Genomic DNA, 133425 nt, shown 5'->3' on the forward strand with positions numbered 1-133425 from the left:
CTGGGAAGTAACGCACCCCACAGTGGATTCACCCCTGAAACTCCTCCCACAGAAGGAGCAAACCCTAGACAGGATAAAAGCCAGGGCTGGAGAGGGAAGGCACTATTACAGACCCAGAATCAGCGGTGGAGATGTGGGTCGGCAAGTTGCTGTGTCTGGCCGCTCTGGCTGTAGCCCTCTCCTTACCTACCTTATCTGATGGAGCTGCACTACAAGTGTTGTCAGCTCCTAACCTGCTGCGTGTGGGCAGTAATGAGAACATCTTTGTGGAATCTCAGGACCATGCAGGAGGTCCCCTGAATGTTAAGATCATGGTGAAGAACCACCCTACGCAGAGCAAAGAGCTAGTCTCTAAATCAGTGGTTCTGGATCAAGCGAACAACTTCCAGGCTATGACACAACTCGTCATCCCAGAGGGGGAGCACTTTTTTGTGGATGACCCCAAGCAGAAGCAGTATGTGGTCCTCCAGGCCCAGTTCCCTGACCGCCTCCTGGAGAAGGTTGTCCTGGTCTCCTTCCAGTATGGATACATCTTCATCCAGACTGACAAGACCATTTACACTCCGGCCAGCACCGTCTACTACAGAGTGTTCTCTATGACTCCTGGCCTGGAGCCTCTGACCAGGGAGATATTTGAGGACAAGGAGGTCACCAAGAACAAAGATATCGCAGTCATTGTGGAGATCATGACTCCTGAAAACATCACCATCTTCAGGCAGATCGTCAACCCAGACAAGGGAGTCAAATCTGGACAGTACATCCTCCCTGACGTTAGTTTCGGGACATGGCATATAGTCACGAGGTTCCGGAGCACTCCTCAAAATACCTTCTCATCTGACTTTGAGGTCAAGGAGTATGTTCTGCCCAGCTTCGAGGTTAGTCTGACCCCAGCTAAAGCCTTCTTCTACGTTGACGACAAAGACCTGACTGTTGACATCACTGCCAGGTATCTATACGGTAAGGAAGTGACAGGGACAGGCTATGTGGTGTTTGGTGTCATCACAACAGATAACAAGAAAAATATCTTCCCTGCCTCTCTGCAGAGAGTAGAGATCAAAGAAGGTAAAGGAGTGGCTTGTCTGAAAAATGAACACATCACACAGACTTTCCACAACATCCATGATCTGGTCAAACAGTCCATCTTCGTATCAGTCAGCGTGTTAACAGAGGGTGGGGGTGAAATGGTAGAGGCAGAGAAGAGAGGGATCCAGATTGTCACTTCGCCATACACCATCCTCTTCAAGAGAACGCCCAAATACTTCAAACCTGGCATGCCCTTCGACGTCTCTGTTTACATTACGAATCCCGACAACTCTCCAGCAAGTGGAGTGGAGATTGAGGTGACTCCAGATAATGCTAAAGGGGTGACCGGGACCAACGGTTTTGCTAAAATATCACTTAACACTGTGGCATCAGCCAGAGAGCTGGCAATCACTGTGAAGACCAAGGACCCAGCGATCCTCCACAACAGACAGGCGGAGGCCACCATGAAGGCTCTCCCCTACAGAACTTCCACCGGGAACTTTCTCCATGTTGATGTTTGTTCTAATGAGTTGAAGATTGGAGACCCCATTAAGATCAATCTGAACCTGGGACCCACCCCCATACAAGTCCATGACCTTACATACATGTTCCTGAGTAGAGGTCAGCTGGTGAAAGTGGGCCGATTCAAAAGACAGGGCAACACACTGGTGACACTGTCAGTGCCTGTCTCCAAGGAGATGCTTCCGTCGTTCCGCATCGTAGCGTACTACCATGTGGGAGCAGCTGACCTGGTGGCAGACTCTGTCTGGGTTGACATCAAGGTCTCCTGCATGGGCTCACTGAAAGTGACATCGACCAGGCCCAAGCCATCCTATGAGCCTGGTAAGGAGTTCAGTCTAACCATCACTGGAGATCCGGGAGCTAAAGTAGGACTGGTGGCTGTAGACAAGGGAGTCTACGTTCTCAACAGCAAACACCGTCTCACACAGGCCAAGATCTGGAACACCATAGAGAAGCATGATACAGGCTGTACAGCTGGAGGGGGAGCAGATAATATGGGGGTGTTCTACGATGCTGGTCTGGTTTTTGAGACCAACACTGCTAAAGGGACTGGGATCAGAACAGACCCCAGCTGTCCTGTTAGTTCAAGGCGGAGACGAGCAGTGACCATCAGTGACGGCATCACTAGTATGGCGAGTAAGTACAATGGTCTGGCCAAGGTGTGTTGTGTGGACGGGATGAGGGACAACACCATGGGATATACCTGTGACAGACGGGCCCAGTACATCACAGATGGGGACGTCTGCGTCCAAGCCTTCCTTGTCTGCTGCACTGAGATGGCCTCCAAGAAGATAGAATCCAAACAGGATGCACTGCTGCTCTCACGCAGTGAGGAGGATGATGATGATGCGTACATGCAGTCTGAAGACATTGTGTCTCGTCGTCAGATCCCTGAGAGCTGGATGTGGGAGGACACCAATCTTCCTGAATGCCCTGCCCAAGACAAGCACTGCGAGTCCACATCTGTAATAAGGAACATCATCCTAAAGGATTCCATCACCAGCTGGCAAATAACAGCCATCAGCCTGTCTAAAACTCATGGTATCTGTGTGGCAGATCCATTTGAGATGATAGTTCTAAAGGAGTTCTTCATCGACCTCAAGCTGCCCTACAGAGCCGTCCGCAACGAACAGCTGGAGGTCAAAGCAATCCTCCACAACTACAGCGAAGACCCCATCACTGTGTGTGTGGAGCTGATGGAGAATGACGAGGTGTGCAGCTCGGCAAGCAAGAAGGGTAAGTACAGGCAAGAAGTGAACATGGATGCCATGTCCACCCGGGTTGTCTCCTATGTCATCATCCCTATGAAGCAGGGAATGTACTCCATTGAGGTCAAGGCATCTGTGAAAAACTCTGACAGCAATGACGAGGTGAAGAGGGATCTGCGCGTTGTGGCTGAGGGAGTGCTGGTCAAGAAGGAAACCAACGTACTCCTGAATCCGGCTAAACATGGTGGTAAGCAGACGTCACACATAATCAGGGGAGTCCCCCGAAACCAGGTGCCAAACTCTGATGCTGACACACTGATCAGTGTGACAGGTGGAGTGCAGACCAGTGTGCTGGAGGAGCAGGCCATCAGTGGAGACTCTCTGGGCAGTCTGATAGTTCAGCCAGGTGGGTGTGGGGAACAGAACATGATCTACATGACCCTGCCTGTCATTGCTACACACTACCTAGACACTACCAAAAAGTGGGAGGATATTGGCCTGGACAGACGGAACACAGCCATCAAGTACATCAACATTGGTTACCAACGTGAGCTGGCCTACCGTAAAGAAGATGGCTCCTATGCTGCCTGGGTCCACAGACAGAGCAGCACCTGGCTGACAGCATACGTGGTGAAGGTGTTTGCCATGTCCAGTACATTGATCAGTGTTCAGGAAAACGTGCTCTGTTCTGCTGTCAAGTGGCTGATCCTGAACACACAACAGCCAGATGGAATCTTCAATGAGTTTGCTCCTGTCCTTTACGCAGAGATGACGGGTAACGTGAGGGGATTGGACAATGACGCCTCCATGACAGCTTTTGTTCTTATTGCCGTGCAGGAAGCAAGATCACTGTGTGAGCAGTCTGTCAACAGCCTACCAGGCAGTATGGCTAAGGCAGTAGCGTACCTCGAGCACCGTCTGCCCCACCTGACGAACTCCTATGCTGTAGCTATGACCTCCTATGCTCTGGCCAATGCGGCGAAACTCAACAAGGACATTCTACTGAAGTTCGCCTCTCCACAGCTGGACCACTGGCCAGTCCCTGGGGGTTACCAGTACACGCTGGAGGCCACGTCGTACGCCCTGCTTGCCCTGGTCAAGGTGAAGGCCTTCGAAGAGGCCGGTCCCATAGTCAGTTGGCTCAAAAAGCAGAAGACGGTGCGAGAGGGATACAGATCCACACAGTCCATCATCATGGTGTTCCAGGCTGTGGCTGAATATTGGAGCCACGTGAAGGACCTGAAAGACTTTGACTTGCACATCAACCTAGAGGTGGCAGGCAGGGCATCAGTCACCAGGTGGTACATCAACAACAAGAACCAGTTCCACACTCGTACAGACAAGGTCAAGTCCATAGACAAGGACTTGACTGTAACAGCCTCAGGAAATGGTGAGGCGACCTTGTCGGTGGTGACACTGTACTATGTCCTGCCAGAGGAAAAGGACAGTGACTGTGAAAGCTTTGACCTCTCTGTCACCCTCACTAAAATGGACAAAACAAGCCACGAGGACGCCAAGGAGTCATTTATGCTCACTATTGAGGTGTTGTATCGTAACTCAGAGAGAGATGCGACCATGTCTATTCTGGACATCGGCTTGCTGACCGGCTTCATTGTAGACACAGACGATCTGAAAAGGTTGTCCACGGGTAGGGAGCGCTACATAGAGAAGTTTGAGATGGACAAAGTTCTATCTGAAAGAGGATCTCTCATCCTATATCTGAACAAGGTGTCTCGTGAGTTAGAATACAGAATTTCCTTTAAGATCCACAGAGTACAGGAAGTGGGAGTTCTACAGCCAGCTGCCGTCTCTGTATATGAATACTACAACCAGAAGCCCTGTGAGAAGTTCTACCACCCACAGAGGGAGGGTGGTACTCTGAGCAGACTGTCTCTTGGAGACGTGTGCACGTGTGCGGAAGAGAGCTGCAGTATGCAGAAGAAAGATGAGCCAGATGTCAACCGCAACACTACGGTGCTGTCCTAGGAGAACAGACATGGATAGAGTACTGGCCCTCACAACAAGAGTGCACATCCAGAAACTACAGAGAAGTCTGTCTGGGCATTGATGAGTTCATCAACCAGATCACAACCTTCGGCTGCCCTGTTTAGTTTCTCTTCTTGCTTTGTTAAATTTAAATTTTTGTAACATTGCAATCCAGGTTGCATGCCCTGTCATAACACATTGTAACCTATAGAGTGTATGGAGATGAGTTTGCCCTCTTGGAATATATATTGTTAGAAATTGACCAGTAAATGATGTACACCGTGTATATCAACATCAAAAAAATCTTTAAAGTTAACATATGATGATGACGACTGCAAATGGCACACATACATTTAAGTGTGCCATTTTCAGTTGTCATTGTCATTGATTACTTTTGCGCTAAAATGACCCTGCCTGCTGTAATAAGCATGAAATAAAGCATTAAAAAACATATTGTCTCTTTCCTTTGTGTGCATATCACCAGTCATTATGGGGATTTAATTGTTTATTTTAAACACCAAAAAGAGACATTTAAGTTTAAGGTTGAGTGGGATGGTAACTGTTTCTGTTCACTATTTGAGCACCAAAATGTCCAAATATCTCATTCTGGTCCATATGGCAAGTCAGTCAGAGTACTATATATCTTTAGGCACTTCATCATTGTTTTTACCAAATGCGATCAGGATTAACAAACATTTCTCCTGCCCCATATGGCACGAAGCAAATAAGATGTACTGTATACAAATCAGTCAGGGTAATAGACACTTTCATCACTGCTTTTACCGATGTGGAAACTTGTTTATAGAAACAAGATTATTTATAATCAGGGGTTAATATATTATGAGCAAGGTTTTGACATTAGAGGTGCAGACAAAGGACACTGACCTTTACCAGGAGGAAGTGTGTCTCCGTCATTGAGCTTTTGTTTTACAGACATGTCATCATGGGAGATATGCAGTATGTATTTTAGCAGACAACAGTTGTAGTGGGATCACACACACACACACACACACACACACTGATGCGTAACCTTTCATGTAAGCCTTGGGGATGACACAGCTAAAGGGCTCTGAGTGTTTGAAGGACATTTCAGTCTCAATCAGTGAAGATTAAAGACAAAAATACCAATAATCACCCCACATTAACCATAGCCCAACATCCTCACTCTCTTCCTGAACCCAGATGACAAAGCCTGGTGCTAACATGTGTCCTTTGTCGTGATCTTGTCAACATTCTGATTGTGTCCACATTGTTTTTACAGGTGTAGACAATCCAAAATACACATTATGAACTAATTGTAATCAGATCTTTCTGACCACATCCAGAGGTAGTCAGGCATGCATTGAATTTTTTGTATTATTTTTTTTACCTTTATTTAACTAGGCAAGTCAGTTATGAAGAACAAATACTTATTTACAATTACGGCCTACACTGCATTGTATCTGGACATCTTACAAGTGTACAGATCTGGTTGGTAAAACAATTTAACTCATCAATATACTGTAGCAAAAGTAAAATGATTGGCTAAGCATGACATTATTTTGAAACAATAACTCTTTATTTGTATTTATTTAACTAGGCAACTCAGTTCAGAACAAATTCTTATTTTCAGTGATGGCCTAGAAACAGTCTGCCTTGTTCAGGGGCAGAAGAACAGATTTTTTTACCTTGTCAGCTCGGGATTCGATTTTGAAACCTTTCAGTTACAAGTCCAACACTCTAACCACTAGGCTACCTGCACATGGAAGGACCAGGAAATCTGGTCACAATGCCGAGAGAATGGACAGATAACACATTGTAATACTCTTTATTATTTTAACAAACCTAACGCAATGGTAAATCTAAGCGCAGGTAATATTGCTACAGGTTCAGGGTTGTGTCAAAAATATTTTTGCTATTTTCCCTATCATAATTATTGGCTCACCTGCTGGAGTTGGCACGGAAGGGCTGGGTTTTGATGAATTAACAAGTTGTCGGTGTGTCGAGGCTTGGACCCTCACTGGCCAATCAGAACATGCTCCATGGCGAAATGTGTGGTTGCTTTAGGTTGTGTATTTACAGTTTTTTATGTATTGCCATGGAATCAACTCCAATTCCAATGTTAGTCCGTTATAGTTTGTTAAATGGCGTACATAAACGAAATAACAAACTATAGACCTATCCTATCTTTGCCAAATAGGCTAACTAGAACCAGTTTGCACATTGTTCTAAGTAATTGCATGGCCTCAATCTCATTATCACTGATATAGGGGCTAGGCCTACTGTAAACTGCATTATGGCTGAGCATGGACATGCCAACCATTGTCAATAGGCAAGATTAAATTCATTACTGATGAGGTCTAAAAAGAGAACAAATAATTCTAATCAAATTCTAATCAAAACTAAACAAATTGTTTTAAATAGGAAAATGGTATGTTTGAATCAATGTCACTGTTTCAACGTCATAGCTTGAGTAAAATAACATACAGTACCAGTCAAAAGTTTGGACACACCTACCAATTCAAGGGTTTTTCTTTATTTTTACTATTTTCTACATTATAGAATAATAGTGAAACATCAAAACTATTAAATAACATATATGGAATCATGTAGTAAGCCAAAAAGTGTTAAACAAATCTAAATGTATTTTAGATTTGAGGTTCCATATTAGCCACCCTTTGCCTCGATGACAACTTTGCACACTCTTGGCATTCTCTCAACCAGCTTCACCTAGAATTTATTTCAATTAACAGGTATGCATTGTTAAAAGTTCAATTTGTGGAATTTCTGTACTTCTTAATGAGTTTGAGCCAATCAGTTGTGTTGTGACAAGGTAGGGTTGGTATACAGAAGATAGCCCTGTTTGGTAAAAGACCAAGTCCACATTATGGCAAGAACAGTTCAAATAATCAAAGAGAAACGACAGTCCGTAATTACTTTAGGACATGAAGGTCAGTCAATCCAGATTTTTTTTAAACTGCTACGGGGCTACCTTCAGGCGAGTCTTGTGAGGCTTGTTTTTTTGGGGGATGTCTCATGGACTGACAAATACCGCTGCACTGTAGCTCGGCCATCTTTCCTCACAGATATCTCTAGCGTAAAAAGACACATTTCGATTGGGATTGTTTTGGTTTGCCAATTAGTTTTCCACAGGGCCACAGAAATTGACTCAAGAGGGTTAAGGCAGCAGGACATTTTGGAAGCAATTGAGAACATCAGTGTTATTGATCTTAGCACATATTGATGGTTTAAAGATGCACTATGCAGAAATCGCTCCTCCATTTCCTGGTTGCTGAAATTGTAATAGTTTGCCTAATTTTTGAGTTTGTCACAAAACAAGTAAGTATAGTGCAGAGAGTCATTGCACCATCTAAATATATTTTCCATATCCAAAAATATTGTATTTTCAGCTGTTTGAAGCTGCTGTTCAAAACCGAAAGTTAAAAACAAAACTGAAGCACAGGAAGCATAAAAATAGCGCACACATAACAGATCTACCGCTTCTTAGAATTGCTTTCAATGAGAATGACAGATCTATGACTCATATTTCTATGTGGATTTGTTCACATAATAAGTTACATAATGCATTCCCCCCCCAAAAATGTGTCCATTAATGAACCCCAGCGTCAATCTAAGTAGCATAATAAAGAAATCAAAATCAAAATCTGTCAGTTTAAACTAGAGATGTCTGCATCGAATGCGTTTCAATCCACCACATCCGCGTGTGGCGGCCTTACCCATCTGTGGTTAAAAGGTGGCCGAGCTACAGTAGTGCATGTCAGACCCTGAGACATCCCAAATATCGGTCTTCTCACAAAAATGTCTGTAGCGTCCAAACAGTTTGGCCTATAAAAATAAGATGATCACTCTATGGAAAGATGAGACTCTCATGAACACAATGGTTTTGCAGTTCCAGTTTAAAAAATGAAGTTTTGTGCCTGCCCAATAAAAGGGGTTAAATAGGTATCTCCTAGAATTTTAAGAAATGGGCTATAGTAGTAAAGGCCAAATTCAATCTAAAGGGGTCCTAAAATTTAAGAGCTATATAAGAAAGCTCAGGAAATAAAATGGTTTTATTTCTTTACACATATTTAATCCCATTTTATGGGTAGGCACCTTTGTACTTCCATTAATTTTTTTAACTGGTACCGGTCACCTTCAGATGAGTCCCGAGGTACTTGTCGCAGAGCAAAACAGAGGTCACCGTCTTGTTCGTGAAAGTCTCATCTTTCCATAGAGACACTTCAAAACCTTATTCCTTATGATTCATTTTTTTACTGTCTTTTTTGCCATTTATGAATATGTTATTCAATTAGTTTCTGTGGGCTATAAAGCCCCCCCAACGGCTTAGACGTTTAGAGGTTAACGAGAGATCACCTCAAGATAGAACTGTGGCTAACATAGGCTCAACATAGGCCCTTCATGTTTTTGGTTCTTGATCTGAAACGGGCCTTCTAAAGGCTGTAACTTTGGCAAACATGGAGTCCAACTAATATAGACTGACATTTATGGGTATGCTTCGTGAAACAATGGGTTTCAGGCTACTAACACCCCATCTATTTGCAAAAATGTTTTCACCTTGTCATTATGGGGTATTGTGTTAAGATGGGTGAGAATTTTTCATTTATTTAATCCATTTTGAATTCAGTTTGTAACACAACAAAATGTGGAATAAGTCAAGGGGTATGAATACTTTCTGAAGGCACAGTAGTTAATTATAGTAGCCTTGGTGAGTAACCTCCACTCATCAGACTTTGCCATGTAATCCACCCGCCCACCCCATCCCTGTCCCCATCACTATCCAACGGTCCCTGTCCAGGATTGTTTAATTATTACATTGAACAAAACCCTGCTAGTGCCAGGGGTGAAAAGGTGACGTTGACACAGTGTGTGTGCTTACGGTTCTTCTCGTCACTGACAGGAATAGGTATCTCAGTTTGGCCCGTTATCAAACACAGGCTGACCCAAAGATGGGGTCTACCTAGGGTTGCAAGTTTTCCAGGTGGATGTTTCTCGATAGGTCTTGTACTATGCATCTGTAGGCCTCACAAAATTATGCAACCACTTGTGTGTGTGTGTGTGTGTGTGTGTGTGTGTGTGTGTGTGTGTGTGTGTGTGTGTGTGTGTGTGTGTGTGTGTGTGTGTGTGTGTGTGTGTGTGTATTCCACATCTGTTGCTATGGGGTAATTATGTTAGGGACAATACAGGATGATTCACAATAATTGTTTTTTCCAAAATAATAGTAATACATGTATGTTTTGTAATGCCAATCCTGGTTATAGGTAACAATTCTTTGTATGAACTGCCTACATTTTTACACATATTATCTGTTAATTGTGGAAATGAATTATGATATGCAATATTTTTTACTATCGACTGAACAAGAATATATACGCAACATGTAAAGTATTGGTCCCATGTTTCATGAGCTGAAATAAAAGATCCCAGAAATGTTACACACGCTTAAACAGCATGATCATTACACAGGCGCACCTTGTGCTTGTCACGTTCTGACCATAGTTATTTTGTGTTTTCTTTGTTTTTAGTGTTGGTCAGGACGTGAGCTGAGTGGGCATTCTATGTTGTGTGTCTAGTTTTCCCGTTTCTATGTTTGGCCTGATATGGTTCTCAATCAGAGGCAGGTGTTAGTCATTGTCTCTGATTGGGAACCATATTTAGGTAGCCTGTTTTGTGTTGGGTTTTGTGGGTGGTTGTCTTCTGTCTTCGTGTGTCTGCACCAGACAGAACTGTTTCGGTTTTTTCACATTTGTTGTTTTGTAGTTTGTAGTGTTCACGTTTATCGTCTTTATTAAACATGATCAACACTAACCACGCTGCGCTTTGGTCCTCTCCTTCGTCCACAGAAGAAAGCCGTTACAGTGCTGGGGACAATAAAAAGCTTCTCTAAAATGTGCAGTTTTGTCACACAACAAACTCAAAAGGGGTGAAGATATTAATTAACAATAATTTTGTTCAAATGTGCCAATTGTTCAAACAGAGCCGCAAGGTAGATGGATTCTTTTAAATATATTATTGAACCATTAACAGATTTGGCTCATTAATCTATACGTTCCAAATCATAATGATCAACGCTTCATTGGAAATATATATAATCATTTATCAAGCCTACAAGCAATACAATATTCTATTATTATGGCGGGAGATTATAATACGGTTTTAAACACCTCAATTGTCCTTAAAGAAAATCACACTATAAACTATCACCCTTATGCACTTAAGAAAATCACGAATATCATTGATATATTGGAACTATTTGATATAAGGAGGCTTAAATATCCTGACCTACTGAGATATACATGGGGGAGGCTCAATATAGCTAGTCGTATTGACTACTTTCTTATGTCATTCTCGATGGCACCAAAAGTTTAAAAAGTGTTGATAGTGGACAGAATGCGGTCGTCGGACAATCAAATAATTGGCATATACATTACTCTTACAGAATGTCCACGTGGGCAAGGATGTTGTAAAAACAAATTGGATGACAACTTGATTTTAACCAGGACAGAATATTTTATAACTGACGTTTTCCGACATAACGAACTGTAGGTATAGCAGATCCCCTTATTGTATGGGACATTTTTTATGTGCCTTTAGAGGCCATGAAATTCAATACTCATCTTTTAAACAAAAGCAATTTAGGTCAAAATAATTCAGAATTACAAAGGAATAGTTGGACTAACAGTACAGATAGATAGCAATAAAAACTGAACCACAGAGGCACATAATACGTTAGAGGAAAAACAAAAAGAAATGGAGGAACATACTCAAGAAAGATCAATTGTTATATATTATGAAAAATAAAGCGAACTGGATAGAATATGAGGGAAAATGCACCAAATTATTTTTTAATCTTCAACATAGAAATGCGACCAACATTTTTTTCCTATTAATAATGCAAAATTAGCAGAATATAACTTTTGTGAAACATCACAGCACAGTTGAAAAATATATGGCATATAAAACACAAAAATGCATGGTGTTCAGAGATAGATGGGGGGTTTGAGTGAAACTGATGGGTGTGACTAACAATTACAAGATAACTAATGTAAAATATACTGTGTCCATAAAATGTATATAGGCTCAAAACAATTGTGAAACAGCATAGCTGAAAAATATATGGCAAATAGAAACTGGATGGTCTTCAGAGATAGATGGAAGGTGTTGAGAGTAGAGGAAGGAGGGGACTAAAAGACTCTCAGACCATGAGAAACAAGATTCTCTGGTCTGATGAAATCAAGACTGCACTCTTTGGCCTGAATGCCAAGCGTCACGTCTGGACGAAACCTGGCACCATCCCTACGGTGAAGCATAGTGGTGGAAGCATCATGCAGTGGGGATGTTTTTCAGCATGTATTTGCAAAAATGTTTTCACCTTATCATTATGGGGTATTGTGTTCAGATGGGTGAGAATCTTTTTTTATTTTTTTTATCCATTTTGAATTCAGTTTGTAATGCAACAAAATGTGGAATAAGTCAAGGGGTATGAATACTTTCTGAAGGAACAGTAGTTAATTATAGTAGCCTTGGTGAGTAACCTCCACTCATCAGACTTTGCCATGTAAGTTTTCCAGGTGGATGTTTCTCAATAGGTCTTGTGCTATGCATCTGTAGGCCTTAAAAAAAATTATGCAACCACTTGACTGTGCAGATAATGAAGAAAACATGGCAGTTGGTGTTCAGTAAATAGGTACATTGTTTCGGATTGTTTCAGCCAGGTGTTCAACGTTAGTTGATTGCAAGCACTTTCATAGCAAAGCCATGGTAACAAGATTATTTGAGAAATACATCATTATAGAACTGACTGAGTGTGTGTGTGTGTGTGTGTGTGTGTGTGTGTGTGTGTGTGTGTGTGTGTGTGTGTGTGTGTGTGTGTGTGTGTGTGTGTGTGTGTGTGTGTGTGTGTGTGTGTGTGTGTGTGTGTGGTGTGTGTGTGTGTGTGTGTGTGTGTGTGTGTGTGTGTGTGTGTGTGTGTGTGTGTAATGACTCATTATGAGATACACCGAGCTCTACTTGGGATTTAAGGTGTTTCTGTTGTTTTGACAGTGACTGTATCATGCATGACCAGGTGACTTGTCTTAAAACCAGATCTGAACTAATGGAGTTAGTTAGCTTCGGCTTTGATAATAGCACATCCATGTCCATTTGCTGATAAATAATATATATTTTTTGTGCCATTTTGTATTATTAAGTTGTTTGTTTCAGTAGTTATATATAAATCACAGAAGTTCCACAGGTCCAGTACATTTCCAACCTGTATATCTCTCTGATAGATTTTGAGCTGTTTGTTTTGCTTAACAGTGGACTTTCCAACTACTCTTATCAAGCCCGCTGGTTACCCAACTCTACTGCTGGGAAGTAACGCACCCCACAGTGGATTCACCCCTGAAACTCCTCCCACAGAAGGAGCAAACCCTAGACAGGATAAAAGCCAGGGCTGGAGAGGGAAGGCACTATTACAGACCCAGAATCAGCGGTGGAGATGTGGGTCGGCAAGTTGCTGTGTCTGGCCGCTCTGGCTGTAGCCCTCTCCTTACCTACCTTATCTGATGGAGCTGCACTACAAGTGTTGTCAGCTCCTAACCTGCTGCGTGTGGGCAGTAATGAGAACATCTTTGTGGAATCTCAGGACCATACAGGAGGTCCCCTGAATGTTAAGATCATGGTGAAGAACCACCCTACGCAGAGCAAAGAGCTAGTCTCTAAATTAGTGGTTCTGGATCAAGCGAACAACTTCCAGGCTATGACACAACTGGTCATCCCAGAAGGGGAGACCTTTTTTGTGGATGACCCCAAGCAGAAGCAGTATGTGGTCCTCCAGGCCCAGTTCCCTGACCGCCTCCTGGAGAAGGTTGTCCTGGTCTCCTTCCAGTCTGGATACATCTTCATCCAGACTGACAAGACCATTTACACTCCGGCCAGCACCGTCTACTACAGAGTGTTCTCTATGACTCCTGGCCTGGAGCCTCTGACCAGGGAGATATTTGAGGACAAGGAGGTCACCAAGAACAAAGATATCGCAGTCATTGTGGAGATCATGACTCCTGAAAACATCACCATCTTCAGGCAGATCGTCAACCCAGACAAGGGAGTCAAATCTGGACAGTACATCCTCCCTGACGTTAGTTTCGGGACATGGCATATAGTCACGAGGTTCCGGAGCACTCCTCAAAATACCTTCTCATCTGACTTTGAGGTCAAGGAGTATGTTCTGCCCAGCTTCGAGGTTAGTCTGAACCCAGCTAAAGCCTTCTTCTACGTCGACGACAACAAGCTGACTGTTGACATCACAGCCAAGTATCTATACGGTAAGGAAGTGACAGGGACAGGCTATGTGGTGTTTGGTGTCATCACAACAGATAACGAGAAAAAGAGTTTCCCTGCCTCTCTGCAGAGAGTAGAGATCAAAGAAGGTAAAGGAGTGGCTTGTCTGAAAAAGGAACACATCACACAGACTTTCGCCAAAATCCATGATCTGGTCAAACAGTCCATCTTCGTATCAGTCAGCGTGTTAACAGAGGGTGGGGGTGAAATGGTAGAGGCAGAGAAGAGAGGGATCCAGATTGTCACTTCGCCATACACCATCCTCTTCGAGAGAACGCCCAAATACTTCAAACCTGGCATGCCCTTCGACGTCTCTGTTTACATTACGAATCCCGACAACTCTCCAGCAAGTGGAGTGGAGATTGAAGTGACTCCAGATAATGCTAAAGGGGTGACCAGGGCCAACGGTTTTGCCAAAATATCACTTAACACCGTGAAATCAGCCACAGAGCTGGCAATCACTGTGAAGACCAAGGACCCGGCGATCCTCCCCAACAGACAGGCAGAGGCCACCATGAAGGCTCTCCCCTACAGAACTTCCACCGGGAACTTTCTCCATGTCTGGGTTGACTCTAATGAGCTGAAGATAGGAGACCCCATTAAGATCAATCTGAACCTGGGACTCACCCCCATAAAAATCCATGACCTTACATACATGTTCCTGAGTAGAGGTCAGCTGGTGAAAGTGGGCCGATTCAAAAGACAGGGCAACACACTGGTGACACTGTCAGTGCCTGTCTCCAAGGAGATGCTTCCGTCGTTCCGCATCGTAGCGTACTACCATGTGGGAGCAGCTGACCTGGTGGCAGACTCTGTCTGGGTTGACATCAAGGTCTCCTGCATGGGCTCGCTGAAAGTGACATCGACCAGGCCCAAGGCATCCTATGAGCCTCGTAAGGCTTTCAGTCTAACCATCACTGGAGATCCGGGAGCTAAAGTAGGACTGGTGGCTGTAGACAAGGGAGTCTACGTTCTCAACAGCAAACACCGTCTCACACAGGCCAAGATCTGGAACACCATAGAGAAGCATGATACAGGCTGTACAGCTGGAGGAGGAGCAGACAATATGGGCGTGTTCTACGATGCTGGTCTGGTATTTGAGACCAACACTGCTAAAGGGACTGGGATCAGAACAGACCCCAGCTGTCCTGTTAGTTCTAGGCGGAGACGAGCAGTGACCATCAGTGACGTCATCACTAGTATGGCCAGTAAGGGCAATGGTCTGGCCAAGGTGTGTTGTGTGGACGGGATGAGGGACAACACCATGGGATATACCTGTGACAGACGGGCCCAGTACATCACAGATGGGGACGTCTGCGTCCAAGCCTTCCTTGTCTGCTGCACTGAGATGGCCTCCAAGAAGATAGAATCCAAACAGGATGCACTGCTGCTCTCATGCAGTGAGGATGATGATGATGATGATGATGCGTACATGCAGTCTGAAGACATTGTGTCTCGTAGTCATTTCCCTGAGAGCTGGATGTGGGGGGACACCAATCTTCCTGAATGCCCTGCCCAAGACAAGCACTGCGAGTCCACATCTGTAATAAGGAACATCATCCTAAAGGATTCCATCACCACCTGGGAAATAACAGCCATCAGCCTGTCTAAAACTCATGGCATCTGTGTGGCAGATCCGTTTGAGATGATAGTTCTAAAGGAATTCTTCATCGACCTCAAGCTGCCCTACACAGCCGTCCGCAACGAACAGCTGGAGGTCAAAGCAATCCTCCACAACTACAGCGAAGACCCCATCATTGTGCGTGTGGAACTGATGGAGAATGGCGAGGTGTGCAGCTCGGCAAGCAAGAAGGGTAAGTACAGACAGGAAGTGAACATGGACCCCATGTCCACCTGGGTTGTCCCCTATGTCATCATCCCTATGAAGCTGGGCATGCACGCCATTGAGGTCAAGGCATCTGTGAAAAACTCTGACAGCAATGACGCGGTGAAGAGGGATCTGCGCGTTGTGGCTGAGGGAGTGCTGGTCAAGATGGAAACCAACGTACTCCTGAACCCGACTAAACATGGTGGTAAGCAGACGTCACACATAATCAGGGGAGTCCCCCGAAACCAGGTGCCAAACTCTGATGCTGACACACTGATCAGTGTGACAGGTGGAGTGCAGACCAGTGTGCTGGAGGAGCAGGCCATCAGTGGAGACTCTCTGGGCAGTCTGATAGTTCAGCCAGTCGGGTCTGGTGAACAGAACATGATCTACATGACCCTGCCTGTCATTGCTACGCACTACCTGGACACCACCAAAAAGTGGGAGGATATTGGCCTGGACAGACGGAACACAGCCATCAAGTACATCAAAATTGGTTACCAACGTGAGCTGGCCTACCGTAAAGAAGATGGCTCCTATGCTGCCTGGGTCCACAGACAGAGCAGCACCTGGCTGACAGCATACGTGGTGAAGGTGTTTGCCATGTCCAGTACATTGATCAGTGTTCAGGAAAACATTATCTGCAGTGCTGTCAAGTGGCTGATCCTGAGCACACAACAGCCAGATGGAATCTTCAATGAGTTTGCTCCTGTCATTCACGCAGACATGACGGGTAACGTGAGGGGATCGGACAATTACGCCTCCATGACAGCTTTTGTTCTCATCGCCATGCAGGAAGCAAGCTCACTGTGTGAGCAGTCTGTCAACAGCCTACAAGACAGTATGGCTAAAGCAGTAGCGTACCTCGAGCAGCGTCTGCCCCACCAGACGAACCCCTATGTTGTAGCTATGACCTCCTATGCCCTGGCCAATGCAGGGAAACTCAACAAGGAGACCCTATTGAAGTTCGCCTCTCCACAGCTGGACCACTGGCCAGTCCCTGGTGGTCACCAGTACACGCTGGAGGCCACGTCGTACGCCCTGCTTGCCCTGGTCAAGGTGAAGGCCTTCGAAGAGGCCGGTCCCATAGTCAGTTGGCTCAAAAAGCAGAAGACGGTGCGAGAGGGATACAGATCCACACAGTCCATCATCATGGTTTTCCAGGCTGTGGCTGAGTATTGGAGCCACGTGAAGGACCTGAAAGACTTTGACTTGAACATCAACCTAGAGGTGGCAGGCAGGGCATCAGTCACTAGGTGGTACATCAACAACAAGAACCAGTTCCACACTCGTACAGACAAGGTCAAGTCCATAGACAAGGACTTGACTGTAAAAGCCTCAGGAAGTGGTGAGGCGACCTTGTCGGTGGTGAGACTGTACTATGCCTTGCCAGAGGAAAAGGACAGTGACTGTGAAAGCTTTGACCTCTCTGTCACCCTCACTAAAATGAACATAACAAGCCACGAGGACGCCAAGGAGTCATTTATGCTCACTATTGAGGTGTTGTATCGTAACTCAGAGAGAGATGCGACCATGTCTATTCTGGACATCGGCTTGCTGACCGGCTTCATTGTAGACACAGACGATCTGAAAAGGTTGTCCACGGGGAGGGAGCGCTACATAGAGAAGTTTGAGATGTACAAAGTTCTATCTGAAAGAGGATCTCTCATCCTATATCTGGACAAGGTGTCTCGTGAGTTAGAATACAGAATTTCCTTTAAGATCCACAGAGTACAGGAAGTGGGAGTTCTACAGCCAGCTGCCGTCTCTGTATATGAATACTACAACCAGAAGCCCTGTGAGAAGTTCTACCACCCACAGAGGGAGGGTGGTACTCTGAGCAGACTGTGTCTTGGAGACGTATGCACGTGTGTGGAAGAGAGCTGCAGTATGCAGAAGAAAGATGAGCCAGATGTCAACCGCAACACTACGGTGCTGTCCTAGGAGAACAGACATGGATAGAGTACTGGCCCTCACAACAAGAGTGCACATCCAGAAACTACAGAGAAGTCTGTCTGGGCATTGATGAGTTCATCAACCAGATCACAACCTTCGGCTGCCCTGTTTAGTTTCTCTTCTTGCGTTGTTAAATTTACTTTTTTGTAGCATTGCAATCCAGGTTGCGTGCCCTGTCATAACTCATTGTAACCTAGAGAATGTATGGAGATGAGTTTGCCCACTTGGAATATATTCTGTTAGAAATTGACCAGTAAATGATGTACACCGTGTATATCAACATCAAAAAAATCTTTAAAGTTAACATATGATGATGACGACTGCAAATGGCACACATACATTTAAGTGTGCCATTTGCAGTTGTCATTGTCATTGATTACAATGACATAGTCACATTTCTATGGCGTTATTTTTGCACTAAAATGACCCTGCCTGCTGTAATAAGCATGAAATAAAGCATTAAAAAACATATTGTCTCTTTCCTTTGTGTGCATATCACCAGTCATTATGGGGATTTAATTGTTTATTTTAAACACCAAACAAAGACATTTAAGTTTAAGGTTGAGTGGGATGGTAACTGTTTCTGTTCACTATTTGAGCACCAAAATGTCCAAATATCTCATTCTGGTCCATATGGCAAGTCAGTCAGAGTACTATATATCTTTCAGCACTTCATCATTGTTTTTACCAAATGCGATCAGGATTAACAAACATTTCTCCTTCCCCATATGGCACTAAGCAAATAAGATGTACTGTATACAAATCAGTCAGGGTAATAGACACTTTCATCACTGCTTTTACCGATGTGGAAACTTGTTTATAGAAACAAGATCATTCATAATCAGGGGTTCATATATTATGAGCAAGGTTTTGACATTAGGGGTGCAGACAAAGGACACTGACCTTTACCAGGAGGAAGTGTGTCTCCGTCATTGAGCTTTTGTTTTACAGACATGTCATCATGGGAGATATGCAGTATGTATTTTAGCAGACAACAGTTGTAGTGGGATCACACACACACACACACACACACACACACACACACACACACACACACACACACACACACACACACACACACACACACACACACACACACACACACACACACACACACACACACACACACACACACACACACACACACACACACACACACACACTGAACCCAGATGACAAAGCCTGGTGCTGACATGCGTCCTTTGTCGTGATCTTGTCAACATTCTGATTGTGTCCACATTTTTTTACAGGTGTACACAATCAAAAAACACATTGTGAACTAATTGTAATCAGATCTTTCTGACCACATCCAGAGGTAGTCAGGCATGCATTGAATTTTTTGTATAATTGTTTTTAACCTTTATTTAACTAGGCAAGTCAGTTATTAAGAACAAATTCTTATATACAATGACGGCCTACACTGCATTGTATCTGGACATCTTACAAGTGTACAGATCTGGTTGGTAAAACAATTTAACTCATCAATATACTTTAGCAAAAGTGAAATGATTGACAATATCTCTCTTTAATTTGATTATTTATGCAAGTCAGTTAAGAACAAATTCTTATTTTCAATGACGGCCTAGGAACAGTCTGCCTTGTTCAGGGGCAGAACAACAGTTTTTTCGTTTTTTTTACCTTGTCAGCTCGGGATTCGATTTTGAAACCTTTCAGTTACAAGTCCAACACTCTAACCAGTAGGCTACCTGCCTATGGAAAGACCAGGAAATCTGGTCACAATGCCGAGAGAATGGACAGATAACACATTGTAATACTCTTTATTATTTTAACAAACCTAACGCAATGGTAAATCTAAGCGCAGGTAATATTGCTACAGGTTCAGGGTTGTGTCAAAAATATTTTTGCTATTTTCCCTATCACAATTATCGGCTCACTTGCTGGAGTTGGGACGAAAGTGCTGGGTTTTGATGAATTAACAAGTTGTCGGTCTGTCTAGGCTTGGCCTCTCACTGGCCAATCAGAACATGCTCCATGGCGAAATGTGTGGTTGCTTGAGGTTGTGTATTTACAGTTTTTTCTGTATTGCCATGGAATCAACTCCAATTCCAATGTTAGTCTGTTATAGTTTGTTAAATGGCGTACATAAACGAAATAACAAACTATAAACCTATCCTATCTTTGCCAAATAGGCTAACTAGAACCAGTTTGCACATTGTTCTAAGTAATTGCATGGCCTCAATCTCATTATCACTGATATAGGGGCTAGGCCTACTGTAAACTGCATTATGGCTGAGCATGGACATGCCAACCATTGTCAATAAGCAAGATTAAATTCATTACTTGATGAGGCCTAAAAAGAGAACAAATAATTCTAATCAAATTCTAATCAAAACGAAACAAATTGTTTTAAATTGGAAAATGGTATGTTTGAATCAATGTCATTGTTTCAACGTCATAGCTTGAGTAAAATAACATACAGTACCAGTCAAAAGTTTGGACACACCTACTAATTGTCACGTTCTGACCATAGTTCTTGTGTGTTTTGCTTGTTTTAGTGTTGGTCAGGATGTGAGCTGGGTGGGCATTCTATGTTGTGTGTCTAGTTTGTCCGTTTCTATGTTTGTGTTATGCGGAATGTTTGTGTTATGCGGAAAAGCGCACGCCCCTGCCCTGAGGTGCGTGCGCTCGGGCGGCTCTGGCGGCTCCTGACTGGCGGGCAGCTCTGGCGGCTCCTGACTGGCGGGCGGCTCTGGCGGCTCCTGACTGGCGGGCGGCTCTGGCGGCTCCTGACTGGCGGGCGGCTCTGGCGGCTCCTGACTGGCTGGCGGCTCTGACGGCTTGGGACAGACGGGCGGCTCTGACGGCTCGGGACAGACGGGCGGCTCTGACGGCCTATAGTGTGCCTCGAGAGTCCAGTGTGCCCTGTTCCTGCTCCCCGCACTAGCCTTGAGGTGCGTGTCTCCAGACGCAGCGTAGTTAGTGTTCAACATGATTTAATCAACAAGACGAAAACGTGAACACTTACAAATAACAAAATAACAAATGTGGCAAACCGATGCAGCCCTATCTGGTGCAGAGAAAACACAAAGACAGGAAACAACCACCCACAAAATTCCAACACACAACAAGCCACCTAAATATGATTCCCAATCAGAGACAACACAAAACACCTGCCTCTGATTGAGAACCATATTAGGCCAAACATAGAAACGGACAAACTAGACACACAACATAGAAAGCCGCCCTCCAGTCATGAGCCGCCCTCCAGTCATGATCCGCCCTCCAGTCATGAGCCGCCCTCCAGTCATGATCCGCCCTCCAGTCATGAGCCGCCCTCCAGTCATGAGCCGCCCTCCAGTCATGAGCCGCCCTCCAGTCATGAGCCGCCCTCCAGTCATGAGCTGCCTTCCAGTCATGAGCTGCCTTCCAGTCATGAGCTGCCTTCCAGTCATGAGCTGCCCTTCAGTCCGGAGCTGCCCTTCAGTCCAGACCTGCCTCTCTGTCCGGAGCTGCCCTTCAGTCCGGAACTGCCTCTGTGTCCTGAGCTACCTCTCTGTCCTGAGCTACCTCTCTGTCCTGAGCTGTCTCCTCAATCTAGTGGGGACCTTTGTGAAGGTTCATAGGCCAATGTCGGGGGCGAGGGTCGCCATTCAAAGGACGCTAAGTAGGGGGACAAAGACAATGGTGGAGTGGTGTCCTCGTCTAGCGCCGGAGCCGCCACCGCGGACAGATGCCCACCCAGACCCTCCCCTAGAGTTTTAGGGGGTGCGTTCAGAGTCCGCACCTCAGGAGGGGGGTACTGTCACGTTCTGACCATAGTTCTTGTGTGTTTTGCTTGTTTTAGTGTTGGTCAGGACGTGAGCTGGGTGGGCATTCTATGTTGTGTGTCTAGTTTGTCCGTTTCTATGTTTGGCCTAATATGGTTCTCAATCAGAGGCAGGTGTTTTGTGTTGTCTCTGATTGGGAATCATATTTAGGTGGCTTGTTGTGTGTTGGGATTTTGTGGGTGGTTGTTTCCTGTCTTAGGGCTGTATCGGTTTGCCACATTTGTTATCTGTAAGTGTTCACGTTTTCGTCTTGTTGATTAAATCATGTTGAACACTAACTACGCTGCGTCTTGGTCCGATCCCTGCTACACCTCCTCTTCAGACGAAGAGGAGGAAGGCTGCCGTTACACTAATTCAAGGGTTTTTCTTTATTTGTACTATTTTCTACATTGTAGAATAATAGTGAAACATAAAAACTATTAAATAACACATATGGAATAATGTAGTAAGCAAAAAAGTGTTCAACAAATCTAAATATGTTTTATATTTAACATTCTATATTAGCCAGCCTTTGCCTCGATGACAACTTTGCACACTCTTGGCATTCTCTCAACCAGCTTCACCTAGAATGCATTTCAATTAACAGGTATTTTTATTTTACCTTTATTTAACTAGGCAAGTCAGTTTAAGAACAAATTCTAGGAACAGTGGGTTAACTTCCTTGTTCAGGGGCAGAACGACAAATTTGACCTTGTTATCTTTCGGTTACAAGTCCAGCGCTTTAACCACTAGGCTGCCTGCCTTGTTAAAAGTTCATTTGTGGAATTTCTTTCCTTAATGAGTTTGAGCCAATCAGTTGTGTTGTTACAAGATAGGGTTGGTATACAGAAGATGGCCCTGTTTGGTAAAAGACCAAGTCCATATTATGGCAAGAACAGTTCAAATAAGCAAAGAGAAACGACAGTCCATCATTACTTTAGGACATAAAGGTCAGTCAATCTGGAAAATTTCAAGACCTATAAAAGTTTCTTCAAGTGCAGTCGCAAAAACCATCAAACACTATGATGAAACTGGCTCTCTTGAGGACCGCCACAGGAAAGGAAGACCCAGAGTTACCTCTGCTGCAGAGGATAAGTTCATTAGAGTTACCAGCCTCAGAAATTGCAGAACTGTTCAGAGGAGACTGTGTGTATCGGGCATTTATGGTCGAATTGCTGCAAAGAAACCACTACTAAAAGACACCAATAAGAAGAAGAGACTTGTTTGGGCCAAGAAACACGAGCAATGGACATTCAACCGGTGGAAATCTGTCCTTTGGTCTGATGAGTCCAAATTTGAGATTTTTGGTTCCATCCGCCGTGTCTTTGTGAGACACAGAGTAGATTAACAGATGATCTCTGCATGTGAGGTTACCAACGTGAAGCATGGAGGAGGAGATGATGTGGGGGTGCTTTGCTGGTGACACAGTCTGTGATTTTATTTAGAATTCAAGGCACACTTAACCAGCATGGCTACCACAGCATTCTGAAGCGATACGCCATCCCATCTGGTTTGTGGGACTATCATTTAGTGGGACATTCATTTGTTTTTCAACAGGACAATGACCCAACACACCTCCAGGCAGTGTAAGGGCTATTTGACCAAGAAGGAGAGTGCTGCATCAGATGACCTGGCCTCCACAATCACCCAACCTCAACCCAATTGAGATGGTTTGGGATGAGTTGGACCGCAGAGTGAAAGAAAAGCAGCCAACTTGTGCTCAGCATATGTGGAATCTCCTTCAAAACTGTTGGAAAAGCATTCCATGTGAAGCTGGTTGAGAGAATGCAAGAGTGTACAAATCAATATATTTAGATTTTTTTTTACCTGTTAGGGCTAGGTGTCCTGCTACTTCCGGGGTAACTGGAGGATGCGCAATTCAAATAAATAATCATAGAAATTATGGATATTAAACATTTAGGTACATATAAGTGTCTTATATCAGTTGAAAGCTTAACTTCTTGTTAATCTAACTGCACTGTCCAATTTACAGTAGCTATTACAGCAAAAACATGCCATGCGATTATTTTTTGGACGGCGCCCCACATCAAATATTTTTCCACCTGGTTTCATAAATTCACAAATAGCGATTATTCACTTACTTTTTAAAAATCTTCCTCAGATTTGTCATCCAAAATGTCCCAGGTATAACATGTAATGTCGTTTTGTTAATAAAATCCTTCTTTATATCCCAAAAAGTCTGTTTAGTTTGGCGCATCGATTTGAGTAATCCACTCGTTCAACATGCAGAGAAAGGAATCCAAAAATCTACCCCTAAACTTTGTTTCAACAAGTCAAAATACGTTTCTATTTACTCCTCAGATACCATAAAATGTCATCAAACTATAATATTTCTTACAGAAAGAAGTATGTTCAATTGTAAACCGATTTTAGCAGGTGCGTCCTGTCTTCATGGTGCTTGCAAACACGAATTTCCAAGACTGTGTCCTTGTACTAAAACTTAGATTTCTTATTCGTTTTTGAAGTTACAAGCCTGAAACCTTGTTGAACATAGACTGCTGACACCCTGTGGAAGCCATAGGAATTGCATCCAGGGAGCTAATTTTCAGTATGACCTTATACTTGAGGATGGTCTCTCAAAAAATAAATCTGGCTGGTTTTTCTTTGGATTTTCTCTTACCATATCTATTGTGTTATATTCTTCTACATTATTTTAACATTTCTACAAACTTCAAAGTGTTTTCTTTCCAATGTTACCAATTATATGCATATCCTTCAGGGCCTGAGCAACAGGCAGTTTACTTTGGGCACGTCAATCAGGCGGAAATTGAGAAAAAAGGGGCCTAGCCCTTAAACACTTTTTTGGTTACTACGTGACTCCATGTGTGTTAGTTCAAAGTTTTGATGCCTTCACTATTATTCTACAATGTAGAAAATAGTAAAAAAATAATGAAAAACCTTGAATGAGTAGGTGTGTCCAAACTTTTGACTGGTACTGTATGTCTAATTAAATATAAAATTCAACATAATTTCACCAAACTTTAGGAACACCTTCCTAATGTTGAGTTGCACCCTCCACTTTTGCCCTGGAAACAGCCTCAATTTGTTGGTCCATGGACTCTACAAGGTGTCGAAAGAGTTCCACAGGAATGCTGGCCCATGTTGACTCCAATGCTTTCCACAGTTGTGTCAAGTTGTCTGGATGTCCTTTGGGTGGTGGCCTTTTCTTGATACACACAGGAAACTGTTGAGCGTGAAAAACCCAGCAGCGTTGCAGTTCTTGACACAAATTGGTGCGCCTGGCACCTACTACCATACCCCGTTTAAAAGGCACTTAAATCTTTGGTCTTGCCCATTCACCCTCTGAATGGCACACATACACAATCCATGTCTCAATTGTCTCAAGGCTTAAAAATACTTCTTTAACCTGTCTCCTCCCCTTCATCTATAATGATTTAACAAGTGATATAAGGGATCATAGCTTTCACCAGGATTCACCTCATCAGTCTATGTCATGGGAAGAGCAGGTGTTCTTAATGTTTTGTATATGCAGTGTATAATGAATATAGAATGAGAAAAAAAAATACGTTTCTATGTGGAAACGTCAACGCAATTTCTACGTATGCATTGTTCTGATGATTATGTTGGAATTAGATTGATGGAACAACCTGTTAGTGAGGTTAAGTAAATGTATTTAAGTTGAAGTTTATCCCCATTCAATGTTTACAACACCAGTTGAAATGAGGTGAAAACAGTAGTGTTTGATGACTTTTTTTATCCAATGTATTTCCCACACTGATTCCATGTCACAATATGTTGACAAATTACATGGAAAATGTTGATTCAACCAGTGTGTGCCCAGGGGGGAAGGTCCAGGGGCTCAATCTGATGTGGTTAAGGAGATAGAAGGTACTTCCAGTTCCATTGAAATACCTGGCATTCAGAGTTGAATATGAGAGAAACAGCATGCCTGCTCACTATTCAAGTGCTCAACTCTGAGGAAGTACATTTCCTTTGCTGCTCAACTGGAAAAGTAACTTGTCAAATATACTGCAAGCCTTGACCACCACTTCTGTCATGACCATGACTACTTCCTGTCCCTTTGCTAAGTTTAGCCTCCCAGGGCTGGCCAAATCCAGTCCTCTAGGGCCTGATTGGTGTCACAGTTTTGCCCCCGTCCCAGCTAACACACCTGATTCCAATAATCACCTAATCATGATCTTCAGTTTAGAATGCAATTTGATTAGCTGTGTTTGCTAGGGATGGAGAAAAAGTGTGACACCAATCAGGACCTCGAGGACTGGAGTTGCCCACCCCTGCCGGGAGTCTAACCTGACCCAGTAAGGTGAGCAGCAGGTCAGTGTGGGTAACCAGAAGTGGGTGTCACTCTGTGAATAGAATTGTCCTTTAAATCAGACCGAATAGGAGATAACTCAGAGGCCACTGTCGTGGTGTATGGTAGATTTGTTTCGCCACTCCCCTCCTTCTCATTCAAACTCTCCAGGGTCCCAGAGCAGCTGTTCTCACATGTCACACAAACACTATGTCACACATGGATACACATACATGCACGCAGACACACGCATCTTATTGACCCCTTGGCAGTAATTGACTATGATCTGAGAGGTCGGAGGTCATTGATATAATAATTTTTCAATGGAGGATAAATTAAGAATGGTAAGATTCAGTGCTGGTCTAGAAACATGAACTGAGCAGGCCACAGGGAGGAAGGTAAAATTATACAGTAACATAATTGTCTTGAAAATGTTATTTATTTTGTTTAAAGGACAGCGAGGGTAATTGAAAGTTCACACCCTGAAAGGTTTTTCAAACCATTTGAGAAATGTTTAAACTACTGGATCATATGGTTTTAACATTCAAACCATTTCTATCCAGGGTATTTTTCAATTTAAGTGCTATATTTGGGTGGTGGTGATATGAAAAACAACTTGTACTAGATAAAAGTAGTGCGTTACAGAGCTGCCTCGCGTAACCCAGTGGAAAAGAAGACACTACAGGTGCTCCCCAGAAAACTGTGTAGGGAGTCCACCTGTACTACACTGAATTATAGCCCTTGTACTGAGGGCCTGATTTAGCTAGCCAATAATAACACAGGCTTGTGCCATGGAGAATCTCCTTTCTACTTTACATGTATCTGGCCATCATCATTATTCCTTAATTGGAAGGCATCCAAGAGGCAGTGCTACAGTAGCCTACAGCAACACATTATTACTGTAGACATAGAAATAGAATGCCTAGAACATTACACTTATGGGTACACTTAACAGTAATTCTACAGTATTTATATGATTGTAGACTGCTACTGAAGGTGCAATGGGATTAATAGAGATAGAATTACTAGAATGAGAAAAGTCCCTCAGACCACAGCATTTTGACAGTACACTCAATATGTAGTAATTATATTTCTATGACTGTAGCTGTCAAGCCTACTCCTGCACCCTCCCTCCGGCGCTCGACGTCGCCGGTCTACTAACCACCAGTCCTGGCAACCCACATTGCGCACAGCTGTTCCCCATCGTTAAGCACACCTGGACTTCATTACTCTCCCTTAATTTAGCCCTCACCTACTTGAGTCATCAGGCAGTGTAGGTTCTGTTTTCATGTCCAGACGCTGCTCTTGTTTTGTAACTCTATGTTTGTTATTATTAAACTCACCACCTGCACCTGCTTCCCGGCTCCCTATGTTGTCGTTACAGTAGCCTGCTACAGTACTAATGTGCAGTGCAATATGGTTGATACCCAACTATCCCTGGGAACTGAAAATAACCACAGCCTCTGGCAAAATTGAAGCCCGAGGCTGTGCTGGGCTAACGGCTGGGGATGTCGTAAACCGGGTCCACTGTCAGCGCTGAAATTAAGAGACAAACAGCTCCAGCAAATCAAGGCTATGTCACCGACTGAATCCGAGACGTGAACTCCTTGATTGAACCATGGTATATGGTGCAGAGAGTCAGTGACCACATCGAGCCGGGCTCCACAAGGGGGCAAAAAGGGGCTTAGCCCCATCAGTTGAAACTTGTGCCACCTCAGTTTACATTTTCTGAAATCTGCATCTGTGCTGTATCAGCGTCGTGGAGAGTGTGTATGTTTATGTATAGGGGGGCTATGGAAAGCCACTGGGTGGCTAGGTATGACGCTGCTCATCTAGGGTAGGCTATGTGAATAACGTGATACGCCTCCGCCTGTAATATTTGATTTAGATTTATAAGGACGGGGTCAAGTTTACAGTTGAAGCTGCTTCACTCAACTCTGCCTCACGCCCCACCATTACAGAGTTTAGTAAGCTTTTTAGCCAGCTGTAAAAGGCGTTAGTGTTATTAGCCTATTTCGCTCTAACCAGCTAATCTGCCACTGCCACAATGGATATCAGAAATCAAACCACTGAGGCCTCCGCTGAGCCCAGCAATGATGATGCTGCCGAGCTCCAGCTAGCCTTCCACTAGTGCTGCCAAGATAATTGCTCCACAGCCTGCTCCACTTACAACTGTTCCTGATGATCTTGGAACAGAGGAGCCAGCCCAGTTTAGCCTATAGAATCATACCCTAGCCGCAGGTTTTCTGTAAAAAAAAAAAAAAAATTAGTAGCAACTGGTTCATAGGAAGAGAGTGGCTGGAATACTCAGTTACTGCAGATTACTTCTTGGTCAAAAGCACTCAATGGTCTCAGCATTTGAACTTACATTTTTATTGTGGTATAGCGTGATATAAGAACCCAAATGGGTATAGCAACATATCGGTATATTTCATCATAGAAATAGATAGCCTACATTCTATTTTTATGGTAGCCTATTGCTTTTCGTGGTTGTAAATGGAACTGTACGTATACTATACGTATAAACATAATTTATTGCTTAATTGATTACGTTGGTGGGTTGAATTTGATCCACAGAAGTGTATTGGGACATATTACAATGTGTTGCTGAACTAATGAGCTGCATGATTTTCCATGTTTTAACTTTTTTAGGATAGGGGGCAGCATTCGGAATTTTGGATGAAAAGCGTGCCCAAAGTAAACTGCCTGCAACTCAGGCCCAGAAGCTAGGATATGCATATAATGTGTAGATTATATGAAGAAGAGACTTACTTGGGCAAAGAAACATGAGCAATAGACATTAGGCCAATGGAAATCTGTCCTTTGGTCTGATGAGTCCAAATTTGAGATTTTTGGTCCGCTGTGTCTTTGTGAGATGCAGAGTAGATGAACGGATGATCTCCGCATGTGTGGTTACATCCGTGAAGCATGGAAGAGGAGTTGTGATGTTGTGGGGGTGCTTTGCTGGTGACACTGTCTGTGACTTATTTAGAATTCAAGGCACACTTAACCAGCATGGCTACCACAGCATTCTGCAGCGATACGCCATCCCATCTGGTTTGCGCTTAGTGGGACATTCATTTGTTTTTCAACAGGACAATGACCCAACACACCTCCAGGCAGTGTAAGGGCTATTTGACCAAGAAGGAGAGTGCTGCATCAAGAAGGAGAGTGATGGAGTGCTGCATCAGATGACCTGGCCTCTACAATCACCCGACCTCAACCGAATTGAGATGGTTTGGGATAAGTTGGATTGCAGAGTGAAGGAAAAGCATCCAACAAGTGCTCAGCATATGTAGGAACTCCTTCAAGACTGTGTCGAAAAGCATTCCAGGTGAAGCTGATTGAGAGAAGAGTGCCACGAGTGTGCAATGCTGTCATCAAGGTAAAGGGTGGCTACTTTGAAGAATCTAAAATCTAAAATATATTTAGATTTTTTAAACATTTTTCTGTTTACTATATGATTCCATATGTGTTATTTCATTCTACAATGTAGAAAATAGTAAAAATAAAGAAAAACCATTGAATAAGTAGGTGTGTCCAAACTTTTGACTCGTACTGTATCTATACAGCATATGCTTCCCTTCTCAACACCTGTCTGTTCTAACTTATCACCAATATGCTTGTATTCACAATGTCGTGCACCAAAAGGGAACATTGCATTTCTTCAGAGGACTGCAATGTGTGTGCCGATTGTCACAGACCTAAAGGACTCGAGGGCCCACACCACTCTACATCAACCCAGGGGGTCCTCATCAAAGAGTGGCCCAAGGAAATGCCTGAGTGAAAATTAATTCCAAAGGATTGGTCAGAGGCCATAAGAACCCGAGGGTCCACTCCATACATCAACCCCAGAGGTCCACACTCCTCATCAAAGAGTGCCCAAGAATGTGCCTGCATGAAAATGAACTCCAAAAGTTGTGTCAATGCTCCACCTTTCTAGAGTCAGCTACTTTGTGACCACTGTGGTTGGGCCACCCCCATGGGATGTGGGCCCTGAGACCTCCCAAACAGCAACTCCATAACAACAGGCACTGTAGGGAGGTGATAGGTTCTGGTGTGTGTGTGTGTGTGTGTGTGTGTGTGTGTGTGTGTGTGTGTGTGTGTGTGTGTGTGTGTGTGTGTGTGTGTGTGTGTGTGTGTGTGTGTGTGTGTGTGTGTGTGATGGGGTTTGGGGCAGCTGTTAGAAACCCTTGTCTCTCGTCAGAGCAGTTGAGAGGCCAGGTCAACTTGGAGGTGGTACAGCACCTCCAGGGATAAAGAAATGGGCTTATTTGGAGTGCCTGCCTTTCTGTGGCCTGCCAGTAATGTGTTGCCATCAGATAGCAGCTGTGTTAAGGGATCCTGTTGTTGTTGCTGAGCAGATAAAGGGGGGTGCAATGTACTGTATTAGGGGAGTGGGAGTGTGTGTGTGTGTGTGTGTGTGTGTGTGTGTGTGTGTGTGTGTGTGTGTGTGTGTGGTCTCTCTAGGGTTTTTCATGGTTCAGATGCAGGCATGGCTTGACCCCTCACTGACCTGTCTACCTCGTTAAATCCGGCAGTCACAGACGACACATTTGCGCTTCCACACCGTTTACAAGATTCCACGGGTCAAAAGGTGCAGGGGGTTTACGACAAGAACAACAGCGGACGCAAGTTGCACCACGTCGTGAATGGGAAGTGAGGCAGAGGTAGACATGACTGCCAAAGGCATCAGGCTTTTTACAGTAGTTGGATAGGTAATGGTAGAATAACAGACAACCAATGTTTGTCTGAGAATACCCAGATAAAATGACAAGCAAAGTCATAGAGGACTGAATTAGCTCTGTTAATTCCTGTTTTACCGTACTCTATAAGGCTAACTCTTATGGCCTCTCCACCCTGTGAACAGGAATGTGATCTAAGAATAGGGTTGATATGGCAACATCTCCAGTACACCTATCAGCAGGCCGGCCGGGCAGCTCTCCGTCCCCTGATGAGGAGATAATAGACCGATAGATCAAAGTGATGTTGCCAAATCTGCACCGCCACTATGTCACCCAGCCCTGCTATCCCAGGAGTGTGAGTGGCATGCCCTAACTCTGACCGACAGGCACCTTTATCCTGCTCCATGTCCGTCAGAGCCTCGTAAATCTAACGAACACACACTCTCTCTCTCACACACACACACCACACCACACTCTCTCTCTCTCTCTCTCTCTCTCACACACACACACACACACACACATACCTTCTCCTCTTTTCACCCTCCATTCTCTGAGAATTCATTCAGCACCTTGGCATTGCCCACTGCCCCGTCCATTACTCATTACTTGTCTGCTGACATCCGCCTAAAAATAGTGCCCCTCACCCTCTAGGCAGCACTATGGGCAAACTGGTTCTTGACTAAGTGGATGAAGAGAGGGAACACACTAAAGCTTGACTATGACTATAACATTTCTATTGAATGACTGTCTTTTAGATATGTTTGGGATTTGAATGTGTGAATCGCTATCTCTCTATGACACACACTGTCTTTCTCTGGTTTCGCTGGTAGGCTACACCATTGACTGAGAGCAATGGAGGCTGGCGGGAGGAGCTATAGGAGGACGGGCTCATTGTAATGGCTGAAATGGAATAAATGGAACGGTATCAAACGTATGGAAACCACATTTGACTCCATTCCATTCCAACCATTACAATGAGTCCATCCTCCTATAGCTCCTCCCACTGGCCTCCACTGACTGAGAGAGCGGTCTGAGAGAGTGAACATGTGTGGGCAAATGTGATCTGTGGTTTGACACCTCTGTGTTGCTGGGCTGCCCTCTGCTGGGCCGGATGAATACAGCTGTTAAATAGATTTTATAGTGACTATAGTGACTACTAATCTAAGCAACTGCGTCAGTCAGCTAGATGTTATCCAAGTGAGATAAGATTTATACGGTTAGATCATGTGCTCATAAAAAGACGAGCCATCTAGTTTATACTCTACAGGGACACGTAACATTCTATCAATATTCACTGATCCAACTACACAGGGGAAGTTAAGTCAATAAGAAAACCATTACGTCATTGTTCCAAGACATGAATCAGGCCATACCCGAGTAACCAAACTAAATGTGATTCAAAGATAGAGAAGAGATTCTCAAAACATTACAGTGACTTCTAAACACACCAGTAGTGCGGGGAAGGCACCTCTGTGTTTGGGGTAATAAGTCAAACATACTTCTCCCTAGCCAAGTCCATTAGTGTCTAGCATTAAGTCATAGTCATTAGTCATTAGACTCGCCAAGGTGCATTAGCAGTTATAAGTCAAATTAGTCAAATGAGAGTTACGCGTGATGATCAGTACTGCATGCGTTTACGTTGGGGAGCGGAGGGACATAAATCGTGCTGGTAATATAGTCCGGCTGCTTTGCATGGAAAACGAATGGCGAAACAGCAAATGGCGAGCGTTCATCAACATTGTCAGCCCCCTCTCACCACCAGTATGTGGGAGCAGTGATGGGGTAAGAGCATGGGAGGCATGAACACCCACTGGGTTTTGGGAAAAGAATACCAAATTGAAGGGGACAGCTGAGCTAAGTCACTGTACCCCCCTAAAAGATAGAGAGAGAGAGAGAGAGACTCTCTCAAAACCATCTCCAGATCTGGTTTGCTGGTGGTTGTGGCATTGTATTTTGTTGCTCAGGCTGTCAACAGCGTGTCTAAATGAGTTGGCATTGGACTTTGAAGGCCAGCTTAAAAGGGGGAAATATGTCCGATTTGTGTGTTTCTGATAAATGACGGACATTAAGAGAATCGATGAGCACATTCAACCTAAACATAGTCTACAGTGTGTCTGTCTTTTCAGCCTGGTCTCGCCAGTTTTTTAACAACAGTGTTTTCTTGGTCGTATTTTTGCTGGTTTCGAGTGTCATTCCAAATCTCATCCATCCAGATTGTGGACAGACTATATACAAAAGACAAGAAAAATAAAAAATAAATAAGGAAAACTAAACCACAGACTACTGGACAACAATGTTCTCTTTAATAAGACTCCCGATACTCCCTTTGACCCTTCAATACACAACGGAATATATTTATAGCATATACACACACCAGCATTTCATTTTCAAACACATTCGAATCTGTGGAATTTCGATGGAGGTGGCAGCATATCGTGCTTCTTGCTCAGGTTTAGAAAAAAACTAAACTGCACTGATTTTTAAAATAGTGGGATGGAATGCCCTTGTGTACATTCTGTTTCAACACTGATTAAACTGAATGGATCACTGATTTGACCCAAGGCTTACCAATCCTGAATCTGGAGTACCCATGCGTGTGCTGTTTTTCGTTCAACTGATCCCTTGTTCATTTCTATAGCGCTCCTTGGAGACAGCTGACGCTGTGCTGCAACAATGTAATTCTTACATTGTCAAAACGTTGTCAAACGTCTTCTTCAGTATTTTGGAGACATTCTATTTGCAGTGTAGCTCCATTTACAGAACATTTACAAATACGTTTATAGAGACCATATCATTACGTTTCCAATACATATTAGTTACTGGGGAAACCTTGAAAGGCAGGAGTTAAGTAAACATTGGGATTCCTTTCATAAATTCACACACAATTTATTCCACAGACCACTCTCCCTCATTTAGTCCAACTCTCAAGTTTTCATTTACATTATTCACATACAACTGTACCCATTTCTCTTAAATAAACTAAACAGTAGAAACAAAAAGCCAACTCACTTCTCTTTCAACTCGTCAGCATAATAATAACACCAATTACTCATTTGTGTCAAATGTGTATTTTTCACCCCCAGGGCTACTGAAATCTACCATGGATGATACTGCTGTGGAAGAATTGATGCCGCGATATCTTCTACCATCTACAAATGGTAACACTGATGCACCCTGTCGGGTGGCGATGACGTCATGTCCTGTTTTTGTGTTTTGCTTGTGTCTTTTTTGCAGAATGCAGAGTTGTTGCTTCTTCTTCATCTTCTTCTGCCCTTTTCCCAGGGAAAGTTTATGTTTTTTTGGGCCTAGAAAGCAGTCTGTGATTGGTTTGGCACAGGTCATAGGGGATGTGCACCTTCGGGAAGAGGGGGGCCCTCTACCCGTACGAGTGGAGGCTGGATTCGGGAAGGTGGGTGGGGTGGGGGGGGGGGGGGGGGGGGGGGCTAAGAATCGCCTTTGTGAGTGGCACACCTCACAGGACCTCTGGAGAGATAATAAACGGAGAGGACAAGATGAGGGTCAGTTTCAACACAGTGATACACCACACAACAAGAAAAAACACCAGAGATCCAAAATGGTGTCCATTTAGAGCCGTTCTGAATGCGCCATCTGAATGGTGAGCCAAAATGGTCGCCAATTTGAGCATTTGTAAAATGTGTGAGGAGGACCCACCCTCACTGACCATGCTAAAGACGAGGCTTATAAACCCTTGACCTGGCAACATGACTACATTTTAAAAGGTCCTGAGTGCATGTCACAAAGGGCATGAACCCATAAGGTTTTATAGGCCTGTTTTTATAGGGAAATGAAGAGGCTAATCAAACCAAGCACCAGAGGCTCCAGGCAGAATCCTGACTCCTTTTAATGACGGACCATCAACGACCATTCAGTCGCCCATCATGTGAGTGAGTGATAGCTAGCTGGCGCTACGAGTGTGATAAACACAGTGTGATTGATGCTAACAGTAGCAATAGATTGACAGAGGCACCTGTCAGGCAGCTAAACGGTCCACCACACTAGCTCACAAATATCGCCATTTGAACTAGCCCCCGGTGGTATGTTTAGAAATAAACATGTCCCCGATTCCCAATCTATGGAATTACATCATAACATTCAATCAGTGTCGATACATTAATCTCCCCAGTCACAAACCCCCAGCCCCACGGCCATAAACCAAATAACCCCTCCAAGTCATCATGGTAAGAGAGTGCGGGGTATGCAGACAGGGCAGATTAGAAATGTGATGTTAACTTGTGAAAGACTGTGACTTGAAGGCAGTGTGAGTGGCAGAGTGAATTCACTCGGATAAAAGTGGGTCATATTGTCGGAGCTCGTCTGGCTGTAGCTCTGCAGCCGGGTGACCCTCTTCTGTTTGCTTTGGATATAATGTATGACCTGCTGGCAGGCTGACAGGTGGGGACTAAGCCCTAGGGGGAGGGTGGAGGGGCGAGGGGCAGTAATGCTGACCCCGCCGTGGGGAGGGGGGTGAGGGTGACGGGGGTACATAACTGTGCCGGGGTCCTGTTTCCATTCCTGGCAGCTAGCTAGCTCCCCAACACTCAGGGAATTTGACACTGAGTGTTGAGCCTAGCGACCGGAGCTCTGGGAGTGAAAGCAGTCAGTATTAAGATACCTCACTCCCTCCGCCTCTCTGTGTCACCTTAGGCACTCTGGGGGCTGGAGGATTCCCCCTGCCACCTTCTACCTCCCTTTCTCTCCCCCTCTCTTTCCCTAGGGACACTCACGTACGCACGGGTGACGACTTGCATCTGAGACGACACTAAACCGACCGGCTCAGTCGGACGGGTCTTCGTTGCCAAGGACAACACTACGAACCCATGGCGCCTCTTTGTGGCACGTTGTGAACCCTGGCCCTAATGTGAAAAGTCAACCGCCAGAGCAGATGCGAGGCCATTATTACTGCTGTATTTGAACCCCAGCTTAATCTATAGTTAAGAACACTGTCAGGGGTTGAGGATACTCAGATAAGATTCCTTGCTTGAATCCCTGGATAATATTGGCACAGCTGATACAATATTATTAGGTTATGATGTCATTTGAGGGCGGTTTCCAAGAAACAGATTCCAAGACACAGATTAAGCCTAGTCTTAGACTGAAAAGCAAGTTCAATGGAGATTCTCTATTCAAATGCATTTTAGTCCAAGACTAAGCATAATCGGTGTCCAGGAAACCGGCCCTTGGAGTTCCCTCTCTCTCTGTCTATGTACCTGCGACATGCTGAGGCTTCATGGGGCCCACTTTTTTCAGGAAGGGCTCATCACTTTCAAAGGCCAGGATTGGTTCAGTGGGCATGTCACTCTCTGATTTCTCCCTCCCCCCGTTGCTGCTGTTGCCTTGATTGGCTAGCTGGATGACCTCCTCAAAGTGTGCGGTGTCCCCCTTGCTAGACAGGCCATTCTCGTGTCTGGCAGGCTGGACACCGTTGACCACATGGACCGTGGAGCTGTGGGAGGGTGAAACATGGTTACAGACAAAAGGACTACGGCCCCAAGTGGTTCAGTTGCAGATTTTCCCCTCGGGCCTGTTCAGGAAGATGTAACATTATACTGTAGCTATAACGTAGAACAGAAATTATTGTCAGATAGATAGAACGATGACAGCAACATTCATAACGTTTCACATCACTGAATACAACCCTGGTCTGCCCTCAGTGGCTAACTGAAGACCTCAAACCTTATATTACACTACCCCTCAAGAACAAAAAACATATTTCAATAGATAAATAAACAATATCTCTATTTTTCTACTGAAAGCCTATGTACTGAGACTCTCTGTTTCATTTTGTGATTTGAAACTATACAAATCGGCCCACGTCTTGATTAGAAGGCCACCTGTAGCACGCGCTCCAGCAGGTATATTTCACTGGTCATCCCCAAAGCCAACTCCTCCTTTGGACAACTTTCTTTCCAGTTCTCTGCAAAAATCACTGAAGCTGGAGTTGTATATCTCCCTCTCTAACTTTAAGCATCAGCTGTCAGAGCAGCTTACCCGATCACTGCAACTGTACACAGCCCATCTGTAAATAACCCACCCAACTACCTCATCCCCATATTGTTATTTATTTTTGCTCTTTTGCACCCCAGTATCTACTTGCACATCATCATCTGCAGATCTATCACTCCAGTGCTAATGTTAAATTGTAATTATTTCGCCACTAGGGCCTATTTATTGCCTTACCTCCCTAATCTTACTACATTTGCACACACTGTATATAGATTTTTCTATTGTGTTATTGACAGTACGTTTGTTTATGTGTAACTCTGTGTTGTTGTTTTTGTCGCACTGCTTTGCTTTATCTTGGACAGGTCTCAGTTGTAAATGAGAACTTGTTCTCAGCTGGCCTACCTGGTTAAATAAAGGTGAAATAAAAAAAATGTATCAAATAAAAAGGCATCCAATACTGCTGATTTCTGGTTTGCTTGTTTTCTAGCGCTCATGGTGGTCTTGTAATAACGGTAGTGCACGGCTTGCTATTTTACATTTCTAATAGATATTTTGGACAAGAGGAAATAGAGGACACGGTTTTTTAACCTTACCTGTCTCTCAAACCACTATGGTCGTTCTCTGTATTCTTGTTGATCTCTGGGCTTGGCTGGTAGTCAGCAGAGGCTGCGGAAACAAATAAAATCCACTGTAAAACACACGCACGTGCAAGCACACACACTGTTCGCAGGGCCACCCTGAAGCAAGCACAGACAGTGCTATGACAATATGCAGGATGGATCCAACCAGTGCTGGATTCATGATTACATCCTTGGGCTGTGGCTGTGTGAGAGTGTGTGTGTGTGTGTGTGTGTGTGTGTATTAGTGCGTCCGTATTTGAGCATGCGGGTGCGTGCGCGCACGTGTGAGTGTGTGTTTGTGTGAGTATGTCCAAAGGCCTGATTGAAGAGGAGCCACGCCAGCCAACTTGCCTGGACTCCCCACCACATCAGTGCCTCCAATAATGGTTTCCACCATACGGGAATCCTGCCCACATGTACTCAAATCCCCTATCCCCATTTCCTTCTCATCTGAAAATGTTGTGTGTGTGTGTGTGGGGTCAAATGGGGATGGGGGTTGTATAAGTAGGAGTAATATTTGTCTTTCTTTGTCGTGTGAACACTGTATTTATCGTGTCTTATGTACATCTGGATGCACAGTGACTGTCCCTGCCGCGACAATAAAGATAGAATAAAACGGAATTAAATTGACGGGCTAAATGTGGTGAGTGGTCCATTTACAGTCATTAAGCCAACCCTGAAATGCAATGCACTGCCATAAGATATTCCCAGAAACTGAAAAGCCCCCAGACTGGGTTTGGACTGAAAACAATAAGCACACACATGGGTTATACTGTCCTAAATGAAAGCAGTGGGGCTGGGATTCTAACAATAGTATTAAATAGTCTTCATATGAAAAGGGAACATAATGAAGACGGCGATGAAACCTAAGACAAACATTCTAAATATCAGGAGGGAGGACAGGGACTGTTCATGGACCCGTTTTATCCTTTTATCCATTTTGTCCGTAACTATAGCACTTTACGAGCAGCACTACATATTTATTTAATTCATGCTTTTAGCCTAGTCTAATGAGATAATTGTGCTGCATATTTACATTGACTCTTTTTGACTCTGCATGTTCACATGTATGTTTATATTGTTTTACTGTTTGCGAGCTCTTACGAAACGGGTATTTTAGTAGCTACAAATGGCTTAGATGAACTTGACTTGACAAAGTACTGAAGCTAAACAGTAGGGGTGAAAAGTAGAAGTTCAGTCCCTCCATTCTAAATCAATAAGATTCCTATTATATAGGAAGAGGTAGGGAATAGATCAGTGAGCTACTTCTCTTAATCCTATATATCGGGCCTAAACGTAAACAACACACAGTCAGCTAAATCCTACCTTAAGTTATGGGTGTGTAACTTGGAATTTGGCAATGTAGGCAATGGGGATTTTGATTTTGATTTTGAGTGAACAAATGTCAAAGTTAACATTAAGACTGATACAGCCATCCAATCAAAGAAGCCAAATTATCCCACTGGGCACACACTGGTTGAATCAACGTTGAACGAACGTGGAATAGACGTTGAATTGACGTCTGTGCCCAGTGGGATTAAACTTCTCCATTAATGTGGCAGTGAAACACAGGCCGGAAAAGGACCAGGGACACAGCACACTGATGTTTGAATCCGTTCCCCCCAGATATCATTGATGATATAAATGAATACATTTCCTTTCAGGATTAATTGAGACTAATCGTTTGAGTCCGAGTCCAAACAGCGATTTCCTGAACACAAGAGCAATATAATGAACAAAGATGGACGCCGGTTTACGCTGCATTTCATTTTCTGCTTACCTTTGCTGCTCTCGGCCTCTTTGCCATTGACTTGGGAGGGAGGTGGGGACTTGGTGTCTTTCTATAGAGAGATAGATTATCACGTGTTACATGTATTTTAAACCGAGCCAATGTTGCAAAGGCATTGCCACTGTGCCTTTTCAACAAAAGTACCTTTTCCCCTCCGTCTGTCTTGCGTGTCCTCTTCATGATCTGCTCGAGACGCTAAGGAAGAAGGCACAAAGGTGACAATGGTCAGAGAGAGGGAATACACTGAGAATGTTAACAAGGTGGAGGGTGCAGATGATGTACTCAGTCTCCATGGGTTGAATCACAGAGTAATACAGTAAATGTGCAGTAACTTAATCACAATGGACTCCTTGTTGGCACCGAACAGCTAAAACAACACCCAAATCTTACCTGGTACAAGATAACCATGATGCTAAGGGAAGAACTACCTGCCATAAATCAAGTAAAACATACAGATATGCCAGTGGAGAGTAAAGTGGAGAGTTAGGTGATCCGTGTGTGTGTGTCACAGGAGGTTGGTGGCACCTTAATTGGGGAGGACGGGCTCGTGGTAATGGCTGAAGCGGAATTAGTGGAATGGTATAAAATACATCAAACACATGGTTTCCATGTGTTTGATGCCATTCCATGTGTTCCGTTCCAGCCATTATTATGAGCCGTCCTCCCCTCAGCAGCCTCCACTGGTGTGTGTGCGTCGGTGTGCGTCCATGCATTCATGTGTGTGTGAGCGAGCTTCCACAGAACACAGAATCCATACTCAGTCAGGTATGTAAGAGCAGCTGTGGAGCAGTGTGCAGAGGCGTGTGACTAAGCAGTGGTTTGGGTAGAGGACATACTGTTCTTGTGCAGTAATACCACTAGAGCCTGGCTCAACACACGATGTGGAGCTGCTTTGGCTGACAGCCTCAGATAAGAGATGGGAAAAAAGAGGGAGATGAGGAGAGAGTGAAAGAGAGAGAGAGAGAAGGGAGAGAGGGAAAGAAAGAGGGAGAGGGAGAGAAACAGACAGAGAGAGAGAGGGGTAGAGAAATAATGAGAATGGGAGAGCGAGGGATGAAGGTGGAGGACAAGAGACAGACAGAAAGGAAAGGAGAGGGTGAGTAAGAGCAAAAGAAAGAGCAAGAGGGAGAGAGAGCAGACTTAGCAGGTTGCAGCATGGTGTGACTGCGGGTGGTACACCAGGTGAGGGCAGAACACAAAACCCTGGGCAGCATACTGAACTGGGCCAGTTAGGACTCACTCTCCATCATTACTGTTAATATCTAGCCTGGGGTCTTGGACCTAGTATATAGCCTTCCGCTCACACAAATAGAGACTGTAAGCCCTATTAAATCAAAACAAGTAGCCAGGAAAAGCCAACAACGTCATTCTTTTTGGCGGCAAGAATGTGAAAGTCGATATTATCTTCAACAAATCCTGGTCTAAAGAGTGTGAAACAAAAATAAACGGAATTAGAAGCAAAATCAAGCATGCTTTCCTGTTGCTACTAGAACAATGTTATTTTTGACTGATCCCGCAATAATAACAGTTTTGATTGAATAAGGCCCCGTGTGAGCTTACTGTAATGTACACTAAACATTTCACTCTGTACCTTTGGAATATGTACAGTACAGGCAGCACAGAATAAATACAGTAGTCTGCCAGTCTGTTTGGCATGACAATTCCATAAGGAGATGGCAATAGCGCAGAAACAGTCTGTTTATGCTGTCTTACCAACTCCTTTGGCATGACAATGGCTGGAATTAAATAGGAGTTGGCTACACAGCACAGATATGGATACCAGGGTAGAGAGGACACTGGTGGGGTACACTCATGTAGTAGAATGAATGCATTGGATCTTTTCTTACCTTCTTCCTCTCCAGTCTCTCCTGCTCCTCCTTCTGGAAGTGTTTCTCTCTGTCCAGACGCTGTTTCTCGGCCTCCTCCTTGGCCTTAGCCTCAGCCTCCTCTCTCTGGAAAGCATACAGATTACAATGTGGTATGCTCTTCCCTTACAGAAAAAGAAAAAAAATTCACATGTGTTTTTGGAACACTTTACACGTGGTCACATGTTTACACGTGTGTGGTTTCATGTTATCACACGTTGCTTTACATGTTGTCACGTGTTATCACATTAGCTTCACATAAGATCACATGAAAGTGTGTTTTTTGGAACACTTCACATGGGATCACATGTGAAATTCATGTGAAATCCGTAAGGGTTACCATAGAGATACATTATATTACTGACCAAGATGACAACCCTTTTAGTCACACTGCTGGGATGCCAATGTCCATTCTAGTGTTCTATTTAATTGTATGGATTTTACAACGCTAATAACATGCTACTACGACCAATAGTGTTGTTGTATATACGTTATATATACTGAGGGAGATAGTGACTGTATAAAACTACAGGAAATACTATCTTTTTGTAGTAGTAGAAGTGAACATTTTCAGCATTGTGAGAATTTTGTCATTGTATTACACCTGTCATTGAACACAATACCCTTTCTAGGCTACTGTATTTTTTAAATACATAATTATTGAAACGACGAAAGACACTTCACTGACAACGCACTAGACGGTATCATAGGGTCGCCAGCCAGAGAAAACAACCACTTAGACAGGGACAGAAACCACACAAACCCAGGGGCAACTCCTATCTCCTATCACACAGTCTATGTTGACACTGCAAACAAACACTTCTGTGAATCACAGTGTTTTCCGGTTAACTGACTGACGTCTGTTCCTCGGGGTCCTAGAGCTCGACTGCTCCTGAGCAACAGCGCTAAAACCATTGGTAAATACAGGAAGTCGACAGTGAGTCAAACAGACTCAGGCCTTTTGTGCTGATCTCCAAAAAGTGAAAGGGGCCATTCAATGTGCATTAATGTCAATGTCTGTGGCCATTAGGAAAATATTGACCGATGCTAACGACAAATCACATTGGTTGAAAGTGATTTGAACAAATATACGAAACAAGGTTGATTATGAGATATGCCTTATCAAATGAGGTCAGGTAGATGACAAACTTGGCTAAAGTAGTGATATGGGACAGAGAGGGTGTTAAATACAGACAGGGTTACAGAAGGCTCTCTGTCACAAAGCAGGTGGACAATAAGAAAAGCAGACGGACAGACGGACAGAAAGATGGACAGACACAGCCCCCTCTGTGTGTGTAGACTAGCCCCCCTTCCTCTGTGTGTGTAGAATAGCCCCCCCCCCTCTGTGTGTGTAGACTAGCCCCCTCTGTGTGTGTGGACTAGCCCCCTCTGTTTATGCAGACTAGCCCCCTCTGTTTATGCAGACTAGCCCCCTCTGTGTGTGTAGACTAGCCCCCTCTGTGTGTGTAGACTAGATCCCTCTGTGTCTGTAGACTAGCTCCCTCTGTGTGTGTAGACTAGCCCCCCCTCTGTGTGTGTAGACTAGCCCCCCCTCTGTTTGTGTAGACTAGCCCCCCCTCTGTGTGTGTAGACTAGCCCCCCCTCTGTGTGTGTAGACTAGCCCCCCCTCTGTGTGTGTAGACTAGCTCCCCCTCTGTGTGTGTAGACTAGCTCCCCCTCTGTGTGTGTAGACTAGCTCCCCCTCTGTGTGTGTAGACTAGCTCCCCCTCTGTGTGTGTAGACTAGCTCCCCCTCTGTGTGTGTAGACTAGCTCTCCCTCTGTGTGTGTAGACTAGCTCTCCCTCTGTGTGTGTAGACTAGCTCCCCCTCTGTGTGTGTAGACTAGCTCCCCCTCTGTGTGTGTAGACTAGCTCCCCCTCTGTGTGTGTAGACTAGCTCCCCCTCTGTGTGTGTAGACTAGCTCCCCCTCTGTGTGTGTAGACTAGCTCCCTCTGTGTGTGTAGACTAGCCCCCCTCTGTGTGTGTAGACTAGCTCCCCCTCTGTGTGTGTAGACTAGCCCCCTCTATGTGTGTAGACTAGCCCCCTCTGTGTGTGTAGACTAGCCTCCTGTGTGTGTAGACTAGATCCCTCTGTGTGTGTAGACTAGCTCCCCCTCTGTGTGTGTAGACTAGCCCCCTCTATGTGTGTAGACTAGCTCCCTCTGTGTGCGTAGACTAGCCCCCCCTCTGTGTGTGTAGACTAGCTCCCCCTCTGTGTGTGTAGACTAGCTCCCCCTCTGTGTGTGTAGACTAGCTCCCCCTCTGTGTGTGTAGACTAGCCCCCCCTCTGTGTGTGTAGACTAGCCCCCCCTCTGTGTGTGTAGACTAGCCCCCCCTATGTGTGTGTAGACTAGCCCCCCCTATGTGTGTGTAGACTAGCTCCCTCTGTCTGCTGGCAGTTGGGGGTGCTTGTTCACCTGTTTCTGTAGGCGCTCATTCTCTTCCTGCTCTGCCCTGGCTCTCTCCTGCGCCTCCTTCTCCTCATCCACACGCTGGGCCTCGTCTCTCAGGCGCTGCTCCTCAGCCATGAGGCGCGCCTCCTCCTCTCTGCGCTTGCTCTCCTCCGCCTCCCGCAGCTTACGCTCCTCTCGCAGGACCCTGAGCAAAGGATGACAAGCATTTAGCAATCCTAACTATAATACAGTCTCTTCCCCACCTTCGCTGTGTCGCCATGAGTATAGCGAGCAATACAACCTATTATGTATCGACAACCACTATACCAATCAAAACATAGGCTCATTTACAAATGTACAGTGCCTTCAGAAAGTATTCAGACCCCTTGACTTTTTACACATTTTGTTATGTTACAGCCTTATTCTAAAATGTATTTATTTTTAATTTGGGGAAAGGCACACACCTGTCTATATAAGGTCCCACAGTTGGCAGTGCATGTCAGAGCTACAACCAAGCCATGAGGTTGAATGAATTGTCTGTAGAGCTCCGAGACAGGATTGTGTCGAGGCACAGATCTGGGGAAGGGTACCAAAACATTTCTGCAGCATTGAAGGTCCAAGAACACAGTGGCCTCCATAATTCTTAAATGGAAGAAGTTTGAAACCACCAACACTCTTCCTAGAGTTGGCCGCCCGGCCAAACTGAGCAATCGGGGGAGAAGGGCCTTGGTCAGGGAGGTGACCAAGAACCCAATGATCACTCTGACAGAGCTATAGAGTTCTTCTGTGGAGATGGGAGAACCTTCCAGAAGGACAACCATCTCTGCAGCACTCCACCAATCAGGCCTTTATGGTAGAGTGGCCAAATGGAAGCCATTCCTCAGTAAATGGCACATGACAGCCCGCTTGGAGTTTGCCAAAAGACACCTAAAGACTCTCAGACCATGAGAAACAAGATTCTCTGGTCTGATGAAACCAAGATTGAACTCTTTGGCCTGAATGGCAGTGTCACGTCTGGAGGAAACCTGGCACCATCCCTACGGTGAAGCATGGCGGTGGCAGCATGATGCTGCGGGGATGTTTTTCAGCGGCAAGGAATGGGAGACTAGTCAGGATCAAGGGAAAAATTAACGGAGAAAAGTACAGAGAGGTCCTTAATGAAAACCTGCTCCAGAGAGCTCAGGGCCTCAGACTGGGGAGAAGGTTCACCTTCCAACAGGACAACGACCTTATGCACACAGCCAAGTCAACGCAGGAGTGGCTTCGGGACAAGTCTCTGACTGTCCTCAAGTGGCCCAGCCAGAGCTCGGACTTGAACCCAATTGAACATCTCTGGAGAGACCTGAAAATAGCTGTGTAGCAACGCTCCCCATCGAACGTGACAAAGCTTGAGGATCTGCAGAGAAGAATGGGAGAAACTTCCCAAATACAGGTGTGCAAAGATTGTAGCGTCATAATCGCTGCCAAAGGTGCTTCAACAAAGTACTGAGTAAAGGGTCTGAATACTTATGTACAGTGGCAAGAAAAAGTATGTGAACTAGAGGTCGACCGATTATGATTTTTCAACGCCGATACCGATACCGATTATTGGAGGACCAAAAAAAGCGGATACCGATTAATCGGCCGATTTTTTAAAATGTATTTATTTGTAATAATGACAATTACAACAATACTGAATGAACACTTTTATTTTAACTTAATATAATACATCAATCAAATCAATTTTGCCTCAAATAAATAATGAAATATGTTCAATTTGGTTTAAATAATGCAAAAACAAAGTGTTGGAGAAGAAAGTAAGCCATGTAAAAAAGCTAACGTTTAAGTTCCTTGCTCAGAACATGAGAACATGTGAAAGCTGGTGGTTCCTTTTAACATGAGTCTTCAATATTCCCAGGTAAGAAGTTTTAGGTTGTAGTTATTATAGGACTATTTCTCTCTATACCATTTGTATTTCATATACCTTTGACTATTGGATGTTCTTATAGGCACTTTAGTATTGCCAGTGTAACAGTATAGCTTCCATCCCTCTCCTCGCCGCTACCTGGGCTCGAACCAGGAACATATCGACAAAAGCCACCCTCGAAGCATCATTACCCATCGCTACACAAAAGCCGCGGCCATTGCAGAGCAAGGGGAACAACTACTCCAAGTCTCAGAGCGAGTGACGTTTGAAACGCTATTAGCGCGCACCCCGCTAACTAGCTAGCCATTTCACATCGGTTACACCAGCCTAATCTCGGGAGTTGATAGGCTTGAAGTCATAAACAGCGCAATGCTTGAAGCATTGCGAAGAGCTGCTGGCAAACGAACGAAAGTGCTGTTTGAATGAATGCTTACAAGCCTGCTGCTGCCTACCACTGCTCAGTCAGACTGCTCTATCAAATATCAACTCATAGACTTAATTATAATATAATAACACACAGAAATATGAGCCTTAGGTCATTAATATGGTCAAATCCGGAAACTATAATTTCGAAAATAAAACGTTTATTCTTTCAGTGAAATACGGAACCGTTCCGTATTTTATCTAACGGGTGGCGTCCATAAATCTAAATATTCCTGTTACATTACATAACCTTAAATTTTATGTCATAATTACGTAAAATTCTGGCAAATTAGTTCGTAACGAGCCAGGCGGCCCAAACTGTTGCATATACCCTGACTCTGCTTGCAATGAACGCAAGAGAAGTGACACAATTTCCCTAGTTTAATATTGCCTGCTAACATGAATTTCTTTTAACTAAATATGCAGGTCTAAAAATAAATACTTCTGTGTATTGATTTTAAGAAAGGAATTGATGTTTATGGTTAGATACATTCGTGCAACGATTGTGCTTTTTTCGCAAATGCGCTTTTGTTAAATCATTCCCCGTTTGGCGAAGTTGGCTGTCTTTGTTAGGAAGAAATAGTCTTCACAGTTCGCAACAAGCCAGGCGGCCCAAACTGCTGCATACACCCTGACTCTGTTGCACAGAACGCAAGTGAAGTGACACAATTTCCCATTGTTAAAAGAAATTCATGTTAGCAGGCAATATTAACTAAATATGCAGGTGTAAAAATATATACTTGTGTATTGATTTTAAGAAAGGCGTGGATGTGTATGGTTAGGTACACATTGGTGCAACGACAGTGCTTTTTTCGCGAATGCTCTTGTTAAATCACCCGTTTGGCAAAGTAGGCTATGATTCAATGATAAATTAACAGGCACCGCATCGATTATATGCAACGCAGGACAAGCTAGATAAACTAGTAATATCATCAACCATATGTAGTTAACCAGTGATTATGTTAAGATTGATTGTTTTTTATAAGATAAGTTTAAGGCTAGCTAGCACCTTACCTTGGCTCCTTGCTGCACTCCCATAACAGGTAGTCAGCCTGCCATGCAGTCTCCTCGTGAAGTGCAATGTAATCGGCCATGATCAGTGTCCAAAAATGCCGATTACCGATTGTTATGAAAACTTGAAATCGGCCCTAATTAATCGTCCATTCCGATTAATCGGTCGACCTCTAATGTGAACCCTTTGGAATTACATGGATTTCTGCATAAATTGGTCATAAAATGTGATCTGATCTTCAGCTAAGTCACAACACGAGACAAACACAGTCTGCTTAAACTAATAACACACAAAAAATGATATGTTTTCATGTCTTTATTGAGAACACCGTGTAAACATTCACAGTGCAGGGTGGAACCGCTCACTTGAGGTCATGTCACAGTGTCTCAAATCGGGTTGAGGGCAGGACTCTGACTGGGCCACTCCAGAAGGTTTATTTTCTTCTGTTGAAGCCATTCTGCTGTTGATTTACTTTTGTGTTTTGGGTCATTGTCCTGTTGCATCACCCAACTTCTGATGAGCTTCAATTGGCGAACAGATAGCCTTACATTCTCCTGCAAAATGTCTTGATAAACTTGCAAATTCATTTTTCTGTTGATGATAGCAAGCTGTCCAGGCCCTGAGGCAGCAAAGCAGCCCCAAACCATGATGCTCCCTCCACCATACTTTACAGTGGGGATGAGGTTTTGATGTTGGTGTGCTGTGCCTTTTTTTCTTCACACATAGGGTTGTGTGTTCCTTCCAAACAACTCAACTTTAGTTTCATCTGTCCACAGAATATGTTGCCAGTAGCGCTGTGGAACATCCAGGTGCTCTTTTGCGAACTTCAGACGTGCAGCAATGGGTTTTTTTGGACAGCAGTGGCTTCTTCCATGGTGTCCTCCCATCAACCCCATTCTTGTTTAGTGTTTTACGTATTGTAAACTCGTCAACAGATGTTAGCATGTTACAGAGATTTCTGTAAGTCTTTAGCTGACACTCTAGGATTCTTCTTAACCTCATTGAGCATTCTGATCTGTGCTGCTGCAGTAATCTTTGCAGGACAGCCACTCCTAGGTAGTGTTGAACTTTCTCCATTTATAGACACTTTTATAGATACTTTTGTAACCCTTTCCAGCGTTATGCAAGTCAACAATTCTTTATCATAGGTCTTTTGAGATCTCTTTTGTTCGAGGCATTGTTCACATCAGGCAATGTTTCTTGTGAATAGCAAACTAACATTTTGTGAGTGTTTTTTATAGGGCAGGGCAGCTCTAACCAACATCACCTATCTTGTCTCATTGATTGGACTCCAGGTTAGCTGACTCCTGACTCCAATTAGCTTTTGGAACTTTTTCCAACCTACACTGTGAATGTTTAAATGATGTATTCAATATAGACAAGAAAATACAATAATTTGTGTGTTATTAGTTGAAGCAGACTGTGTTTGTCTATTGTTGTGACTTAGATGAAGATCAGATCAAATTGTATGACCAATTTATGCAGAAGTCCAGGAAAGTCCAAAGGGTTCACATACTTTTTCTTGCCACTGTAAATGTGATATAAGTTTTTAAATTTTTTTATAAATTAGCAAAAAATGTGTGTGTAAAAAACGATTAAATCAATTTTAGGCTGTGACCCAACAAAATGTGGAAAAAGTCAAGGGTTCTGAATACTTTCCAGAAGGCACTGTATACATCTAGATTTAGAATAAATCAGTTAACATGTGCTCTATCTTAAAGAGTGCATCTTTGTCTTTGTACAACATTGGCAATAGCTGTGTCAGGAAAATAAAAAGTTGAACACAATCAGGAAATGAAACTATTTTAAAAGGAAATAGCTGCCTGCTGATAAAATGGAGAGGAACAGAGAGTAACAGGAGCCCATTGCCCAGCCTGACAGCTGTCCCGATATAAATACCCAGTGGTCACATAGTAACTGTGGTCAACATGGCACAATAGGCTGACGCGGGAAATCCTTTTTAGCTCATAAACCTGAGCGGAGGGGGGAAACTTAAGCCATTACACAAATGTCAACAGCTCCACACCTCTGGGGGTAACACGAGCACCACACAGACAGAGCTGAGTGGTCTAATTCTGCCATGCATACGATACGGTGGAGAACTGTACTGTATTCCATATGTTGATGCTTTACACTTGAAATTATTCAAATTGTGATGTGCTGCCATGGTTACTTCCACCTTGTCCCTTCAAGCTGGTAAGAGATAGGTTGTCTTTACAGTAGATAGGATAATGAATATAAGGTGTTTCTGGAAGACCTGGGAATATTGGGGAAATTTCAGGAATTTTGCAACCCGACTAGACACTGCTCTGGCTCTCTCCAGTGTGGGTTTATGTACTGCAAATGAGGATAATATGATTCTCACTTCTCTCTCTCCTCCAGCTCGCGTTTCTCCTGCTCCTCCCGCTCCCTCTGCTCCCGGGCCTGCCTCCTCTTCTCGGCCAGGATCCGGGCGGCCTCCTCTGGGTTGTTGGTGCCCGCCATGGGCTTGGCTGACGAGGAGGCTGGGGCTGGGGACGATGCAGGGACACTGGGGGTTGATTGGGCAGAATGAGGGACCTCAGAGGGAGTGGCGGTGGCCGTCGTGATTGGTGTACTCAGCGAAGGGAGCGTGGCCGGAGCAGAGGATACCACGATTGAAGGAACGGGGGAGCCTGGAGAGAGAGTTGAACAGGAAAAGAGGAGAGGAATGGGAAAGTCCAATAAAAATATTTTTCTATAGACAAATCACTGTTCACACTATCGTCTTCTTTAAGCTGAAACCTTGATGAAACTGTGTAATTCCACTATGACAAGTACACCAGACCCCTGGTCTAGATTCGTCTTGATTGATTTAAACAGTGGCAAAGCATGGAAACTCTGGCCATTTTTGGATTCTGTAAACTTGGGAGACTCGTAATTATAGCATTTTTCAGTAATTAGCACCACCTCTGCTGTTCTCAATGTGTGTGAAGGAGAGAAAGACAGAGAAGCTGTGTAACTCACTTAACGAGCTGGCATTGCTGGCGTGCCTAATTAACTACGACGGTAATCATCCTCTGGCTGTGCCGACGCTACTGCGCACCGACGCGCGCGCACACACTTTTTCCAGTTTGAGTTTCAAGTTCACTCTTCTCAGCAACGGGAACAACTGAGCCAAACCACAAAGAACTAAAGAAGCAAAGTATGAATCAGCCGTGGCAGGCAATGGCCTACAGGAAACAGACACACTAAAATCCAACTTGTGTCAGGGGGAAATTAAATGGTACTGAATTGTATGGGTACACAGTGTTCTCTCATCCCCGTAAGAGAAGTACACTGTACTAAAACATAACCCTCCACCTGGGGGTACTAACTAGCTACTGCATACTCACTCTTGCCTTTGGGCTCCTCGGGTGTGGCTGACCTACGGCCGCGGGTCTCCCTGGCCCTCTCCAGGGGTACGGGGGAGGAGGTGCGCCCGTGGTCCACCCGGGCCGGGGTCCTAGCCCTCTTGGGCCGGGCCTTGGGGGTGGAGGGACTAGCCTGGGCTGAGGAGGGAGGTTTGGGGGAGGCAGCAGGGCTAGGAGAGGAGGAGGAAGGTCTTGCTCTAGGAGTAGTGGCAGGTGAGGCAGCCCGCTGTCTGGATAAGGGACTAGGACTGGAGAGAGGGAGGGAGGGAGGGAGCGAGGGGGGGAGAGTGTGAGAGAGAGCTATTATGAAAAACATGAATACATACAGTATGTCTGACAAATCATTAGAAATCCTTAGAAATATGTAAATAATAATAAGCAAACAACAGTTAAGTAAAGTTTAGTCGAACATTTAGTCATATCCAGTCCTAGGGATGAAAAAATTGTCCGTCTCTATACACAATCAAGCAAGGAGACTACCACTAATACATCCATTGAAGTAATACTATTGAACTGTTTCTGTTACATATGTGCCTCCCTAACCTCAAGTCTCAGACAGCAGTCAATAAACATGACCTCACCAGGTAGCAAGGGTCAGACACGACACAACACAACATAACACGTGTAACATTGTGTGGTCTGTGACAGAGCATTATGGGATGGTTTCCCAGCAGTAGAGAGTGTAATAGTCGCCGCTCGGGACGGGAAAGTTCCATTATACCAGAGTGATGTGTGTGTGTGTGCACTTCTCTTCTTCCTTACGGCATTTGGCATTCTCTCTCTCTCGCTCTCTCTCTCTCTCTCTCGCTCTCTCTCTCTCTCTCCCTCTCTCTCTCTCTCTCTCTCTCTCTCTCTCTCCTTTCCTCCCTCCCTCCCTCCCTCCCTCGACCCTTTTTTAAGTCAGAGCACTCATTTTTGTCTCTCTCTTCCCCTCTATCTGTCAGTGAGCCCATCCATTTCCATGTCCCGCGGCCGGCTATGCTAAACACACTGGATAAATATCCTTTGGCTCAGGGGCCTCATGCTTTTAAGTCTTAGCTCGAGTTCAGTTAAACACACAGACACGCTGGTTTTACCATCTGCACTCACAGCCATGGTATCTTTGTCTTTTACTGTATCCCTAACCTCAGGAAACACTCTAAGCTCTAATTGTAGTATTTTACCCTATTCACACTATAATGTCGACCCAATCTATGTATGCTGTGCTGTCCTGTATATGTTCTTTACACATGATCCTTTCCAGCAAGTTTTCAACAACTATGATGGATGTGTAACCAGGACAATACAGTACAGCCTTGGCTTGACTTGGTTCGACTCGGCTCAGTAGTGGGTAAAGGGTGTTTAATGCTTTACTGTGCCAAAGGCAGATACAGTAGATCTGTGTGAGGGCAGGTTACCTGGGGTCCGGTTTGTGTCTCATACTGGGTAAGCACGGTCTCTTCTTCAGCACCTTGTCTTTGCTGAGAGCACTCTTCTCCTTCTCGTTCTCCCGCTCCTTGTCCTTCTTCTCTTTCTTTTTCTTCTCTATCTGCAGAGAGACAAGGGCAAAGACACAAACCGTCAGAAAGGTATAAATGATAAAAACATCTCTCTCGAAACCCAAAAATATACTGTACATTCTAGCTTATTCAAAAGTGCCAAACAGTGTTGCATTGCATTTAAACGGTAAGGGATGGTAGTAGAGTCTGGTTGAGCAGCGGTGCTCCAGATTTCGGGCCACGCAGGCCTGCAGGCGACAGGTGTCGAGTCCTGTCTGTCTGTGCCCTTCACTGTCTAGGACCCTCTTCGTTTTGTATCTCTCCATCTACTCTCCTCTCTATCCCGTCAATGAAATTGAAAAACACGAAAGGAAAGAAAAAGGGGTGGTTGACGTACCGGCGTGGAGTCGCGTCGGCGCTGGGTGATGTCGGGCGTGCTGGACGTCACCCTCCAGCGGTCGGAGCAGCGGTGGTGAGGCCGGTGGGCACACAGCGTCAGCGGGCTGGCCGAGGCCGAACGAGGGCATAGGGGCGACTCTGGAGGGACGGGAAGGAGAGGCACATAGAGAGCAGGCAGGAGATAGAGAGAAGGGCGGGAGGAGAAATAAATACGACACCCATATCTAAAAACACAAGCAGAGCACAGGCGACAAAGGTATTCATTGCCGCACATCACGTCAAATACCCTACATCAGAGTTCCTCAAACCTCTTATCGTAGATCGTAAGCTCATTCAAGGGCTTGATGATTAGTTGACAAGTGGAATCAGATGTGCTAGCTCTGACTGGAGCAAATTGATCAAATACATGGAACTGCTGGGGACCAAGAGGATAGGTTGGAGAGATGCTGTTCTAAATGACAAAGATCCCCACTAATAGCAGGTCTCATCTATCCCAGTGTGATTGTGCTAACTACTTACGGTCTTTACCGTTGCTGAGCACGCTGGCGACGCTGCGACTACGGGCCAGAAAGGACAGGGTGGGCGTCATCAGTCGGTCCACAATGCTGCTCTCCCACGGGCTCAGCTGGAGGCTACGGGCTGCTGGAGGGGCCAAACATTACCAATGTTAACGCATATATTCAAAATGCTACGGTGGCCCAAGGGGCAAACCAGCTTCATTTCCAAAGCTGGTTTGCCTCTTAGAGCCACCGTGAATGTCTCCACTTCTGTATCGCTACGTCAGACGACGTCAGTGTTCAAACAGTATTACTATGCACCTTATACCCACTAACTGTTTGATAACTATTGCAACCCAATTTTAGTAAATTACTCAAATGTAATGATCCAATCTCGCATTCACATCACTGCATCACAGGAAGGCCTTTTGCTTCTCGTTTTATATAAAATAGTGACAATGAGCTAAGCTTTGCTCAGTTAGCTTTCCCACCTTATATATTATAATGACAGATCAAATAACACTATCTCACCCGCAAAAACCCTTATGTCTCTAGTAAACATGCTCTATGGGGAAATGGTGGGTTCCATATTAGACTGGGAGAACTTCCAGACACATAATAACATGAGAGGGAGGAAGAACACAGCCTATATGCCAGAGCAGTATAAAGTAAGCACTGCCAGAGTTAGCAACATCCTTTATTTAGAAAAACACCTCTGGCTATGGAGGCAGCTGTTCAGAACATTGACATTGAAAACGAGGGAGGAGAGAGATGAAAGAAGTCCACTGCAGAGGTTTGCTCGGGGTCGTTTATGGTACACCAAATCACGTCCCACTTCCCTATTAAACCTGCCCTGAAGGATAATAAGGTTATCCAGCAGAGCGGGAAAGAGAGAGAGACAAAGTCTGAGAGAGAGAGCGAGAGAGAGAGAGAAACTGAAATAAAGAAGAGAGGAGAGTGAGCTTTTGATAGACAACGAGTGAAACAAAAGTACAGTGGGTAGAGGAGAAAGAAGAGGAGTAGAGATAGGGAGGAAGAGACGAGAGAGAGGAAGAAGAAAGAGACGAGAGTGAAAGATAGGGTAGGTAAGAGAGAGGGAGAGAAGGAAAGGAAAAGAGGGAGAGGGTTTACGCTTTCACCAGTCACCTTAATCTATTTTCAAGCATCACAGTTGTTCCTGTGGAGTTTTCAGAATGCATTATCTCTCAAAACGCTGACTCATCCCTTAGTGGCTGACTTTTTAAAATTTGAAACACTAAAGTTCCTATGTGTTCACACCGGTACACTGCAACCTACTTAGACATGCACTTCTGAAAGAACCCTGTACCTGCAGTGGTGTTCTAGGTGCACTGAAACACCTCTGACTTGTGTGAGTAACTCTGAATATGAGTTGCTAGATTCAGCTTAGTACAGTGTAGTTATTTCGGGTTAGCATAGGCCTGATAACCCATTCATCATCATCATCATCTCCCGTCACCATCACCATTCAAGACATCCTCATCACCGTCACCATTCGAGACCTCATCATCACCATTCAAAACATTGACCAAGACTTTCCAACGAGTGAAAAGAACATCTACTGACACACAACCCAAAGAGCACGAAATGACCATCACCAGCAAATGAATAACCCAAGAGAACACCAAAAAACGCAGGACATAAAATATGAAGACAGCGTAAATGAACCCATATATTCACACCAAAGTATGAAGTATATAAATGCAGGGACTGAACAAAATGCAGAGGGAGGGAGAAAAAGCATAACCCATGAACCACAGAAGAAAAAAAACTAAGGTGGATTTGAATTTGGAAGGTGAAAATGATACGGTAATCAACCATCGAACACAGACAGGCGATTGGATTGGAGACGGCGGTGGGGAGAAAAAAAAATGTGGAGAAAAAAATGTGAGAGAACGAATATGAAAAGGGGGCGTTCCCGGAAAAGGGGGCCTGACGTGTCTTACTTCTGTTGGGGGAATTCCAAAGGGTGGCGGAGGACTTGGAGAGTCTCTTGTTTATAACCGAGTCCACGTGTTTGGGCAGGTTGACCGCCGACATGGAGCATCTGCCTGTGAAGCCAAGAGAGTAGTCCACAGAGATGGTGGGTCACACTGTTTCACACAGGGGAGGGAGACCTCCAGGATGTGTCACGGTGATATCTATCCCCCCCACACACGCATACATACATACAGCAAACATCCAAATACCAAAATGGTGTATTTCCAGAGGGCAACTATTTCTGATTCAATAAAGAATCAAAATAATAAAATATCTGTATTGAACTTTTCTCATCTGACAATGTTATTTTACATTCCTTTTGACATAGAGATAACGGGAAACAGAACTGAAATTCAAACTGTCATGTCAAAGTATACTTTGAGGAGCCTCCACCAAAAATCGAATACAAACTGAAAACAGACAATTGATGGTAGAGGGAAATAACACAGCTAGGGGGCTTTTTCTACGCACGGAAAAAATATATTCAAAGAAATATTGTGTTGAGTCTAGTGGGTCATGCATCATTCAGTTAGATCTTGATGTTCAAAATAGATACACTTGACAGTAGAAGTCAAAAGTTTGGACACACCTACTCATTCAAGGGTTTTTCTTTATTTCTACTATTTTCTACACTGTAGAATAATATTGAAGACATCAAAACCATGAAATAACACATATGGAATCATGTAGAAACCAAAAAAGTGTTAAACAAATCAAAATATATTTGATATTTGATACTCTTCAAAGTAGCCACCCTTTGCCTTTGTCACGCCCTGACCTTAGTTCCTTTTTTATGTCTCTATTTTGGTTTGGTCAGGGCGTGAGTTGGGGTGGGCATTCTATGTTTTTGTTCTATGTTTTGTATTTCTATGTGTTTGGCCTGGTATGGTTCCCAATCAGAGGCAGCTGTCTATTGTTGTCTCTGATTGAGAACCATACTTAGGTAGCCTTTTCCCACCTGGTGTTTGTGGGTAGTTGTTTTCTGTTTTGTGTGTCTGCACCAGCCAGAACTGTTTCGGTCGTTATCTTTGTTATTTTTGTTATTTCAGTGTTCATTTAATAAATATGGACACGTACCACACTGCACCTTGGTCCTCTCCTTCCAACAGCCGTTACAGCCTTGATGACAGCTTTGCAAACTCTTGACATTCTCTCAATCAGCTTCACCTGGAATGCTTTTCCAACAGTCTTGAAGGAGTTCCCACATATGCTGAGCACAAGTTGGCTGCTTTTCCTTCACTCTGCGGTCCAACTCATCCCTAACCATCTCAATTGGGTTGAGGTCGGGTGATTGTGGAGGCCAGTTCATCTGATGCAGCACTCTATCACTCTCCTTCTTGGTCAAATAGCCCTTACACAGCCTGGAGGTGTGTTGGGTCATTGTCCTGTTGAAAAACAAATGATAGTCCCACTAAGCGCAAACCAGATGGGATGGGGTATCGCTGCAGAATGCTGTGGTTGCCATGCTGGTTAAGTGTGCCTTGAATTCTAAATAAATCACAGACAGTGTCAACAGCAAAGCACCCCCACACCATTACACCTCCTCCTCCATGCTTCACAGTGGGAACCACACATGCGGAGATCATTGTGAAGCAAAATTACAAGATTATATTATAATACTGTTATTGCATCAAATGGTTGTTTTATAGAATAGAATAGGGTTCTTAAAACACTCTAATCTGTGTGTGGTCTTCTGAGTTGTGCCTCTGGGGCTTAATGCTGACAGTGGATTTACGATGCCTTTGGTGATTAAAAACCTAAAGACCGCATTCCATAGCATGAGTTGGTGTTTGTGTACTGGGAGGTACCAGGGTAGAGATGGCTTGGGTATGGATAATGATGAGGGGAACCTTGTTTTGGGGGCCAGACCCTGGTTTCCACACAATGAGAGACGTCTTTACAGCAGATACTATACTGGCTGCTGTGAATGATTATTTTCTTTCATACGAAATCCTAACCTCCCCATTCCACACATCTGTTGTTTGTCATGTAAACTAAGGGGGTGTATCTTTGCCATATAAAAGATCTTGGTATTCTTTGTGACAGGGCTCTCAACACAACAGTCAAGAGTGTTGTGTCATTCACTTATGTGTGTGGTGTGACATGCTTTCCTTATTAATAAGTGAATAAATATTTTGTTTAAGTATAACTCTGACTTGTGTGATAAGTTTGTCTCTCCTCATTTGATAATAAAGAAATAACCACCACAATCATCCGTTCACCTACTCTGCGTTTCACAAAGACACGGAGGTTGGAACCAAAAAGCTCAAATTTGGACTCATCAGACCAAAGGACATATTTCCACCGGTCTAATGTCCATTGCTCGTGTTTCTTGGCCCAAGAAAGTCTCTTCTTCTTATTGGTGTCCTTTAGTAGTGGTTTCTTTGCAGCAATTTGACCATGAAAGCTTGATTCACGCAGTCCCCTCTGAACAGTTGATGTTGAGATATGTCTGTTACTTGAACTCTGTGAAGTATTTGGGCTGCAATTTCTGAGGCTGGTAACTCTAATGAACTTATCCTCTGCAGCAGGTAGAGGTAACCTTGGGTGTTCCTTTCCTGTGGCGGTCCTCATGAGAGCCAGTTTCATCATAGTGATTAATGGTTTTTATGACTGTACTTGAAGAAACTTTCAAAGTTCTTCAAATTTTCCGGATTGACTGACCTTCATGTCTTAAAGTAATGATGGACTGTTGTTTCTCTTTACTTATTTGAGCTGTTCTTGCCATAATATGGACTTGGTCTTTTACCCCCAAATAGGGGTATCTTCTGAATACCACCCCTACATTGTCACAACACAACTGATTGGCTCAAGCACATTAAGAAGGAAAGAAATTCCATAAATTCACTTTTAACACTACCTCATGAAGCTGGTTGAGAGAATGCCAAGAGTGTGCAAAGCTGTCATCAAGGCACAGGGTGGCTACATTGAAGAATCTACAATGTATTTTGATTTGTTTAACACTTTTTTGGTTACTACATGATTCCATATGTGTGTTGATGTCTTCACTATTATTCTACAATGTGGAAAATAGTAAAAATAAAGAAAAACCATTGAATGAGTAGGTGTGTCCAACGTTTGACTGGTACTGTATGTCTAACCTGCATTGATATGATTAGAATGTAAATGTAAAAGAGCATATGTCCCGACCTGAGCCTGCTGTACACAAAGTAGTAACATTGTTTTTGTTACCACAACCTGCTGTACTACACAAACTAATAACAATGTCAGTCAACACAACTGACACAAATGTAACACAACTGACAACCAGCGGAGTGAACTACTGAGACAACCCACTGATTAAACACCATTCCCCTCCAGACCCTCTAATAGAGACTAATCATGTGAACATTGTGCCCTTTAAATTAAATGCCACCAGACATACGAAAGTAAAGTCTGATGTTAATGGGGGAATTGGATGTCTCTGTCCTAAATGTCCCTCCTCAGATATGGGTCTGTTGTTGTTAGAGATGGGCAGGGAGAGGTTCTTTGTCTGCAGGCCAAGATAGAGTTCTGCTGCCTTTTCCTAAATAACTCTGATGGATTCTCAGTAGTCCACTGTATCCTATTTGTTTACGCTTGTTACCGTTCAGTCTTTCTTTTCCTTCTTCTTTTTTCTACCTTTCAGTCTTTGACAGCACTGGGTCTGAAAGAGGAGGCTGGGGGGCAGGTTGATTTGGCAGACAACATTTGCCATTACTCATGGCTCATAAGGGACGTAGTCTGTTCCCAGATCTGTTTGGCTGTCTTGCCAACGTCTATGGTCATTGTGACCATAGACGCATAAACAGATCTGGGACCAGGCTATTAGTAATTCCACGACTTAAGATAATATACTGTATATGAGACCCCCTGAGATTTAGACTTGCAAAGGTGGAGAACAGCTAATGACCCTGAATTAAACAACCAGTCAAGCAGTAGCCTACACTATGTGCCTGAGGTTGGTTGTGCGGATAAGGCCATAACCCTGCTTGCGTGGGTTTCGAATCCCGGTCAAACCCAGGACTCTTCTTCACACTACTTATATTCATTCTATCTATCTCCCCTTCATTCCTTTCAATAAAATATGAATAATATAAAATCCTTTTTTAAAAATTGTACACTGTGAATCACCAGAGACCGTACAAAAACAGGGGGAAAGAAAATAAGGGGACGACTGTTGAGTATGTCGCACAAACGCAGACCGGAAAACATTGGTCAGATTTGTTTGTGTCTCGCAGGGCATCACTACATATCTAACACCATCACAGCCCCACCCCCACCCAACACACCACACATATACACCTCAACCATGCCTGGACATCTCATATTCACCTCAGCCTTGACATTACCCATCTATTTCCTCACGGAATGAAGCCAATGTTCCCTCCCTCTGCAGGGAAATTAGACTACTGTAGTGTAGCACATCCCAGCAAGAGCAGATAGGGATATCAACCCACCTGTCGTGTGTGTGTGGGTGTGTGTGGTATCTCAGAGTGATTTAATTCGAGATAACGATGTATAGGTTGAGAGGAGCTGTTCAGCAGTGTAGGCTGTTTGATGCCAGACTGAATCATGGAGAACCACCTCTGCTTAATAGGGTTGAAGGTGACTGGAATTCAAGTTTGACTGTCACTAATTGACTAAATACTTTAAAGTGAGTGACCTAATTTATGGTTTACTTTAGTGCAAAACAACCGTAAGATTGTGAAAATATGTAGACTGTGAATGTCTGCACAGTAGTACCATTTTCACACTACTGAAGCGAGCCAAAACGAGCTGTACTGCACTGGCCTGGTAACGCATCCACCAAAGTTGCTGGAACTGTGCTGGGAAGGACCATGTGAAAAGAAATGATCCAAGCCAAAACAGTTGTTTGGCTCAGCAAGATAGTGTCAAATGAGTATAGATGAGGGAGTTGTCGTTGAAGGAAGGAGAGGCTTTGGCCATGTCTGGGTCAGTGGGCTCTGGTTCTGGGTTCCTGTTTCAGCGGTAGGTACTCACTTTCTCTCTGGCTGGAGTTCTGGCTGGGGCCTCCGGCCCAAGACAATCTCTGCTGACGGATCTCAGCCCAGGTCTTCTTAGTGGACCGCTGGAGGGCAGCCTCATATCGCTCCTTCATACCAAACATGGAGAAATACTAGGTTAGCACTAGTTAATAATTCTCTTACCCAATCTCTTCACCCACCTTATTCTCTTGTTTTGTTAAAGTGAGTGGAATTTAACCTCTCCTTCAGTATTTTCTAACCTTCATTAAGACAGTGTGGAAATAGATATGGGAGACAGGTTAATAGAATCAAATCAAATCAAATTTTCTTGGTCACATACACATGGTTAGCAGATGTTAATGCAAGTGTAGCGAAATGCTTGTGCTTCTAGTTCTGACAGTGCAGTCACGCTTTCAGTTTTGCGCGAATGCTGCCATCAATCCACGGTTTCTGGTTAGGGAAGGTTTTAATAGTCACAGTAGGTACAACATCTCTGATGCACTTGCTAATAAACTCGCTCACCGAGTCAGCGTATACATCAATGTTATTGTCTGAGGCTACCCGCAACATATCCCAGTCCACGTGATCGAAGCAATCTTGAAGCGTGGAATCCGATTGGTCAGACCAGCGTTGGATAGACCTGAGCACGGGCGTTTCCTGTTTTAGTTTCTGCCTATAGGATGGGAGCAGCAAAATAGAGTCAGGGTCAGATTTGCTGAAGGGAGGGCGGCGGAGGGCTTTGTTTGCATCGCGGAAGTTACAGCAGCAATGATCCAGAATGCTACCAGCTCGTGTCACGCATTCGATATGCTGATAGAATTTAGAAAGCCCTGTTCTCAGATTAGCTTTGTTAAAATACCCAGATACAATAAATGCAGCCTCGGGATATATGGTTTCCAGTTTACATAGAGTCCAGTGAAGTTCTTTCAGGGCTGACGAGGTATCTGCTTGGGGGGGGATATACACGGCTGTGACTATAATCGAAGAGAATTCTCTTGGGAGATAATGCGGGCGGCATTTGATTGTAAGGAATTCTAGGTCAGGTGAACAAAAGGACTTGAGTTCCTGTATGTATGTTATGATTACACCGTGAGTTGTTAATCATAAGGCATACACTCCCGCCCTTTTTGCCAGAGAGATGTTTGTTTCTGTCGGCGCGATGCATGAAGAAACCGGGTTCCTGTACCGACTCTGACAACCTATCCCAAGTGAGCCATGTTTCCGTGAAACAGAGAATGTTACAATCTCTGATGTCTCTCTGGAAGGTAACTCATTCCCTAATTTAGTACACCTAGAGATTGGACATTGGCGAGTAATATGCTCGGAAGCGCTGTGCTCGCCTTCTAAGTCTGACCAGTAGGCCGCTCCATCTGCCTCTCCTGCGGCGGCCACGTTGTTTTGGGTCGGCCTCTGGGATTAGATCCCATGTCCAGGGTGGAGGTCAGAACAAAGGATCACGCTTCAGGAAAGTCGTATCCCTGGTCGTAATGTTGGTAAGTTGACGTCGCTTTTATATCCAATAGTTCTTCCCAGCTGTACGTAATAACCCTTGAGATTTTATGGGCTAACAATGTAAGTGTAAAATGTAAAATGTAAAATAAAACATAATTATTTTTTTTAAAACATAGTTTCCTAAGGACCTGAAGCGAGGCGACCATCTTGGTCGGCGACATCTTGCAGGGAAAGCAGGAAAGGCGGACGTGGGGATTGAACCCACGATCATCAGGGCTCTAATATTGGCTTGCTGTGAGGAGTGCTACCCCCCGTTCTGGGGTGAAGTTTCCCCTAGGTACAGATCTAGGATCAGCTGCCCCTCCGCAAATACTAACCTTTGTCATTAGTTAAGAAAATGCTAAACTGACCTAAGATTAGCGTCTAGGGGTACTTCACCCTTCTCCCTCACAACCCACCTTGTTCTTTTCTAGTTTTTGTTTCTGCCTCTCCTCCAGGGCAGAGCGACGTTTCTCTGTCTTGATCCGCTGCTCCTCCAGCTTCCTGCGTCGCTCGTCCAGCTGGCTATCCCTCAGCTGCCGGGCCTTTTCCTCTTTCTCCAGCCATTGGGACTTCTTCGCCGCTACGGGAAAACCACATCAGGAGGGTTAGAGAGGCAAGATAACAAAATTGGGATCAAGAGAGAACTCTCCCTCTCTCTCTTTGAGGCCCTGTTCAAATGTCTCAAAAGTGCATCGTTCATTTCTCCCTTCCTTGAGACAATCACTGATTGGAAATGACTAGACAAGTGAAAGCCATGTGGGGGAGCCCTCTTTTTCTTCCTGTCCACTTATTTGAGAATCTTCTATTCTCTCTTTGAATACAATACCTTTGCAGCTGATAGGCAGAGCCCTGTTGCATTGTTAGATGTTGACCAACATTTTAACGTTGTGTTTTAAACTGTTTCAATAAAAAACAGTACTTCTTCCAAAAGCAAATCTGTGGTAAACAGTATTTTAAGTACTTTTAAATAAAACACAACATGTCTCTTCACTCTGATCTTGACTGTGCTTTAAAATCTCAAATCCCTCTGAAGTGCGGGTGCGTGAAGCAGTGTTTCTTTTCAACAGGGAAATTCCACTTTCCCTCAGATATAAATTGAATTACTTCACTTTGCACAGAGCGACACAGAGGCAGCATTATGCAAGGTTCAGCTGATACCCCTGGACTGACACTTTACCACGTTAATCGCATCATGCGCCGGTTTCAATAAACTGCACGCTTTGATATGGTAAGCGTCCCCACCCCCTGAGCCATTCAAAGAGGGTGTATAAGGTGGTATTATGCCACCAACTCTATGACTGCTCCTGCATTTTAAATGGCATCTTATTCCCTACATAGTGCACTACTTTATGACCAATGCCCTATAGGGAAATAGGGCACTAAATAGGCAACAGGGTGCCATTTGGGACACAGAGTGCTTCTCTCTCTTTGCACATAAGCCCCCATGAACGATCAGCTTCTTTGGGGGGGGAGGAGGGTACTTGCTGGAACAAAAACGACTGGTGGTTATCAGGTTACGTTAGGGGAAACTGGGATAACATCGGAGGCAACCGCTTAGATTTATCGCAAGGCGCACAGCTGTGCTTTTATTTGAGAGAAGTAGGCTCAAGAAGCACCAGGAAACATGCCACAGCAGGCCAGTGGGCCCCAGCACTAACAAAATGAGTTACTACGTCTTATCTGCTACAGTCAGTGTGCATTTCGGTTCAACGTAATTACTTTTAATAACAGTACTTTGAATCCAGTAAGGCAAGGGCATATTTGAGGTCTAGCAGTAGAGGTAATTGCATGCAGACTGTCTCGGGTTTCAACCTTGTGGAAATCTGAAGTATGGGGAGTGAGAAGGAGGGAGTGTGGGAGAAGGGAAGAGGAAGGAGAAGCAAGGCTTCGAGTGTCCACAGAGGCTACATTACATTAAGGGCTGGCTATGGATGGAGAATTATACAGCTCTCGCCTCCACTGACTCAAAGGCACACTGACAAGGCCCACATGAGATCTTGGCACATTGGCAGGGAGCAGCACAGTGGCCATGCTAATTTAGAACATGCATAGCATTGAGGAGTAGGAAAAAGATAATGCTATAGGGAACTTTTATAATGCTGGTGTCAAATAGACAATTATTTTGTGCAATAAACGCATACTTTCAGTTAATAACTGATCTTAGGTCATTTAATAAATGTTCCCAGTGATCTTATTTCAGTTTTGACATCCGTCGTCGTTTGAATAGGATGGTGTAGTGCCAGTTGTGCCAATTAAAAAGTGTGTGTGTGTGTGTGTGTGTGTGTGTGTGTGTGTGTGTGTGTGTGTGTGTGTGTGTGTGTGTGTGTGTGTGTGTGTGTGTGTGTGTGTGTGTGTGTGTGTGTGTGTGTGCGTGTGTGTGTGTGTGTGTATGTGTGCATATTGAAGAGATCAACGGCACTACATTCCCCTTGTGGATGTGACTTAAATATGGTCCTCCTCCCCTTCATCTCCCCTAATGCTTCCCTGCATTGACACTCAACATCCTGGTCTGCTAGGCAGCAACTAGAGACATTAAATAATCATTAACTGAGTCATGTTCCCTCCCTGTCCACATTAAGTATGGATTACACTCTACAGAGAGCCAAGAACGGACAACTCATATGGTCACAGGGCCAAACACGTCTTCTTGGGCCAAAGGGGACATTTCATGCAATACTCACCTATCAAAATACTAAAACATACAGGGAGAAAATCGGATCTCGTTTGAGGAAAAAAAAGGAAAACAATGGAACAATATAGCCTACATTTGAAGAAGACACAGTACACTCCAGCTTTTGATACTTCAAAAGACTGGCCTTCGTAGCCCGGGTTTTCCTTCATAACTGGGATTGCAAACACAAATATAGATTGCATCTCAGTGAATGAAGGAATTAGATCTGGGAGAAACCCTCTGTCTGGACTCCTGCCCCAGTGGAATGACAATTACACTGATCCATGATGGTATAACGCATTTATCCCAGATGTACTACACTTTACTATGATGATGAAGGCTGGATTTAACAGAAGGCATATATATTACTTCTATGAGGTTCTTTACTTAAGCAGCTCCCAGCTGTGTACTCCAATTGTGACAATGGAACATATAGGACAATGAACATGACCTTTATAGTAAAAACTAGTCTCTCATGACAGACTTGTGACATAAATGTTTAGAAATTAAGAAGCTGGCCAGGGAATGTGAAAATTCGATCTGGTTTCCGAGATTAAGTATAAACACATTTGCCATTCAGCAAGGGTGACGTGACTTTTGATTCCTATCCCCTCTTTATAATTCCTGTATAAAATGGCAAAATAACTGCATTTAGTGGTAATAAATGATATATTATATGGTTATACAGGTAACTGACAAAATAAAGGAAACACCAACATAAAGTGTTTTAATAGGGCGTTGGGCCACCACGAGCCAGAACAGCTTCAGTGCACCTTGGCATGGATTCTACAAGTGTCTGAAACTATTTTGGAGGGATGCGACACCATTCTTCCACGAGAAATTCCATAACTTGGTGTTTTGTTGATGGTGGTGGAAAACGCTGCCTCAGCCGCCGTTACATAATCTCCCATAAGTGTTCAATTGGGTTGAGATCTGGTGACTGAGACGGCCATGGCATATGGTTTACATTGTTTTCATGCTCATCGAACCATTCAGTGACCACTCGTGCCCTCTGGATAGGGGCACTGGAATACTATGGGGGCATAGCCATGGTAGCCAAAATGATGGCAAAAATAATGGCCTGCCCAGCATTTTTATATATGATGGGATGCTATAATGCTTAATTAACTCAGGGACAAGCACCTGCTTTCAATATACTTTGTATCATTTACTCAACATGGAAGGAAAACATGTGATGGAAGTAGACACTGGGCTGACGTCCTATGAAAAAAAGGTGCACAAACGCAATGTTACCGACGGTAATGGATGAAGACCGCCATGAAATTAAAATAACCGTCATAATTTGTGGAACGAACAGCTGACTGAAGACCGACCGGCCGGGCATTCATGTAGTTGAGTCCCTTTATGCGGAAACTTTGTTGCTCTTTGTTGAAAAAAGCAGGGTCTTGTACCAAATGAGTCGTCGGTTGGCTAGGCAACACCCCCCTCCCTGCAGCAGCAGCACACATAGAAATAGAATGAATAGAACAGGCTTGGATCCTCTAACCCTGGCAATTTGACTGATAAACTCATTGGTACTCTCACAATGGCGGCCTGGTACTGTGATGCAATCATTTCCATGCAGAAAGTTCATTCAAAAGATTTTTTGTAGAGAGTGATTGAGCGACAAACAGACACAATTGTTAAAATCAATAAAGGCCACAGGTCAAAACTGCAGGTCATGACAACAAGAATTCTCACCACTACCACCTCCACCACTACCACCATGGACACATCGATTGTGACTTACCTTGTATCTGGCCGAGCTTGTCTGGAGGGGGGGGGTGGGCGAAAGAGAAGACAAGAGCAACTGTCAATCATGCAAAGCAGTGCACGTCGCCAGTGTGTCACTAGAGCCAAGGACAGCGTGACTTGTGAAATAAACAAACAAAAAAACTCAAGCAGGTGACAGGCAGCCATTTTGACTGACAGAATAAATAGAGCCAGAGAGTGTTAAGGCAAGTGGAAGCAGGGCATTGACATATGCTACTATCAATTGAAAACGATTCTTTATCAATTGACGTTGGGTTAAACATATAAGTTCAGAGCTGGGGATCTTTAAAGCATTTGTGAGTTCCAAACAAAAAGGGGTTGGCTAGGCTATTGTTTTAATAAAAAGCACATGAACATTTATTTGGCGCATGCACGTTGAAAACTGTGTCTTGAAAGCCAAATACTAAATCATCATTGGCTTGGTTTTCGCTCTCATTGAAGTGCTCGGCTTGAGCTTGAGCCACAGTCCAGGTTGGTTTGACGTTCATTCAACGTTTTCTAAATGTTTCTGTGATACATGTGCACACCATCTGTAGGCTTGAAAACAAAGCCAATGCCGACACAACCTAAAACAAAATCTGCCACCACCCTTTACCCCCCAACACTAGGGGGCAACCTCTCCCTGTGTACAGAGTTTCCTCCTCTCAACCCCCCCCTCTCAGCTTACCCAGATATTTGGCCTTCTCCTCTCTCCGCTCCTTGGCCAGCTTCTGTCTGTCCTCTGACTTCACTGTGTCTAGGGTGAGAATGAGAGAACAAGAGAAAGAGTGAGAGAGAGGAAGTGAATGTGACAGGTCCTTGTACAGAGAGAAGACACAATCCAGCCCCACATCGGCAGAGCGATGAAACGCTGGAAGCTGGCAGTCAAATCTGGCAACTATATCAGAGCCAGATAGAGACTCCACTCTAGTATCTAATAGATCTGAATGAGCAATGTGGAAAACACTCTGATTAGGACTGATGGTTAGTCACACCATGGCTACTGTGTCCTAGTGAGGATTCACGAGTGAACATGTAATTGCATTCAGTTAAGTAACGCACCTAATCCTAGACAAGATATGGCTATAAACAGGGTTTATGTTCTTTCAGCATTCAATTTAGCCGTTATTGACTTACAAGGAAATGCATACCACATAAACAATCATGCTTGAAAGGCAGAGATGGTCTTTGTCCAACCTCGAGACAAAAACGTTGTACATCAGAACAATCCGTTTCTATAGAGGTCCTCGTCGATCTTCAAGCAGAGCTGTCTTGCAAGTTATTGTATGTGTTCAAAGTCCCTGATGGTGCTGACTGGAAAAAGGTGTGTGTATCTGTGTTACATTACTGAAAAAAGGGAGAGGAGTGTTGATCTTTTCCTACTGTAACATCTCTGGTGTCTGCATTCCTCTGAGCACCTTAACTCATGCCTGGGAAGCATAGTCCTACTGTTACAGGAATTCTACTGCACCCCTTTGGGTTGTTTGGTATAGATTCTTTGTGGAACATTTCCCCTGACCCATAACCAATTATCAATTTAACCCCAATTGGTTTTGAATGATAATTTTAAAAAAGATTATGTAATTAGATGATCATGTGATTCTTTGCATAATTATGACCTAGGCAAAACTCCCTGAATGAAAACACCATACTGTAATTATTACGATGTAATTCTCAAATGCCAAGCACCATTTACTACCTTTTCATGACAAATGATCGGCATTTAAGCGGCCAAGTTGAATTCTACTGTATGTGTGAAGGTTTCGGCATCATCTTCCATCCATTCCTTCCATAAACAGAGCTTATGTTCCACATCCATGTCACGATTCACACCTCAGGGGATTCTAACACATTATAACAATATCATCACAGTGCTGAAACATTCCACCAGATACGGAAGAAAAACAGCAGCCTCCCTAAAACATCCTCTGACCCACTTTCTTTGATTCTGTATAGTGCTGTAAAAAGCTCTAGCGTGTGCGTGTGCGTGTGTGTGTGGGGGGGCCCTGACCATCACGATGAGTCACCCACAGGAGCCTCAGAGACCGAAACAGAATCAAGTTGACCCAGAAACACTGCAGCGTGTTTGGGTTCCAGACTGTTAGCAGCACACTCCTCAAATCTCAACAATATGGTCCTCTCTCATCTCTTTTACTTGCCTTTTTGAAAGGAATAGAGGAGCAGTTTTATACATAGCTCTCATGGCAGACTGTAGTACTAGCTAACGCACACAGGATTTGGTTCTGGGGTCCGAGTTTTAATGCATAGGGAACTTTTGTCTGGGCAAATCCAATGGGTATCCTTTAAATGGACCACTTCTCTCATTGGACGAAGATTGGACAGAGGAACTCTGCCTAGAAGGCCATCATCCCGGAGTCGACTCTTCACTGTTGACATTGAGACTGGTGTTTTGCGGGTACTATTTAATGAAGCTGCCAGTTGAGGACTTGTGAGGTGTTGGGTTCTCAAAATAGACACTCTAACGTACATGTCCTCTTGCTCAGTTGTGCACTTGGGCCTCCCACTCCTCTTTCTATTCTGGTTAGAGCCAGTTTGTGCTGTTCTGTGAAGGGAGTAGTACATAGTGTTGTACGAGATCTTCAGTTCCTTGGCAATTTCTCGCATGGAATAGCCTTCATTTCTCAGAACAAGAATAGACTGATGAGTTTCAGAAGAAAGATCTTTGTTTCTGGCCATTTTGAGAATGTAATCAAACCCACAAATGCTGATGCTCCAGATACTTAACTAGTCTAAAGAAGGCCAGTTTTATTGCTTCTTTAATCAGAACAACAGTTTTCAGCTGTGCTAACATAATTGCAAATGGGTTTTTTAATGATCAATTAGCCTTTTAAAATTATAAACTTGGATTAGCTAACACAACGTGCCATTGGAACACAGGAGTGATGGTTCCTGATAATGGGCCTCTGTAGATATTCCATAAAAAATCTGCCGTTTCCAGCTACAATAGTAATTTACAACATTAACAATGTCTTCACTGTATTTCTGATCAATTTTATGTTATTTTAATGGACAAAAAATGATATTTTCCTTCAAAAACAAGGACATTTATAAGTGACCCCAAACTTTTGAACGGTAGTGTAATTATTTTCAAAATTCTTCAAGCTCTGTCTAATTGGTTGTTGATCATTGCTAGACAACCATTTTCAAGTCTTACCATAGATTTTCAAGCAGATTTAAGTCAAAACGGAAACACGGCCATTCACTGTCTTCTTGGTAAGCAAATCCAGTGTAGATTTGGCTTTGTGTTTTAGGTTATTGTCCTGTGTACAGGCTTCCTTCTCTTCACTCTGTCAATTAGGTTAGTTATTATTGTGGAGTAACTACAATGTTGTTGATCCATCCTCAGGTTTCTCCTATCACAGCAGGTTGCCTGAATGCCGGTCTTATTTCCATCACTACCTCAAGCAGACCATAACATCTATAATTCACACAGGTTTCGCTGTGTGAATTATACATGTTATGGTGTTAGACTAAACTAAATATACATGTTAGACTAAACTCTGTAACTGTTTTAAAGTCACCATTGGTCTCATGGTGAAATCCCTGAGAGGTTTCCTTCCTCTCCGGCAACTGAGTTAGGAATGACGCCTTTGTAGTGTGTAGAATGTAGATCTTTGTAGTGACTGGGTGTATTGATACACCATCCAAATTGTAATTAATAACTTGCTCAAATGAATATTCAGTGTCTGCTTTTTTATTTTTACCCATCTACCAATAGGTGCCTTTCTTTGGTAGACATTCGAAAACCTCCCTGGTCTTTGTGGTTGAATCTGTGTTTGAAAATCACTGCTCGAATGATGGACCATACAGATATTTGTATGTGTGTGGTACAGAGTTGATGTTGTCATTGAAAAATCATGTAAAACACTATTATTTCACACAGAGGGAGTTCACGCAACTTATTATGTGACTTGTGCTTACTCCTGAACTTATTTAGGCTTGCCATAACAAAGGGAATGAATACTTATTGACTCAAGACATTTCAGCTTTTCATTTTAAATTAATTTGTAAACATTTAAAAAATATATATATAATTCTTCTTTGACATTATGGGGTATTGTGTGTAGGCCAGTGACACAAAATCTCAATTTAATCAATTAAATTCAGGCTGTAACACAACTAAATGTGGAAAAAGTCAAGGGGTGTAAATACTTTCTGAAGGCACTGTATGTATGTCCATGGGAAATCCACAAGAAAGTGTTAGAGTAAAAATGAAGTCTCCATAGCAACAAATAACAAGTGCCATGGAGAGGGGTTTGGGGGAGCTGTGTGTGCGACATGCGTGTGTTGGCTGAACTGAAGCAGCAGGGCCCCCTGACAGTGATAGTGAAGAGTAAAATCCCTGGTCTTTTAAAGATCTCTTGAAAACACAGGGACCCTGAAAACCTCCCAGGAGGCAAGGGACCGCCGGTGGCCAAGTGCCACGAGCTGTCAGACCCGAGGCTAAGATGTAACAAAGTTTAATTAAAGAGGACATTATGGAGGTAGTGCTCCCAAATGCATGACTTGCCATTTCATTTAGCTAATTAAGAGCTGCAGAGTGTTTCTCGTCCCTTTCCTCTTCCTCCTACCCTCAGGGTAAGATTAAACACAGAGGTAAGCTTGCATGACTGAGCAGGAAGGCAACCTGAAGGAGAGGAAGTGACAGAAGTTGTTTGAGAATGTGCTGTCTCAGAGGTTTGTTGACTTATTGGTGCTCAAATGCTTCTAACAGACCTTCCAGAGACATAACATTATACGCCTTATCATAAGACACTACAAATGCTTATGACAGGTTATAAAGCATTATACCTGTAGGCTTTAAGTAAAGTCTTACCAATATCTTTTACATTACAAAAGCTGATCTGAGATCTGTTGTCTACTGAGGGATCCTGCAGTTAGACCGTCACTAAAATGAGCTCCTTGATCTGACTATCTGCTCTGGCACACCAAAACCAGTCTTCTACTTTGGAGTTACTGTGATATTTTCGGAAATCAGTCAGTAGAACTATTTTGGTTCAGCTCTGCCACCTCACGCTACTGTTAAATAGACCATGACCACAGTCAATAGATTACTGGGCAAAGAATAAAATGGGCAGAGAGAAAATAAGATTATGTTCACAAAACCCCCCAAACACATTTCTTAGTGTTTGCATTAGCCAGCGCTCGGGGCAGGACAAGTAGTGGCATTGTGGAAACAAACGTGGTGGTGGTCCAACAGCGGGTCAAGCTAGTCTAAATGACCCCCTGGCATCACTCAGTAAAAAGTGATGTCCAGTCTGGTTAATTCCTCTAACTTTCATTAGACCGGAGGTGATTAGCAAGCAGGCTAGCTATAGCCCGTAAGCGACTAGCCTGTTAGCGAATAGCATTAGCCATCCACTCAACATTACATCAGAAATTACCCAAAAAATACAATTTTGGCTAAATTCTATAAACCCATAGCAACACAATTCTAGCTTAATGGATTTTGTCAAGTGAGCTGTAAGCGCTGTAACTAACCACCTGCACCATGTCTATTGGATTTATCCCCAGCACTGAAAGCCTGTGGCCCGGATAATTCTGGACTGAACCATTTTGTTTTCCCAAGGGGTCAGATGACATCATCTGAGCGCTGAGGTAATTGCTCAATACTCACAGGGCACTGCTGAAGATAGCCTTTATTACACAACCATGGATATCTAATGCTGTGTTCCTACCCCTGAAAATGGTCATAAACTACTTCAAATGCTCTATGGTAGATAGAAACACATACTAATGGGTAGCCATTTTCACACCATTTCCTTTAGTACCGGTAACACCACAGTATAGGGAGACTTACCTTTATTACGTTTGGGGCTAGAACTTGAGCCAGGCATGGGCGATGTCGGTGTAGCAGGTGACTTCGGGATGACGTCCAGTTTCGTGGGGGTCCCCACTCTCCTTTCTTTGTCTTTTTTCGTGTAGGTTTCCATTATCTGGGCTGAGCCTGTTTTCGGGTGGCTTGTCAACCCCTCAGTGTCTTCCTTTGTGGGGTTTGGGTCCTGAGCCGGGTGGGGAGCTGGTCAGAGAAAGAGACAAAAAGAAGCCAGGTGAGATAATGGCGGAGTGAGAAGCGTAACACACCACAGTATAGAGATGGAATTCAACCTGTCCTCATTCCAAAGCAACTGCTTGTCTGGAGGTGGATCTGAGTGACGTTGTATTGCTCTACTTTAAAGTCTAGAATGTAACAGAACAGGTGCAACAGGTGGAATCAAGGTCTATTAAGGAACCCCTTCTCCATGGAAGAACTTTATATAGCACAATACCTATGATCATAAAATGCTTAGGATCATAATATGCTAGTGATCGTAATTCACATACCTAACAGTATACTGTACATACATACCGTACCAGCAAGTCATAGTACGAGATCAACAGAGAACACAGGCATTGTGCATTGTGGTCTCCGTTGAGCTACTCAACTAACTCTCAGCCTCAATAATGTAAAACTATAAACACACAAGAATGATAAAGCACAACATGACAAGAACGATACGATACATCTCACCCACTGGCAAACCTTAAAGTGTAGCACTCTAATACAAGATCTCGGTTCTCTGTTCTCTGGTCTGGTTCTCTAACTTTACCCCACACTCCTCTCCCAGAATGACCGGCTGATTTATCGACAGTCAGGGCTGAGTGAATTCTCTCCCTGGCAGAACAAAACAAGGTAATTGCCTCTCTGCCTCTTGATGATTCTACCGGGGAGGAACGGATTGATTTAGTGAGAGGAAGGGGGAAAAATAATTGCAGGTTCCTCTCTTTATGACAAAGGTCATCATTAATTTAGCCCGAAGAACATTTTAAAGGCGTACTCTGTAGTTTCATACTAAAAAAGTAGTGTCTGGTCTTTTTGAGTATCTTTTTGAGTAAATTGAACACGGACTTACGTGGCACTAAGTTTGTTATTGTGTGTGTACAGTTTCATTGGGCCTTGATTGTGTGTGCATTTCATCCTGTGACCACATAAGACAATGGAATTACAGGTTGCACCTGCAAAAAACCTATAGGAATAGAAACAGTTGGACAGGGTGTTGGTTACGAGAGCTCTACGGCTGGGTCAGTGTCTCAGTGGCAGTGTGACTCACACTTGGCAGCTTGAGCCTGAAGCTCCCTGCTCAAACATAACTTTGCCCAGACTTTGGAGGCCTCACAAAGTCCTAGGGAGAAATGTTTGGCTCCTTTGTCCACTCAGCACTGTCGCCCTACATTCCCTATGCAACACTCAGCATTGAGCCGTGTTTCTTCCACATAGTCTCTCAGGGTAAACACTGGGGCATCGTGCTTGAAATGATTCATCCAGGGCTAAAAACAATGACGGTGGAGCAGGTATGTCACAAAGGACCATTGACAGGAGATTTACTCTCTTCTGTGCAACACAGTGGCAAGTATGATAATGCCACACAGTGCAGCAATGCTGGAAGAAGCAAATAGTATATGACTTTGGAAAGTCAATATGATGTACTTAGTATCGAATCTAGCTGCATGTAGCCTATACAGTATAGCTATACTGTTTTGAATAGTACTCTGATACTGAACAGTAGGTGTGTGTATAAAAATTGAATGACTAGAACGGACACGCCCATCTAGACATTCTATTTCTATGGGAACAGGTCTCCTCCATATTGACATTGTCGTTCTCAGTCACCTGCCATCTGTTGTACAGTCGACCTGGCACAGAGAGACACACACACAGCTAACCAGGCCTCCTCCATCACATACACTATGCATTTTTGTGGGAAGCTGGCAGGCACCTGGCAGAGCGAAACCTGTGTGAATATAACATGTTATGGTCTGCTTGAGGTAGTGATGGAAATAAGACCGGCATTCAGACAACCTGCTGCTTACCTCCACAAAGAAGAGAGAGTGGGTGGGCATGGGTGGCCAACCAAGTCAACAGGTAGTACCAATGCGTTATTACCACAAAAAAAGAAGGACCCACTCCATGAAGCATATTGTATATATATATTGTATATATATTGTCTTATATATATAAGACAGCGATAGAGACATCGATGGAAAGAGAGAGAGAGAGTGCTGGCATGCGAGATGAGCTGAGACGAGTCTACGAGGGAGCTCAGCTGAGACGAGACAGATACACAGCGGTCCCCTTCTCAAAGCCTGCCACTGTTAAATAAGTACTGGGCCAGCGAGGTGGATGAGCTCAGTGATGCACTCAGAGAGAGAGGAGCCATTGTTGGCGTCTCTGTATGGCAACGGGCCTGCTGCCAAACACACTGCAATGACAGGGAGAAGTGTCAGAGGGGAAGATATATAGAGAGGGGGAAACAGGAAGAGGGCAGAGAGAGAGAGAGAGAGAGAGAGAGAGAGAGGAGATATAAAAAGGGGGGATATATGGAGAAAGGGAGACAGAAACAGAAAGAGGGAGAGAGAGAGTGTGCAGAGGATGGCAACTAGAATCTATGACTAGGGTGGCTGGATGGCAGGAAGCTTGGCCCCGGTGATGTACTGGGCCGTACGCACCACCCTCTGTAGTGCCTTGCAGTCGGAAGCCGAGCAGTTGCCATACCAGGCAGTGAGGCAACCCGTCGGGATGCTCTCGATGGTGAAGCTGTAAAACCTTTTGAGGATCTGAGGACCAATGCCAAATCTTTTCAGTCTCCATAGGGGGAAAAGGTTTTGTCGTGCCCTCTTCACGACTGTCTTGGTGTGCTTGGACCATGTTAGTTTGTTGGTGATGTGGACGCCAAGGAATTTTAAGCTCTCGTCCTGCTACACTATAGCCCCATCGATGAGAATGGGGGTGTGCTCCGTCCTCCTTTTCCTGTAGTCCACAATCAGCTCCTTTGTCTTGGTCACGTTGAGGGAGAGGTTGTTGTCCTTGCACCACACGGTCAGGTCTCTGACCTCCTCCCTATAGGCTGTTTTATCGTTGTCGGTGATCAGGCCTACCACTGTTGTGTGTTGGAGTCGTGCCTGGACATGCAGTCAAGAGTGAACAGGGAGTACAGGAGGGGTTCTGAGCACGCACCCCTGTGGTGCCCCGTGTTGATGATCAGTGTGGCAGATGTGTTATTACCACCTAGGGGCAGCCCATCAGGAAGTCCAGGATCCAGTTGCAGAGGGAGGTGTTTAGTCCCAGGGTCCTTAGCTAAGTGATGAGCTTTGAGGGCACTATGGTGCTGTACTCTGAGGGAGCATATCATAGCATACTCATTAACACCTGAGGACTATGGTCATAAAGAACACAATGGGTAGCAGTGCTGAGTGCGACCGCTCTGATAATCTGCATGATATATACAGTGTAGTGTCTATGATATAAATTTGCAAGAAAGCCCCGTCTGGAGGCACATTGTGTATGCTGAATACAAATTAAACCGTATACTACTAAGCGTAAGAGTTGGAGGAAATGAGAAGAGGTGTTGTTTTGTGTTGTGCTGCAGGCTAGGGGAGGTTTGGCTGATTAATATTCCATGGTGTTTTGGTGCAGTGGAGAGAAGCGAGGGTCATTATGGATGTGATATTGTGGCTGCCTGCAGCCCTGCACTTTCGGACAACAGAGAAGGGATTGCTGATACAAAGACCAAGAGAATAGACACTCTATTTGTCTCACTGAATAATATTCTATGGGTTATTGACATTTAGTCATCTGTGCCCGTACTCTCAGAGTAAGAGTGCTGATCTAGGACCAGTTTGGACTTTAATATGATAATGAATAAGATGACATGGACAAACAGGACCTGATCCTAGATCAGAACTCATATTCTGAGATGCTTTATGAATACGGGCACTGAGCAACAAGCCTGGTGACCCCATGCCAGTTACCCTGACAGGATTGGGGCACAGCACAGCACAGCAACAAAATGTTAACACGCTAGCTACAATTTAACACACTGTGGTTTTCAAAATGCAAATCTGATATTTGCACAGATGTACTCAATGAATTCCAACACTTACTGTCGAATAACCATTCAAATACTGCCTTCTGGCGTCGAACAGTGACCCAAGTCATCTGAGTGTAAAAACGTCTAAAAACAACTTAATTCAAAAAGTGAATGCAATAGGCATGTTATGAGGTAGACACTGCTATCCAGCTGTGTGTATATTCAAGTGCAAATTGTCTTAGAAATAACTGTTTCACAATCATTCAGTCACATTATTACTCACAGAATAAACTGGAACTCTGTTCAGTGAGCAGTAGGCACGTTCTTTGTTTGGTCTCTACATTTTGAAGAGACCAATTGCAGTGCGCATATACACATGCAAGCACACACACCGATTTAATGTGTTTTTATGCTTCTTGGAGTGTTCCTACCACTCTAAATGCCGCCTTGCACAGACCTTGAAAAGTGCCACTAGAATCAATCTAAATAATGAACACTATGACACTGCAGATTTCCATGTTGAAGGGTCGCTACTTTCTATCAAACCTGGGTTCACATACTATTTGACATTTTTCAAATACTTTGAGAATTTACTTCAGCCTGCCTGGAGCGCAAGATGGGCAGCGTTTGCACTGTTGCGACTATTCTAATGGTCCCATTGTACCAGACAAGCTCAGTAAAACACGGATAAAGTATTTGAAATACATAGTATTTGAGCCCAGGTCTGCTGTGGGTATATAGAGACAAACAGTGAAAAGCAGAAGGTTGAACAGGCCAGGCCGGGGCCCAGAAAGTGGGACAGACAAGCTTCGGTAATCTGAGGCATGCTGGTCCTGTACACTGTCCAGTTCAGTTATTTTATTGTTGCTCTTTAATTATTTGTAATTGTTATATATATATATATATATATATATATATATTCTTTTTTTATATACATTTCTTTTTTACTTAAGTTTATTTAGTAAATACTTTAACACTTTTTTTTCTTCTTAAAACTGCATTGTTGGTTAAGGGCTTGTAAGTAAGCATTTCACTGTAAAGTCTACACCTGTTATATTCGGCGCATGTGACAAATAACATTTGATTTGATTTGATTTGAACTACACTCAACTTTCTAGAGCAGTGGTCACCAACAGTTCGATCGCGATCTCCAAAGAATTCCTAGTCGGTTTCCAAATATTTATGTAAAAAACCCAATGATAAGGCCTAGAGCTAGAGGACTAAAAGTCGTATCCAGAGATGAGACCTATATTTCAACGGATGGTTGTGAGATCTCGATAAAGTTCTGTTACCAAAACTAGAATCCGTTATGAACAGAGTGGACAAAGATTTGTGGACTTTACACTTTTCCAACGTTTTTTTTAAATTGCGTTGTTTAGAAGGAGTGCAAAGGCGAACTGAGTTATTGCACACGGGCACTTCATAGAGTAGGTGTTCCCTAACAGAAATATGCACACGCACGCTAGAACGTGCCAATAGGATCTCAGTAGATCGTGCTTGGCTCTGCCCACCTCTTTGCTTGTTCTGCCCACTATGATTCACTTGTTCCCATTGGAAACGGCATGCTGTGGTCTATCTTTGGTTAGTTATAAAAATCTCAGTCGTATCTGTCCCATTATGGCGTCTGTGAGTATAACGCTCGTCGTGTGTGGAAGAAGAGGAGGACCAATGCGCAGCGTGGTAAGTGTCCATATTGTTTTAATACGAATACTGAACAAAAACAATAAAACGACAAACGAACAGTCCTGTACGGTGAAGCAAAACACAGGACAGAAAATACCCACCCACAAAACACAATAGACAACAGGCTACCTAAATATGGCTCCCAATCAGAGACAACGACTGACACCTGCCTCTGATTGAGAACCATACTAGGCCAAACACATAAAAATAGAACAACAGAACAAAACATGGAAAAAACAACATAGAATGCCCACCCCAACTCACGCCCTGACCAAACTAAAATAAAGACATAAAAAAGGAACTAAGGTCAGAACGTGACAGTGAGAGCATGGGCAGAGCCATTGAGGCCATCTCCATTTTGAAGTAGTCCATTTTCTTCTAATACTTCTATGAGTTGGCAAACAAACTGAAAGGGAGCTTACTGCCACCTTGAGTGAATTGTTTAAACAGTTATATAGTTGGCGATTTACTGTCACCTGCAGTTATGTTTGCTCATGACACGAGTATAATTAATTGGCTAATCCCTCCTGGTGAACTGGATGGAAGTATGTGATCCTTCCTTAACTCATAAGAAATCCCACCAAGTTAACTATTTAGAAATGGTGAAACTCCTCAATAGCGCTGCCCATGTTAAGAGAGGATGGATTTTAGTAAGGTAGGATTTCTTTCGTTTATTGCTTTGGTCATTAATTGTTCTGCACAAATAGAACAGGAATCTCAGAAGATTGATTTGGTGGTAGCAGCAGCAGAGAAGGGTTTGGGTGTCAGAGATTTTAGTGCAGAACTACAGCGGGTTTTGAAGGAAGGGGTTCCATCCTCCCAGGCCGACGGCCAGGTGGTGGATCTGTTAGGGCCAAAGTAGTGGGAAGGGGTGGTGGGTTTGTTGGGGATAGTGGCAGGGTTACCATGTCTGAGATTTTCTCTGAAAATTGGGCTACTTTGAAAACGATCGCGGGTGAAAACGTTTTGGACGTGGAATGCAGGTTTTTGGACTACACTCATTTGCACCGAGGCCACCATCAGGCAGTGAGGCAACCTGTTGCTGTGCTACTTTGAACTGGACTGTGTTTACAGCATGAGCGGTCGTGAGTAGATGAGCTTGTTTTGATCAAAGCGAAAGCTGCATTTAGCGACATGTGCACATTGTGTTCATATCCTTTGCTAGTTAGTGAGTTATTAGCCCAGTTATAGAGCATTTGCAGTCAGCAATAGGGGAGTGATTTCTTTCTACAAGAGCCCAAAACGTGTACATTTCTAGACATCTTTGAAAAGTGAGTCAGGTAAAGAACTATTTTGTCTTAAAGGGGCAGTATAGTATTTTAAGACAGGCTTGGATAATAAGCTAAGTAGCCATTAGGCAGGGGGCAGCATGATTTGTATGATTCTCTGTAATAATGGTATGGGAATAATAATGCATTTTATTTTGTACATTTTTTTTTGCATCAAACAACACAACAACAAATCTGAATGACAAGTGGATAAACAGGTTAATATCAAGCCCTGTAAGTTTTAAGGAAGTCTTAAGGAATGTAAGGCCAATATTGAACACCACACATTGGCTGCTGCTAAAAGGCTGAATAATAGAATGTTATGGGATGTTAAAATGTAAAAAATGTTATGGGAGGTATTTTCTCCATTGTTTTTGATGGTAGGCCACTTTGGTAGCCCTACATTATGATCGAATAGCCACAGTAGCCTACTTGGCCACTGTTAAAACTGTAACTTATTCAGCCTCAGTGTTCACAGTAAACGCGTGCTGGAAATTGCACAGAATTTTCACAACGTTCAAGTTTTTGAGCTCAGCAGACCTGAAATTTGCTTAGTGCCTAAATTGTTTTGAGGGAATATTGCTCTGTAGCACCTTGCAGTCAGATGCCAACCAGTTGCCATACCAAGCGGTGATGCAGCCAGTCAAGATACTCTCAATGGTGCAGATGTAGAACCTTTTGAGGATCTGAAGGCCCATGCCAAATCTTTTTAGCCTCCTGAGGGGGAAGTGGCGTTGTCATTCCTTCTTCACGACTGTGTAGGTGTGTGGACCATGATAAGTCCTTAGTGATGTGGACACCGAGGAACTAGACGCTCTCGACCCACTCCACTACAGCCCCGTTGATGTGGATGGAGGTGTGCTCGACCCTCCGTTTCCTGTAGTCCACGATCAGCTCCTTTGTCATGCTGACATTGAGGGAGAGGTTGTTGTCTTGGCACCACACTGCCAGGTCACTGACCTCTGCCCTATAGGCTGTCTCATTGTCGTTAGTGATCAGGCCAACCACTGTTGTGTCATCAGCAAACTTAGGTGTTGGTGTTGTGCGGAGGGAGGTGTTCAGACCCAGGGTCCTTAGCTTAGTGATGAGCTTGGAGGGCACATTGGTGCTGCTCTAGCTCTTCTAAGTGGCTTTCCATATCATGGTCTGAATGGAAATACAACTGCATATAGTAGGTGAGGAGGCCACTGAGATAAGTGCAAATGGCAACATTGCAACTGAAAATGTCAGTAATTACATTTTCACACAACATTAGTGTTTTGTTTCTCAGAGGAGAAATCACTGCTTTTTTCGTAATCAATGTGCTGCTCCCAACTTGCTTCCTGGGGTCCGGTGAGTCATACCAAATAAATGTCTCAAATCAAAGCACTTTACATAAAAATGACTGATGTGAAATCTTTGATTAAAAATTACACAAAAAGCCCCACAGCCTGATAAAAATGAAAATATATTTGTATTATCCAAAAAATTTGGCAGCCTGAAAATCAAAAAATACAAAAAACATTTATGCATGCATGCTTCTATTTTCAAAGCCCAAAATACATATGAAAGCTGTAAATGCCATCGAACTGGAAAAATGTTATCATTGTGTCCTTGATAAGTTGATCCCATTAGAATGTAAGGTATTTCATATCTCAACACTGTTCACTCAGGCCTTAAGTAACTGCCTAAATGTGCTGTGCCAGTCTGGTTGCCTGATACCCTGGCAGACGTGAAAATTGGGGACTGTGTGTGTTTGTGTGTGTGTGTACCACACCCCTTTCTGTTGGCTACCTGTTCTTCAAACTCCGACTCATGTGATTGTGAGATTGTGAAGCGGTGTCATCATACAGGCATTGAGGAACAAAGAGCGATGAGGTTGTCTCATCCACAACGCAAACATATGACTCAAACGCCAAAGTATGACTAAACATTACTCAATTACACCTGAGAAGGGATTTTGTCTTTGGAAGCAATCCATCAACTAAGGCATTGGGAATGTGAAACTCATATGGTCATTGTCACACCAAACAATGACCATAGGATTTAGCAAGAAAACAGATATCGGACCAGGCTTGGATTCCCACTATCCACAGAAAAGCACATGGGTAAAACCCATGTAGATCCTGGTCCCAGGACATCAACCAATTAGATCAGATAAACACAGTGAGTCACTCAACTGCACCCAAACATAAAATCATGGGTATTAGCATTGGCACTGGCATGGCCCAGGACATGATGTATATAGAACAGGGAGGGAATGAAATATTCATAGATCAAAGTATTGCTCTCTCAAGCACATCTCTCTTCCCGTCTCCTGCCAAACCAGGCAAAAAAGGGCCGAGCACAACAAGACAACCACTGGTAATAGTGGCTAGTGATATGTGGACTTGGAAGCCCAAGCATGAAAATAGACTTCAAACTGAACTTGCCAGAAAAAGATCACTGAGTAAACAGGATGGGGACTCTCTCCTGGTTCTCTTGCAAAATGGAAATGAGACAAACAACAGGCTAGGAAATAGCATCGGGTCCCGAGCTGTGAAATCAGAGAGTGGAAAGGGAAAAGGGCTGCTCCGACAAAGAGTAAAGAGGAACTCGGGAGGCCGAAAGAGAATAGGTCTGCATCTCATTTGAGCGGGACAGGGAACTAATTAATTACCTCACCGTCACCCCCCTCGCTCCTCTCGGCCCTCACACTCTCACCCCGGATGGGGTGATGTAAGGGGCTATGGTGGGGCCCCAGACACACTGGAAGCGCAGTGTAAACAACAACCACCAATTCTGCGCCAAAAGGCTCTCACTGTGTGTATTTGTGTGTGGGTGTGCGTACTCATGCCGGGGTTTAAAAGTTCCAACTATCGGGCTTGCCAGCCTGCGAAATGAGTGTATTTGTACTTTGTTTTCAAGTTCCTAGAGTTCAAGCGACGACGGGTGTGAGAGAGAAATAGATAAAACAGATAAATCACTAATTCACGTGTACACAGTTTCACTCCGCATTAGCACAATCAACACAACATTGCAGGTTACTTTTTAACTCCACAAAATATAATTGCTTGCTTGTGAGCATTATTATACATACAACAAATGAGAGAAGAGATGTGTGCAGGGTTTACAATGTAACTAAACTGAGGTTGAAACATTATTGGGCATCCAACATCTAGAAATGGCAATTTATGGCCTAGTTAAGCAACATAATTCTGATTTGGGGCCGAAAACAACTTTTAAAGGCGGTGTCACGTGTGCTCCCTCTCCGGCCTCTATGTCAGTAGTCTGCTCGTTATGGCGCACACCTGTCACCATGGTTACACGCATCTGTGCGTCATTAGACTCACCTGGACTCCATCACTTCCCGGATTATCTGCCCTATATCACTCCCTTTGGTTCCTTCCCCAGGCGTCATTGTTTCTGTTTCATGTCTGTGCGTTGTTCGTGTTTGGTATTATGTTACGTTTACTTATTAAAACACTCACTCCCTGAACTTGCTTCCCGACTCTCAGCGCACATCTTTACAGGCGGTCTCTCATAGCATATAAATCTGCCTGTTAATAGTCATGTCTCTGTTAGGGTCTCTGCCACGGCTTTTCTACTGTCACCTGGCCTGGATGTGGAACAATGCCTGGCATTTTGCTAGCCGCTTTCCTCCCAAGCGTTGTCATCCTTTTCAAAGCCATCGTGGTGATGAAATGACACGCACACACAAACAAACACACACCAGTATTTCATTGGTTGAGACGCCCAGCAGTAATAGGGAGTGATAGGACCTTCACACACAAGCCACCCTCAACTGGATATCTGGGCCATGCAGCTTGGCTGCCATCCATTCATAACTGAGCACTCTATCCGGCATACCGACTAGTCAGCCGTGGCAACCTGCTCCACCTCCCCTTGGGGGTTGGGAGCAGCAGCCCAGTCTAATCCTCCACTGGTCTATGCGAGGTGGCCTCATGGCACTAAATACACCCCTGTCACATTGTGTTTACACGGCGGTAGGACGGGGCATTAGCTAGGAGGAGTAACTGTTTAGTAGCTGTAAATGGTGTGGATTTAAGTTTCGATGTGTACAAACCCTCTACAAACAAACTCAACTGATTGTGCCAAAGTCCCCTTAATTGAACTATCAATATTTAATGGAGCATTTGTAAAACAGTCCTCAAGATGTATCTGACTAGCAGGGATTTCATTGACAGCTTCACTGTTCTAGGAAGTGAGTAGTGACTGGCTGGGTAATGAACACATCAAAAAACGATACGAAAAATAAATGAAAATGGAAAGAAAAGAAAAGGAAAAACCAGTAACAAAGTGCAATGCAATCGTGAAATTACCGTAACATCACATTCCAAGACCAACACAGCCCTAGAAGAGTAGATAGAGGGGGTTTACATCCGATAATCAGATACAGTTTAAACAGTCATGCTTACAATGGAGAGACTTCAATCGCATGACCTTGTTTTTGGCCAGATGCCCATTACAAAACACAGCTGTGCCTGGATGGCTGGTTAGTCATGACAAAACCACATTGAACATCTCTGCTATCTGCTATTCCTCTTCTCTCTGTACATCACCGACGAGTGACACAGCCAAAATTCCTATACTCTCCCAGAGGGTTAGGTTTCTAACTCAGCAGTGATTTGGCGCCAGCAGACAGAGAGATGAACAAAAGAGTTGGTTTCAAACTGTTTCTCTGTGGAAAACCGAACTACAACGCCAAATTCCACAAGCTCGCATAAACTGTAGCTAGATCATACATTGATGAAAACCAGGCACCACTATTGGTGTCATTTTGTGTCATTATGACTTTGTTGACAGTTTCTGGAGATAGGGATGTCTGGGACTGCGTGTGTTCCCGCATGAGGTGCTGTAGGTGGGAGGATGACGGAGGTTGTTTTGTCTAACATAGTCATTTTCAGGGCCATTACTTCAGGCAAACAACATCAGGATGTTTGGGTTTTTAAGGTCCCACCCAACCGTTCAGAGATTCTCTGCATAATGACAAGAGCTCTAATTATAGCTTCTACAAGAACACAACAGACCATAATAGTCATGTGTAATCTCTCAAGGCCTAGACTCTTAGAAAAAAGGGTTCCAAAAGGGTTATTTAGCTGTCCCAATAGGAGAACCCTTTTTGGTTCCAGGTAGAAACCACCTCAAAAGGGTTCTAACTGGAGCCAAAAGGGTTCTACTTGGAACCAAAAAAGTTTATTCAAAATGTCCTGCAAAAAATGTGAGGTTTAGTGCCAAAAGGAGTAGGGATGCACGATATATCGGTGAACATATCAGAATATGGCCTACCTGGTTAAATAAAGGTTAAATAAAAAAATTATAATCGGGCAAAAATAGCTAAAAATGCCAACATCGGTCTCGGCCGGTCTAGTTTAACGCCCGATGTGCAAAACCGAAGTCAAAGCTGACGTGCATACCTATATAACGAAGGTACATGACGTAATGACGCCACGTTGCGATATACGTGCAACACAGCATTCCTAAACTAGCCCACAATATCTGCTGTGTGTATCGAGGAGTCAACAAGTCCAGCAGTCATTTGAAAGAGTAAGGACATTTCAGCGAGACAACTCAAAGGGAAAATCCATTAAAGCCAAGATAATGAAATTCATTGCCCTTGACAATCAACCGTTCTCTGTCGTGGGTGATGTTGGCTTTCGCCGACTGGTCGAGCACCGGTTAACACTACCAAGTGCGCTATTTTTCCAATGTTTCCCTTCCGGAGTTACACAGTAATAGCTTCACTGCTATTAGCTTCACGACATACATACTATGGAACGCCGTTTGGGTCTTGGGTGTCAAAAAAGATTCAGTAGCACTGTCAAAGCTGTACAAAAAAGTCAGCAAACAAGCAAACACCGGCCACGAACGATGTGTTTACAATACCGCGTTGGTAATAAAGCAGCATTTGTTCGACCACAACTTCTGGGGTAGCTAGCTTTAGCTTGGTACCTAGCTAGCAATAGGTACCAATACAACAAGCCTGAAAACAATGACCAGTAAAAACTGCAGTCATTTTCATTATTCTTAGCAATGATTTAGGAATCCTTGTGATTCTTAGCTAGGTTGCCACTTGTTATTCGCCTATTGAAATTGAACTTCAGTTCATGAAAATAAATAGCTAGCCAGCTACTTAACCCTGTTGCCCAAAGCTAACGTTATAAGCAGCCAGCTAGCTTCATCTGGCTAGTGAGGCTCGACCGGACCGGGTTATGTGTAGCCACAATAAGGATTAGGCACAAAAGTGGAATTTGTAGTTTGCCTTCAAAATAAAAGTATGTCATTGACATTGATGCAAATGAATACAAATAGTAGAATTATGCCATACTTTTATTTTGAAGGCTAACCACAAAGTCCACTATTGTGGCTAGCTTCACATAGCTGGTTCATCAAATCAAAGTGTATTTGTCACGTGCGCCGAATACAATACTTACAGGCTCTAACCAATGGTGCGGAAAAAAAAAAAAAAAAAGTATGTGTGTGTGTGTGTGTAGGTAAGTAAAGAAATAAAACAACAGTAAAAAGACATTTGAAAAAAGAGTAGCAAGGCTATATACAGACACCTGTTAGTCAGGCTTATTGAGGTAGTATGTACATGTAGGTATCGTTAAAGTGACTATGCATGTATGATGAACAGAGAGTAGCAGAAGTGTAAAAAGATGGGTTGGCGGGTGGTGGGACACAATGCAGATAGCCCAGTTAGCCAATGTGCGGGAGCACTGGTAGGTCGGGCCAATTTAGGTAGCATGTACATGAATGTATAGTTAAAGTGACTATGCATATAAGATAAACAAAGAGTAGCAGCAGCGTAAAAGAGGGGTTGGGGGGGCTCACAATGCAAATACTCCGGGTAACCATTTGGTTACCTGTTCAGGAGTCTTATGGCTTGGGGGTAAAAACCGGTACCGCTTGCCATGCGGTAGTAGAGAGAACAGTCTATGACTGGGGTGGCTGGGGTCTTTGACAATTTTTAGGGCCTTCCTCTGACACCGCCTGGTGTAGAGGTCCTGGATGACAGGCAGCTTTGCCCCAGTGATGTACTGGGCCGTACGCACTACCCTCTGAAGTGCTTTGCGGTCGGAGGCCGAGCAATTCCCATACCAGGTGATGCAACCGGTCAGGATGCTCTCGATGTTGCAGCTGTAGAACCTTTTGAGGATCTCAGGACCCATGCCAAATCTTTTTAGTTTCCATAGGGGGAATAGGCTTTGTCGTGCCCTCTTCACGACTGTCTTGGTGTGTTTGGACCAATCTAGTTTGTTATTGATGTGGACACCAAGGAATTTGAAGCTCTCAACCTGCTCCACTACAGCCCCGTCGATGAGAATGGGGACGTGCTCGGTGCTCCTTTTCCTGTAGTCCACAATCATCTCCTTAGTCTTGGTTACGTTGAGGGATAGGTTGTTATTCTGGCACCACCCGGCCAGGTCTCTGACCTCCTCCCTATAGGCTGTCTCGTCGTTGTCGGTGATCAGGTCTACCACTGTTGTGTCGTCAGCAAACTTAATGATGGTGTTGGAGTCGTGCCTGGTCATGCAGTCGTGGGTGAACAGGGAGTACAGGAGGGGACTGATCACGCACCCCTGGGGAGCTCCAGTGTTGAGGATCAGTGTGGCAGATGTGTTACTACCTACCCTCACCACCTGGGAGAGGCCTGTCAGGAAGTCCAGGATCCAGTCGCAGAGGGAGGTGTTTAGTCCCAGGTTCCTTAGCCTGGTGATGAGCTTTGAGGGTACTATGGTGTTGAACGCTGAGCTGTAGTCGATGAACAGCATTCTCACATAGGTGTTCCTTTTGTCCAGGTGGGAAAGGGCAGTATGGAGTGCAATAGAGATTGCATCATCTGTGGATCTGTTTGGGCGGTATGCAAATTGGAGTGGGTCTAGGGTTTCTGGGATAATGGTGTTGATGTGAGCCATTACCAGCCTTTCAAAGCACTTCATGGCTACGGACGTGAGTGCTACGGGTCTGTAGTTAATTAGGCAGGTTGCCTTTGTGTTCTTGGGCACAGGGACTATGGTGGTCTGCTTGAAGCATGTTGGTATTACAGACTCAATCAGGGACATGTTGAAAATGTCAGTGAAGACACCTGCCAGTTGGTCAGCACATGCCCGGAGCACACGTCCTGGTAATCCGTCTGGCCCTGCAGCCTTGTGTATGTTGACCTGTTTAAAGGTCTTACTCACGTCGGCTACGGAGAGCGTGATCACACAGTCGTCCGGAACAGCTGATGCTCTCATGCATGCCTCAGTGTTGCTTGCCTCGAAGCGAGCATAGAAGTGATTTTGTTCGTCTGGTAGGCTCGTGTCACTGGGCAGCTCGCGGCTGTGCTTCCCTTTGTAGTCTGTAATAGTTTGCAAGCCCTGCCACATCCGACGAGCGTCGGAGCCGGTGTAGTATGATTCAATCTTAGCCCTGTATTGACGCTTTGCCTGTTTGATGGTTCGTCGCAGGGCATAGCGGGATTTCTTGTAAGCTTGAAAGTGGCAGCTCTACCCTTTAGCTCAGTGCGAATGTTGCCTGTAATCCATGGCTTCTGGTTGGGGTATGTACGTACAATCACTGTGGGGACGACGTCCTCAATGCACTTATTGATAAAGCCAGTGACTGATGTGGTGTATTCCTCAATGTCATCGGAAGAATCCCGGAACATGTTCCAGTCTGTGATAGCAAAGCAGTCCTGTAGTTTAGCATCTGCTTCATCTGACCATTTTTTTATAGACCGAGTCACTGGTGCTTCCTGCTTTAATTTTTGCTTGTAAGCAGGAATCAGGAGGATAGAGTTGTGGTCGGATTAACCAAATGGAGGGCGAGGGAGAGCTTTGTACACGCCTCTGTGTGTGGAGTACAGGTGATCTATAATTTTTTTCCCTCTGGTTGCACATTTAACATGTTGATAGAGATTTGGTAGAACTGATTTAAGTTTCCCTGCATTAAAGTCTCCGGCCACTAGGAGCGCCGCCTCTGGGGGAGTGGTTTCCTGTTTGCTTATTTCCTTATACATCTGACTGAGTGCGGTCTTAGTGCCAGCATCTGTCTGTGGTGGTAAATAAACAGCCACGAAAAGTATAGCTGAGAACTCTCTAGGCAAGTAGTGGCATGCAATCTATCACAATATACTCTACTTCAGGCGAGCAAAATCTAGAGTCTTCCTTAGATTTCGTGCACCAGCTGTTGTTTACAAATATGCACAGACCGCCCCCCCCTCGTATTACTGGAGTGTGCTGTTCTATCCTGCCGGTGCAGCCTGCATCCCGCTAGCTGAATGTCCATGTCGTCATTCAGCCACGATTCCGTGAAGCATAGGATATTACAGTTTTTGATGTCCCGTTGGTAGGATATTCGTGACCGTACCTCGTCTAGTTTATTGTCCAATGATTGCACGTTGGCGAGTAATATTGACGGTAACGGCAGCTTTCCTAGTTGCCTTCTGCGGGTCTGGACGAGGCATCCGTCTCTTCGTCCTCTGCGTCGCTTCCTTTTGCGAATAATTGGGATGTCTGCCCTGTGGGGTGTTTGGAGAATATCATGTGACTCCTGCTTGTTGTTGTTGAAGAAATCTTCGTCTAATCCGAGGTGAGTGATCGCTGTCCTGATATCCAGAAGCTCTTTTCTTCCGTAAGATACGGTTGCAGAAACATTATGTACAAAATAATGAACAAATATTGCGGAAAAAAACACATAACAGATGAGATCATTACACTGCCTGATACACCAGAGTATTCTTTGCGCTTAACTCAGCGGTGAGTTAAAAAAACACCATGGACTCAGTTATGGCTATCATAGGACTCAGTTATGGCTATCATAAACTTTATGCAGTCAACATCTAGCTTGCAACATTGCTTGTTGCTTAGTCTGCTGAGCATCATGATCTACTTTTACGCAATGATGCTCGGTGGCTAAGCAAGGGTAACAATGGTGTCAAGAGAGCAGCCCATGTGAACTTAAGGAGGAGATACGTTTCTTTTCGCCGTGATTGCCGCCACAAGAACGCCAACACATATCTAGCGAAAATGCTTGATGAGGAGTTCGAATCAGATGTTTGTTTTTTTTGTGACATCTTCAAATCAATTGGATGCACTTCATTTGAGACTACAGGAGAGGGATAAAACAGTCATTGACATGATTGACTTGCATTTTTGTATTTTCTCCTTTGATTTGAGCCCCCCGCAAAAAATGCTCAAATTCTCTACACTGCGCAACTACATTCAGTCATCATCAGTACAAATCACTCCTGTGATGTCTGAGTTTTTAGATAAACTGAAAGATAAACTCTTCAAATTTCGTTGCAAAGTTAAGTCCCCACAGAGGTTGTACTGTTTGTTATAGAGACCAGTTCTCCACTGATGCGGAGGTAGAGAGACTTCTCCGCAAAAGCTAGTCAACTGAGATATGCCATGCATAAAATGTTTCTATATGTAACAAAAAACATCAAGACAAAGAAAAGAACGAAATGATAAAGAAATAGAAAACAGAACAGAACATGATGCTGGTCAACTGATATATGCCATTCATAAAATGTTTACTATGTGTAAACAAAAACAAAAGATGAAGCTATGTATGTAAAACGGACAGGAAAGTAGAAATTATTTAATGTGATGCAGGTCAACTGTGTTATAAGTACAAATGTGTTCCATTATTTAAACAATTTGATGCACTGAATAAGGCTAATCTTAAAGCACTTAAAATGAACTTTTAGCATCATTTAATTTGAAATAAAGTGCTTTATAAGATTATAATTGTGTTAGTGCATAGTTTGTTATACCGGTTTTAGGAAGAGTAATCTCATGTAGAAAATATCTGTCCCCCTTGTAAGAAAAAAGGTTTTCAAATCTGGCCCCTGTTAGAATATGGTTGAATAGCCCTGGTGTACAGCCTCCATCATCCACAACATGGGAGGCTAGTGAAACTCGTGACTATTTTAGGACAGTTTACTGCAATGACAAGCTTGGCAACTATCTTCCATGGAGCCAAAATTCAGGACTATGAACCTGTGGATCAATAATACAACAGGACACTTGGTGGACAGTCAGAGGTTGAGTTCAAAGTGCTTTATTAACCAATAAATGACTACCACAACATTTGGTTCAAGATATTTCTGACAAGATGGCCACCACCATCAAGTGATCTTTCTGATCGGTGCAGAGGGGAGAACACATTGAGGTGGCCTATAAAAACAGTACCAATTCCTTTAGCTGAACAGGGCCTGGCTCTAATGTTAGCTGATGGGTCTGGTGACTGGGACTTTAAGAAGACCAAGAGAGCATAGAGCAGCCTGTCTGGGCTATTTTGAGAGGAGTGGAAATGGCAGGATAGGAAGCAGCTATGGAGTTCAGAGCTAGTTTCCTACCATAGCCCTTCACATTCAGCAACGACCTAGTCCGGGAAGTGGAGTACAGCTGTTTGGTGATATAATTAGGGCACGGCACCACGCCATGGGCTCAGAGTTATTCTGAAGTTACAGAGGAGTGACAGAGAGAAAGAAAGATAGAGAGAATGAGAGAGTGGGAAGAGAAAATAAAAAAGAGGAAGGTTTGTAAATAGCTGATGTGTGCGTTTCAGGGCCCCTCGTGTTTTGAGAGTGAGGGGTCAGGTGGCTATTAGACAGCATGTGGCTCTGGTATTCGGTCACTTCCTCTCTGTGTCCTTTTGGTTTTAAATTCCTGTGTAGCACTCTGTCGAGACCCTACTACGGTGTTTGTCCAATGTTTTGGATGACAAATTCATGAATGGATGAGCTCTTCAGAGCAATGACCATTACTTTATAGGGAACCACTCCGCCATAAATTAGCTGTTGGTATTAGATTATATGTTACATTTAACTCAGCCACTCAACTTATTTCAAAGCACTTCGTTGTCATCTGCTATTAGCCTTTAATCACTATACCTGGAGCTTTGGAGTTACAGGTCCACATAAAGGAATTATAGGTCTGGAACCATCTGAAACATCAATGGTCTCCTATTTCAGAAGGCTAATATTAAGTGGGGAAGACCAAAGAGATGGAAGAGGCTACCGCAACTGCCAAGCCCCGTTGAAAGCGTGACTAATAACATATTTAATGGAGCTGTGAATGAGCATGAATATGCATACCACTTAAGTGCTTAAGAGACCAAATTAACATCATAAGCATGGGCGACAAAAACGATCACATTCATTTTAAAAAGCAATGATCTTGCTCCCTAAGTAACATAAACAATGACTGGTTATAGTTCTGACAGCACATTTCTGAGCATAAAAGGTTGAAAGGTAACTAACTATTTTCCCCGTTTTCTGTCTAAACATGTATGTTTTTGTTTACCTTTGAGCGTGTCTGAGGCGGAATTCCACAAAGGTTCTTCAATAAAACCTATTATCAGCTAAATTTAACGACGGTTAGTCATTACCTTAAGTGGGGTCAAAAGTTCACAAAAATAAACAGAAACTGAGTCTGATTAATTCAGTCAAAACATTTAAATATCCACACACCCTGATAAAATAGTATGGAACCTTAAGAGTTTGCACACTTTGAGTGCCGGTTTCCAGTGAGGTGGGCTGGAGGGTTGCCTCCACTCCCCTGTGAGAAGTCAGTGACTGAGGTAAGTGTGAGTGGTGTGATTTACACCAGCTGGGTGCTGTAGAGGGGACCCTAGCTGACATGATGCTATCTCTATGTGTGGGGATTCGGAAGGTTAGCCCTGGGGAAGATATCTTTTCACTGAGCTCTCCTTCATCTCTTTACCTCTTCTCCCCATCTCTTTGGCTCGCCTTTACCTCTTCTTGACCCTCACTGAAACTCTTCCTCTGAGGGAGAAACACCCCGCTGAAAACATACACATAAGCACACACACATGCCCGCTAGCACGCACACACACAAACAGGGAGGCCCCTGCACCAGAAGAAAGAGAGAAATGCCACCCAAACATTGTCAACATTAGCCTCTCTAGCGACACAGACTTGCCTGTTGTTTAATTAAAGACCTGACTCCAAACACTACGAATCTGGCATGACTTCTGTCACTCTGTGGCCTCTCCCTCTCTTTTCTTCTTTCTCTCCAGTCCTCATTCAAAACCCACCTCGGCTGTGCAATACACTGAGCATGGAATTTTTGAACATGTGGGAGAGGAGGACTACTTCCTAACACTCTATCCTTCTGAATCATCCTCTCTCCTGCACCAACAACATACCAGCATTACTAGGGCCCAGAGTTTTCCCTGGTTAGGTTGAGTGGTCTGGAAAACTCCTGTTCCTATACTACAAACTTAGAAGGGTAACCCATTCCGTCAGCAATCGAGCAACGAGCCATACCTCTTGAATAGGATAGCAAAGTAAAGCCTTCTCCTTATTCTGCTGATTTTATTTCCAAATTCTATAGAGGATTTAGGATTTGCCTAATCCTTTTAACCATGCAAATGCTTTTTAATTCTTCCCAAAAAGTCAACGGGATTAATATGTTGGGAAACGAGGCATTTGATTGGCAACATAATCTTGGGTAGAAGAACCATACATATGGAATTAACTGGATTATACTGGATATAGAGCCTTCATCCTTCCGGTGGGTCTTCCTTCTGCACTGTAACCGCTAATAAATAAATTAGATTATAAAACAGAGGAGTGAAATGATGAATTAGAACAAGACTTTCTATTTGCTCGCCGTCTCTCCCGTCCTCCCTCAAATCAAGAGATAGAAAATGGGCCCCCTTTTGAAATCTCACTCTGCGAGCAAATTGAAATCTTCAGAGGATGAATTATTTCTGTGCTAGCCGGAAGCTCGTCGACACACACAGCAGTAACAACACGTCTTTTCTAGGCCAGCTTTGATGTCGATGAAGCGAAGTGCAATCTGCAATCACTAGGCTATAGTAGGATGTACAGCATACATAGTCTCACCCACTCACTGACTCATTCACAAATGTGGAGGGAAAGAGTATGGTCATGTTCATATGTCCAGTTGAAATAAAGTATTTTCTTTAGAAAGTTATACAAAACAATTTGATTCAACAATGACATTGTTAGAAGCTCAAGATGATCAGTAAGATGATCACATCGCCACAAATATTACCCCATATATCAAATCTGACAGAAGACCAATCTTAGGCTACATCTCTATACGACAGCAATGTTTACATTTGTGATCACCCTTACAAAAAAAATACCCCCAAAAAAATCACATTTTTAAAAAAAAATCATATTAAAATTTTGGTGGATTTCTTTCTCCCCCCAACACATTTATTTTTCACATTTTCACCACTTTAAGCTACATCTGGTCTCTGGTTCAGGGCTGACCAGAACCAACCCTGTTTAGCTTCAGAAGCAAACCAGTAGTGGGATGCTATGTTGCTGGAAGGAATGTTCCGAAACAGGGAAAGCAAAGGCCAGGGTAACATAACCAAAGATAAGTCAAATTGCAGGGAAGAGGGAGTCGTTTTATTTAGTTGCGCATCATTTTTCTTTTAACTAAAATTTTAAAAATTGCATTAATTTACAATTTATTTGCTCTCGCATTTAAAAAGTATTTCCTTGCTATACTATACAGTGTTTGTTTACATTTACTTTGTTTACAAACATTGGCATTTTCTTACATGTGAAACTGGAAATTGGATTTTCACTTTCTCATGTGGAATTGCAAGTTCACATGTGAAAAACAATCACGTGTAAAAATCTAACTTGCAGTTTCATATGTGAAAAACTTTCACATGAAAATATCACTTTCACATGTGGAATTGCAAGTTTGATATTTTATTTTTGTGAACATGCAATTCCACATATGAAAGTGAGGTTTTCACATGTGGACTTTTCTTACATGTGAACCTGAAATTTGACAAATTCGCCAAATCTTAGACGCCATTTGTCTCCAGTCCACGAACCTCAATTTCCGTCTTTCTCACGTTCATTCTGAAATAGCTGAGCCTGGAAAGAGTGTCAACTTTCCAATTTGGGGGTCTCCTGAGTGGCGCAGTGGTCTAAGACACTGCATCTCAGTGCAAGAGGCGTCACTGCAGTACCTGGTTCGAATCCAGGCTGCATCACATCCGGTCATGATTGGGAGTCCCATAGGGCGACACACAATTGGCCCAGCGTCGTTTGAGGTTTGACCAGGGTAGGCCGTCAGTGTAAATAAGAATTTGTTCTTAACTGACTTGCCTAGTTAAATAAAATAAATAAATACAAATGTGAGACTCCTAGCACTAATTCACTAATGCAGCTTTCTCTCCAGGACACTGGCTTCACAATTCACATAGTCTCCTAATTATGTAAGAGCTGTGCCTGTGTAGCTAGCTGAGTGATCCTGTTCACTGCAGGGCTGACAGGGGTGGTGGTGCTTCGGCTTCCCTGACTGGGTTACACAAAAAGTCCTGTCAGATGCTACAATTTGTTTCCCTGTCAAGTCTGCTAAGACTCTTTATCCTCCGGATGACGAGCGTGTTTGTATAAACTAGGGTTAGTAACAGTAGGCTACAACATGGAACTCAGTGAGCAAGCTATGAAGCTGACATGTATAGTGCCATTTGGAATAAACGCACAACAAACAGTATTGACCTTAAAGATCATTGATCTGTTGGTTAGATCTATTGACCATTACAGTGCATCAGCAAATGCGTGACCCAATATTACACACGTTGTCAAGATTTAAAGTAGGCCTAAACTGTGATACTATGGCCGACCCTCAATTCGTTTAAAGGCAGTTACCATTAGCTGTGCAGTTACACACTTGACATTTACAGTAAATATCAGAACATGCCAGTACGAAACACATCAATATTCACATGATCTGCCTCCAGAGTTCACACGTCAAGATGGCTTCTCTTCACTTTGCTCCTCACAGGTACCTGACAAGTTATTCAGAAGGCCTGAATTCTATATGATATATCCTGTACTGTCTGTGACGTCTACAGTAACCATTTCAGTGTTATTTTTATAGCCCTCTCTGATGTGTAGAGCATACTCTGTGTGTGTGTGTGTGTGTGTGTGTGTGTGTGTGTGTGTGTGTGTGTGTGTGTGTGTGTGTGTGTGTGTGCACGTGTTCGTGTTCGTGCGTACACGTGAGTGAGTACACGTGAGTGCGGTCGTGTGCGTTTGTGCATGTGTGATGGTTAGAGTGCACTAGCAATGGTATAGCTAGCCTCGAGAGAGAAAGAAAGCTCTTGATTCCAGTCAGCCTGCCTCAGATTTGCAGGTTAACAACAGAGAACAGATTAGAGCGAAAGACCAAATGGTTGCCGACTCCAAGGGCATGGAACGAGTGGCAGACTGGCGGTGCAGAAAGAAGGAGAGCTCAGAGGGGCGAGTGCCTGAATGCAAATCTAGGCTGCGTCCCAAATATTCCCTGTATAGTACCCTACTTTTGACCAGAGCCCTATAGTGCACTACATAGGAAATGGGGTGCCATTTGGGACACAGCCCTAAAGAAAATAAGGATTAGAAGATGTTCTTCAAAAGCCCTGACGGAGGCAGAATTCCACAATGCCTGGGCCGGACTAAAGAGACTACTACAGCAGCCCCACTGCAAGGGCCTCTGATTCACAGTTCACACCAATGAGTGGATCCTATCTACGGTATTCTACGCTACTTGCTTGTTGAACGTAGTAGCGTTAGCAATCATAAACAATGCACTCCAGAGGCACACTGTGCTAACACGAATGGGTAACTCCCTGATTCTTCTGAAGTGATGACACAGAAAAACATGTCTGACTTTGGTTAGCAACAAAGCTGGTCTGTCCTCCAAGGTGTGAATGAATGACTGCCCCAACAACCTATTCAAAATCCTTAGATATCGAAAAATTATCCAACCAGACCAATATAAACAACGATGGCATTAAAATATTGATTAACTTAGTGTCCCACTGAAGAAAATCCCCTCTATAAATGTTCTCACATGACAACAGAGTTCCGCTAAGACTCGACAAATAGGTCACCCTTCATGCTTGAGAAATGCGACGGTGAAGATTGACTAAGATCTTTAACAGGACCTGCCGGTCAGAGAGGGCTGCATGCATGAGTCGTGGCTTTGGTACATTTTTAACCCATGTAACATGTTCCACGTGAATCCTTCCAGACAGCTTCAGAAACAGCTTCTGACCGTTGTCAAGGGGGCGGAGATCAGAGAAGAAGAACACAGCTACAGTGCACATAATGAAGATGGCGCGTTTCCTGGACACGGCCTTCAATGACATAGCCCGGTTCCAGATTGGTGTGTGCTGTAGCCAACTCCTATTGTCATTGTCATCCAATGACCGTATGAGTTGGCAAGACCACACAAACAGATCTGGGACCAGGCTATCAATGGCATAGCTGCTCGATAGACACAGCAGAGTCTGGTCAAGGTTCCCACGGTCGACAGGGTGGCGCTCCATTCTTATGAATCTCAGCCAGAACAAGTAACAACCCACCCATCCAGCAGCCCACAAGAAGTAGGAAGGAAGCTCTTGGTTGGACATTGTTGTCCATGGTGTGTGTGTGTGTCCTACTAGCAGAGCGGGGTAATGGGTCAATGCAATGGTTCTAGCTCTTAGACAACCTCAGTTCTAACCAGTGAACACCACCTCACCTGCATTATGACACAACTACCTCCTCTCATGAATTGCCTGAGAGTTCCATCTTCCTTCTGGGGAGGATTTGTTTTGAGGAGCTTAGTTATCCGCCCCCCAGCCGCCCCTATTCATTACTGGGAGTATTATTACTCACACAGAGGTAATTGGCCAACAGGCTATTGCACAAAATAGGCCTGTTGATTATCAGGTATGTCTGATTCAGAGAGAAAGTGCACTGTCCACTATTTCCCAATAAACCTATCTTCATGTATTCAAATAGAGCTGCTTATCTGGCTGTGTAAAGCGCAACATTTAAATAGCCACTGACACTCTCTTAACTGGATGACATCCATGGCTGTGCTCTGGTCTTCAGTCAAAAAGTCCTTCACTCGCTCATAAGTATACTTCATAATAGTCCTTATGCATTATGATGACACATGAAAAGCCATCGAGGCGAGGAGGCATATCCTGAACAATGCGACAATCCATGCTACTCTGATCATCTCTCATCTGACAAATAGAGGGTTATGGTGTGTGTGTGTGTGTGTACGGCACTTGTGCCTGAAGAGAATGCACAACTGCACTCATACTCCTGCCATATCCGTTTTGACCGGTCACTGTTAAACACTCTTATGCAAAAGCCCACTGACAGAATGACAGCATACTGCTTATGACATCCAGTGGATAACTTTGTCCGTGGACACTAGCTCTCCGGGACAACACAGTCACAGATTGTAATTGCACATATAAAATCATAGCACTTCAAGAGTAAATCAATCAATCTGGCCAGGTGATGAAGATGGCACCTGCCTGCACTTTGGCTCTGCACTTCTGATTAAAGGGCATCTGATCTCAGTAGGCTAAATCACAGTACTCATCTGTGTATCTATTTACCGATCAGAAGGCACCTGGATTAAAGATATATGATCCATGAATCCCTGCATTAGAACTAGGCTAGTCAATATCAAATGGCACAGAACAGAAGCCGATCATTATCCCGGTTGATGGGTGCTCGTGTGATATGCCGGTTGAGGGGGAAACGGAACGAATGCCAGACCGGTGACCCCATAATGTAAACATGTGAGGGGGAGGGGACAGAGATTACCTCATCAAGCGCCGCTGTATTATTTATTATTAATTCAGTTTTGATCGAATGGGCAGTGTTTGGGTCAGGCTGTTAGAGACACTCGTCATACATTTGTTGAGAAACCTGTTGAGGAAAATCCAATGATTTAAACCAAGCATATTCCCATGTGGTGTTGTTGTTGTCATACGGATTGGATTAGAGAAGAATTCGCAGTGTGGCAGTAGACTAGGCTGTACTGTGAGGCTTTTTGGACGGAAATCAATCCGGACAAGTCTATGCTATTATGAATTGTTTGTGACTGTGGTGAATGTATAGCTCTGCTTCCTTCCTTTTGACCTGGCTAATAATCAACATTTAGACAAATAATCGACATGTGTTATTACACATTTATAGCGTGGAAATAACCCTTATTAGACTACTCCACACATAGCCTAACAATGATACAGATAAGAAGAAATGAAGCTCGTTTGATCTCAAACAATTTCACATTCACACGCACAACAACCGTGCAAATTACCGGTATGATGATCATTCGATAAAAAGTTTGTCGGGAGATACGTGAGAAAGGCCACCAGAAACTCCTCGAATGCATTGACAGATCGAACAACAAACGTTTCAATGGGCGTGACATTTTTACGAGCTTCAATAAAATAATAGGTAACTTACATGTTGCTTCAGGCAACACATTTCCCACCAAATCGGTGTCGAGGTCTTTGCTTTCCATTTTATTCATTCAATCATGCGCTTTTCGGCTCGTCCTCTCCCGACCGTATGTATACTCATTCCTCAGACAGAAGGGAAACTTGGTTGAGTCACTAGTTGTTCACCAGCGCGCGCAGTCTACCCCCATTTCCAAATGGAAAACGCTGGAAACGCACCGGGTAGGTAGCGCTCTTTCAAAAATAAAACCGGTGCCACACACAGAGCAACAATGTGTTTGGTTGGAAACTATTTTGGCTGCAATGCCATCAACGTTCACAAATTGCTTAGGATCGGAAAGATATTGAGGGAGAGGAGAATGGGGAAATAAGTTAAACCCACACAACAGCTGACGGTATGCTCATTGTACGCACAGTCGGATGCTGGCCTCCGGATCGGACTGTTCCATAGCCAGTAGGGGTGTGAATATGTTATGGAGCACATTTATTTTCAATCTTTATACCGCATTATCTAATTCACAAAGAATAACATATATTTGTATTATTATTTTGTAATTACTTATATTTGAATGTGTACATGTTTAAACGTGTTTAATCAAATACTTCACATATGATACAAATGTATACCCCTTTCATTCCAAATGGACCCATCCGTCTATAAAATAATACAACCTCTGGTCCATTCCAGTGTAAAATAATTCAATTCTTTTCATGTGTTGAATTCCTGACCTCTGCTTCAACGATGCTATCAAATCAAATGTATTTATATAGCCCTTCGTACATCAGCTGATATCTCAAAGTGCTGTACAGAAACCCAGCCTAAAACCCCAAACAGCAAGCAATGCAGGTGTAGAAGCACGGTGGCTAGGAAAAGCTCCCTAGAAAGGCCAAAACCTAGGAAGAAACCTAGAGAGGAACCAGGCTATGAGGGGTGGCCAGTCCTCTTCTGGCTGTGCCGGGTGGAGATTATAACAGAACATGGCCAAGATGTTCAAATGTTCATAAATGACCAGCATGGTCAAATAATAATAATCACAGTAGTTGTCGAGGGTGCAGCAAGTCAGCACCTCAGGAGTAAATGTCAGTTGGCTTTTCATAGCCGATCATTAAGAGTATCTCTACCGCTCCTGCGGTCTCTAGAGAGTTGAAAACAGCAGGTCTGGGACAGGTAGCACATCCGGTGAACCCAAACAACATTGAAAACAAATGTTTTCAAAGGCATTTTTTTGGAGTCACATATGGTAGCCTAATTATTAGTGCATCCATCACCTGGTACACACACACTTCATACTCACACACGCACAGCTAACGCTGCTGTCCCCCATGTCATATAGAGAGACATTGAACCACTGGTCACTTCCCGTTTCACACTGAGTATTTATAAATTGTATTCGCGACATAGCTCATTCTAATATTTATACCACTGTACTTTGTATTCAGTTACATTGTTTATGCACACCACATATATATTAATGTAATGGATTATTGACATAGCTCACTCTAATATAGCCCAGGAGGAGTATTTCTGTCTGTAATAAACTAATTCCAAATGGCTGCGTCTGGCTCCCCAGTGGCTGGGATTGTCTCCCAAGTGGCTGGGCCCATGGCTGCGCCCCTGCCCAGTCATGTGAAATCCATAGATTAGGACCTAATGAATTTATTTCATTGGACTGATTTCCTTCTATGAACTGTAACTCAGTAAAATCTTTACAATTGTTGCATGTTGCGTTTATATTTTTGTTCAGTATATTTTGGCACACTTATTGTCCTGCTATTGACCACGAAAAAAGTATAACCTAAAGTATAATTCACTCTCCCCAAGTGTTTAAATTTTATTATCTCTCGCCAGGGGTGCAACTTTGGTTTCAGAAGTGGGGGGAGACATAATTATTATATTTTTTTATCCAGTCGGATAAACACTCCAAACAGACTACCCGACCACTCTGAGGCGTCCGCATGGGCCTAAAGCACACCATTGCCTCGTTTTCTATCATATTCCAATTAAAAAAGTTGGGGAAATGCAATTTCACAATGTCGCCCCGTCCCCAGTGAAAGTTGTGCCCCTGTCTCTTGCAGAAATGAAAATGAGACTGCTGTCTAAACTCAGTTGTTACTTTATTTTATGTTGGCATGGCCAAAAGTCAGGCCAGGGTTTTACCCTATGATTAATGCCTTGGTCTTAGTCTGCACAATTTCAACATAACATCAAGACACCACAGTGACCACACTCTCTGGGACTACACGTTTGTAGAAGTTTGTGAAAGGCCCCACCAGTTCAGGGCCATCATCGATGGTAACTAACCATATACAATGCAATATTGTACCATGTGAGAATGATATTCTCTGAACACATGTACTGTTCAAAACTCTCATGTGTGCATCTCAGGTAGGCCTAGACTGACCCTAGTCCCTAGGAATTAGGTTGCCAACATGCACAACCTTTCACACCTAAATCTCTTGACCTTTGACTCAGGAGTGGGATGTACACTTTAATTAGGATTCTCATCACAGTGTGTAAAAGATGCTGATTCAGTCGACCATTCCAGTCTGAGGGATTAGAAATTAGCTGAGGATTTGGACTGTGAGGGTGCATGCAGTGATAACAAGAGAAGAGGGTGCACAACAGCACAATTATTGGCACATGGTTTGGCATATCAAACACAATAATTGGCATGAAACATGTTTCTCCTTTATAGTAAAATAAATGAAAATTTCAGCAAATTATATGATAAAGTTATCCTGCATACATTGTTACGATATATATAAACTCAGCAAAAAAAGAAATGTCCCTTTTTCAGGACCCTGTCTTTCAAAGATAATTCGTAGAAATCCAAATAACTTCACAGATCTTCATTGTAAAAGGTCTTAACACTGTTTCCCATACTTGTTCAATTAACCATAAACAATTAATGAACATGCACCTGTGGAATGGTCGTTAAGACACTAACAGCTTACAGACGGTAGGCAATTAAGGTCACAGTTATGAAAACTTAGGACACTAAAGAGGCCTTTCTACTGACTCTGAAAAACATCAAACGAAAGATACCCAGGGTCCCTGCTCATCTGCGTGAATGTGCCTTAGGCATGCTGTAAGGAGGCATGAGGACTGCAGATGTGGCCAGGGCAATAAATTGCAATGTCCGTACTGTGAGACGCCTAAGACAGCGATACAGGGAGACAGGACGGACAGGTGATCGTCCTCGCAGTGGCAGACCACGTGTAACAACACCTGCACAGGAACGGTACATCCGAACATCACACCTGCGGAACAGGTACAGGATGGCAACAACAACTGCCCGAGTTACACCAGGAACGCGCAATCCCTCCATCAGTGCTCAGACTGTCCGCAATAGGCTGAGAGAGGCTGGACAGAGGGCTTGTAGGCCTGTTGTAAGGCAGGTCCTCACCAGACATCACCGGCAACAACATCGCCTATGGGCACAAACCCACCGTCGCTGGACCAGACAGGACTAGCAAAAAGTGCTCTTCACTGACAAGTCGCAGTTTTGTCTCACCAGGGGCGATGGTCGGATTTGCGTTTGTTGTCAAAGGAATGAGCGTTACACCGAGGACTGTACTCTGGACCGGGATCGATTTGGAGGTGGAGGGTCCGTCATGGTCTGGGGCGGTGTGTAACAGCATCATCAGACTGAGCTTGTTGTCATTGCAGGCAATCTCAACGCTGTGTGTTACAGGGAAGACATCCTCCTCCCTCATGTGGTACCCTTCCTGCAGGCTCATCCTGACATGACACTCCAGCATGACAATGCCACCTGCTATACTGCTCGTTCTGTGCGTGATTTCCTACAAGACAGGAATTTCAGTGTTCTGCCATGGCCAGTGAAGAGCCCGGATCTCAATCCCATTGAGCACGTCTGGGACCTGTTGGATCGGGAGGGTGAGGGCTAGGACCATTCCCCCCAGAAATGTCTGGGAACTTGCAGGTGCCTTGGTGGAATGATGGGGTAACATCTCACAGCAAGAACGGGGCAAATCTGGTGCATGAGGAGGAGATGCACTGCACTACTTAATGCAGCTGGTGGCCACACCAGATACTGACTGTTACTTTTGATTTTGACCCCCCCCCCCTTTGTTCAGGGACACATTATTCCATTTCTGTTAGTCACATGTCTGTGGAACTTGTTCAGTTTATGTCTCAGTTGTTGAATCTTGTTATGTTCATACAAATATTTACACATGTTAAGTTTGCTGAAAATAAACGCAGTTGACAGTGAAAGGAAATGTATTTTCTTTGTAGAGAGAAAACTCTATTCAGTGTTCTTGTGTGTGAATCTGACCTTTTGTTTTGCTGTGATGGATCTGATTTATATCAGGACTTGTTAAACAAGCCATGTTCCACCCAAGATAAGAGTTTTTACTGCAGTGTTTATGCTTACAAAAACACCATGCCAATCTGTGCCAAAACAATGTTGGAAAAGTATAACAAAATGATTCTTCTTCACAATTCTTTAATATGATCTAATACAGTATTCCAATAATATTTGTTACGCAGTCTAATGGGCCTCATAAGGTAATTAAGCAAACGGCGACTGCATGCCAAATAGAAGCAGAGTAGAAATCCATGTTTTGATTTCTTGATTTCATTAGTTCATCATGCACTGAAAATTATACGAAGTGTACAAGCTTCTCCATAATGGATCTCTCCACTCATTCCAACTGAAGCACGCTATCCCCCACCTGTGGATCTCAAGGAGCATCTGCCAAGGAGGGGGCTGCGATGGGGGGTAATCGGCAGGCTTGAGAGGGGACACCCCCCCAAAAAAAGACCCAGTGGGGCTCCTTTGTGCAGCTGTTCAGCCATTTTAGCACAAACCCCCAAGTGCCACCTATCACTACAACTGAAAAGGAGAGAGTTAGAGAGGGGGGGTATGTGTGTGTGCTGGGGAGCAGGGGGCTTGTGTGTGTCTGTGCACATGCTTGATTGTTTAGTTTGCATATCTGACACTTAATCTTTTGAAGAGGGAATTTCAAATGAAAACGGAGGAGACAGAGATATTCAGTTGGACTTGGCTTGGGATGAATCCAGAAACCTATTCAACAATCTTGCATTCATTTTATGATTTGGTCCCAGTACTATACCCAAGAGCCTTTTTACAAAGATAGGAGATGAATAGGAGCAAATGAAGCACTTTCTATTGCCTGTGGAGGTCTTTACCACACATACGAAATGAAGATAAAATGAAGACTGATGTGGGAAAAAACTTCTAATAGGATCGAGGGAAGAGCATGACATTTAATTTTCAGGAGATGAAGAGTAAATTAAGAATGAATATCCTTCTGCCTTGCAGTCAGGCATAGATTCCTGTATAGTGGAGAGCAATAAGCTTATAAACATGTCAGATTACTATTAAAAATGGGGGAAATACTTTACATTTGGTGTTATCAATTTGATATAACATAAGAGCTCATGTTACATAGACTGGGTTGGACATGCTCATAGCTCAATGTTGCATAGTGCAATAACCTAACAACTGTGTTGGCAAAACAGGTTAACTTCGTATGTTCTCTTTCTGAATACTAGAATGTGCTACTGTGAGTGCTGCAAAGCTGGAGTCCTAGAACATTGTACAGTTAGACCTTTCAGCATGACTTCCCTGCATGCAGTATTTGGCACATTTAGATGTGGAGGTTTAGTGCAACAGTTTAAAAGGATAATTCACTACCTCTTTCGAGCTCCTTGCTTTGGCTTTGTCATTGTAATCACAATGTTTCTGCCAATCTAGCAATGTTGCTGTACTCGCACAGAACAGTGAAGAGCAACTTGCCATGGGTCATTTAATGAGGAACACTGCTTTTCTCAATTAGCCCTCTCCGTGATAAACTACTCTACATACTTTGCCTGTGTTGTAACTACCCATGGTGGAGCAGGGATAAAATGGCATGTGAATAATTTGATCAACAATACAAACGCATTCTTTTCTTATTTCATCCTGTTTATTCAACTTGAGAAACCCTTTTAACATCCTTGAATGTTTCACATGGACTGTAGCTGAACAAATGCTAAATGCTAATCCTAACCCTAACCCTAACTTTTATTTTGTCACATGCTTTGTAAACAACAGGTGTAGACTAACAGTGAAATGGTTACTAACGGCCCTTCCCAACAATGCAGAGAGAAAAAAGAGAAATAGTAGAAGAAAAAATAGATTTTTTTAAAGAAAGGAGAAGATTAAAGGATCAGTGTAGAGTTTAGCACACAGAACAACGTTGTGTTTATGCCATTTCAAATGTGTCCATTTTTGCAGAGGAAACAAAGGAAATCCGGTCCCAGATCAGTTTGTGCTGTATAACCAACTCATATGGTTGTTATCAAGGCTATACAGCACAAACAGATCTGAGACCAGGCTAAAGTGAACTCATTGGTTTGATCACACATTTGTCATGTTCTGACCTTAGTTCCTTTGTTATGTCTTTATTTTAGTTTGGTCAGGGCGTGAGTTGGGGTGGGCATTCTATGTTTTTCTATGTTTTGTTCTATTTCTATGTGTTTGGCCTAGTATGGTTCTCAATCAGTGGCAGGTGTCAGTAGAAGGCTTCTGTCTATTTGAGCTTGTCAGTCTGTGTTGGTGATCCTGTCGAATGCGGCTTTTAAGAAATGTATTGTGTAGTGGAGCTGCATAAGTGTTGCTCTCCACTTTCTGGAGGATCAAGTTTTAAAGTCAGTGGAATTAGAGTATGATAGCTAAAGAGATGGAGAAAACACCTGTCTCCGGATTACATCTTCAAACTAAGGGCAACCGTGATATGGCATTCCTGACAGGGAGACACGTCCATCATGCATGATGATGTATACAAGTAAGATAGTCTAGCGTTAGCTAGCTACCTTTTTAGATATTACACATTTCTAATTTTGACAAAGTGGTTTCAATTCAAGCTAAAGTGTACTGTTAGCTAGCTACCTAACGTTAGCTGGCTGGCTCCCTAGCTGATGTTATTATTCGTTTCCCAGAGCTGTTTGCTTTTCTAGTTAGAGCCTGATGTTTGCTAGCTAACATTGAACCTGGTTGATTAGCTCCCAGCACTGTGGCATTGTTGGCACTTCATTGTTGTTCATTGTTGTTTAACTAGCTAACGTTAGTTGGCTGACCCGTTAGCTAACATTACGTGATATTTAGGCTGGGAGGCCAGTAAGAATAACAAAGTAGTCATGACATTACTTTAGTTTCGCACTCAATCAAACATACTGACAAGCTTTGTCATTCACCCATTGAATATGACAGGTGTCAGTAAACGTCTGCAAAAAAGCGTAATGAAATTGTTGCCAGCGGAGCTGGTTAGGCTGTTTTACAAAAAGGTCTGCAAAGTATTTGTCTGATTATTTACACTAAAATATTACTGTTCTGGATCAGTCACTCAATAAACTTGTACTGCTTTGTACATGAGCTATGTAGATGAGGTGTTAATGTATTGGGGGTCTGTCCTTAATGCCTACAGTTGGACACTCATTCTCACCGCTGTACCATAGCAATATAGTCCTCATTGAAAGGCCACTACACAACACAATGTTAGGTAAATGTTTTGAGGTCCTAGCCTCCAAGGAATATGACAAACTAAAACAACAAGGATGAAGGGACTGTCATTATGGTCATCTTTATTGTGATTTGTAAAGTGTGACTAAGAAAAACAGCTAAACCAAGTGTGTAGCTCACAACATGATATATATAAAACAGTCATCAACCAGAGGAAGAGAACACATGTGTGCACATATTTTCCAAACCACATTCCAACATTTACTGTAGGGTGCCACGCGTGACAGTAGCAGCATCCTGGAAAGACACTTTGACCGTTGTGGAGCACGTCTATAGCAACTCTGGTTGCTCTGTATGCCGACATGTTTCTTGGGTCCAGGAAGCTGGTGTCCCCTTTGTACCAGTTGTCTCCAATCTCCTGTCCCCAGTGGGTGTGGAGTGGTCAACAAGCGTGGGGGCGAATGAACCGTGTTGATGACTGTGTTGCCAGTGTCTACAGTGCAAAGGTAATTGTGGAGTGCCACGCAGGACTTCACAATGGTCTCAGCTTTCTCCGGGGCAACCTCAAGGGCTCGTTCCAGGATCCTCCATCTTGCAGCAAGGATCCCAAAGCAGTTCCTTGAAATTGAGAGTGGTGGTAGTTGTAGATATTCTTGGCGTAATAACCGTGTGGCCTATGCTTTGGACATAGGCCTTTATCCTCTTACTGGGATGCCAGATCACTTTTATGTGAGGTATATAATTACAACATCTATAATGATATCATTTTCACATCATACTGTATGTATAGTCACATGTATTTAGCATATCTTACCTGGATATGGTCGCATTAGGTTTACCATCAGAGGGAATGCTTCGTCTCCCACGAAGACATATGGGCTCAGTGTTTGGGTCCATCGGCAAACACTCTGGCCTTGATAGTGGCAGCTGGCCGAACTTGCTCCAGACTATGCGGCAACGTCGATCATGGTGAAGCCCATTTTGCCAAGGAGGGATCAGCAACAAAATCCTCCTTCAGGACATGCCAGATGGCACGGCACACTTCCGTGACGATGACACAAACTGTTGAGATTCCTAGCTTATAACTCACAGCAATACTTTGCTGTTTGCTGCCAATCGCCAAAAGCTGAAGGGTCACAGACAGCCTGCATCAATTACGGGCAAGCTGTGAGTTCTCTCGCATACACGATGTGAGGGGCAAGCCGCTGAAGCAAGCCATCAGATCTGGCAACAGACAGCCGAAAGTATTGAAAATGTCTTTCCTCGGTAATGCTTTGAATAGGTTGGACAAGAGACGTGTATTCTCCATCGTCCCCTCTTGTAGGGTTCAGTTTTGCAATTGCAATTCATAGAGAGACATGTTTGCTTCTGTAGCTAGCTAGCTTTCGTAAACAGACATATGACACCGGGTCCCGAAGTTCAAATGTTGCTGCTAGCTAGAGTCAAAAAGAGTGCTCCGGCCCCTCTTGCTTGGTAAGCTACACTGGCTTACCCCAAGCCCCCTAGTGGATATATACTACACAAGGCAGACTTCTTCTCTGGGTGTAACGCAACGAAAAGAGTCTATGCACATAAACCATGTAGCCTGCCTTTAGAGTTCATTGCATTGCACACACTTCACTGCACACAGGAAGCGGGGTCCCACCCTCCCCTCTCTCATCCCTCGCTTATTCACTCACTGCTCAAGAAAGGGCTTGATTTGAGAGTCGCAGCTGCACTCTCTTCACCCAACCACTCAAAGAGAGAGGGAGAGGCCCTCAAACTCAGACACATTCATAATCACTAATAGGAACAAGTGCACAAGCAAGCAGGACAGTAAGCAAGCCGAAACACACACATGCAATCACACGTCGCTCATTAAATTGCTACTGATTGCTTTGAGTGGCGCAGGCCTGAGGCCCAGCAGTTAATTATGGAAATTGGGGAATAGGGGGGTAAATAAATGGCACTGAGATTTTCAAACTATCACTGAGGAAACAAATGAACAACAAACAAACAATAGAAAGACAATAGAAAGAACGATAGAAAAGCAGAGGAAATACAGATGATACATGGTGATAGCAGACAGACAGATCACAGATCTTGCCATAAAATTATGGAGAGCCTTTGCAGGGAGACTGAAAAGCGACTGATACCACAAAGAATGAAAGAAAGCCACACAAGATAACTAACTTATCTAGGGACAGATAACACTCAAAACTCGCCTGATCTGATTATTTCTTTGTACAGGTCCCTTTTGAGCATTATACTCTTTGAACATATTGGCTATGGTTGTCCCTAATGGGTAAAGATATAGGCCACAAGCAAGGTTGGTTAGGTTACTTTCTAAATGTAATCTGTTACAGTTACTAGTTACCTGTCCAAAATTGTAATCAGTTATGGAACTTTTGGATTACGCAAACTTAACTTAATTTTTCTTTCAGTTACTTTTGGATTACCTAGAAGACAGGGTTCCAACAAACGCATTTGGTGTGTCGTCATAGTCGTCTCTGACTTGTGGTCAGACTCAGGTGAAACAAACTTAAACTTGCACCTTTTTTCAATGCTGAATTGAATGTCATTGAGGAAAGAGAAAGGTGTCAATGTATTTTTTCACAAACATCCTTTCTGAATTTAAAAGTAATCTAAAAAGTAATTATCTAGTTTTTCAAAAGTATCCCTGGCCAGAAGATAGTTTAAATGCTGTCATTTTGTAAAAAAAAAAATCAGATAGCTGTGTGTGTCTGTGTGCGTGCGCGCAAGTGAGTGAGAGAGCACTCGTTTTAGAGGGCGCAGTGCAGTGGCCACAGACTTGTTCTGGTCTCTATTCCACGGAGTCTAGTGTCCACCGCCACAATGAGTTTGGACTCTGGAGGTCAGCTGCTGTGAATGGCCGAGGTCATCCGTGGCCCCTTAATGAAATAACAATAGCAGGAATGTCCAGAATGTCCCAGGAGAACGTACGCAGAGCCAGCTCGTATAGTCTACTGAACATGCTATCTCTGACTGTTGCCAATGCTTTCTGTGATACGTGGGTAGAGTAGCATCAAGGAAGCTTGGTCAAGACAGTAGTTAGCTGTCAGCCTATATGCTGGATTTCATGGTGTCTGAATTTATTTTCATGCTAACCTGAAAAGCACAAATTGCACAATTATTGCTATACAAAACTATTGGTCAGAAATAAGTGTTTCGTTCATGTTTTTTATTATGTGTTATATCCTATAATACAACTGTAACGGCTTTCTTCCTGGGATGAAAGAGAGGACCAAAATGCAGCGCAGTTAGTGTTCAACATGTTTAATATAACGAATAAACGATGAACATTAACAAAATAACAAACGTGAAAGCCGAGACAGTCCTATCTGGTGCAGAACACAGAGACAGGAAACAACCACCCACAATCCCCAACACAAAACAAGCCACCTATATATGATTCTCAATCAGGGACAACGATTGACAGCTGTCTCTGATTGAGAACCATATCAGGCTGAACACAGAAACAGACGAACTAGACACACAACATAGAATTCCCACCCAGCTCACGTCCTGACCAACACTAAACAAGCAAAACACATAAGAACTCTGGTCAGGACGTTACAACAACCCTGAAATTACTTTCTAGCAACAGACACTGGTGTTTGTACAATGCCTTCGAAAATGATAAGCATAATTACACAATAGCAGCACATTGAGCATGTTAAGACCTGACAGATACGTGCGAGGTGAGCCATCCAAACACATGAGTTTGCTTTTAAATGACAGGTCTGGACGTGCAAAAGACCCATTTTGCCCTGATATTGTTCTGGCTGCCCACCTCTGGAAGTGTTCCGGAACAATCAAGTGCAACGTGTCTCTAGTAATGTTAACTATTTATGTTGTGAGAGGATAGCCTAAATATCCTGTAATTAACATTTTATACTATGTGTAGGAGGCAGGGGTGGGCAACTCCAGTCATCGAGGGCCTGATTGGTGTCACACTTTTTTTCCATCCCTAGCAAACACAGCTGATTAATCAAATTACAATTGCAGATCATGATTAGGTGATTATTGGAGTCAGGTGTGTTAGCTGGAGCTGGGGCAAAACTGTGACACCAATCCAGCCCTAGAGGACTGGAATTGCCCACCCCTGGTATACAGGGAGTACAGGAGGGGACTGGGAACTCACCCTTGTGGGGCCCCCGTGTTGAGGATCAGTGTGGAGGAGGTAGTGTTCTCTCCCTTCACGACCTGGGGGCTGCCCGTCAGGAAGTCCAGGACCCAGTTGCATAGGGAGGAGTTCAGACCCAGGGCCATGAGCGCGGGGATGATAGTGGACATCTTTTTTTTATTTTTTATTGAATATTCTAAACATACAATATACTTGCAGTGAAGCCGCTCAATAACTACATCATACCAGTCATCCAACAGATTCCCATTCAGAGCGACACACAGAAGCATCCAGGGTCAATGCCCTGCTCAAGGCCAAAAACGTGAACCCGAACCCTCCAAGATCCCCCCACAGTTCCCCAATAGCTGTCCCTCAACCATTCGAGACCCCTCCCACAGTCACCCCCTCCAGGAAGAAAAAATTCATAAAAAATACAATTAATTCCATTCCGCACCCCGAAGAACCCCCCAATGCACCAACAACCAAGAGAATGAACTAAAGAGAATAAAGGAAACGACAGAAGAAAACAGCAAACAACAATGCAAAAAAAAATAAAAAATAATAATAATACATTTCAAACAAAGGACATCAAGGACAACTAAAATCCTAACAGCAATGCCAACTGTATATGTTTGTATGCATGTCTGGCACTATTACATGTATGTGTGTGTTCTTTTATGTGTTTATTTGAATGAGAGTGTGTGTGTATATGCATGTGTACAAACACCTGCACGGCATCAGCCTCAGGCAAACCGGCATTAGTTGTAAAAACACTGCCACTTAGTGTCATTCAAATGTACTTTTTATTATGTTTTCTTTTGACTTATTTTTTTTGTTGACTTTTATCTTTTACCATCATTCTATCTCTGACACAGCAACTCCACTCCCACTTGTCTCCAATTCCACATACCAACCCTCAGCTTCCCTCAGCCCATCCCATCTATCTCTGCTGGCCACCCACTTCGGGTTTCTACGCAACACATATCTTTCAACTATGCTGTGATGTTTAATGTACAATTTCAATCTATCTAATCGAATAGAATCCAGATTGCGAGTTGAAGATAAATACTTTACTAAGAGTATTAGTAATTGACTGACCCGGTCTCTCCAGATCTCCTAACAGTACTATTTCTAGGGTCAATTTTATATCAATGCTATGCATTTTCAGCCATTCCTGAACCTGAGACCAGAAACAGGCTACCTGAGGGCAATACCAAAATAAATGGTCTATTGATTCTGTATCCTCACAACAAAATCTGCAGAGCTTCGATGATTTCATGCCCCAAATATTCAACATTTTGTTGGTGGCAAAAATTCTATATAATAATTTTAGCTGAAAAGCACGAAGTCTTGAATCTTGAGTTGTTTTATACACTGCTCAAAAAAATAAAGGGAACACTTAAACAACACAATATAACTCCAAGTCAATCACACTTCTGTGAAATCAAACTGTCCACTTAGGAAGCAACACTGATTGACAATACATTTCACATGCTGTTGTGCAAATGGAACAGACAAAAGGTGGAAATTATAGGCAATTAGCAAGACACCCCCAATAAAGGAGTGATTCTGCAGGTGGTGACCACAGACCACTTCTCAGTTCCTATGCTTCCTGGCTGATGTTTTGGTCACTTTTGAATGCTGGCGGTGCTCTCACTCTAGTGGTAGCATGAGACGGAGTCTACAACCCACACAAGTGGCTCAGGTAGTGCAGCTCATCCAGGATGGCACATCAATGCGAGCTGTGGCAAGAAGGTTTGCTGTGTCTGTCAGCGTAGTGTCCAGAGCATGGAGGCGCTACCAGGAGACAGGCCAGTACATCAGGAGACGTGGAGGAGGCCGTTGGAGGGAAACAACCCAGCAGCAGGACCGCTACCTCCGCCTTTGTGCAAGGAGGAGCACTGCCAGAGCCCTGAAAAATGACCTCCAGCAGGCCACAAATGTGCATGTGTCAGCATATGGTCTCACAAGGGGTCTAAGGACCTCATCTCGGTACCTAATGGCAGTCAGGCTACCTCTGGTGAGCACATGGAGGGCTGTGCGGCAGTTTGAATTCACATAAGTGTGATTGACTTGGAGTTACATTGTGTTGTTTAAGTGTTCCCTTTATTTTTTTTGAGCAGTGTATATCAACTCATCAACTCCATACCATGGAATCGGTACATCAAAAATCTCTTCCCAACTATTTTGCAATCTGTATGGCACAGTTGTCAACATCCTGGTCCTCAAATGAAACTAGTATACTTTCCTATTTATGCAATTTTTATTCCTCCACCAGTTTTGATCCTTTATAATGGGCAGACAGACCAGTTCCCTACCTCCTCCCGCTGCCACCCGCCTCCTCCATTTTTGGGGCAATGCTGTAATCAATTGGTTGTACTCTTGGATTGAGCAGACCTTTCCGCACAATTCTGATAACTCCATGAAGGACATAACTCTACCATTCCAATTTACAATATCATTTAAGAACAAAATGCATTTTTCAAACATCTTTCCCATAAATACAGGTATTTTATCAACAAGCACATTTGAGTTCAGCCATAATATTTGTTGTAATATAGTGGACATCTTGAAGCAAGTGGGGATAATGGCCTGAGTTGAAGACTGATTGAAAATGTCTGAAAACTTGATGATAGCTGGTCTGCGGCTATGTTGCTGTCTGGGCCGGCAAGGGTTAACACATTTGCTATCAGTTATTTGTAATCTAACTATTTAGTTATAGAAACGTGATACCATCAATGCAAGCTGTAAAATGACTCCCGATTTAGAACACAGCAACCTTAGTAATATGCAGTGCCTTCAGAAATGTATTCACACCCCTTGACTTTTTCCACATTTTGTTGTATTACAGCCTGAATTAAAAGGGTTTAAATTACAATTTTGTGTCACTGGCCTACACACAATAACCCCCAATGTCAAAATAGTAAAAAATAAATAAAAATGTGCTTAACAAGTCACATAATAAGTTGCATGGACTTAATAATAGTGTTTACCATGATTTTTAAATAACTACCTCATCTCTGTACCCCACACATACAATTATCTGTAAGGTCCCTCAGTCGAGCAGTGAATTTCAAACACAGATTCAACCACAAAACAGGGAGGATTTCCAATTCCTCACAAAGAAGGGCACCTATTGGTAGATGGGTAAACATAAAAACAAGCTTACATTGAATATCCCTTTGAGCAGAGTGAAGTTATTAATTACACTTTGGATGGTGTATCAATACACCCAGTCACTACAAAAACACAGGTGTCCTTCCTAACTCAGTTGCCAGAGAGGAAGAAAACCACTCTGGATTTTACCATGAGGCCAATGGTGGCATTAAAACAGTTGCAGAGTTTAATGGCTGTGATAGAAGAAAACTGAGGATGGATCGACAGCATTGTAGTTACTCCACAATATTAACCTGGAAAGAAGGAAGCCAGTACAGAATAAAGATATTTCAAAACATGCATCCTGTTTGTAATAAGGCACTAAAGTAAAACTGCAAAAAATGTGGCAAAGAAATGAACTTCATGACCTGAATACTAAGCGTTATGTTTTGGCCAAATCCAACACAAAACATCACCAAGTAAATCAAATCAAATCAAATTTTATTTGTCACATACACATGGTTAGCAGATGTTAATGCGAGTGTAGCGAAATGCTTGTGCTTCTAGTTCCGACAATGCAGTAATAACCAACAAGTAATCTAACCTAACAATTCCACAACTACTACCTTATACACACACGTGTAAAGGGATAAAGAATATGTACATAAAGATATATGAATGAGTGATGGTACAGAACGGCATAGGCAAGATGCAGTAGATGGTATAGTGTACAGTCTATACATATGAGATGAGTAATGTAGGGTATGTAAACATAAAGTGGCATAGTTTAAAGTGGCTAGTGATACATGTATTACATAAAGATGGCAAGATGCAGTAGATGATATACAGTACAGTATATACATATACATATGAAATGAGTAATGTAGGGTATGTAAACATTATATTAAGTGGCATTGTTTAAAGTGGCTAGTGATACATTGTTACATCATTTCCATCAATTCCCATTATTAAAGTGGCTGGAGTTGAGTCAGTATGTTGGCAGCGGCCACTAAATGTTAGTGGTGGCTGTTTAACAGTCTGATGGCCTTGAGATAGAAGCTGTTTTTCAGTCTCTCAGTCCCTGCTTTGATGCACCTGTACTGACCTCGCCTTCTGGATGATAGCGGGGTGAACAGGCAGTGGCTCGGGTGGTTGTTGTCCTTGATGATCTTTATGGCCTTCCTGTGGCATCGGGTGGTGTAGGTGTCCTGGAGGGCAGGTAGTTTGCCCCCGGTGATGCGTTGTGCAGACCTCACTACCCTCTGGAGAGCATTACGGTTGTGGGCGGAGCAGTTGCCGTACCAGGCGGTGATACAGCCCGACAGGATGCTCTCGATTGTGCATCTGTAGAAGTTTGTGAGTGCTTTTGGTGACAAGCCGAATTTCTTCAGCCTCCTGAGGTTGAAGAGGCGCTGCTGCGCCTTCTTCACAACGCTGTCTGTGTGGGTGGACCAATTCAGTTTGTCCGTGATGTGTACACAGAGGAACTTAAAACTTTCCACCTTCTCCACTACTGTCCCGTCGATGTGGATAGGGGGGTGTGGAAAGGGGGGTGCTCCCTCTGCTGTTTCCTGAAGTCCACAATCATCTCCTTTGTTTTGTTGACGTTGAGTGTGAGGTTATTTTCCTGACACCACACTCCGAGGGCCCTCACCTCCTCCCTGTAGGCCGTCTCGTCGTTGTTGGTAATCAAGCCTACCACTGTAGTGTCGTCCGCAAACTTGATGATTGAGTTGGAGGCGTGCATGGCCACGCAGTCGTGGGTGAACAGGGAGTACAGGAGAGGGCTCAGAACGCACCCTTGTGGGGCCCCAGTGTTGAGGATCAGCGGGGTGGAGATGTTGTTACCTACCCTCACCACCTGGGGGCGGCCCGTCAGGGAGTCCAGGACCCAGTTGCACAGGGCGGGGTCGAGACCCAGGGTCTCGAGCTTGATGACGAGTTTGGAGGGTACTATGGTGTTAAATGCTGAGCTGTAGTCGATGAACAGCATTCTCACATAGGTATTCCTCTTGTCCAGATGGGTTAGGGCAGTGTGCAGTGTGGTTGCGATTGCGTCGTCTGTGGACCTATTGGGTCGGTAAGCAAATTGGAGTGGGTCTAGGGTGTCAGGTAGGGTGGAGGTGATATGGTCCTTGACTAGTCTCTCAAAGCACTTCATGATCACGGAAGTGAGTGCTACGGGGCGGTAGTCGTTTAGCTCAGTTACCTTAGCTTTCTTGGGAACAGGAACAATGGTGGCCCTCTTGAAGCATGTGGGAACAGCAGACTGGGATAAGGATTGATTGAATATGTCCTTAAACACACCAGCCAGCTGGTCTGCGCATGCTCTGAGGACGCGGCTGGGAATGCCGTCTGGGCCTGCAGCCTTGCGAGGGTTAACACGTTTAAATGTTTTACTCACCTCGGCTGCAGTGAAGGAGAGCCCGCAGGTTTTGGTAGCGGGCCATGTCAGTGGCAATGTATTGTCCTCAAAGCGAGCAAAAAAGTTATTTAGTCTGTCTGGGAGCAAGACATCCTGGTCCGCGACGGGGCTGGTTTTCTTTTTGTAATCCGTGATTGACTGTAGACCCTGCCACATACCTCTTGTGTCTGAGCTGTTGAATTGCGACTCTACTTTGTCTCTATACTGGGACTTAGCTTGTTTGATTGCCTTGCGGAGGTAATAGCTATACTGTTTGTATTCGGTCATGTTTCCGGTCACCTTGCCCTGGTTAAAAGCAGTTGTTCGCGCTTTCAGTTTCACGCGAATGCTGCCATCAATCCACGGTTTCTGGTTTGGGAATGTTTTAATCGTTGCTGTGGGTACGACATCGTCAATGCACTTTCTAATGAACTCGCTCACCGAATCAGCGTATTCGTCAATGTTGTTGTTGGACGCAATGCGGAACATATCCCAATCCACGTGAATGAAGCAGTCTTGAAGCGTGGAATCAGATTGGTCGGACCAGCGTTGAACAGAACTGAGCGCGGGAGCTTGCAGTTTTAGTTTCTGTTTGTAGGCTGGAAGCAACAAAATGGAGTCGTGGTCAGCTTTTCCGAAAGGAGGGCGGGGGAGGGGCTTATATGCGTCGCAGAAGTTAGTATAACAATGATCCAAGGTTTTACCAGCCCTGGTAGCACAATCGATATGCTGATAAAATTTAGGGAGTTTTGTTTTCAGATTAGCCTTGTTAAAATCCCCAGCTACGATGAATGCAGCCTCAGGGTGTGTGGTTTCCAGTTTACAAAGAGTCAGATAAAGTTCGTTCCGGGCCATCGATGTGTCTGCTTGGGGGGGAATATATACGGCTGTGATTATAATCGAAGAGAATTCCCTTGGTAGATAATGCGGTCGACATTTGATTGTGAGGAATTCTAAATCAGGTGAACAGAATGACTTGAGTTCCTGTATGTTGTTATGATCACACCACGTCTCGTTAATCATAAGGCATACACCCCCGCCCCTCTTCTTACCAGAAAGATGTTTGTTTCTGTCGGCGCGATGCGTGAAGAAACCAGCTGGCTGCACCGACTCCATTAGCGTCTCTCGAGTGAGCCATGTTTCCGTGAAGAAAAGAACGTTACAATCCCTGATGTCTCTTTGGAATGTTACCCTTGCTCGGATTTCATCAACCTTATTGTCAAGAGACTGGACATTGGCGAGTAGTATGCTAGGGAGTGGAGCGCGATGTGCCCGTCTCCGAAGCCTGACCAGGAGACCGCTTCGTTTGCCCCTTTTACGGCGTCGTTGTTTAGGGTCGCCGGCTGGGATCAGATCCATTGTATTGGGTGGAAGGCAAAACACAGGATCCGCTTCGGGAGAGTCATATTCCTGGTTGTAACGATGGTGAGTTGACGTTGCTCTTATATTCAGTAGTTCCTCCCGATTGTATGTAATGAAACCTAAGATTACCTGGGGTACCAATGTAAGGAATAACACATAAAAAAACAAAATACTGCATAGTTTCCTAGGAACGCGAAGCGAGGCGGCCATCTCGTTCGGCGCCGGAAGTCATTCATATTTTCATGCGTGGTGGTAGTTGCATCATGTCATGGGTATGCTTGTCATCGGCAAGGACTATGGAGTTTTTTAGGATAAAAAGAAACAGAATACAGCTTAGCAAACTGCTAAAGGAAAACCTGGTTGCCCAGCTGCGGCTGTCAAGCTACCAACCCAATTTGCTGGGTTTGTGTCACAACCCAACACACTGGGTTGATTTAACCCAGTAATATAGTCTAATTTACCCAGCAGTTGGGTCAAGCCCTCAACCCAAGGCACTGGGTTGAATTAACCCAATTCTGTGTTTGTCCGATATTGACCCAGCGCTGGGTTGTCGAAATTACCCAAATTGTCTTATTTTTAACCAAGCATTTTTTAAGAGTAACAATAAAAATATATATATATATAATATGAATTGCCATATTAGGCATAACTAAATTTGTACCTTTTAAGACGCCAAAATATACATATTTTTCAGTAGTTGTTTTCAGTATCCTAATTTTGTTTTGATTGTTTCAGTGCATGCATTCAACAAGCTTTGGATGAAGGACTTGGCCTTCATCTCTCCTCTACTCTCCGAAGTTCACTCAAAAAGACAATAGTTCTGAAATGGGTTTGATTCTTGTTGTTTTAGTTATTAATATTTTGTTGATTCTCTTTTAAACTTCCATTGGTTAATCTATTGCTCAGTTATCATTTGGCTCATGTAAATAATTCTGTAGTTGTTTCTTTAAACATCCTAAGGTCAACATCCCCATAGTGTTCACACTTCTCTCATGTAAATGTTGAAGCTACATAAAAAGATGAAACCATTTATTTGTCTTTGCTATTTTCTTCATTACCATGCTGCTGATTTCAAGTTGTATTGGATTTATTTTTTATATGTTAAAAGACATTGAATACATGTTGTAGTAAATATATACAGTATATTTACTACATTTAGTATGTTTCGTTTTTTTATTTGAAGTAAGTTCATTTAAAGTTATGTGATTCGATTTATTTAGATATATTTCATGTTAAACACACAGTAACCAAAAACCTGGTTCGCAGTAAATAACATTTTCCAGAAGTTTACCAGAATAGTTTACCAGAAGTTGAGAAGTTACCCCAACAGTTGGCAACAAAACAAATTTTCATGTGAAAATATGAGTTTTCCGCAAATTTGCGACAAATTGACCAAAGGTTTGCCACAACTGTTTGCCAGAAGCCTGTGTTTTTTGGTAAGGGTCTACCGTATTAAGTTAAGCATTGTGTAAGTGGAAAAAATTACACACATTTCAGACTAATGTGACGCCAAACGTGTTTTCTGTTGGGCAACAGGGCACAGGAGGCTAACTCCAGACCGCTCCACAACACGTGGGCCTGCATGGCTCCATGCACTCAGTCCACCTTGCCTGCTCTCAGGGTCCCGCGCCATACCCCCTTTCCACCCCCTTTTTCCTCCTTCTGCTTCAGTGCACTCCATGTTTATATGACTGCATCGCTCCATTTCACCGGACTCCCCCCCCTCACATGCACACAACCCCCCTCAGCAGCAGCTTAAAGAGCCTCCCTCAGTGCCTTCATTACCATGACAAACCAGAGAGAAAGAGAGAGAGAGAAAGAGGTAGAGAGAGGGAAAAGTAAATGAGAGAATGGCACCTCCTTCCCTTGACCTCTGGTTGCAGCTGAATATTTGGATTCTTCCCCCTCTCCTACTGGCCCTAACAGAGTATTCCTTAACCTCCATTGTTCAGCACATTTATGAATTGTTGTGTGTCAAGAAATGTAATTGCGTGTATTTAGATACACTCTGAACAAATCATTTAATTGGAGCGGGAGTACATCAGTGCTTTTCATTTACAAGGATGATCAAGAGAAGGACAGATTCATGCTGTTAGGAAAGACAAAATGTTTTTTAAGGAATATATTCATGTAAATAATTGTCATTAAAAAAGAAAGAGACAAGGAAGCGTGGTGCACTGGGTTTATAGACTGAGCTATTAGGTAGAAATGCTCACATTTGCTTTGCCGTCTGCAGCCAACTGTTGGGCTTAGGTCACTGTTCTGTGAAAAAATGTATTGATTAGATGTCACATGGGCAGACAAGTGTAAAAGTGTCACACAGGCACAGCAGGTTGAGATAACTAAGGGGAAAGGTTAAAAGGTCAAGCCCTGGTGACTGTGACGTTCCATTTTCCATTAACCTTCACACACACACACACACACACACACACACACACACACTCTACGGGTACATTTGGACAGCTGGCAGATGAACAGCTTTTCTTATGACAATGTCTGTTACAGTAAATAATTATCTCTCATCATTGTCCATATATCATACCATTGCCGCCAACATGGTCATTAAAAAGTCCCATTCCCTATTAACTGGCCACCACGAGACTCAGTCAACCAACTGAAATATAGGCCAACGTCCCTTACCCACGGGAGTAATCACATTCTTATCATCAAAAGGGAATGACGACACTGTGAGGAGTGAGCTCACACGCTGCCTGCTATATGCCCTCGCTACACAGTTATAGCGTACACACTCAGAAGATAAGAGGCTGTGCTCTGTGTAGAATATGGTGTCCGTATTAGGACAGCTTCCACCTTGGGATACGATCTCATTAGGAGTTAAAATAATGAGGATGATGTCCCTGACCTGGTGTGCACCACATACACACAAGATCTCAGTAGAAGCAACACAGCATGTTATTGATTTTGAAAATGGTCTGTAGTTTGCAGTATGATTAGGCAGATGAGTTGGTTATTTACCAGCTGTGCCCCTCAATATGACCCACGAGGGGTATGTACTCAAGAGGATGCAGTCTTTAGGATGCAGTCGGATGCAGTCGTACAGAATACACTCTACTTTTATACTATTAGTCCAAAGAGATGTTTACAAGCAGAACACCAGAATGATCTATTTTAGCATAATCCCCCCCCGTGTTAGTCCCCAGTGGTTTAGACCGGACTCTTAAAGAGACCCCAATCCCCTTGACATAGATTCTCATTATTCGCCTATCAATGGATTAGCCCCACCCTCCAGCCAGCACTGCAGAGGGGGAGGATGGGGAGAGAAGAGGAGTGTTATAGCTATAGGTTATAAGCAATGAAAACAGAGCTAACTGTTGTCCTTAGTTTACCTATAAACTTAGAAATGCAAACAGTACTGTCCTTGAACATTTTAATGGGATACATAGTGTATCAAATATGAGAGCAAGAAGAAAGCTGCAGGCTTAGTATTCAGTTTTCAGTAGATACATACAGTCAATTGGTCCTGTCCAGCATCCACTGGTGCAGTGTTGGCAGCTAAAATGAGTTTATAGAATGTTCCGTCACTCAGAGTAAATAAAAACCTTTGAAAAAGCCCCACTATCAACCAACCGTCTCACATTGAATTTCCTCTCCGCTTTACTGTCAATTAGTTCTGTCCCACATCAGATTGGACGCAATCATGTTTACACGGAGAAACTCAACATAATACCAATACAATCCTACAGGAATGACTTCTGACGACAATAAACATTTTTTATCCCATTAGATGGACATGCTTAATACCACTGAGGTACAAAGCCTGTTACAGCCGCGACTCAAGGGCTTCTTTTAACTTTGCATTCAATTATCCTATGAGGAATGCCTTTGAAACAGCTGCAGCTGCAGTCAGCGCAGCCTGCGACAGTGCTGACTGTCATGGCATTATGTGATGGAACCATGGTAACACATCAGCCAAGTCATAGGATGTGGAAGTGATCACACATCACAAGAGATACCTATCAATCTACATGTACCAAATGTACATTTGGATGCCATGCTGACTTATACAGAGTTTGTAATGCAAAAAAGCCAAAGAGGCTGCTATTTAATCAAGATCATTCTAAGATGATAAGACATTATAAAGGTGTTATTCATTCTTATATCAAGTTTTACAATGCATAATAACCCCATCATAATGCACTATACCTGCACACTATGAAAGGTTTTGCTGAAATAAATATTGGAAAGTCGCAGACAAAGTTTGTCTGCTGACACCTTGGTCCAAGGACACAGCAGTGAACGCCTGGCTCGATTTATTGGTTCTTTAACCAATGTACAGTATATTCCCACAGAGAGAGATTAGTACTGATACTCACAAGTCTAGTGAGGCGTTCTGTTATCAGTTCAGAGCTCTGGTCATGGCAGGAAATACTCTCTGCGCTTGTTCCTCTTCTCCTCTGACGAACTGGAGGCAGAATTCACCTCTTGTGCAGTTGTGTCATAGCACTACAGGCTGAAAACAGAATATTGTCTGCCCTACATATACAAACTAACAGCATTAGGATATCTTAGAGAATTTTGGAAATATAGACCTGTAAACACAGATACCATAGGAGGAAGTATCAACTATGAATAGTTATGATGAACTTCACTTTGTGGTTCAATACACAACTTTCCAAGTCAAATTCCCTCTCATTCAGTGCTGGGTGGTCCTGCCTGACAAAAATGCACACAGTTACACATGTTTTTTGATGTTGTGGCTATTGTAATCGGCTCTAAGGAAAACAAGTGGGCTCAGACATCAAAATTAATTTTTGGGGGGGTCCAAGGTTCCATAAAGGATTTTTTATCTTTAGTCCCTGGTCTTGCAATCAAGTCTGGGGACCCCACTAGATTTGTCTCCAAATCCAATATTGAGTCCAAATTTCAATATGGCTGCCACATTACCATTAAATGGTGGTTTAATCACCTGTATATGTACACATTTACTGCACGTATGACCTGTACTCAAGATCATTTTTGTCTAAAAAAGTATGGGCGTTCAAATGGAGTTGGTCCCATCTTTGCTGCTATAACAGCCTCCACTCTTCTGGGATGGCTTTCTACTAGATGTTGGAACATTGCTGCTGGGACTTGCTTCCATTCAGCCACAAGAGGTCGTGCACTGATGTTGGGCGATTAGGCCTGGCTCGCAGTTGGCATTCCAATTCATCCCAAAGGTGTTCGATGGGGTTGAGGTCAGGGCTCTGTGCACGCCAGTCAAATTCTTCCACACCAATCTCAACAAACCATCTTTGTATGGACCTCGCTTTGTATATGGGGGATGTCGTGACGTGATTATCATTAATCTGATGACTGTTATATATTTTATCAACTAACTATGTTTAATTGTTACTTGTTGAAATTAATCATGTAACAATTAACTCATTAGGAATTTGGGGCACCACAGGAAAAGTTGTTTAACAAGTTACTATCTCCCAACTCTAAAGATATATAGTTATCTCTTACATCAATAACAGTCACTTATTAATCCTTACCTCATCAGTCTCATTCTGAACGTCGCATATTCCTTGATATCTGCAAGAACCTTAACCTTATTGATGAATCAGAAATACAAAAATTGGCTTAATTATTTATTTACTAACTAACTAAATAATAACACAGAATACACACACACTTACATGAGATAAAAGTCCCTAGTAGACTGACAAGATATGATGGCTTGTTACACATTTGGAGAGGGAGGGGTAGGTAAAGAGAGGGAGAGACAGAGAGAACATTTAGATACATTTGGAACCTATGCTCAAAGGAATAGTAATAATTTGCACGTGAACCACCGCTCATTTGGATAAGAAATACAATATATATATTTACGCATAGATGTCTTTCTCTGTCATCTCTCTGTTGAAAACAATCGAGCCGTCTATGGGGAGTGGCTCGATGTAAGGCTCTGGTTGTACACTAGATGTCATAAATGCCTTTTAGGTTGTAGAGCTTCTCTGGTAGCGAAGCGTTTGTTAGACAGATACTTCAGATGTACCAACGGTTGTCGGATGGGATTCTCCTTCCCACCTTGTGTCTTTAGGCAAAGTTCTAGATTACTTTACATGCCAGCTGCAGACTGATATGATAAGGTCTAGTGAGTTCATCTTCTTGTGTAGAGGTTGAGAGCTTCAGATTTTCTAACCATTTCAACGTGTGGACCACAGCCTCACGTCTTTTGGTCTCGTAGTGGTCTCAATGATTGATTATTCAGGGTTCAGCTCCCGACCACTCTACATGCCAGTAGTAACCCGGCAATGTACTGGTCTCACCATTTTCAGCCACCGCTCCACGCTTTCTGGTCTTGTGGTTTTAACCATTCGTGATGTCCGGCTTACACCGTCCGTCTGCTTGGTCGTGCTGTACATCGGCTGGCCTTTTATCCTTGGGTAAAAAGGGGACGTTCCATCATGCCGACACAATGTCTGTGCTCACTTGGGCGTGGTTACTGACTAGGCACAAGTTTGATAAACTATCTAATTTAGAAGACTAAAATCACATTGCTATCTTCACAAAAGTAGTCTCATATATTTTAAACAATATTTAAATGTAAAGTTGATACATAGAATGCGTACACTTTCAGAGTTACAGTTACTTTGTAATACCATCCTTAATGACATCACAAAATAATAAACAATATGATATGATTATCCTTTTGATCCCCACCAACGATTCTTAACATTTGGATGTCAGGAATAATGTTCCAATGTTTCCCTTTTATTGACGTAAATGTTTTGGTGGCAAAGAGTCTCATTATTCCTCCTCAATCAAACTTTACAGTTGGCACTATGCGTTCTGGCATACACCAAACCCAGATTCATCCGTCGGACTGCTAGATGGTGAAGTGTGATTCATCACTACAGAGAACGTGTTTCCTCTGCTACAGAGTCCAATGGCGCCAAGCTTTACACTACTCCACCCGATGCTTACCATTGCACATGGTGATCTCAGGCTTGTGTGTGGCTGCTCAGCCATGGAAACCCATTTTATGAAGCTACCAACAAACAGTTCTTGTGCTTATGTTGCTTCCAGAGGCCGTTTGGAACTCAGTAGTGAGTGTTACAACCGAGAACAGATGATTTTTAAGCACAACGTGCTTCAGCACTCAGCAGTCCCATTCTGTGAGCTTGTCTGGCCTACCACTTCGCGGCTGAGCCGTTATTGCTCCTAGACGTTTTCACTTCACAATAACAGCACTTACAGTTTACCGGGAACGGTCTAGCAGAGCAGATATTTTACCAACTGACTTGTAGCAAAGATGGCATCCTATGACGGTGTCACGTTGAAAGTCACTGAGCTCTTCAGTACGGGTCATTCTACTGCCAATGTTTGTCTATATAGATTGCATGGCTGTGTGCTCGTTTTTATACACCTGTCAGCAACAAGTGTGACTGAAATAGCCGAATCCACTAATTTGAAGGGATGTCCACATACCTTTGGCCATGTAGTGTATGTTAAGAAACTTTTACTGCCTCAGAAACCCGGATCCGGGATCACCCCCCACCCCCCCCACACTGATTAGCATCGCTAGCATAGCGTCACAATTAAATAGTAGCATCTAAATATCATTAAATCACAAGTCCAAGACACCAAATGAAAGATACAGATCTTGTGAATAAAGCCACCATTTCAGATTTTTTAAATGTTTTACAGGGAAGACAAAATATGTAAATCTATTAGCTAACCCCGTTAGCAAAAGACAACACTTTTCTAACTCCATCAGTTTCTTACTCCATCAGGTGCTATCACCAATTCGGCCAAATAAAGATATTGATAGCCACTAACCAAGAAAAAACCTCATCAGATGACAGTCTGATAACATATTTATTGTATAGCATAGGTTTTGTTAGAAAAATGTGCATATTTCAGGTATAAATCATAGTTTGCAATTGCAGCCACCATCACAAATCTCCCCAAAGCGACTAGAATTACTACATAGAGCAACGTGTATTACCAATTTACTCATCATAAAACATTTCTTAAAAATACACAGCTCACAGCAATGGATAGACACAGATCTTGTGAATTCAGACAATATTTCAGATTTTCAAAGTGTCTTACAGCGAAAACACAATAAATCGTTATATTAGCATACCACATTTGCAAACGTTACCCGACCATTGATTCAAGGCAAAATTAGCTATAGCGTTATCATCACCAAAATACATAAATTTTTTCACTAACCTTCTCAGAATTCTTCCGATGACACTCCTGTAACATCATATTACACAATCCATATAGAGTTTGATCGAAAATGTGCATATTTAGCGGCACAAATCGTGCTTACACAATGGAAATAGTGTTCAACTACTCAAGCAATCTGCCCGGCGCCATTTTGAAAGTACAACTATTTTTATCGAAAACTATTCATAAACTTGACTAAAAAAATACAGGTTGGACATGAAATGAAAGATGCATTAGTTATTAATGCAACCGCTGAGTTAGATTTTTAAAATTAACGTTACTAGACATACAGTGTGCGTTACAGCCAGACTAGTGCCGCAATAATGGCGTCACTAATCGCCATTATTGAGTTTACATTTTTCCACATAAAAACGGAATAACATCATAAATAGCTCTTACTTTTCGACGAGCTTCCATCAGAATCTTGGCCAAGTGGTCCTTTGTCCAAAAGAATCGTTGCTTGGTTGTAAAACGTTGCATTCAACTTCTGATATAGCAGCTAACAATAGCTAACAATAGCTATTTTGCCCCAACGTGTCCAAATCCTCAAGACGCAATACTGAGGAAATTCCGAAAAATAGCAATATACTCGCATAATCTGATATAACTCGGTTTAAAATAGCTTCGTTATGATGCTTCTAACACCTATATCGAATTAAATTACAGACGGATACATCTAACGTTGATTACTGAGCGTTTGAAAATGGCATCCTGAGGTCCCTTTCTGCGTAATGGTCAGCGTCGAAAGGAAGCCTACCCTCACTCCTTGGCCTTTTATAACCTCTGAGAGCTACGTAGCAAGCCCATTCCACTTCTCATTGGTTACTGACATCCAGGGGAAGGCGGGTGCAGTTCATGTCGTTCCATAGGATACACACAGACCTTTAAAACTGATCTGAGACCAGAGCTTCGCTCTCAGACATTCGCAGTACCTGTCATGGATTTCGCTGTAGAAAGAGTTCTGGGTCACCCACAGACATAATTCCAACGGTTTATGAAACTAGAGAGTGTTTTCTATCCAATAGAATTAATAATATGCATATTGTACGAGCAAGAATTGAGTACGAGGCAGTTTAATTTGGCAACACCCAGAAAAAATAAATGCTAACTGCTCCCCCTATTGACAAAAGGTTTTAAGAATCCAATATGCCCACCATAAACACTCAAACACCTTTGTCTGGATATATAAAAAGGCAGCAGACTGCTTGGCATGGCAACACCAAGTATTCCAAGTCACAAGTCCTCTTTGAGGATCAATGAGGCAACAGGGAGGCTCCAATGAATGGAAAGAGATTCCCTAGCTCTACAACGAATTTAAAGAGATTCCCTAGCTCTACAACGAAGGGAAAGAGATTCCCTAGCTCTACAACGAATGGAAAGAGATTCCCTAGCTCTACAACTTGCCCCCACTGTGGTATAACTTGCCCCTCCAGGATTGCTAACTCTTAAGTCACCTCCTGATCATTTAGAAGTGAGCTTTGATTCATTTCTAGTCCAATATGTCTGCCTGAATCCAACATGACCTTCTGCTGGCTCACTACAATTGTGATGCACATTTGGATGTTCTGGTGCACTCATCTTGTTTGGGTTGAGCTAGCACATTGCTTCTGCTAGACAATCATGTCCACCACCCTGGCTGTTTTATGCTGGGGTGACTCGTACATTGGTCTGGGAAACTGTACAGTAATCACAACATCCCTATAAGGACAAAAAAATAGGTAAAATGTGCTTTATGTGATCGTTTCTGGTGGCTGGGGATTGACTGTGAGATAGTGGTCTTTGGGCACCATGCTTGGTCAGCTCTACCTCCTCTGCAACCATTTTACTGTCCATTAAAGCCAATTGATCATCTTCAAATGTATATATGTGTGGAGCTGTGCTATGCCCTCACAACCAATGCTTCTTAGGTCATAGTCTTTGACCTAACTACAGACTAAATAACCTCTAAGTAACTTGAGGTCACCCTCACAGGTTCTGCCACTCTCAACATCTCCTGCTAGGCGAGCCCCAGTCCATAATCAATGCCAACCACCCACAGTTCTGCAGGACCTGCAGGACTTTTTGCAACATTCAACATAAAATACTCTACCCACAGGCCAATTAGGCGTTGGAAAGATCTAAAGGCAAGTCTGTTTTGACAGCCCTTTTCACAGACTTTCCTTCACAACCAGACAACCAACCATGCCACCCCTGGAGTGTCCCCGGCATCTTTCAGGCTTGGATAACATTCCAGTTAGTCAATGGGTCTCTTTGGTATGCAAGATGCATCTGCTGACTGCTTATAGCGAACTGTAGAAATGGAAACTGGTCACCCCACAGCCCCAATACCCTGCCTGTCATACAGGAAGGATATTACCCTTGTCGCTGCAGCTTGCCCAGAATGACCAGTTAGCTGTGCAAGCTGGTCAGGCCCCAGAACTACAACCACAACTGTCTATTTAGTCTCCTCACCCTTTGAGGACACACTCATGTCCTGGTCACCTCAAAGACCTTGAATCAACCTTGCACACTTAGTTTAAGTGGGGAAAAGAGGGGCTGTACATATACACTCCTAGAGTAGCTGACTGTTGTATTACAGGTTGCTTTCCTGTAACATGGTTACGCTACTGTGTGCTTGTGTCGTGAAAGGCTTGTATTTGCATTTTGTGGAATTGCCCATTGTTGATATGCTGTGTGTGAATGAGATTAAAACATGAACACACATTGAAAAACTAGTTGGCTTCGGCTATTCAAACACAACAGAGGTATGGCAGTGCCACTCACTAGATATACCAAAATATGTATGAAACCATTTTAAAGACAGAAAAACACAATAGAAAATGAACTACGGCTACTTATATGCAGGCGAAGGTGTTGGGAGTGTAATCACATTGGCTGTATTGGATTCAGAATAAAATGTATTCACACCAACCGTCTTTATAGGCATTGTTGATTTTTCTACTATAGTATCTGTGTGTTTATAGGTCTATATTTCCAAGGTGCATGGAAATATCCTAATGCTGTTTGTTTCTGTATGTTGGGCAGACAGCTGACTACCTGTATTCCGAATTTGAGCAATATGAGAGATTGCAGTATTGGGCTACATTATTCTGCACTTTTGAATGAATGGGGTGTGTCACAATATTTATCAATTTAACCACTTTTGCATGAAAATATTTTTATACAACCACATTGTTGTGTTTGTTATACCTCGGGTAGGGGCATCTCAACATTTTGGGGGCCTTGCCACTATCCTAAATGTATGCCATTTCCTAAACACACTCTACCTTCTTTTTGATTATGTTCCAAAGCCTTCCTTTTTGTACTTGGTTTGGCTGAGGATAGGCTGGGATCGGCAACGGCCTCAACCCTGGAACCACTGGGCTGGTCATTTGGGTTGGGATCAGATTTCTTCTCCTTGGGAATTGTTTTGAGAACTGGGTTAGTGCAATTAACAGTTTCTTTACAGCTCTCATTGATGGAGGAGAGGTACAATTCACCAGTCAGCTTGGCATCAGGAATCAGAAGCACAGATGTCTGAGACAGTGTCTCTGCCACATTTTTAGCTATCACTTGCGTGAAGAGAGATTGACTACTCCTGGGCAGATCTTGGCTTAGAACACCGTGACCTGGCCTGGCCTGTATGTGAATATGAAGTGGGTGTCAGACTCGCAATGGGTCTGAGAAAGGGAAAGCAGAAGGCCACATCAGTATCTCCTGGTGGAAGGAGGGGGACTTGGAGAAATTGCTCTAGAAGGGACTTGAGAGACGGCTCTGTGAAGGCATAGACTGTCTCCCAGTATCCCTCTGTCGACAGCTCCCTCTGGATCTCACCTGTCTGCCTTCTGCTGGGCAGAGCAGATTCAGAGTTGAACCTGCAGGTCACTGAAGACAACCGGGTGCTGTTCTGCAGAAGGAAGCTGCAGATCTGCTCCACCAGGTGGTCTATGAATGGCCGGAGGATGCCTGTGGATAGAAGGGTCTGAAGGCTTCTCTCAGCTGAAGCTGCATCCTTCCCTGTAGCCAACATATTTGCCATGAGGTTGGATACTGCCATGTTGGCCTTGTCTAACACCTCTGACTGTGAGACTGAGCTGGTTGTGCGAACTTCCTGCCCTTATCTCCAGTGCTTCAATAACCCTAAGGGTTCTATCCGTGAGTGAGGGTCTTCCCTGAGTCTTACAGATGAGGATGTGCTTTAGATAGCCTGTCTCTACTCATTGTATTGTCACAAAGTCCAACACTAGCTTTCTCTGGCTTAACGTTCAGGCTGCTACTGCCATTTTGAGAAGTGGCAATGGCCTTCAGGGTACCATCAGAAGAGAAGATAGCAATGGTGGATGTTGGCTGGTCATATGGGATTATGGGCATGGTGGAAGAGGTTGTACAACTCATGATAGATTTACAACACTTCTGAGTCCACTGTGTGATCAGACACACTTCTTGTCTCATTCGGATGTAACACAGGGGAGTTGTTCAGTGGTGCTTTTATGTATTTCTCAACAGAGGCATCATTGTTGAACACCGTTCCAACGCTGTAGAGCATGGAACCCAAACCACTGTTTGTGAGCAGGGAATGATCTGAATCTCTGCCTTAGTCTGAGGTCAATCGTGTTTTGATCCACTTGTCTTTGTTGGAGGTGATACTGTAGTTGCATCACTCCTGCATCTCTGCAGACTAGCAGCAGGTGCAACTACCTCCATTGAGTCAAAAGCTGAGGATTTATGGGGACGGATGAACTTGTCCACCTTGACCCTCACTTTGCTATAAAATCAAGCAGCAGCGCTCAACCAGTCCTTTGGGAACCCAGTCTAGGGGTCAAAACATATTGAGCTCTTGGAAGGCATGAAAGTGGTCTCTGAGATCACAGCTTCACTCTGGTCTGCACTGACAGGTGTGGGTACAGACTTCTTGAACCTGCGCAGGCGGACTCCTCCTCATGCTGGCCAGTGATGATGGTGCAGCTGACAGAGTATCACTCTGGTCACTAATAAAGAAATCAGAGTCTGTAGAAGAACTAAAGAGAATCTCGCTTTCTGCTCTTACAGCTTTAGCCTGGAAGTTACAGTGATGCAAAATAATAGGGAGACTCCAAGAGGACCCAGTTCTAGCACTAATAGGGATATCGTCAAAGTACGTCTCCAATCTCACAGAGTACCAATAAGTTGTATCAGAGGAGGATTAATCCTTCATGTGGGACAACAAACTGTTCAGAAATATACTGACCTCCATGGAGGTTTCAGATTTTCTCTCCCAAAGATTCCTCTGTTGTATTCTCTGATAAGTAAGAGAGGACAATAGTTCCAATAACCGTTTTGGTCCTCGTGTCTGCGTGACCTTGGTATGCCTCCTGACCATTGGCAGACAGGGAATGAGAACTCTTGCTGAGTTTCTCACAAAGGGCCCAATGCCTTTACCTGGGTCTCTGAAAGTGTATCATTCTCCCTGGATGGAAGTATATAATTGATATATAAACAATGGTAATGGCAGCATGGTTCAAGTCATCCTGAAGCTCCTCGGGTGTGCCTGTGTCTTCTTGAACTGGAAAAGGCATCTCTAAGTCCAAGACTTTATCTAGTCTCAACATTCTGGGAAACTGATGACAACATTTGGAGTTTGGAGTGTCATGGGGCAATGATCTTGGTGGTGAGTAAGGCTTGTTGAGGATCAGACAAGGACCTCACTGACACCACTAATGGCCATGGTCAAGTCCTCCATCGATGCCTGTTGTGCAACATGTTGGTCAACAAGGGAGCTGAACAGTGACTACTGCCACTGGCTGAGCAGCTATCTGGGCATTAGCCTTTGGGAGTTCTAGCCATGTTGCCCTAAGCCCACGAAGGTTGGCCAGGGTCTGCTGTATACGGTCCGATATAAAAGCATTGATCTGCTTCACCACAGCTATGAGCGGTCTGATCTCCCAAAACAGATCTGTTTCAGCTTGGAGAAGTGTTGTACTCACCATCCTGTCCACTATATACTCACGGTCCTGGCCTTAAAGATTAGTCCTTGGTGACTTCGAAAAGCTTGTTCAATGGGTCGGCCAAAGCTCAGACGCAAATTGCTTTGCTCTCCGAGTTTCCAACATCCTAATTGTGAGCCTGGTCTTCTTCCGTAAGTGGGCTGCAACAGACATTCAAAATCCACATAATTTTGTTTTGGAATAGGTTAGGTAGTTTAGACAGCACAATACAGCTCAGTGCCACACTCAATTCCCCCAGGGGGCAGGAGCATCCTGGTCCAAGTGCTGAGCCTGGTTGATAAGCACATCAGGTGCTTATCAAAAGACCCCTGGTGGCATGTCTGGTGGGGGGGGGGGGGGTGTCAGAGCTGTGTGTAAGGTGTGTGTAAGGTGACTACGCAAACAATTTGGGATTTTCAACACATTAATGTTTCTTCTAAAAAGAAGAAGTGATGCAGTCAGTCTCTCCTCAGCTCTTAGCCAAGAGAGACTGGCATGCATAGTATTTATATCAGCCCTCTGATTACAAGGAAGAGCAAGACGTGCCGCTCTGTTCTGGGCCAGCTGCAGCTTAACTAGGTCTTTCCTTGCAGCACTTTCCTTGCACCACACGACAGGACAATAATCCAGATAAGACAAAACTAGAGGCTGCAGGACTTGCATTTTGGAGTGTGGTGTCAAACAAACAGAGCATCTCTTTATTAAGGACAGACCTCCCCCCGTCTTCACAACCATTGAATCTATATGTTTTGACCATGACAGTTCACAATCTAAGTCTCCTCAACTTGTTTAAAAGCCATACCATTCATTACCAGATTCAGCTGAGGTCTAGAACTAAGGGAATGATTTGTACCAAATACAATGCTCTTATTTTTAAAGATGTTCAGGACCAGTTAATTACTGGCCAGTGGCCACCCATTCCAAAACAGACTGCAACTCTTGGTGATGGAAGATCCTTCACATGGGTAATTGTCCAACATCATCAGGACATCTTCGGACTTGGCTCCTCTACTTACAATTTGTATTCTGAGCTCCCATTGAGGTACAATAGGACACTGCAAATGCAAGGGACACTATCTGTATAAAGAGCATGATTTATAACTCTTACATTGGTCCTTGTCCGTCATTGTTTTTTTACTTTGTTTACTCAAAAAAGTATATGTTGGTTTTTATTTCTAATACGGTTATTCACCTGACTCGAAACTTGATGTGAACCCGAGCAACAAACCCTAGAGAAACTATTGAGCTGTACCTATCAGAGAACAGAGTATATTTGAGAAGTTATTGCACAGGTAAAATGTGGAGTGGTTGAAAAACAAGTTTTAAATGACTCCAACCTAAGTGTATGAAAACTTCCGACTTCAACTATATCACTGATTCAGCTCCACGGTCATAGACAGCGCCGCGTACAGTTTGGCCAAGATGGCTCGCCTCTTTATTGACACTGCTGCCAGTTCCCATTCCACCTAAACTTAGGTTGTAAAATGGCGACACGCATCCCTACGTGCCTGGCAGATATCTCAGCTTGGATGTTGGCCCATCACCTCAAGCTCAACCTCGACAAGACGGAGCTGCTCTTCCTCCCGGGGAAGGCCTGCCCACACAAAGACCTCTCCATTACGGTTGACAACTCCACAGTGTCGCCCTCCCAGAGTGCGAAGAACCTTGGCGTGACCCTGGACAATCTTCCCAAGTTCTCCCATGTCACCCCGCTCCTCCGCAACCTCCACTGACTTCTAGTCGAAGCTCGAATCCACTACAAGACCACCTCTGGTCTCTCGGCCCTCCCACCCCTACAGGGGGGCAGCTCCCACTCAGCCCAGTCCAAACACTTCTCTGTCCTGGCACCCCAATGGTGGAACCAGCTTCCCCCTGAAGCAAGGACAGCAGAGTCCCTGCCCATCTTTCGCAAGAACCTAAAACTCTACCTCCTCAAAGAGAATCTTAAATAATAACACTCCTCACCTCAACCCCCCCCCCCCAACAAAAACAACTTCCTAAACCAACACTTGCACTTGACTGCCCCCACTTTCTAGCTCTGATTTTGCTGACAATTACTTAATTGAGGAAGTGTTCTTACTGTGCCTGTGATATGTGGTTGTCCCACCTAGTTATCTTAAGATGAACTGTAAGTCGCTCTGGATGAAAGCGTCTGCTAATTGACTAAAATGTATATGTACATTTTTTTTTATTCTGAACTAATTTCTCTGGATGTTTTTAATCATGTACCCTCATATGCTATGTGCAATAGCAATAGGGTAAAACACTCTCATAAAGACAAGAAAGGAGAGGAAATAAACATTTATCTAAATAAAAAACAGACAATACTGATATGCCTTTGTGGGTGTTTTTCATACATTAAAGTGAACCAAGCCCAGTCCCTAAATGACTTCATATCCCTTATGACGCAGTGTTTGAGTAGACTTGTACTTCACTAGCCCTCTAATATTTCCAGCACTTATTGTAGTTATGAAAATAACTGACTTCATTGTCCCATCTCACCAATTGCATATAGGACCATAGAGAATACTGGAGAATAATTGCACAACTAAATGAATGAAACACACACACACACAATGTGTAGCCATATGGCCTGGGATAACAGGAAGGCCCAAACACTTGTCTCCAAGGTGATGTCAACAGTATGAAAACAGATGGGGAAGCATGTATGGAATTTTACAGTGTGGGCACCACTGCATCACTTCTTCCACCAGACTGTGTGTGTGTGTGTGTGAGAGAGAGCAGGGGCGTGTGTACACTGTACACTCACACACAAATATGATCATCTTTCCTTCTATTGATCGTTCAGCTTATGACAGCATGTGGGTCTTTCTATAAACTAGGGTACCAGGGAACATTTCTTGTAGTGGGGAACTGTTTGGAGCTGTTACACAGTCATGAATAAAACTCAGCTTTTTCTTCATGTGAATACATTAAGATATAAACCGGGGAACTTACAGTCAGTGGATAGTTTACTAGGTACACCACCCCGTTCACGAAAATAGTTCGCTCCTACAGACAGCGAGTAACGTGGCTTGCTATATAAAGCAGCCAGATGGACATCGAGGCATTCAGTTACTGTTCGAACGATCGTTAGAATGGGCAAAACTAGTGACCGAAGAGATTTTGAGCGTGGTATGACCACCGGTGCCAGGCGAGCCGGTTTCAGTATCTCAGAAATGTCCGGCCTCGTTGGGTCGTCCGGAGACCATGGGCCCATCCTGCCTGGTGCCAACAGTAAAGGCTAGTGCCGGTGGTGGAATGATGCAGGGAATGTTTTCCTGGCACACCTCTGACAACCACAAACAGTTGTTATCCTATTAGATGGACATGCTTAATACTCTAGGGGTTCTTTTAACTTTCCTCATAGGATAATTGAATGCAATGACTTTGAGATGACAGCTACAGTCGATGCAGCCTGCGACAGTACTAACTGTCATGGCGTTATGTGATGGAATCGCAGTATGAGGGGACACTTTCGATGTTCACGTGTGGGGTTAAATGTGTAATGCCTGTCATTGGTCAAGTGCACAGCTAACACTTCCTGTCCTTTCAAAGTAGGAGTTCACCCTTCCAACT

General features: G+C 43.6%; 3 protein-coding genes across 9 annotated transcripts; 2 read left to right on the forward strand and 1 right to left on the reverse strand.

The window, feature by feature from the left end:
• The first annotated feature begins 80 nt into the window (after positions 1 to 80).
• On the forward strand, positions 81 to 4779 carry LOC120048325 (complement C3-like). The gene has a single exon (XM_038994211.1). The coding sequence runs from the start codon at positions 132 to 134 to the stop codon at positions 4737 to 4739; it is 4608 nt and encodes a 1535-aa protein (XP_038850139.1). The 5' UTR covers positions 81 to 131; the 3' UTR covers positions 4740 to 4779.
• An 8389-nt stretch (positions 4780 to 13168) lies between these two features.
• On the forward strand, positions 13169 to 18116 carry LOC120048324 (complement C3-like). Its single transcript, XM_038994210.1, has one exon. The coding sequence runs from the start codon at positions 13219 to 13221 to the stop codon at positions 17830 to 17832; it is 4614 nt and encodes a 1537-aa protein (XP_038850138.1). The 5' UTR covers positions 13169 to 13218; the 3' UTR covers positions 17833 to 18116.
• Positions 18117 to 32871: 14755 nt separating this feature from the next.
• Positions 32872 to 97652, reverse strand: LOC120048326 (MAP7 domain-containing protein 1-like). Of its 7 annotated transcripts, none has more exons than XM_038994213.1 (19): positions 97250 to 97650; positions 71011 to 71229; positions 65878 to 65946; positions 65188 to 65208; positions 61183 to 61346; positions 59289 to 59400; positions 54272 to 54376; positions 52339 to 52452; positions 51809 to 51948; positions 51331 to 51461; positions 49916 to 50181; positions 48928 to 49216; positions 43246 to 43426; positions 40811 to 40915; positions 39108 to 39158; positions 38955 to 39015; positions 37148 to 37220; positions 35819 to 36054; positions 32872 to 34073 (listed from the first exon to the last, which is right to left on the reverse strand). In XM_038994213.1, exons 1-19 carry the CDS (start codon positions 97314 to 97316, stop codon positions 34063 to 34065), a joined length of 2415 nt encoding a protein of 804 aa, XP_038850141.1. In that variant the 5' UTR covers positions 97317 to 97650; the 3' UTR covers positions 32872 to 34062. The 7 variants fall into 7 exon arrangements, 6 of the variants coding, with proteins under 6 accessions (XP_038850141.1, XP_038850140.1, XP_038850142.1 ...); XM_038994212.1 differs by having other exon boundaries at positions 52330 to 52452; XM_038994214.1 differs by lacking the exon at positions 65188 to 65208 and having other exon boundaries at positions 52330 to 52452; positions 97250 to 97649.
• Positions 97653 to 133425: the final 35773 nt, after the last annotated feature.

This window comes from Salvelinus namaycush, chromosome 5 (genome assembly GCF_016432855.1).
Source record: "Salvelinus namaycush isolate Seneca chromosome 5, SaNama_1.0, whole genome shotgun sequence".
Lineage (NCBI taxonomy): Eukaryota > Metazoa > Chordata > Actinopteri > Salmoniformes > Salmonidae > Salvelinus > Salvelinus namaycush.

What these genes read in the sequence shown, in the direction of transcription:
- LOC120048324 (XM_038994210.1), top strand. Translation starts at nt 13,219, where the DNA reads ATGTGGGTCGGCAAGTTGCTGTGTCTGGCCGCTCTGGCTGTAGCCCTC.
- LOC120048325 (XM_038994211.1), top strand. Translation starts at nt 132, where the DNA reads ATGTGGGTCGGCAAGTTGCTGTGTCTGGCCGCTCTGGCTGTAGCCCTC.
- LOC120048326 (XM_038994212.1), bottom strand. Translation starts at nt 97,316, where the DNA reads ATGAATAAAATGGAAAGCAAAGACCTCGACACCGATTTGGTGGGAAAT. An exon ending in CAAGCTCGGCCAGATACAAG is followed by an intron (nt 61,347 to 65,187) that starts GTAAGTCACAAT and finishes GTTTTCCCGTAG; the next exon opens with CGGCGAAGAAGTCCCAATGG. An exon ending in AGAGACTGGAGAGGAAGAAG is followed by an intron (nt 39,159 to 40,810) that starts GTAAGAAAAGAT and finishes CTTCTTCCTTAG; the next exon opens with CGTCTCGAGCAGATCATGAA.